Source organism: Hippopotamus amphibius, chromosome 8 (genome assembly GCF_030028045.1).
Source record: "Hippopotamus amphibius kiboko isolate mHipAmp2 chromosome 8, mHipAmp2.hap2, whole genome shotgun sequence".
Taxonomy (NCBI): Eukaryota; Metazoa; Chordata; class Mammalia; order Artiodactyla; family Hippopotamidae; genus Hippopotamus; species Hippopotamus amphibius.
Genome location: NC_080193.1, coordinates 139,993,008 through 140,132,425, shown reverse-complemented (window position 1 = coordinate 140,132,425; position 139,418 = coordinate 139,993,008). Strand labels below are relative to the sequence as shown.

The 139,418-nt window shown below is 37.3% G+C and overlaps 1 protein-coding gene across 2 annotated transcripts; it reads left to right on the top strand.

The window, feature by feature from the left end:
- The first annotated feature begins 83,600 nt into the window (after nt 1-83,600).
- Nucleotides 83,601-135,302, top strand: SLC38A11 (solute carrier family 38 member 11). 2 transcript variants are annotated; one of them, XM_057746532.1, is made up of 12 exons: nt 83,601-83,780; nt 84,267-84,384; nt 86,145-86,219; nt 92,746-92,880; nt 93,792-93,857; nt 97,847-97,953; nt 99,916-99,995; nt 120,054-120,124; nt 120,791-120,952; nt 123,945-124,057; nt 126,969-127,100; nt 134,906-135,302. In XM_057746532.1, the coding sequence occupies exons 1-12, from the start codon at nt 83,742-83,744 to the stop codon at nt 135,197-135,199; spliced, it is 1,392 nt and encodes a 463-aa protein (XP_057602515.1). In that variant the 5' UTR covers nt 83,601-83,741; the 3' UTR covers nt 135,200-135,302. The 2 variants fall into 2 exon arrangements, with proteins under 2 accessions (XP_057602515.1, XP_057602516.1); XM_057746533.1 differs by lacking the exons at nt 83,601-83,780; nt 84,267-84,384; nt 93,792-93,857 and having other exon boundaries at nt 86,159-86,219; nt 134,906-135,199.
- The last annotated feature ends 4,116 nt before the right edge of the window (nt 135,303-139,418 follow it).

Sequence of the window (139,418 nt, the reverse complement as noted above, 5' to 3'; positions counted from 1 at the left end):
TAAAAATACATATTTTAAAAGATTTCTTTTCAACTTTTATATTGTGCTTTGAAAAGCAAATCATAGGAGCAATTTTATTTTCCTTTAAAATAAAATGACATATGCTGCATTCCAGTTTAAAGTGGCCAACTCTCCTTAATGTAAATAAGTACTTTCTATAATTCATTTTGGAATTGGAATTTTTTAGTGGCCAGCTGATTAAAAGCAGGCTATATGCATAATTGTATCCTTTTGACATTCTGGTCCAGTCTCCAGATTTCTCCATCTCTGGAAGCTGCAACATAAAATTCATTTGTTTACTGCATGCACTCCTATGTACCCAGAATTATAAAGACCCAGACGTAATGACAGAGTTCAAGAAACAGATTTTAAGACAACTCATTCCCAACTTAAAAATGTCTTTTTTTTTACATTTTACTTAAAAGTATGTCTTTTTTTTTGTAGAAGAAAATAGCAAATAAATACATAGGCATAAAATACAAATGCAAAGAGTCTCCTATTTATCTTAATAAAGCCTATTAAAGGTCAGAAAGAAAATAGTGAAGCAACTACTATAAACCACTGTACTATGTGCCTGGTGTTTATAAAATTTTATCTTATTTATCCCTCATAAGACTCCAATTAGATAAGTTTTATTAATACTTTTTTTAAAATGGAGAAAGAGGCTCAGGACCACAGAGTCAAGGGCAGAGCCAATGTTCAAATCCAGATCCGCAGGTACCAAACCTGCCCAAATTCAAGCCCTATTTAGGATATTGCCTTTCTAAAACTATCAGACATGTTAGCTATTCCACTGCTATCTTTAGTTAATACTTTCTCTGAAATCACATTTTCTATTACTCAATATTTATTGAATAGCCTTTTATGTAGAGAATCAGAAGGTGTGAGAGAATAGAAAACTCTGTAGTTCCTGCCCTTGAGCTTAAAATAATTTAATTTCAGAACAAGTTGTTCTGAGTCTAAAGCCTTGATCACATGAACTGTTCTGTTCTGGACATGGAAAAAGATTGATTAAATAGACAATGTCTTACCCAATTAGGGTCAGGAAGCACTGACACACACACAGAAGAAATAATTAAACACAAGCACTAAAAAATGAAGCAAAAAATACAAATGGGGACAATGGAGAAGTCAAAGAAAATTCAGGGAAAATGATCATTGATTCAGTTAATATACTCATTGATAACCCACTGTGCCTGCCTGCTGAAGAAACAAACTCGATCAAGAATATACACTCTATTCGTGGAGTTAACCAACAGTATGGTGCACAGAGAAGCAAACAAGCAGTGTCATGCTGTGTGATAGGCTAAGAAAAGGCAAACGTACAGGCTGCTAGGGGAACAGAAAAGTCAGGCACTTAATCCAGTCTTCGCTAGTTTCGTGTACGATGGGATATCTAAGTGAACCTGAGGGACAAAAAGGAATTGACCAGGTGGCAAGGCTATAAGGCACTTGAAGAAACTGACCGTATAATACCACCTGCTGTATAGCACAAGGAACTCCACTTACTGTAGACTAGAAACTAACACAACATGGTAAAACAACTATACACCAATTAAAAAAAAATACCCCAGGGCCTGGCAGATTCCTGGCAAAGAGTGGACAATAAACATTTTGTGACTTACCAAACTGACCAAATGAATGAATGAAGAGGGAGATAATTTTGAATTTAACCAAGGAAGGAATGATAAACCAGTGCTAAGAGCTTATGTTTGAGGAGAGTCTGCTGTTTTTTAACTCTACTTTTGATATTTAAATTCAAAATAACCAACTGCCTTTCTCCTATCACAAACAATGACACACTGATTAATCTTGTACATATGTGATATTGTTCTTTTGCAGGATATCTGTAGGATAAATTCCTGGCAGCAGATACTGTTAAATAAGAAAAGGCAGGGTATAAAATAATATTACCGTCTGATCAGTGTCTGGAAAACAAGTGCACAAATAACTTACGCCTTTGCATCATAGCAACATACGCATAAGCACAAATACACTTGCATGAGAGGATATTTATGGGTAGGAGTTTAAAAGAGATTGGTAATAATAGTAACAACAGGTTAACAATGGTTATTTCTTTATTTATTTTTTCATGTTTATTTCATGTTTCTGATTTTTAAAACTTCCTATAATAAGGCTCCTCAAGAAACAAACATGCACAGAATATACATTCAAATATACATGTTTAATTTGATAAGTCATTATGAACAACTTGCTAAGGAAGAAACATACTCAGGGCACTTATGTTTATGGTGTTAGTTAAATTAAGTAATATAAATGCCTCTTGTTCTGACAATGATTATTGTAATTGTTACACAAGAAAGAAAAAATTATCCCGTACAAGTGTATAGAATTGGAGGTATTCCACTTTTAACTTCAAAATATCAGAGTGTTTTAATTTATAGGCCTTAAATTCATATACTTGGTGCTTTGAATTACAGCAGGTAATTTTCCCAACAACCCCAAGGAAGAGGCCACTATTTTTAGCCTCACTTCAAAGATGTGGAGACTGAGGCTTAGGTTTAGAAATGGAATCAAAGTCACACAGCCACAAGGGGCAGGTATGTAAACGAAGGTGACTCCAGAGCCCATGTTTTAACCACCAGGCTAAACTGTACCTTTCAACTTTCTCATAATGTTGTAAAATTTATCTGACAATATATGAAGTAAAACAAACTATGCTTGGAAATGCATAGCTTATGCCGTCTAAGATAACCTCGGCTTTTATCTCTGCATCTTAATAAATGTGCATTAAAATAATGCTAATTAACTATGCAATCTTAAAGGGAAAAATAAGATAAAATGTAGTATTTTTAAACAAAGACTAAAATTCTGATTACACCAATTTGATTCAAACAATTCACCCTGTATGTACAGTACATATATGAGGTTACTGTGCCAAAAAAACAAGATTTTTTTCCTTGGTTGTTTTCAAGTACCTAGTCTTAGAAAAATGAAGTCACCTGAGGTCTGTTATATATTAAACAGAGACCAAACCATATTCTTAGAAGATAGCTAAGATAGTCTACTAAGAAATAGAACCAGTCTTCTAAAAGAACACTTTCATTTGCTCAAGTTCATTACCCCTATTATCCTAATTAACAACTTCCCAAGTATGAGGATCTCTTGGTAATACTTAAATGCCCAAGAGTGTGAAATGGCAACAGAAATGGCATACACATCTACACATGGTTTCTGGCTAATTGTGAATGTCAAAAGGTTGGTATCTAAATAGGAAAAGATTTATTAGCTACTTTTCAAATAGTAGAAGACAGTATCATAACTGCTGAGTCTGTTAAAAAGGAAGCTAAGATTATATATTCTGGAAAACTACTTTTTAAAGGTGCTTTAACTGACCGGAAGGGATTTTTTTTTTTTTTTTTTTTGGTTTTTTTGGTGTTTGTTTGTTTTTGGTTTGTTTTTTTTGGGGGGGGGGTTGTTTCTGTTTTTTTTAACAATTTTGCTTGTCTTTCACTACTTAAATTGGGGCACATTTGAAAACTAGAACTACTGTTAATACAAATGACATTCTCATTAAAATTCTATTCTGGGAAAGAAAATTTTGCAGTAGAGGCTGGCTACTTCCTTGCCAGTTGGCAAAAAGTCAAACATTTTAGCCTCAGGAGTAAATACTGAATGAGACCTGGAGAGGATGGTGTTTGTTAAACCACACTAATCTCTACCATTTAGACCAAGGTTGGTGAAGATACACTGAGGCACATTTTTTCAAAGGTGGCAATGTACTTTTACTCAACACAGGTTCTTAATTGTTTATGAATTATAGATTTTGTAAATTTCAGCATTTGTATCCCTCCTTTGTCTCTTAATGAAAGAAAAGTTACAAATTTACTGTATTTAGAGATGAAGTACTCAAACTTACCAACTAAAGTAATATAAGTGACTTATCTAGCAGAGAAGGTTTAAATGGTTTATTTTTTATTTTTTGTCAGTTTGGGGAAACAATTTTATCACTTCTGACTTATTCACATGTGGTGCAAGATTTTTTTTCACATTTGATTTTGGAGTTCTGTAGTAAAAGTTTAAAAGCAGAAAGGGGCTGCTGAGCTATGGCTGTTAGCATCACATGGTAAAATGGCATACTAATGAGTAAAGTTAAAATTTAAGATTAAAAAAATATAATGATAAAGACAATCTTGAGGGTTGTCCCAGGAGAGCAAAAGGCATCATACACAAGCTCTAGCCATCTAGTCTACCAACACATAACAGAGTTCATGATTTGAGACCTGGCCTGGGCATCACATCAGCAATTTAAGCAGTTTTTGGATGGAGACCCACTTGCTGCTAAATGTTAATGCAAGCTCATCAACAGTGAAATGCAGCCTGGAGCAAAGTCTATTCTCTGACACTGCAGCACTCTCTCTCTCCACTGGAAAAATTTCTATAGAAAGCTGATGTGACTATAATAACCAAGCAAAGGAAAGACAAAGGTTACATCCAAGAAGCTCAAACTGGTGAAATTCTAGAAGGATAAGCCAAATTGAAACCATAGGGAATATTGGCTAATTTTTGCCTGCTGTGAACTAATAGTGTAAAATAATAATAACAGTAAAAATGATTATACTATCTAACATTCAGTGAGCTCTACTGTTTGGGAGGCACCCTGTTAAGGGTTATATAATCGGGTCATTTAATGCTCATGGAGATGATGTAAGATAGGATCTATTCTGATTTCCATTTTATAGACAAGAAAAAGGAGATGTGGAGAAGTCTACGAAAATTACTTCTTTAAAATCCCACTGTTTGTGACGGATTAAAGATGGTGACAAAGTCCTTTCACTTTTCCCATAGAGAAGTGGGCCTATGCTCCCCACCCTTGAACCGTGATGGTTTCTGTGACTGCTTTGACCCATAAATTTCAGCAGAGATGACACCATGCCAGTTTCTGAACTGGGGCTCTCATTCCTGTCTCTTAGAAAACTCTCTGGGAGAAGTCAGCCAGCATGCGAGAAAACCAACTACCCTAAGACCATCAGGCTGTGAAGAAGCCCAAGCTAGCCAAGTGGAAAGGCCACATTGCAAGTGAGATGCTCAATCAACCCTCAGCTGTTCCAGCCCTATCACTGCAGGCAGACATGTGAGGGAGTGTAATGGTTAATTTTATGTGCCCAGTTGATTGGGCTGAGGATGGCCAAATAGCTGTAAAACATTAGCTCTCAATCTGTCCAGGAGGGTGTATCTGGAAGAGATTAGCGTTTGAATGAATAGATTGAGTAATGAAGATCCCCTCACCCATTCGGGTGGGCATCATCCAATCCATAAAGGGCTTGAATAGAGCAAAAAGGTGAAGGAAAGGTGAATTTGCTCTCTCTGCTTGAGCTGAGACATGCATCTTCTCGTGCCCTCAGACTTTGGTGCTTCCGATTCTCTGTCTTGTGGGCTAGGACCAGGACTTATACCATCATCCCCCACATCCCCCATACACACATACACCCTCTCCTATTTTCACAGATTTTGACTGAATTACAACATTGATTTCCCTGGTTCTCCTATTTGCAGACGGCAGATCATGGGACTTCTCAGCCTCCATAACCATGGGAGCCAATTCCTACAATAAATCTCCTCTCTTATATATATAACTATGCAGAGCCTAATGATTTCGTGGAGGACCCTGATTAATACCGGGAGGAAGCCTTTAGATGACTCTGCCCTAGCCATTAACCTCCACTGCATTAGAAACCTTAAGTAAAAGCCACCTTCTGAAGTTAACTAAGTCACAGAATTATGAGAGGAAATAATAAATTGTTGTTTTAAGCCACTAATTTTTTAGGTGGCTTCTTACATGGCCATAGGTAAGGAGAACACGGTTATTAAGTGGTGGAGCCAGGGTTTAGACAGTAGCATACAAGACCTCTGCAGGGGGTCTACTATTTTCATAATAATACCAAGTCACCCATAATATTAATACAAGATGATCTCTGCCTTTTTCACTATGTTGACATTTGCACTGATGGTGCAAAAACATTGGTAGATAAAACTGGGGATGTCTTAGTCTGAGTCAAGGCAGTGACACCAAACAGTATGAGTGGGCATTCGATTTTTTAAAAATCCCATTGTACTTAAAAGTGTGCTAGATGAAACAGTCAAAAGCTTTGATTTTATACAACTATGACCACTGTGTACAGGTATTTTGACTATTGTGTGACAAAATGGGACTACACACAAAAAATCCTTCTGCTTTATATCTGCCGTTTTGAAGAAAAGCAATAGATGACTGAGTCTGGAGATAAACTAGCTGCATTTTTCATGGAACAGCATTTTTACTTGAAAGAACAACTGACAGACAAGCTATGGTTATTCAAACTTGGGTATCTGACAGGCACTTTCTTGGAAATGAACAAAATAAGCCTGTCACTTCAAGGAAAACAAGTGACACTATTTTGCCAGTGATAAAATTTGAACTTTCAAGCAAAAATAAAAATTTGGAAAACTTGTATCTGCTGCAGCGAATGTGACAGCTTCCCAATACTTAAAAACTTTTCTGAGGAGTTCAGTGATGATATTAACAAGCGTCTTTTTTTGTACTGAACAATGAAATGTGTTGACATTTGGAAGATCAGCATAACTCAGTGAAGCATTATTTTCCAATTGACCAATTTATGACAGTAAAAAAAAAATCACACAGGAGTTAATATCCATTCAAAATGCAAGACAGAGCATCCAATGTTTATTGATTTGATTTTAGATAGCACATTGCAACTAATTTTTAAGAAATACTCACTTGTTGAGTTTTAGTGTAGTATCAAAGAACAGTATCCACAACATATCTGAACATATTTGAAAAGCTATTAAAATGCTTCTTTCTTTTCCAATTACTTATCTACGTGAGGCCATATTCTGTTCATACACTTCATCCAGAACAATGTATTGCCATAGATTGAATGTAGAAGCAGGTATAGGCATCTGGCTATCTTCTGTTAAATCAGGTATTAAAGAGATTTGCATAAGTTTAAAACAGTGCAGTCTTCTCACTAAACGTCTTTTGTTTTGAAATGTAGACTTGTTTTTCACACACACACAAATATGTTATGTTACCAGGAATAACTTTATTTTTATTTTTAAAATAAATTAATACATATTTTTTATTTTTTTAATTTCTAACACAGTAAATAGCAATACACATAACTCACATAAACAAAAGCTCATTGGAGTTCCCAATAATTTTTAATATAAAGAAGTCCTGAGATCAAAAATTTGAGAGTCACTGCTCTAAAATAAAACATTATTTCACATACCGCACACAAGCATTGATCTGATTACACATTTATTATGAGGTAATAGAGCATATGGTTCATGCAGCAAAGAAGTAGCCCCAGAATCAGAAAAAGGTCTATCAAAAATCATCTGCAGATGGCATCATAAGAGAAATCACAAGTGTGTTCAATGTAGAATGGTATGATGGTCATATATTACAGACACATCTGCAGTAGTGCCTTTCATAACTGCATGTAACAATGCTATTTAAGGATGACAAGCTCTTTATAGTAATTATACACAAAAACTTCACAATTTATATTTATACACAGAAACATACAGTATTATGTCATAGAGTTATCAGATGTTAACATAGAAATTTTATTTTTTGTTGTGTTTTATTGTCACTAAGCAAGAAAGCTAGACAATAAACCCCTGCATCCTATGTATAGCAATACCATTCTTGGGTTGACAGCACGTCTTCTAAAAAAATGTCACTGTTAGTATCCTGGATGGCGAGTTATTTTACTCTTCCCTGGGTTCAGACACAATGCTCCGTAACATCCTTAGGACATTTTTACAGTCTTACGATTGTATGAGTGGCAGGAATAAGTCTACCAGTAATAGGCTGTATGAAAAAAACACCTAAGTAATTAGAGAAAGATATTAGAAAATGTGCAATTCTGTTTTATGCTTGGATTCTTCTTTAGGAAAATTTCAAACACAATTTGTTCATTTGAAGCTTTTCTGGAACAGGGCCCTTGGTGAGAATGCTATTGCTAAATCTGCAATTTATTTTTAGCCTGAATTACAGATAACCCCTTTGTTCTGTTTACAGCCCACACACTCATGAAACATGAAACATTCCCTCTCTTCCTCACACAAGAATCAGTTGCTGCAGTGCTCTGGAAAGAGAGTCGTGTTGTCACTACCAGAGCGTGACTCATTTTGATAAGGAGCCCAAAGCATTTCATCAAGATACGGTTGCCATGGCAAACAGATACAGACTCTAGTTCTGTGTGAATCAGGGGGAATAGAATTAACACTTCTAGTGTATATTCAGTTATATCAGTATAAATGCATACATGCATGCTAATTCAAATGCTACTGGAGTGATGTCTTCCTTCTCTGAGTGGCTTATAAGACATGCTGTCAAAAATTTTTTTTCTGGTTGCCTGAAGAGTGTCAACTGGTTTCCAAAAAAGATAAAATAGCAATATTTTAGATATACGTTTTCCTAACTCCTCCTGGCAAGTAAAGGATATTTCTCACTGATGGTACTTTCACAGATATGGGGAATGATATACCTTTAAATAATTTATGTTTCTTAAAAATTCCCATGACTACATCATCAATTCTGTTTCAAACGTGTACTTGCTTAAAGAACCTCAGGCTTTAGGCTAAGAGCTATACTAATTTAGAAAGTGTTTTCCATTTTTTTCATAAATAGGGGAATGCAGTTTATGAGAAAGTACTGACCAGATTTGTGCTCAAAAAAGAACTGAATGTTAAGTACAAAAATGTTACCGTATATTACCTTAATGTTCCTCTAAGCTCACTGTAAACATTAGCCCCTCCTCCCCTCACATCTACTCCTTCCCATATATACACAGACACTGGCAATTAATTTGGTTCCCTGGGAATCTTAAATAAATCCAACAGTGACATGGCTCAGATTATTTAAGGAAGTAACACCTGAAATAAGAAAACCCAAAAGAGTAACTTTCCTCATTGAAAATATGAATTTTAGTGTAAATTAAATTGGCAAAATTTTAAATTAAACTTAATCAAAAATTTAAAAAGTAGCACAGCTCTTGATTCACTGGGTAATGGCTGTGAGAGAGGTGGCATAAGAAGGCATATATAAGACTAGATCAGAGCTAAAATAATGATAGATTTAATGTAAATATATACATGGTTAAAATGACATACAACATTTCAGAATGCTCTTACAGCTCTATAAAATTATCTTTCTCTGATCCTTTCTCGAGAGCCCAATCCCCCCACCCTGACTTGGCAGTGTTTGTATCCACAGTAACACAAGCTCTCCTTTGCCTTCACCATGCAGTCAGTCCAAAGCCCTCTCAGAAAGAATACTAGCAAAGAGCAGCAGCTCCTGAGGCATTAACGTGGCATCCATTGACCACTCTGTAGTTTCAAGTAATAGATACATTAATTCATTGATGATTTTGGTTCTTAATTTTAACTAATGTGTCTCCAGATTAATGGAGCTGAGCCAAAAATAGTCCATTCCAGTTCATTCAGCATTTATTGAGGGCCCATTATACGTCAGATCACTGGCATCAGTGAATTCATAGGTGAATAAGTGACCCACACAAGAAAATCAATGATTTTAGGTAGTATATTTCAAGTTTCGTAATTAAGGGATTTTTGTTTGGTTTTGGTTCTGTTTTGTTTTGGTTTGGTTTGGTTTTGCTTTTTTGTTTCGTTTTGGTTTGCTTTTTGGTTGTCAATAATGGCAATCAAAGGCAGAGAGCTTAAGCAAAAAAGGGAAATTGATTGGAAGCATGATGAAGTAGCTCATAAAATTCAAAAGTGCCAAACAAGTGAATTTCGAAAAGTAGAGAAATCAGGCCACCCTAGCAACCTCCTCATGAGATATTTGTAGATCTCCCTTTGAGTTGGCTGCCTCTTCCTCTCATAGTTCAAAATATGCCATTTCTGGAAGAGAGACTATCTTATTTGAATGGACAGAGTCAGGTTGCACAAGCACAGCTGTTGAAGGCTCATCTGGAAGACCCGGTTGTATCTGGGTTCCACACCTGGATGTTAGTAGCATCTTTAAGATCATAAGAACAAGCTCTAGGACAAAAATCAACAACAGAGAGGAGACGAAAACAATTTATCCTAGGGGCTAGTGGGAGAGGAATTAGTTAGTAAAACTATTGAGTTTAGAAATACAACTGGTTGAGTGGTAGTTAGCTTGGACGTTCATGGTAAAGGAAAAGAACATTGAAAAATGGAAAATATAACGTATCTGGGAAAACTTGGCTCATTCTGTCTATATGGGAGACTACTTGTTAAATACAATGGGAGATCATTAAAGGCAAGGGTTTGGAATGCTATGAAGGGAGTCTAAATTTTATCTGCACATCCTAATGCATTTGCCTGGGATATACTTAAAAGAGACCTCTGACCCCATCTTCTTGGCTAATTCCAGCTGATCTTTAAAGACCCAGCTCGAAACCCTCCCACAGTGTAATGTCTTCAAAGACAAGCAATATGCTACCTCTGTATATTATCATACCTTTGATTGTACTTATCACATTATGTTGTTATAATTTTGTCACGTGTATCATAGTAACTATGGATGTGAGAATGGCCCAGCACCTGACAATTTCTGGTATACTGAGGTACTCACCTAGAGTTTTCAATAAATGAACCAAAAGCAAAGGGGAAATCAAAGCATTGTGAGCTGTATCTGACATAATTAAATTTCTGGGATGGTTCTGTGGTCATAGAATGGAGCAGGACAGGACTGGAGACAAGGGAAGAGGTTAGTGGAAAGTCCAGTATAAAAATGCTGTGAGCTGCAATGAATACGATGGAAGCAGGGGTTGAAAGAGAGGCAAGGATTAATTGTGGATAAATAGTATTAGATATTAAGAGGTAAAGAAATGGAAGCTTGAAGCAGAGTTTCAGATTTCAGAGTTGGTGACAATAAAGATGGCAGTACCAATGTTTAACACAACAAATACAGATAAGGGAGCATGTTGGTGGGTGAAAGCAATAAGACCTATTTAGGAAATGTTGTGTATGGGATATTATTGGGATATCCTGGTAGATTCACTTTCAGACCAACTAGCTCCAGGGGGTGTGCTCATAACCCCTAAACTGTGCCACACCTCCCAAGGGTGTTGTGAATAGTAAATATGCTAAGGGTTATAATGGACTTAGTGTAGAGTTAGGAGGAACTTTTCTGAACGTTTGTTGTAATTGTTCTTAAAAGTGAGAGGCTATAAAACTTCATATCAAGATTGTATTTTTATTGCTCAAAGCCAGCTTTTGATGACTTGGTCAACAAAAGGTATGATAGGCCTTCTTTAAAATGTAGCCCTACATTTACCCAGAGAAAATCATAATCCAAAAAGAAACATGTACCATAATGTTCACTGCAGCACTGTTTACAATAGCCAGGACATGGAAGCAACCTAAATGCCCATCAACAGATGAATGGATAAAGATGTGGCACATATATACAATAGAATATTACTCAGCCATGAAAAGGAATGAAACTGAGTTATTTGTAATGAGGTGGATAGACCTAGAGACTGTCATACAAAGTGAAGTAAGCCAGAAAGAGAAAAACAAATACCATATGCTAACTCCTATATATGGAATCTAGAAAAATGAACCCAGTGACAGGGCAGGAATAAAGATGCAGATGTAGAGAATGGACTTGAGGACATAGGGTTGGGGGGGTGGGGGGTGAAGGGGAAGCTGGGACGAAGTGAGAGAGTAGCATTGACATATATGCACTACCAAATGTAACACAGATAGCTAGTGGGAAGCTGCTGCATAACATAGGGAGATCAACTCGATGATGGGTGATGCCTTAGAGTTCCAGGATTGGGAGGGTGTGAGGGAGTCGCGGGAGGGAGGGGATATGGGGATAGATGTATAAATACAGCTGATTGACTTTGGTATACCTCAAAAACTGGCACAGGAGTGTAAAGCAATTATATTCCAATAAAGAGCTTAAAAAAAAATTTGGCCCTAGCATACAGCTCAACAATACTTTCTCTTTACCTTAAAGTAAGCCCACATTCAAGGATAAGGAAAAGTTTCTCAGGTTAGATAGTGTGACCAGAAAAAAAGGCTCTAGAAATGATGAAGTTAATTTAATAAAGCTCTTTCTTATGTGATATTTCTATCACTTTCTAAAAACAGGAGGATTAAGTAAATATAAACATTCAAATACAAGATCTAGGAATGTGGCCCAAGTGAAATTTTCAAACTTTTATGATCATTAGTTGTTATTGAGCCCATATTTTCACATTTATAGAATTCAATAACTAAAAATAAAATTAATGACTCAGTCAATCTTTCCTGGGAAGCAAGGCTTGTGTGTTATTCATCCTAGTAATCTTAGTTTGGCACATGGCTGTCACATAGTAGGTGCTTGATAAATTGTTTTTGAATTGAAATACTAGTATAAATTAGAGGGTTTTGAAAAATCCACCTAAAATATTTTTAGCTAGTCAGTTGTATGCCCTGCTTCTTACTGAAATTCCCTCTGAAGAGAAGAATGAAAGTTCAAATAATTTAAACTGATAATAAATAATAGTGCAACTTTGTCTAGTACCTGCTAAAAAGATTTTTGCAGGAAAAGGGGGACTCAGGCAAATTCACACCTTCCAGCCATTGCTAATGAATGAGAACAAGCAAAGAAATGTTAAAAGCTGATAAACAATAAAAATAATAGGGATGTCTAGTTTGGTCTAACATAGATCACAGAAAGAAACACACTTCTTTGATTTTGTTCTCTTTTCTCCCCATAGAAATTTATAAAAGAAAAATGACCATCAGTCAAATTGAGTTGGCTTGATATAAAGCAGGAAGCTAGCAGCTGTAGCCTTCCACAGAATAATATGAGGGAAATGAGTCCAAAGTCCACATTGTAAATTAATAGCTCTAGCAATTATTCATGAAACCTGCTTTTAAAGCACCTGGACCAAAGCAGGCACCAAAAATAAATAATCCATAGAATGTGATGAGCAGGATTAACCTATTTAATCTAGCATAATAATTCTCTGAAATATTTTATTGACTTGCTAAGCAATAGGGAAAAGTTATTTAAATCATTTTTTGTAAACAGTGTCGTATAGTCCCAGAGATAGTTTGTACACTACTGTGACAACCTACATCCTCACTTCTGCAAATCTCGGCTACAAGCTTCTGGGTTTTTGCAAAATGCAATTAAAATTTAAACCAACATGTGGGAATACGCCCTTTTGCTCTTCACTTTCTGCAAAAGACTGTGATATGAACAGTCTAATATTCAATGTGCATTCATTTCACAATCTAAAATAGCTAGATGCAATTTAACTCTCGTATGCTTGGTGAAGTGTTCTCCCATGAGAAACAAATTTCATCCTACAGATCATGGGATGTAAAATGAACCACCAACCCTACAGAGAAATATGCGGATTTGATTTTTTTTTCTTTGAGTTTAATGGCATTTTATTGCAATCCTAATCCTTGTTCCTCTTATTACCTTCAAATATTTAACTGTCTCCCATCATGATCTCTCTGAGCTGCGCTGAGGCTACTCTAACCTTTCGCTCCCAGTTGTATAACTAATGAATAAAGACCATGGGAACGAAGATCTGGGGAGTACGCTGGGTTACTGAATAACTGAGGTGCCATCAGGAGCTAGTCGCAGCCTCTCTAAAGTGCCTATTTCACGCAGATAGTACTTTCTGGGCCATCATATAGGAAGAAATTTGAGTTTAGAACATATAATTTCTATTACTCACCTCTACACGAGTTTCGTCCTCCTCTACCATTTGTAGGTAAAGGAGAGAAGCCTAGAACAGATGCATTACGGTAAGTGACCAGTATGGAAGGTTGTTACATAATATCCTCCTATCAACGTATTTCAAATGACAGCACTATCCTATTGACCCACAGCTAGTCATTGAATAGAATCTGAATAACTTTGAGCTTATATTTTTACCTGGTCAGTCATTCTCCACCTGTATAGTTTACTTTTTGTTCTTAAATGCCCTCTGCATATCTATATATAAATTTCTCACCTCCTCTTATCTGGTTCCTTACACGTTAAATATACTTTGGGGTATCTGCCGTGTCATGCCTTGTGTCACAGCTCCTGCTGATGGAGCATCACACACCCAGTAACCTTGCCTCGTCCATCGTCAGATGAGAAAACCTGATGCAAGGATGACTAAATCAATCAGAACCTATCTCTCCTCTCTCTCTCACTCTCTCTGTCTCACAGATAAAATGACTATGGCTAGTTGGTGCTGGGCAATTATGTTGTGTAGCCCGTAGATGAATAACTGTGTTCAATTATTCAAAAATATTTACTGAGCACATAAAGCAGTTAAAAAAAAAAAGCATAAGCACAGTCTAAAACCTTTTCTGGTGAAGGAGACTGACAATAAACAAACAACTGCACAAGTAATTACTCTCAAAGTCTAGGCTAGGCTTTCCTTTTATATAACCTCCCCTCAAAGCAGAGGACAAGGAGGAACGTAAAAGGACGGTGGGTGTGTATGTTGGTGCACACATGTCTGTGTGCTTTGAGGCAAAAGACTATAGGAGAGGAATCCTTCACAGAAATAACTCTAAGCTGCAACATAACAAATAGGTGGCTGGGCAAAGGGGGAGAGGGAACAATTTAGGCAGGAGACACTAGATGTGTAAAAGCTCTGAGATGGGAAGGAGTCTGTAACGTGAGTAAAATGGAAGGACGCACAGCATGCTGGAGTTTGGCGAGGAATAGGAAGGGCAGAGTGGGTCAAGCCTTGGAAGGCAGGCAGGGGCTAGATCATGACAAGCCTTGCAGGCTGTCTTAAGGAACTGAGATGATGCATAAGTAAAGTCAATCAGTAGAAAGAGAACAAGAAAGAGTGAATCTTTACAAGAGACCATGGGGTCCCTCCCCTGAGTACTGCCTTGCTCCTTAAATCTCCCGGCTTCAGTTCCCTGCAGCCTGCAGACTGTCTCTCCTTTCCAATCTCCCCCCATGCTGTCTTTGTAAGTACATATCTTCTTACACCACTTCCCTGTTTAAAAAACTCTGATGACTGTCCGTGTCTTAAGGATATACTTCCAGTATACAATACACTTTTCTAGAATCATCTTCTGTCACCTCATCCTACACACCCTGAACTTTAGTCATTCTGGGCTGGTCACTGTTCCTTAAAAGTGACACATGGCATTATGTCTCCTTCCTTTTGCTTATGCCCTTTCTCTGCAGTGTCTTGTCTGCCTTGGAAATTCTCAAAAGCCTAAAATGTCATCTCATCCATGAGGTCTTCCTGGACTATATCTTCTGTATTCCAATAGCATTTTATCTACAGTGTTTATATAAACTATACCATTTTTAAGTTTTATGTGTGCATTTCTACCCTCAAAATAGGAGTATGTTATGGGCATTTCGTGTTCAACTTTTCACAGTGCCCAGTACCTAGTATTGATACAAAATGTTTAGCAAACAAACAAACATATTATCCTTTGGCTAAAAGCAAGACATTTTATAGCACTCCCCAAACTGAATTTTACATATAATTAATGTTGGCTTTGTTTCCCCACTGAGTCATCTAGTCACTAGACATTAAATGGAGTAGAATAGAGTTCTAAATTATATATTACAAACAGACAATTTTTACTAGTTATGGATTTTCCTTGCCTAAAATATGACTCTATTGAAACTATTTACATGTTTAAAAAGATGAAGTGATAGATGAAAGATATTACTAGATTATCTTCTCCAAAAAAAAGTGGTTCAAGGAAAGGAGTGAAGTGGAAGATAGGTAAGAAAATTTTTAAAAATTACTTCCCTTTTTACATTTAGGTGCTAGAAATAACGAAATACCCTAGGGCTCTTTAAAGATAATAAAAAGCTACCTGTCCAAAACAATTTTAGGAACTTCTATGCCTGGGAAGTAAAATGAAATAATCTTTAAGGGGTCCTAGCAGGCCTCAGAGCCTGATCCCTTACCGAAATCAAATACACCATTTGACCCAGGAGACTTTATTCTGGACACAGCTCTGATACACACAAACTCTTGGACCTTGGAGTCCACCCATCTTCCTTGGACCATTTATGTGTTTGTTAAACGACGAGGTTGGATTTAGCAAAATTACTTCTAGTTCTTATAGTCTATAATAGCACATTAAAAAAATATTTCTTTTTAGGAAGATCCATATGTAAACTACTCTCCAGTAAAATGCAGGTAAAGTTGATTTTAGAAGATTTAGCTTTGTCTTTTCCATATGCATTTTAAGAGATTTCCACTTTTTTAAATTGATTTTCTTTGGCATCACCCTTCCACGTTCCGCTAATGCCCACTGGTGACCACTGAACAAACATGCTAGCACTTAAAATCTGCTCAGGCAAGCTCCTTCCCTGAGAATGGTCCCTGTAAGCACTTGCACTGGGATTCTACCTCTTTTTGCAGAATTCCAAGAGCAAAATTCTCCTTTAGGCTTAGCATCCGGCTGACCCAGTTTTTTATGCAAAACTGCCTGCAGCTCCAGACAGTCTGCTGAGATAATGATCGCACCTCTCTCACCTTTCCCCTACTGGGCAAGGAGCTCCCTTTCTGTGAGGTTTGCTGTTAATGAGAGGTAAAGGATGCCCATATGTCCTCTCACTTTAGTCATCTTTTACAGAGAGCTGTACCAGACCTCACAGATCTCCTTAACACAGCCTCACATATAGCCACTAATAATGAATCAGGGTTGGCATCTGGGATGGAACTTGCCACCCCAGATGGTCTCAACATCTACCTCCTAGCTTTTTTCTAAAATAACCAGAGAATAGATTTTTGGATTGGTCTTAACTGAACAAGTTCAGAAATATGTAGAAAAGACTGAGTCTAGTTTGAGCTACTTCTAGTTTAATTTAATGGGTATAATTAGAGGCTACAGGACATTAAGAAATTTTTTTAAAGCCTATTGTTATATTATTTTCATTTTCTAACCAGGACTCAGTAGTAGAGGAGGATAAAATATAATTGCCTTCATCCCATTCTTTAATTATAAATATTATTGCCTATATAATCTATATAGGGTCCATAAGTCTAAGGCAGAATGTCTAAAAATTTACAGAAAATTCGTACAAGTTCCTGGTATCATTATCCTGCTCCATAGCAGAGGAAACTTCCTATATAGCAGAGGAGTCATCTGATGTCATCATGATTTTTATCCTGTTGCAAAGAAGTTACTTTTTATGACCTCAATACTTTTGAAATATTTTATAACTCTATTTGAATTCTTTTAATTACCAAGATGTGCCTACCTATACATTTCTTTGTACTGATTTTTGCCTGGAACACAGAGAAGCCCTCCAAGCAGCATTATCAACCGAGGACATTTTTCATCAATTATCTTTGGTGCTTTTGATCCGATGATTCTAGTCTCCCCCTCAGAACATGTGTAATTTTGAGACTGACTCTACATTTTTGTTTTGCCCCCCTTTTTCATTACTTTGCCTCTTTCCTCTATATTCTGAGAGAGCTACTCATTCTTGTTCCTGTTCCTGATTCCGTTTTCTGCAGTGTCAAATCTGTCTTTTGCTGTCTCCAATGTGAATTTTTAATCCAAACACCGAATTATCTTCTCAGCTTCTATTATATAATATATATACACCATGGCATTGTATCAAAGATGCCAATCATTTTTCTAAAATCTAATTCTTAGGACAATTTTTTTAATGCCCAGGTCTTTCTTCCCCGGGTAGTTTCATAGTCTCCAAGGTGGAATTTTTTCTTTTCAGCACTAAGTCATGCCTGTCTAGACTCTTAACATTTATTGATAGAAAATGTTTAGTGATAGCTAATGAGTGTATTAAACTTTGTTCACCTTGTCCTGATACAATCTCTCTCTATGGTCTTACAATGTTATAGCAAGCAAACAGACACATTCTTAGCCCCACTATCAAAATACTAGCAGCTTTTAATCCAGTGAGGTTCCTCTGCACTGAAGTGGGACCTTCTACTACTCTCGCTTACTAGCTCTCAGATTCTCTTCGCAGTGAAGCCAGGGGTCCAACAAGCCACAGAAAGGGCCGATACCACGGCTCTGGGCATCCTCTCTGTGATGCTTGACTTGCACAGAGCATGGCTGCCAGAATGCCACATGCTACTCCCAGTTGATACACCACCAGCCTCCTTCTGCCTAAGATCCCTCTGACTGCCTTTTCCGTGTGTAGATGTGTGTTTGTGGGTGGAAGGGAGAGCAAAATTATAGTTTAGTTTTGCCCTAGGTTTTTGTTGGTTTGGACCTTCTGAAGCGTGTGTGTGGAGGGAAAAGGTGACGAGGTAACCTGAAGGAGAAAAAAATATCATTTTCCTACTCTTTTCAACTAGATAAAATCATAATAAAACAGCATAAAATTAAAAGTACATTATCTGCACTTTAATATCTCTTTTGGGGTTCTTGCAGTTATTGAAAACTCCTCCCAGATTTTGGCAAATGGGTTTTAAGTTTCAGCTTCATATTGTGATTGCATTGTTAGAATTCCTCTTTGTGTCCTTGCACCTACTGAGAGAATCCCTCTTTATCCGCATCTCCATAGGTTTTGAGACGTCATGAGAGGCTGCGGTGAGAACTAGCGGGCGAAACTTGAAACAAGAATCCACTAGAATATCCCTAGTTCAGCCAAGACATTATGCTTTATATTTTTCAAGAGTTCCTAGTATTAAATATAAAATACTTTCCATTTAACTTTCTTCATAATTTTTGATTAGTCTTTGAAGTTCAATAGAATAACAACTCACACTGCTCTTGATCTTTACTGTCGCCGCACAGTGACTCTTTGAACATGCTGGGCTGGATAATTTACATATCAACCTAAATAGCATCAAAGATTCGTGAAGCACTCTGAGCGTTTGACATGCAGTGTATCAGACATAGCAGGCTGCTTTTGGTTTTGACGCTTCTGCTGAGTCACCTCCTATGCAACTGGGTTATCTGAAAATCATCATGGTGATATTTGATGCTACTGCTGCTTTTTAATAGGACAATCAAGTCAGAATAACTACCTTCTACATTAGAATATATTTTTCCAACACTATTAAGTTTGATCCAACAGTGTTAAAGCAGTATGGATAAAGGCCTCATTAGCAGACTTCAGGAGTCTATTTTGCATTGGCAGGAGATGATCTAACAGGACATTTTCATCTCTGCCATTACAAGGAAAACATTTGCATCAGCAACATTGTGTATGCGGATTCCAAAACAAATTCAATTTAAAGGTTCATCATAACCAGAGGCACAGTGCTATTAACTACTGCAATCTCCTTTACATTCCCTACAACTCAGTCTATATGCTACTTCTAAAATAACTGTACTTTTTTTTCTAATTCACCTGCACATACAGCACTGCCATTTTAATGATCTCCCAATGAAATCTCCTCTTATGGGAATCATGTGCCGACATCTAACTTTGAGTATCAAGGTGTATTATTTAAAGATCCCTGCTTCCTAGGTGGTGTTTCCCTGGCAAGGGTGGAAGCATTTTCTCCAACTTTTTCATTTCACTAACATGAAGTTTCCATTAATTGAGTTCCCAGTACCTCAACAATTAATATGACATAAATCATGATAAGTCTATAATAAAGGCTTTAAGTCTCTTTTCTTGTAATTAAATGGATTGGTATATATGTAATTTAAAAAAAAAGAGCACAGAAATGCTCATAGGTTAATTGTGGTCAATAGAGCTATAATATTTCTAATAAATAAATGGAACATAAATTCAAATGGTTTTTGTAATATGCCTACTGATGCATATCTATTGCCAGTAAAAATATTATAAACATCATAAATCAGAACTTTTCTAGCTACACTTTAGAAAACTGACAAATTTCATATCTGTACCACTACACTAAACAGCCTTAGAGACTGAATAAATGAATTTTAAGCAGCATATTCAATGCAAATATCTGAGTTTAGTTCAAAGTCCTATTTGTTTGGAACATTTCTCTGATTATATCTCTGATGTGTAAAACGGACATACTACTTAGAAAATCTGAAAAATAATGGCAAAATGAAAATAAAACCACTGTAGGGAGGTAATATGGTACATACTTAAGCTAGAAATGATAGCAGGTAAAGTTATATAAAAAGTTCCCATTGCAATACAAATATAATGCATTTTGTATTATTCACATATTTTACTTCACATATTTTTTTTTGCAACTGAAAGTACCTGTATAGGTCACTGCTTCTCCTAACACCCCAACACTGGATCCCCAGTTCTACGTCTACCAGTAGCAGGGTAGTACACTGGGTAGACCTTGGTCCTAGCAGAGGGTCATGGACCATGGATTGCCAAGCTAGGCTCCCTCAGCAGGGCAGCCACATCACTGCCACTTTCAGTTGGTTTAACTGAGAGCAGTACTTGTTGGAATTAATCACTTGGTTTTCCAGAAGGAGCTCATAATAGAGGACTCTCTTCCAATCCCACCATATACACAACATCACCTTCTTTAGATGAAGACCGGCCTTTGGTGTGGTTGGTGGTGGTTCATTTTGCTTGCCCCACGATCTCTTCCATCCCACATTATTGTACAGTATCCACTTTTCATCACTCGTCACGTGTTTTAAAAATGGAACATTTTCGTTATGTTTCAGTAGAGAATCGCATGTGGAAATATCATCAAGAAGGTTTTTTTTCACTTAACTTATATGGAACCCAAACATCAAAGGGATTAACATAACCAAGCTGGTACCCATGATTTTCAATGCTTCATTTGGATATTTTGAGTATGTCAGCTATCTCCTGTGTGGTACAATGTTGATTGTTCTCAAGTAACTCGATGGCTATCAACATCAAATGGTCTACCCGACAGTGCAGCATCGTCCAGGGAGAAATCTCCAGCACAAAACTTTGCAAACCACTTTTGACACATTTGCTCAGTCACAGCACCTTCTCCAAACACTGCACAAATCTTTTTTTGCATTTCAGTTGTGTTTTTACCTTTCTTGAAATAATAAAGCATAATATGCCAAAAATGTTGCTTTGTTTCTTCCCTCTTTAATATTAAAATGGCCACACAAAAATTCACCAATTTTGATAAGTCTTTTTTTAAATGCACGCTGATATGGCAGCTGTCACATGCAATCTAACAAAATAGTTTTGAATGAAGTTAAAGACAACTAAGCGCTACTAGAGCCATCTTACGGAAAAAACCTAATGAACCTTTTGGCCAACCCAACAGAACAGAATAAAATTAAAATAAAGTAAAATAAAATAAATTTTTTAATTAAAAAATAAACAAGAATACCAAATATGGCATCTTGAAAGGTCTTAAGGGGTCGAACATTTCCCATCTTTTTTTAAAATTTTTATTGGAGTATAGTTGATTTATGGGTTACCATCTTAGGAGATAGATCTACCTCTCTACCCCTCACAGCCGACAGATGGGGGCCAAGAGCAGCCAGGAGCCCAGGCTGGTAACCTTGGCTGGAAACATCGTCCTCAGGCTATCTGTTTGCTGTATAAATATTAATATTGCCTATGTCTGCAGCATCTTGAAAAGATTGCAGGCACTACTTTAAACTAATAGTTTTGAAGGTGTTTGGACTGTGGGGTCCACTTCCATATATCCCTAGGCAGGTAAAATAAGAACTCCAATGTATTTTCCATTTTCATTTTAAATATTGATCCACGATGATGTTTACTTACCTATACAAATGCCCAACCAGATGTTTCATATTCAACTTAAAACCTCTCAAGGTTTCTTTTTACATACAAGAGAAACTGAACACCTTATCATGGCCCCAAAGGCCCTCCATTCCTGCTTCTCTTTGCCAATGGCTGATAAACCTGCTGCTGTCCCATTAGACGGTGAGCTTTTTGTAAGCCAGGAGTGTGTCTAATCGATCTTTTTTTCCTGAAGTACATGGCAAATGATGAGGTAATGATTTCGTTTTCTTTGCTTAGTACTCCTCTCCTTAAAAATCGACCGCACCACCATTCTCCCCTTCGCCCACCCTTCCTTCTCAAACATTTGGAGCTGTTATTTTCTTTCATTTCTCTACTTTTATGGCCACAGGATTTGGTTTTCGAGTAAGTATGTGACTCAAGATTACCTTCTTCAGTCCTTTCCTAGGATAAAAATATTGGTAAATTGGAGGTCTTTCCTCTGTGTTTAAACTAGGAACATATGGTCCGGGAAGCTACCAGAAATCATGGGAACAGACACAAAGATAAAGTTAGTTTAAGAGGATGAAGCATGAAGAGAGAAGCAAAACTGAGAGAGGGAAGAAAAGCATTCTGGTGGCACCGCAGACCCTGGTTTGGGGTTGTTCAGCTCTACCACGGACGAACCCTTTTTTGTTTAAGCCGATTCAAGATGGAGTTCTATCATGACCAAAACATGCCACCAGAGAAGACCAACAAACGTTAAGTGGGCTGACAGATGAAGGAAGAAGGAAGGGAAGAGAAGAAAGGAAGGGAGAGAGGGAGGGAGGGAAGAAGGGAGGGAGGGAGGGAAGAAGGAAGAAAAGGGAGGAAGGAAAGAAAAAAAGTCATGTGGCCCAGGAAATCCTTTCAGCCTCACTAAGCTCACGCAAGGATTCAAGGATTCCAACTTCGGGTCAGAGTTATCAGTGTGGGGTGGCACTCCTGTGTTGAACTGAAGTGGAAGGAACCCATCGTTTAGACCCATTAAGCTATAACTTCCTTAATTAACAAGAAACCGTAGCCTGCCTTCGCTGATCCAGCACGCTTTACCTGTTTGTACAAAAACTCCCCTATCCTCCAAACGGCACACAGCCTAAACAGTCAGTAACAAGACCCTTTCACTGCCCCTACAGATGGTATCTCTGACACAAGAGTCCTAAGATGTTTGCTCAAGTTGTTTTTCAGGAACTTGGAGTCAGCTGTTGTCCAGTTTGAGCCTAAACCAGTTAAGACTGATGAGGACCACTGGCCCTCCAACTGGACACGCACAAGTGCCCGATCGGGGACCTTCTGACGTCAGAGGGCCCAAAACTCCACCCTTAGACCATGCTCAACGCAGCTATTTTCTCAACATGCTTCCCATGAAGAAGCATGTATCTTAGCTGCACCTGCACAGAACAAGTACCTCACCTTTTTCTTATCTCCAATCATCTTTCCCCACATCTCAGACGACCCTGCTTCTTTTTTCCCATAAATATCCTGAGCCCCTCGCCTTCCAGGAGGCAGATTTGAGATGTGTTCTCCTGTCTCCTCACCTGGCTGTCTCAGGAATAAACCTTTTCTCTGCTGCATTTGGCTTGCTGCACGTTGGGCAAAAATACATGGTTCAATTAAGAAAAAAACAAAAAACTCCAGAATGGAATTTTTTAAAAAATATTTGTAATGAATATAAGAATCTACTATTCACACAATAACTATTAGAAGACAATTTTAAAACTCCTTGCTTTAGCTCAATATCAAAAAAACAAACAATCCAATCAAAAAATGGGCAAGAGACCTAAATAGGAATTTCTCCAAAGAAGACATACAGATGGCCAAGAGGCACATGAAAAGCTGCTCAACATCACTAATTATTAGAGAAATGCAAATCAAAACTACAATGAGGTATCATCTCACACTGGTTAGAATGGGCATCATCAGAAAATCTACAAACAATAAATGCTGGAAAGGGTGTGGAGAAAAGGGAACCCTCTTGCACTGTTGGTTGGAATGTAAATTGATACAGCCACTATGGAGAACAGTATGGAGGTTCCTTGAAAAACTAAAAATAGAATTACCATATGACCCACTACTGGGCATATACCCAGAGAAAACCATAATTCAAGAAGACACATGCACCCCAATGTTCATTGTTCATTTACAATAGCCAGGTCATGGAAGCAACCTAAATGTCCATCAACAGATGAATGGATAAAGCAGATGTGTTACATATATAAAATGGAATATTACTCAGGTGTAAAAAGGAATGAATTGGGACATTTGTAGAGACGTGGACTATAGACTGTCATACAGAGTGAAGTAAGTCAGAAAGAGAAAAACAAATATCATATAGTAACACATATATGCGGAACATAGAAAAATACAGATCAACTGGTTTGCAAGGCATAAAGAGAGACACAGATGTAGGGGACAAACCTATGGACACCAAGTGGGGAAAGTGAGAGGTGCTGGGGTGGGATGAATTGGGAGATTGGGATTGCCATATATACATTACTAATAAGAAAAAAAATATCAAATTGTACACTTTAAATATATGCAGTTTATTGTATGTCAATTATATCTAAATAAAAGTTCTTAAAAAAATAAAAATAGAAAACAAAATAAAATAAAAAATAAAAACACCTAAGGATGCAGATGCAGAGAATGGACTGGAGGACACGGGTTTGGGGGGTGCAGGGGGGTGAAGGGAAGCTGGGACGAAATGAGAGAGTAGCATAGACATATATATACTGCCAACTGTAAAATAAATAGCTTGTGGGAAGTTGCTGTATAACAAAGGGAGATCAACCCGGTAATGGGTGATGTCTTAAAGGGCTGGGTCGGGGAGGGTGGGGGTGAGTTGCAGGAGGGAGGGGATATGGGGATATGTGTATAAATACAGCTGATTCACTTTGGTGTACCTCATAAGCTGGTACAAGAGTGTAAAGCAATTATATTCCAATAAAGAGCTTAAAATAAATAAATAAATAAGTAAATAAATAAATAAATATAAAAAATAAAAACTCCTTGCTTTTAAGTTAAATTTCTCTATTTATGAACTCATAAGTCTTCTAGAATGTAAAAAAAAAAACATATGTGGCTATGTTAATTTGGCCACTAGCTTCCAAAAATCTGAAATATTATTGTGGGATGAGAATAAAAGCAAATTGCAAACTTTGCTCTCTAAATTCACCAACAATTTGAAATACTGAAAAGTTAATACAAAAGGCGCTTAGAGTCTTATGGATATTTTGCAGTTCCGAGAAAGGTAATTATTCTACATTGATTTTTGAAATTTTAGAGTCTAGTAAACCATGTGTAGGTTTTCCAGATATATACAAATAGCACTGACCTGTTTATACTTCCCCTTAAAAAAACCAATTCTTTAAATATCGGCTCTTCACATTGACAACCCATTATATTTTATCATCGTGTAATATGCACTAAAAGCAATATGCTAGGTGCTGGCTAGAAGCTGCAGATCCAAAGCAATTTTTCAAATGGAAATTAATTCAGCAGTCTAGGGAAATACTATCACAAAACAATGCCCTGCTGAATCTCATTAAATCAATTTGGAAAGGCATATGGGTGGAAAGGTAAAAATAAATCAATAAGATTAAAAAGGAAGTATATTGCTTTGCAACAAAAAGAGAGGAGTTATAGTATCTAGTTGCTAAGTAACAGGATTTTAAGTAGGAATTATTTGTCTTCCTTATAGGATAAGGCAATTGAAGGATTAGAGCAAAATACTGTTTGCATATGATCCAATTTATACAAACTGCATTTCCCTCAACAAGACCTCACTCCATCTTTGAAGAGGGAGATGAGCTTTCACCGGCAGAGCCATTGCCTAGCAACAAGATGCTAAGAAGGCAAGCGGAGTCCTCTCCAGAAAGAGCTCTCTCTCTCTCTCCCCACTGCACTGCAATGACCTCTAGCATAAACGGATGCCCTTGAGAAAACCACCTTAACAACCAGAAAGCTACGAGAGAAGAGTTTTGCTAAGATTACTACAAGGGCTAAGCGTCTTTAGTTTTTAAACAGATGACACGGTGCTCAATCCTCCGTGCTTAGCACTACACAAAGCGTTTTCACAAACATGCTTTTATTTCTTTTTAGTCCCTGGCTCTCATCAGTGTTGAGTAATATGACTAACTACCTGACTAGTTATAGGTCTTGGATCTAGCTGATCTTACCTGACTGCTGAATGTTTGCCGAAAAGAATTGATCTCCATCATCTTTGCTTTGGCCTCAAATGTTACATTCCCCACCCCCATTCTATAACAGGCAGGGTAGCAAATCCTCTTTTAACCTCTTCCTCACAGTGTGAACAGTCCTCTGCTCCTCTCACCCTTCATTCCCACCTCCTTGACAAAGATTCTAAGTATTCTTTTTTTTTTTTTTTTTTTAATTGAGCCCCTTCTAAGTACACAGTGCTAGGTGCTGGAGATAAAATTAGGAACAATAGTAGTTCCTATAGGAGCTTACAGGGCTCCATGGGAGGAAATAAGAGAGGCACACAATAGCCAAGAACATTGAGAAGCAGTGGGGCAGGCTGCCTGGAGCGAGTACCTCTACTGTGACCTGACCAGCCTGGAGAATCTAGTCTGGCAAAAGAACAGAGTGGCTAACAAGTGAGGTGGGATGGAGGTGGGGAAATCTGGCTCAGAGAACAAAGACCTTCGCAAGAGACAGGGATCCTCAGGCAGGGGGAGTAGGTTAACCTCTATCTTTATAGCTCTGTATTCATTAGTTTTCAGTTATGAGTCAAATTGACCCAATAACTTTTTGTTGCAACCTAGGATACGGCCGGAGACAGTTCACAAATCTAATACAAAAGCTGTCGCATTTCACCAAGCTTTTATACAAACCGCATTTCGTCAAAATGTGCTTCCACATATCTCCAAACAGAAGACAGGGCTTGGACTGTACTTTCTCAAAATAATTATTCCTAAAGATATAGGACGATATAATTGAGAATTTACTAAGTAAATTTTCTGTCAAATTGTAACTCCCCAAGAAAATTTAGGAAATGTATTCTGAGCAAACAGTGCTTGCAAACGTCTGTATTCACAAGTACTTACCTATTCCTAGACGCAGGTCAGATTTTTCTTTTACAGGTGAAAAGTAGGCTAACCGATTGACTATGATTATTTAAAAAGGTAAAACATGCGATTTAATTTTTGGAGGGGTATTTCTGAAAACACTACGCCCAAAATTAGAGCTTCGGGTTTCTCCGATGTGCTCTTCGGGGCGGGCATCTGCTCTGCCTCTCTGCTGCCCTCATGCGAGTTGACGGAGCATGGCAGCACGGAAAATCTGGGCTCCGAGAAACCTGCCAGGTCCCCGGGCAGGGATGACGTGACAAGCACAAGCCTTTCTCACAGATTCCAGGAATCTGGATTTGTTGTGACTCAATCCCTGTGCAGATGGATTTCTATCGAATAATATTTTCAGGACTTGTTTCAAAGCGAGGAGAGTTTTCCCAACATCTCAAAATATATATTCGGATAATAGCAAGGATGAGGAAAGCAAGATTTAATTGGCTAATTCAGGCTCCAAATTGTACAATTATAGAACAATTACTGCTCAGCCAAGAGCTAAACCTTACTGGGTTTTTTTTCCTACCTTAAAAGTGTTACACCATTCTTTGCTAGTGGAATGGTATACATCAGGGACTTTAACCTTCTTATTTAACTTGAGCTATTTCCTTTTTTTAAAAAAAGTTATTTTTGTTAACTTGTATTACATCGAAAATGTGAAAAAATTCCTCTTGAGCTAACTTTCCCGGAACGTCCTTCAAATATGCCAATTCTTTCTTCTTTATTTCTATTCTGTGCCTTAGAGATTGTAAGTATTCTCATAGCTTCATATGTCATACTTCTGCTGATAATTTCAAATAGTCCCCCAGCCTCTCTTGTATACTAGACACTAATCTTTGAATGTCTCACCACAATTTTGAAATAAAAGGATAATTCCTCTTGCCTTAAAACCTGCTTCCATCCTGACTGTCCTATATTCTTGGGGGTATTTTTGTCATTTTTCCAGGCTTAACCATCAAAAGCTTATTTTGCATCCCCTTTCCTCTTTCTTCTGTATTCATTTTCCAACCAGTCAATGTTAGGAACACTGCCATGGGCTTGCTGAAAATAGATTGACAATTCCTGGTGAAAAGTAGATGCTTAGGAAAGATTTATAGAATGGATGATTCAGTGGATGAATGGGTGAATGGATGGGGAGGAAAAGATAGATATTAGATAATAATAATTTTGAAAAAATTCTAAGAGGGTAAGTATGCTGTAACAGGGAGATGGAACCTAACTTGAGTCAGAAGCACAAAAGGGATAGGATTCCATGATGAAGTGATTTTTAAGCTAATGTTTATAAGACAAGAAATTGGTAATCAGGCAAAAAGAAGGAGGAAAGCATTCCAGGCAGAGGGAATGGTCAGTTCTTAAACTCTGAGGTAGGTAGGAGCTTAATATCTTCATGAAACTGCAGCATGGGCAGGAGAGAGAGGAGGGAAGGATGAGGAAGAAGTGACCAGAGTTGAGAGCTAGTCAAAGGTCTTTTCCTCTCCTTTGGCAAATTTATAGTTTACTCTGTTTTATTTTTAATTGAATCTGAATACCTTTAGATAGGAAATACAGCTTCAGACGTCCTGGGCCCCACCATTCGCTATAGTCTTATAGGCAGGTTGACTGCACATTCATGCCCACTGTGCAAAAGTAGTCGAGATTGAAATTGAGCCTTAGAACCCATGTGATTAGAGATTTTATTCTCAGAGAAAAAAAAAAATCCATGGAAAAATTTTAACAAGTGACACATTCTGATTTGAGTTTATAAAATATACTAAAGCCTTTCCATAACACAGTAAGGGTGGTCCAGAATTTCCCACTGCTATTAAATGTGGAGTTTTGTTCTACCTGGATGAGCCACCAGGACAGTAGGCTGTCAGCTGTGGGAGTGCAGAAGAGCTGTCCAAATTCCTCCAAGTCGGGCGGGGTCTGCATCTCAGCCTGTGTTTGGCACCATCTAGTGGCAGTTGTCCACTCTAGGTTAAATATTGGTAGGGATGATTCTGAGTGCTGCGGACGGAATTTCTAAGACAGTAGCAGCAATGTCAGAAATCTTTTGTTTTGCTGATACCAGCTAGGGAAATAGGACTGGAGAAAACTGGAGAAGGGGAAATTCCCTTTCCACTTCCCAAAACAGGAGCTCCTGAAATTTCCTCAGTGGGCTTTGCCATCTTCTTTGGGTCTCTCCATCAAAAGATGAGAACTTTACCCACCTTTGTTTGAGAATAGGGGAAGGGTGCGGAGTAGCAACCAATCATGAATCACATTACATCCAAATTCGCTTAATTAACTGGTGGTTGTCGTGGGCTTTTACGCTAATGCTGCAGCTGTTATGTGGAAAGTGGATTGTAGGTGCAAGAGAGGTTAAGTGGGCAGATCACTGGGAGGCAATTGCAATGGCTCAAGTGAGAGATGAAGGTTTATGAAACTAAAGTGGCAGCATCAGAAATGGAGTAAGGGGGCAGATTTAAGATAGTGGAAGCAGAATAAGCTTGACTCAGTGATGGGGAAAGACTGGCATTGAGAATATAGGAGAGGTTGGCCTTTGATTAGAGGAGGAAGACTTCTGCTATTGCTGTAGGAGAGGAGGGGTGCAGACCACGGGAGGCTCATAGACTCTGTCGTTGAAGTTCCCACTGTTTTCAATAATTTGGGGTTAGACTCTTGTTACCCTCCAAACTGGTCACCCTGCATTTCTGCTTTGGAACACTCTCTACTGCACAACACTCAGCACAGTTTGGCAAATTACATATTATAGAGAACTGCTTCAATACTGTCACTTCTCCACTTAAACATCTTCAGTGACTACAGAGAAAGATACTGAAGAAGAGGTGCTGGATACTGTATTATATATAGAATGGATAAATAATGCGGTCCTACTGTATAGCACAGGGAACTATACTCAATATCCTGTAATAAACCATAATGGAAAAGAATATGAAAAAGAATATGTATATATATATGCATATATATATATACTGAATCACTTTGCTGTACAGCAGAAATTAATGCAACATTGTAAATCAACTGTACCTCAATAAAATAAATTTTTAAAGGAGAGGTACTGGATACTCAAAGTTAGAATCAGGTCCAAATGGGGAACTTGGCCTTAACTCAGCTGTATACTCACCTAAATCTCTTCATTCCTCTGTCCCTGTCTAGCCAAATTCTTTTCTTTACACATTCTGGCTTCCCCGAGCTGTTGCCCCTTATGTCATGACATACCATCAATTGTCAAGGTTTATTTCTTATTCTCTCCATAACTTACGCCGGTGACTCTCTTAGGGAAGCCCAGCAACACCCATTTGGTTCTTCTGTGTACTTACTTACATTTCAATTGAACTTCTCATGACTTTACCCAAAGCCTCCAAAGGCAGGCACCATATTTCTATTGATCGTTATAGCTAAGAAACTAGCAGAGTACAATTTGCATTACACACACACAGGGATGTAAGTAATATTTTGCAATCGTCATAGAGAAATAAAAATGAGAACAAGACAAGGGGTCTTCAAGAAGTCACTTCTATTGCAGCATTGTGCTAAAACTCACAGCCATATTTTTACAGGAATGTTCAATACATATTTCTTAATGGAAATATGCTCAAAAGAATTCTCTTCAGACAGTCAGAAGAATTAAATTGAGTCTAGTCCTAGAGCAGCGCTAATTAATTGTTTGACCTTGGGCAAGTTACTTTCCCTCAGGGGCTCAGAGTCCTCATTTGTACAAAAAAAAATTGACCAAATGATCTCTTATTTTTCTTCTAGTTATAACTTTCTGTGAATCTCTTTCTGAGAATAAGGCTGATTCTGGGTGAACAGGCATTTTATGATTTAGAGATGGCTACTACAGTGTGATGCTTCTGAAAAGCCACAGCCCTTTCTTTGCATTTGGAAGGAAAAAAAAGTGCTGAGTGATGCTTTCATTTTTTTCCCTGAGCCACACTGTCCTTCCTGGGGGGAGCCTACTGCCACCTTTAGAATACTGGACACGAAGTGAAACCATGATACTCCCGAATTGCTTGCTGAGAGGCGATGTTTGATTATGAGTTCACGGATAGTCTCACGGTACTACCTAATAGGGAAATCTGGTTTTAGATCAGACTCTAAGTATTAAACTCTCCCCATCAAGAAAGAAAAAAACCAATGCCCCAACATTAGACAGCAAATAACTCTAGCAACAATAACAAATTATTTCGCCCCTGCAACTTGTACCAATTTGTATCTGCATAAAATAATCAGCTAACATTTTACAGAATTTCTTGGAAAGAGGCATACTTTCAACAAAATAAATAAGACTCAGTTTATTGATTAAACGAAGCCATGAACTCATGAATAAGTAAAAAGAGCTAAACCCTATTCATTGATAAATATTTAAGCAAAGACTAGGATTCATAATTCTGTGGTTAGAAATTAAAGCTCTGGACCAAGATAGCTACATCCCAGCTCAAAGATCAATAGCACCTGAAGGAAGACGGGCATTATCATAGTGTGGTAGGTATAGCAACAGTCTCTCAAAGATCCCTACATCCTAATTCCTGGAATTTGTGGCTATGTTACCTTACATGATAAAAGAGACTTTGTAGATGTGATTAAACTAAATATTTTGCGGTGGAGAGATTATCCTTTTGATTATCCCAGTGGATCCAATATAACTATAGGGGCCCATCTAAAAGTGAGGCAGGAGGATTAGACTCAAAGAAGGTGATGCAATGAAGGAACCAGAGTATTTAACTTTTCGACCCCTGAATTTTCTCATCAGTCTAACTCAGAGAGAACAGAGCTTTGGCATACTAAATGATCAATATCGCTAATTACTATAGACACTGAAAGTCAAACTGGAAAAAAAAAGTTTCCTTTTAATCTGACAGGCTGTCAGACATTCACAAATTTTAAGAATTTAGTTTGCATGCTAATAAATAAAAAGCGATAATTAATCTTTTCAGAGCTTCTCATTGCCAGGGTCTTTTCTTTTCAAGATAGGACTAAACCTTAGACACTTAAGGAAAAAAATATTTCAACACAAGCAATGTTCCAAAGAGGTAAAATATAACTTCAAAAATCCTTTTATGTGTTTGTTAAAAGTAATCCTCAAAGCAGCTGTTATTAAAACTTCCTACTTTCTGTCATCCAACAGTGTTATTTCACAATCATTAATAATTAATCATAGGTCTCTGATTCATTCTTGCACACTCTAAAAATAGGAAGCCATGAATAGGCTTAGATCCTTAGCAACAGAATATTGAGTACTCTATCAGCCTACTGGGTACCTATTCACATTTTGCGAACAGATCTGTCTCGGGATTGCTAAATTGAAAGTTATCTCATGGCAAAGTCAGACAACATGTTTTTCTTATGCGCAGTTATTTCAAATTCATCACACTAAAAGCCTCAACATTTCCACTGTTCTCTCTGCCTGGAGGTTGAAAGCAACAGAGTTTGTGCTACCATCTTGAGACCTTGAACATGGAGGCCAAGCATCAGATTTGAAGCCTGCAAAACCAGCACCAACCTGGCCAGCTACCTGATGGAGTTTCCGACGTCTACCATGTGGCAGACATTTGAACGCGCTCTGATGAGTGAGAAAATGTCATTAATAGTGGTATCATCTAACTTTTAATTTTAATTTTAATTTAATTTGTCAAAATAAACAGTGCAAGGCACTACTATATACACTTCACAAACATGAGTTTATTTAATCTTCATAACAACCCCATGGGAAATCTATGGAAAAGTTTAACTATGCCTCCAAGGGTCACACATCTAATAAATGAAGGGTCCAGGATTGAAACCCAGGGAGCCTGAGTCCTGAATCCAAGAGCCTAAGCCTTAAGCAATCCAACAAACCAGTGAATCATAGATTTGGTTAACAAATTTCCATATAGCTCTTGGTTTAACAGCAGGACAAATGTCAGGATGGGTTGGGTGTATATATGTGTTTCTTAGCTTAGTATTCAAAATATTCAACTTACCAAGTGATAGCCTATGTATGGACTTCACTAACATGAAATAATAATCAGGGAATGATAGAGCTGAGCATAAAGATGTGTAACATAGCCTGATATAAAATAGCAGTGCAATAGCTTAAGATTCTTGACACTTTGCAACAGGTAGTTCTGGGCTCACCCAGGAGTAGAAAACATGTCCTTTTTTTCCCCCATGAAAAGTAGTCATTCTCTTTCCATCTCAGATAGATGACAGACAGATAGATGGGTAGATAATATCAATGAAAAAATGTTGCCTGCCATATTAGTAAACAGAGGATGTTGCAGACATCAAGCCATCAGATTACAGCCACCTCCACCCCTTGCCCCCAATGGTGCACCCCAAGGAGACTCAGGATGAAAAAGCACAGGATACTGGCCCCAGATAGCTGAGGTGCATATCAAAGAAATGATTTCAGAGAGCCCAGACTCTTGCATCTTCCCATACACATAAAAGTGCTAAATTCCTTAACTTTAGATATCAGGTTCTCTTTAATTAACAGTAGTCTTTTGATGTTCTGACTGCCTGGTCTTTGCTGCAAAACTCCTATATATCCTGGCTCCTCCTTGCCTCTTAGAAGCAGTCTCTTAGAGTATCTGAGAGGCTGTGTCCCGGGCTTAAGTCCTCAGTTTTGTCTGCTGAATAAAACATAATTCTCAATTTTCAGATTATGCGTTTTTTGCAGTTGACAACAGATAGATATAGATAACCCCCACTTCCTCACGTGACCCAAATTCCTCTTTTGTTCTTTTTCTCTCACCCAAATTAGATATACTTTCAAGTCTGAGCTCACAAATATCTCCCTGGACACCTGCAGTGTCCAGCACAATAACCGTGAACAAAAGTGGCTACAAGAATTCATTAAAATAGGCAAGTTAAAATTTTAGTTCCTTGGTTCATTCAACACATGTGGCCAGTACCTATCACTGGACAGCACAGATATGGAACAAGCTCATTACCACAGAAAGTTCTGCTCTAGAGAAAGTGGGAGCCACTGCACTTTCTGTCCCCTGAAAGTGGTACTAATTCATCTCTTCTGAGTTACTCTATATATTATGTCATCACAGAGCTACACAATTAAGTTTAAGAAAACCATCTACTATAAACATTGAAATTATTTGGCAACATTTACTTTATCAGACATTTCCTTCAGTCTGCCAACATTTCTTGATCAAGATCATTGGCAAGATTCCATGGATTTCTCAAGTTTTTTTTTTTTTCTTACATGACATCCTTCCAAGTAGCTAGAATAGAGAACTTAGTATATGTGAATTTTTTTAATCAAAGCAAATACAATTACATAGCTTATTCTTTTCTTTGCCTAAAAGTTTCATTTAAATTTATGCATTACTAGGGAAAAATCATCTTTACTACATTGCTTTCTGTCCTGATGTGGCCTCAACTCACTTTGCCTCTCAGAATTGTGTCCAAATAAATGAAACGATTGCTGTAGGCTTTCCACATTATGTCACTGGTACACTGGCAACAATTAGGCCTCTGAGTCCGCAACTGATAACATTTAGATAAGAAAAACATGATTATTTTATTCTAAATATTAGACTAGTTTCTCCATAATCTCTTCTGCTAAAGTAAATTATCAAATCTACTAATGCAGTTATCCATCAGATGCTTAATTATCACTTACTATATGCCTGAACCTGTATTAGATGTGCCCTAAAATTTCTTGCAATACTGTTGGGCTAAAATTACTGAAATAAAAAAGTGTTATCCATTGCCCTTTGCGTTCCCATAGGGTGATGGTGATCGCCTAAATTCAAATCTCTGTTCACATTCTTTGGAGATTCAAAAAGGGAGCAAATAAAACCACTGGACCATTGGTAACCCGTGCCTACAGCATAATGAGGAGAATGAGAACGTGACAAATTTCAATTTACAATGTAAACAAGGAATCAACGTCCAAAGCTGTAGAACCATGCCAGGGCTTAGGCCAGGGCAAATGCGAGGAGAGGGCAGTGGGGCCCACTAGCAACAGAACCCTACAAGCTATAAATCACTCTCAGAAAGTTCTTCCCAGACTGAAGAAATATTTAGAACAGGGATGAGACCTGGGGAATCCGAGTGTTGGCTCCTAGAGAATTGAAAGGAAGGGACAGGAAAGTGCACAGGAGCAGAGATGCCAGTCTTGGGGAAGGTATGGCTTCTCAGGTGGAGGCAGGGAATCCGGTGGTGGGGTGGGGGAGGCATCCCTTGGAGGCTTGGTGGTAAAGGGAAAGTAGGAGCAAGTGTTAGAAATTAAGGAAAACCAAAGAGCATCAGAACCAGAATATATACCAACTGAGAAACCAAAGATAATCAGAACCAGATTGCGTACCAACTGGCCTCTCCAAAAAGTGTTACAACAGGATAAGACTTCTTGAACTAAGAATCTCAGCAAACCACTTAAATCTCTCACCTCTACACACAGATATTCAAGGTGATAGAAAATGATTTCAAACATGGAAAAACCCAGAGAACGGGACTTCCCTGGTGGTGCAGTGGTTGAGAATCCGCCTGCTAATGAAGGGGACACGGATTTGATCCCTGGGCCAGGAAGATCCCATATGCCATGGAGCAACTAAGCTCATGTGCCACAGCTATTGAGCCGGCACTCTAGAGCCCTCAAGCCACAACTACTGAGCCCACGCACCACAACTACTGAAGCCCAAGTGCCTACAGCCCGTGCTCCACAACAAGAGAAGCCACCGCAATGAAAAGCCTGCACACTGCAATGAAGAGTAGCCCCCACTCTCTGCAACTTGAGAAAGCCCACGCACAGAAACAAGGACCCAACACAGCCAGAAAAAATGAAAAATAAATAATAAATATTAAAACAACAACAACAACAAAAACCACCAAAAAGCCCAGAGAACACATTACTTGTGAGTCTGTCCTTAGGATCTACTAGAGAGGAAGTTTCAACCAGCCAGATATGAATTGGGAAACTTTAGAAAAAGGACTTATGGTGAACACTGAATATGTATAATGTATATATTTAATTGTAGATCTGAGACTACAATAAAGGTGGAAAAAAGATGAAAGAATAGTATGTAACTGTTATACATTTTGGTAAAATTTTAAAACATAATTAAAGAAATGGGAGGAAAAAAGAGAAAGGGAAAAAAAAAAGAAACACATTCACTGAACACCATATAGTAATAAAAGGATATCATTTTAAGATGACAAACCAAATAGTAGAAGTGTAACCACTTGAAAAAATACAAACATTCCTAAACGCCAAATTAAATATTCTGCCCACTCCAGCCCCCTCAAAAAAAGCAAAGAAACAGACCACATGGAGAAACGTAGAAATTATAACAATAAGTATATGCAGTAAATATAAAAAATAATGAGTCAAGACCAAACATATTAGTCATACCAATATATGAAAATGAGATTAATTTACCTATTAAGAAGATTTTCAAACTGACTCACAAAATAAAACCCAATTCTGTACTGCATGTGATAGATACACGTGAAACAAAGAAATTCAGGAATGCTAAAAATAAAGGGACGGACAAAAATTTTATCAGGCTAACAGAAAAGCAAGGTTGACAATCTTGATATTAAACAAGGCTTAAAGCAGCCCCAAAAGTATTAAGTGAGACAAGGAAGTGCATGCTATAATGATAAAGGTCATATTTATAATGAAGATAATATTTTTAAATACTCATGAATATCACTACAACCTTCATAAAACAGAAACTCCAAGAAATGCCAAAAGAAATGGTCAAAAACACAATAATAATAATGAGACTTTACTGTATCATTCCCAGGCCAAGAAAACCAAGTGGATGGAGAACAAGGAAGGATACAAAACACTTCTCACATCATTCATGAATAAGATAGATCCTGTGAATCTAGATTTAATTTTACTGCCAATAATAATTTACATATCTTCTTCTCAAGTGCATATGGAACAGTCACATAAATTGACCATATATCACATAGAAATCCTCAGTAATTTCCATAAGGTAGAAATAATTCAAACAATATTTTCTAATCAGAGTACAATATAAATAGAAATTAATAAGACAAAATTTTTTAATGTCTTTTTCAGCTGAAAATGTAAGAACTCTCTACTAAACATCTCTTTGGTAAAAAGGGATGTTTGGTAAGACATCTCTTAGGTTAAATTGCAAAGTTTCTTTTTAAAATGATGCTAACAAAAACATAATATATGAGATATAATTAAAGCTGTAATCAGAGGGAAATTCATAGCCTTTAGCAGTTATGTCAATAAAAAAGTAATAAAAATTAATGAATTCTGAAATTCTAGGAAGAACATGCAAACAAACATTGTAAACCACAAGAAAGCACAAGAAAGTAATAAAAGCAGAAATTATTACAATTAATAAATGATAATGCTGGGTTTTGTGGGGAAAACCACTTGCCAACTTCTTTAGGAATAGGGTAGGAGGCATAAATATACACAATAAGAAATAACCACTGAAAGAGAGGGAATTAATATATTTAAGAGACTATTTTGTACAACTCAATGCCAATAATACAGAGATGAAATAGAAATTTCCTAGTAAGTTTAACCAATCAAAATTGATCCCATTAAATATAGGTAGCTCAAGTAGAATAATTTCCATTGGAAAAGAAGTAGAAAAGTTATCAAAAAACTACCCTATTGAAAAAGCAGTAGGCCAAGATAGCTTCTCAAGAGAAATCTACCAAACACTCAAAGACCAGATAATTCTAATTATACTTAAATTATTCCAAAACATAGAAAAAGAATGAATACCTCCAATTTTTTTTATGAAGCAGGTAGAACATTACTAATTAAATCTAACAAAGATAATACCAGAAAACCAGTTAATTACTCCTCACATCACAAATGTAAGAGATTGTACTTCCCCAACCCCAAGGCTTGGGGAGGAATAAGTATGGAAAGCCCTGAGGTCAGCTTCCCACAAGCACTAGGCATCTACACTGCCCTACTTGCCCTACCGTGGATACCTGAGCCCAGGGTTGAATTTGCAGGTAGAGAGCCTGGTATTGCATCGTCCCAAAGAAATGGAGAGAGAATCTTTCAACTGAGCCTCTAACAGACAGGCTAGCCTGCCTCCTGCCCCTCGGCAAAGCTATCATCCCGTGTGAGTTCAAAACATCTCCCTTTTTCCCATCCCTCAAATCAGGAGTTTCCCACAGTTCCCTCTGTTTTTCTCTCCCTGTGCTTCTGGGGTGGATTTGGGAGGTGGGGGTCAAAGAGTCAGTAGTCCTTCTAGATCCACCCCTTGGGTGAAACAGGAACCTCAGCAGAGAAAGAAAAGTTGACTGATTTGACTAAAAATCAACATTCTTGAAAGGGAGTGGTGGAGGATAAAGTTAGAAAGTTGTGTCAGAATTATGAAGGGTGGCAAAAGACTTAATTTTGGCTTTAAACTAGATTTGGTAGATCCATGAATGTTTTCCAGCAAAGGAAGACTTCAGATGCGCTATAAAAAGATCAATCTAGTGATCATCACATAGGAGGCTGCTGTAGTATCCTGGAGAGCCCTGCTACTCAAAGTATGACCCACAGGCCAACAGCATAGGCATCACCTGGGAACTCGTTAAAATGCAAACTCCCAGACCCCACCCCTGAACTCTGGAGTCAGAATCTGAATTTTAATAAAATTCTCAGAGAATGTATGTGTACATTAAAATGTGAGAAGCAACGCCCTAGACATTATAAAATAGCCCCTGAAAAAAGAAGGTATGGATGCAAGAGAAATTGTGCTTCGAAGAAATGATAGAGATCAGAGAAGATAATAAGATTTCAAGACTGTTGCTGGGAGTGTGTGAAAACTGGCCCAAGAAGCAAATTCATAATGGGTTTGACTGTAGTTAATGGCTTACAGCTGCATTGCTGCTAATTTTCAAAATAATTTAAATTGTTAAATCATAGTAATATTTCAATTTGGAAAAAAAATCAATGGAAATCCTGCTATTACTACTTTAACTCTCGAAGATTTTACATGGCTTATGTTTTAAATGAAGCTATCCATCAGATTTTCCATTTTCTCTCTTACAATGTGGTAGATTTAGAGTCTTCCCCAAAATTCCCTTTGTCACTAACCTGGGCATTTCTCCAAGCCCAAAGATAGTAATGAAAATTATAGGCTCTTCCTACATACTTTTCTTTTTTAAGCAGCTAGATCTGGGTTCCATATTAGCAAGCTTCAATCTTTCCCTATTTGTAGAGGCTTAAAAAAAAAAGCAAAAAATATGAGCACCTCCACAGTCCTGTTCAAAACAAAAAACCTTCAAAAGAAGCTAAGCTCATTAGTGTGCAATTAAGGATGCTGCTTTGTATAGTTTACATAATTTCTTACCAAACTGACTGGAAGTATTATAAATATCATGATAGAATTATAGAAATGTGGAAGTATCTCCAACAGTCAAATGCTGAAAACACCAATCGTTAATATAGAGCATTGTCAATTTGGTTGATATGCTATAAATAACATATAAATAATAGTACAGAAATGGAAAGGTGAGCCCCCCTGTATAACACAAATGTATCAATGCCACTCTAAAAATCTTACCTTCAACCTAAAGTTAAAATTAAGAAAATTTAGTTGATCTCATTAATATCCTGGTTCACGCTCAAAAACAACAGAAAACTTATCTATAGCCATGTTGTGCAATTAAATATATGATTACCTTAAATCTGAATAGTAATAGAAATGCTAAATGGTAATAGAAAAAAACAATTTTTGAAGTATCTCTGCATTTTTAAAAAATGCCCCTCAGAAAACAGAAGAGGATATCTTACAATCTAATAATTTTTAAATTAATTTTCTGTGATTACACATTCTCCTCCTTTGATCTCTTAATCTTTTAAAATTTCTACTCTTTTTCTCTGAGACTCACCTATCACTTTCACACTCATCTTATGCCTCCCATGTCTGCATCTGTTTTTTCTCATTCTATGGTTGTGATCTACAACAAATACACTTTCATATAATCTCTCTGATCAAAACTTTATTGCCTGCAATTCAGTATTAAAAACTCAAAAACTGGTGCACAGGGAGTGTTCAGGGATTCTGCTGGTCTCCGTAATTCTCCTACATAATCAGTTTTATTACATATCCAAACAATATAGGACACACAATCTTTTCTCCCTGAGCAGTTGACATGCACAAACTGTTTATTCATCCCTTGTTCACAAATTTTTCTCAAAAGTGTATATGTGCACATTCCTTCAGGATATACTGCTGCAGGGAAATTATGAAGACCGTGTATGGAAAGTCTCACTCTCCCTTATGCTGATTGTTCAGACTTTAAATTGCCTGCTGGACTATGTTTTTACTTCACAAAATTTTTTGCTTCATGATATTAAAGAGATGGACACAATCGATTCAAACATTTGTTATGAGAACAGCATTATTCTTACAGAACGGCAGAGACTATTCAGGGAGTAGCTCTGAAAAAAATGATTATCAGAATCCACCCTGCTCCTAGATTATGCAATATAATTATTCATCATATAAAAATTTCAGTGGAATCCTGAAGTTTTAATTGGTCAAGGCAAAGGAGAAAATAAATGAGGCAACATTTCCTGGATAGGAGTCCTGGGACTTGCTTGTAGGATAATTAATTTTCGATTAAACAATAGGCAAAAGAGGTCCTATTGAAATCAAACTGGGTGAATAGGGAAAGGGACCCAAAATGTACATCTATGCTGACATATACATGGTCTTAGAAAATGGGCCAATTATGAATGGGTCATTTTGTATAGTCAGTGACGTAGGTATTTCATACATAAATAACTTTTTATCAGTCTCAGTGGGATGGATCTAGCTAGAAGTCATTTTCACTCTCTACTCTTATCCCAAGTGAAGCATTAATGCCTACGACTCTGTGCTTATAATAAAATATGCATGGGTTTATCCACATATTTGAACAACCTAAAACTTTCCCTGTAGGCTTGATTTCCTTAGCTCCCCATTTTAAAGGTTTTTTTTAGTAAAGAGCATTATGGAGCTATGATTTGTCTTCGTTTGGGTGGTTATATTCATTTTTCCCACAAAATTACTTTGTGCAAGTTGTCTGGTGCTTAGAGCTCCCTTAGAATAAATAAGCATGCTCTCTTTTATTCCGCCCTATATGCTATTTAAGACAGAAGTAAAATTTGAAAAAATGTTATTCTAGGAAATGCAATATACCTCCGCATTCTTTTTAGCATGTGAAAACAATTTTAAGTCACATTTTAAAATCTTAAAGATCAACGTTCTATTTAAACTATTCCACACAACAGAAAAAGAAAGTTCCCCTACTTTATTTTATGAAGATACAATGAACAAAATTTTTAAATCCTGGTAACATGACTTTTAAGTGAATAGATCAATGTCTCATAAATTTGGATGCAAAATTATAAATGAGGTAATAACAAGTCAATTCAACAGTAAGTTAAAAGACTGATATGATGATAAGGTAGAATTTCTATTAAGAATAAAACTATTGTTCATAATTGGAATATGGAACATTGCATATACAAATACAAGCAAAAGGTATAGGACCTATAAAAAGCCAATTGGAAATTCCTACAGTTATTCCTGTGTAAAGAACTCTAAGTAAAATATGATTTAAAAGAAACTAAACATGCTAAAGACTAATTAAAAGGAACAAAGGGAAAAAAGTAAAATCCTGAAACCATTTGTATTAAAGTCCAGAACAATGTTGGAATACCCACTAGGACTATGATTTTTTAAAATTTGTTTGGAATTTCTAACAATGGCAATAGTATAAAAAAGTAAAATATTTGCTATGAATGTTGGAAGAGAGGAAACAAAATTATCTATACTTGAAGATGAGATTATTATGTAGCTAGAAAACCCAAGAAAATATATTGAAAAACAATTAGAATTAATAAGAAAATTTGATAAGGGACATACAAAATAAATATGCTACAATCAATAGTTTTACTTTTTATCATTAATATAGATATAAATGAAAATTAAATCAAAACATTCTCATAACAACAGAAGCATGAAGTTCCTAGGAAGGTAAAAGGGCTATATAAAGAAAACAATAATATATTACTAAATGAAGAGGCATAAAATGATATTGAATGAGAAGACATCATATTATATCCATAGTATAACCATTCCAAATTAATAAGTACTTTAACATAATTCCATAGACATTAAAACTTACTATGAAGCTACTATATTTAGGAAAGTAGTACTGGAATAAATCTGGAAAACAGAACAGAGAATCTACATTATATCCAAATATACCTGAGAACTTTATGTGTGAAAATATTGTCTTAATTCAGTACTACTCAATTAGAAACCCACATGAAAAAATACAAATTTAGACTCTTCCTTACATATTTTTTTAAATTCCAGATTAATCAAATATTTTTAATAAAATGCGATAAAAATACCAGAAGAAAACCCTTGGTAAAGATCTTCATAAACAAGACAGAAAACCAAGCATCCACTAAAGAAACAAGATAGGTGTATCTGGCTATATTACCGTAAACAGAATCTACGGATAACCTATATAGACTGTGGAAAATATTTACAGTATGTATAACAGCCAGAAGAGTTCAAAAGTTGATAAGAACTCAAAAACAGGCGAAGACAAAAGGTATAAATTCATAGCAAAGGATATATAGACCAATTATTTGAAAAGATGTCAAAAGAAGTATTCTTGATTGCAGTAAAAAACACATAACATGAAATCAGCTTTCTTAAAAATTTTTAAGTGTACAGTACAGTACTGTTAATTATATGCACATTATTGTACGGTAGATCTCTAGAACTTTTCATCTTTCATAACCAAAACTTTATACCTATTGAACAGAAACTCTCCATTTCCCCTCAGTAGAATTCATTTTTGTTATTCAATGTCAATAGAATTTTTAAAAATTCAAACTACACAAAAACAGCATCATTTTTCAGTCTTCAGATTCACAAGTAAAAACAAAAAAAGGTAACCGCAGTGCTGGCAAGGATGCAGGGAAATCGACACTCTTCTACATCAATGCTGGGAGTCTAAGTTATCACAAACATTTTAGAAAGAAATCAAGAATTACCTATTAAAATTAAAACTTCAACATTTTGACCCCCAAATCCTATTTTTTTAAATTTATCTGACAGAAAAAAAAAATTAGTATGTAGTGGTACTTCTATAATGATTTTATTGAAGTATTATTTATAGTAATAATAAAAATAATAATAAAAACTGAAGATATTTATACATCTCTAAGCTAGGAAACAAATCTGAGTGATGTGTTTTTCTACTTTTTTTTCAGGCAATGAAACTTACATATGTCTATATATGTTTATGTATGTATGCTAAGAGCAATGCTGAAAGAATATATAGCATATATTAATTTGATTACCTTGGGTGGGGGGAGGGGTTAAGTTTGGAGACACTGGGGTGGGGGATACTACTATTTTTCCTTTATTTATCCTGGAAATCTTCCACTTGTTAAAAGAACACACACTAAAGAATCATGAAAATTTATGGCCAGAACAGACTTTAAAGATATCTTGTCCATTCACCTCATTTTACAAATGGATAAGTAAAGCCCAGTGTTCAGGTGCCCGTGGTTATGCAGCCATGGCTCAAAATGAGAGTTTTGACTCTCAGATCAGCATTCTTCCAACTCAAAATATAAAATCAAAGTCTGAAAATAAGTTTCAGCTAACTCTATAGCAGACTCTTTTATGAGCCCATCACATGATACTACTAGCTGCTGGTCTTCTGATTTGCCTGTGTGATTTACGCACACACACAGACACATTCTTTCCCTAGCATGTAATGTGTTACGATACCAATAAGTTAATTTAAAAAATCAATACTCCTTTAGATAAATGAAGTTATCTCTGTTGACAAAAGATAAAAGACAAAGGTGATATTCAAAATACTTATCAGTAGGTATAACACAGCCTTGAACTCAGACACCAGGCCAGTCAAAAGAGAAGCCAGCCATCCAGGTGTAAACATCTGTTAGAAACAGAAATGTCAGACCTGCTTAAATCTTCAATATGCTGACACATCTCATCTTTAAAAGAATTAGGATATTTTACTTGAAAAATCTCATACCAGACTAAATCCAGTTTCCTACTAAAGGACCATTTCTGATAAACATTTTGGTTGTCACTAAGAGCCCAGTTGCTAAAGGCTATGGCTTTATAATATTATTTGACATAAATAATAGTAATAGTAGAATTTAGCTGATTTACCTAACAAGATTTTCATGTATAATACAAGAAATATAAATATTCACTCCACAAATAGGAACTGAACGTCTCGTATTTCCCAGGTACTCCCCTAGATGTCGGTATGCTGCCGAACACATTTGATACTTGCCTTTGTGGGGTTCATGATCTATGAGCAAGACAGACATCGATCAAGTAAACAAAGAGGCGTGTATACAATTACAAATATGAACAGGGTGCTGTGAAATAGAGTAATGAGGGAGGGGGCTCATTATGTAGATTAGGTGGTCAGGAAAATTACATTTCATCCAGGAGAGTTAAGAAGGCATACTTAGGGAACAAGTTCTCCAGCCAAGGCAAGCTTTTTATTTATGAGACAGGCTTATTTTTTTTTAATGAATCACAATGCCTAATTGGTACTCCACTGGTGCTCAATATACATTTACTTATTGAATCTAACCATTGGGCCCTGCGTGCTATTCCATCCTCTTAGCAAAGACCTGTGTATGTGTTGGACTAGGGTACAATGGGGCACTTTAGAGGTAATAAGGTATTTGGAAAGGACTGTTAGTTTCACGTGTTTATTTGCCACTTACACACTGATAGTAAAAGACCTAAAGCATATATATAAATACTAACGTAATTAAGCATATATATAATTAACCTTTTATATAGTTGTCTTTGTGGTTCTCATCTTTTTTTTCCCCATGTCCACAATATTCACAGTTTGATACCTCCCCTTCAGTATCATCTAATTACATGGAATGCCTCCCATCGGAGAAAAGGAGTTGAGAGGAGTCACCAAGGTCTGCATCAGAATGGGTGAGGATCCTGTGCCGTTTGAAAAGCAGTCCCCAGATACTGTGTTCTCCTGTCTTCCAGGGAGCACATCCTTCTGCTCCTCGCACTTAAGAATAACTGCAGTGTTTTACGACCAGCTGAGTTCAACAAGCAGAACATTGCCTGCTTACCTACCGCGTGCTTAGCACTGTGCTCTGCTCTGTGGAGAACCCCAGCACACGCCCATGGCTCAGCTCACGACGGGCCATGCTCACCCCCTGTGGTTCTTCTGAACCTGGCCGCCTAGTTGCATAATTCAAGTCTTACCTATCTTCTCACGCCTACTATTAACTGAGCTCTTTTGACCACACCCTCCTCTCGAATCTATGATCTCCCTTGGCAGCTGTGACAACAGTCCTAGACCCTTTGCTTTCCTGGCTCGTCTTCCTCTCCTTGCCCCATGAATGTTGGTTTTCCGTGAAGTTTCATAATTAGTCACTTAATGTAGGCAATCTCCTACCCACCTGCAGCTTCTACCATCACACACACTGATGGTCCCCAACTCGGCCTCTCTGGCCCTAATCTCTCTCCATATTCTGCATCCTGACCTCCTGTGCCCTCCTGACACAGACAGTTCATGATAAATGCAGACTCTTTCACTTTGCCTTGGATCTGTGCCTCCTTGTCTAACCCCTGTACTTATAATGGCTCCACAAACCATTCAAGAATCTGGAAGTGAGCCTGGTCTCTTCCCTCCTTTTCGCCTTCCATATCCAATTGATCACTTGATCCTGGCAGTTTTGCCATCTTAAAATTCTTCCATGCTTCTCTTCCTTTCCTTGGTTAAGCTCTTAAGTTGAATTTCCTTGGAGAAATTCAACAGTAATTTTTAAACTAGTCTCTGCCTTCCTGATTACTTTCTCCAACTACAAGTCATCCAAATGTATCTTCCAGAATTCCACCAAAGGGACTGTATTAGAATATGAAAGTATAGTATCAAGTTAAATGTAGTGTTTAGTGACAATATTAAGGGTTAGAAAGGTCAGGAAAGCAAAAATTACATCCACTTTCCTCACCATGGACTCCCTCCAAAAGGATTAGGTTTCTAAGAAACAATGTCACCTGAAATATCTCTCTTGCCAACTCTACAGGAATTCTGACCAAGAAGTTTCCATCGTTAAGACTGGCTGTGTGTAAGGACAAAGGAAATGGAGAAGAGGACATTGTCTTTAGTAATTTACAAGAAATCATGCAGTTATGTTTCAGGGACTAGACCCCACATTAATGCCCTGGTTTGTGTCCTAGTGAAGTGAGACACAAAACAGGAAAATTGGAAAGTGGTACAGAGAGGCAAGAACAGGCTCTAGGAGTGAAATTGAGGGTCTACATACATAATTATAGGGTCCCAAAGATGCCCTTCAATTTACCATCTAACTTTTTGGTTGTCTTGCTGGTATCACCCCTCTCTGCACTTGATTCAGGAAATTTTCATTGAGCATGTCTTCTGTGCCTTATCCTAAACACTGCAGTATGTGAAAGAGAAATGTAAAACACAGTCCCCATCCTCAAGGAGCTTACACTCTAATTGAGAAGATAATACATATAAGGCAAGTACACGTGAAAAGATACTAAATGAGGAGCTACAAAAATAAGTGGCAACAGAAGGTAGACAACTGTTGTAAGGATGACAGAAGGAGGAGCTGGAGTAGGGAGTGTCCACTGAAAAGACATGGGAAAAGGGACATGGAGACTGCACTGGGGTCTCCATGTCCCTTTTACCAAGGGCCAAGAGATTTTGTGATGTGTACACATTTTTGTACGCAGCATATTTGAAGGGGGCCTTCAGAAGTTCCCCCACCCCAGGGGGTGATAATAAAGACCTGGAAAAGTATGTAAAAAACGTACTTTAAAAGCAAATCATCCTGATGGGACTCTGTAATGAAGAATCTCAATTTTAAACGTCATGATAACTTCTCAGCACGGAGACTAACAACTTTGTCAGATTATGTGGTTTTCTGCCCAAGTATTGGTAAGAGTCACATAGAATTATTTCTTCTGTTCTTTGAATATCAATCAGGGAGTGGTGGGTTGCTTCTGAAGATCTTCCACACCACAAAGCCCTCCAGATACAGCGCAGCATTTCGTAGGAGCAATCTTAAAAGAAGTAAAATGCTACCCTCTAGTGGTCAATGTACAAAACTGATGAACACTTTCGCTGTTCCTTACTCATTATTCAACAGCGGCCAAGGCCTAGGCACAGAGCAGTACTCAGGTTTTAAAAGCATCTGCAATTTAAAGGACTAGAGCACTTTGATATGATACAAGTAAACCTGTCAAGAAATGAAATTCTGAATCAGACCGGATTAAAGTGTTTCAAAATGGGGCCCAACACCAATTATCATGACTCTGCATACACGCAGATTTTTCCTGCAAGGAGTTCAAAATTTGACTTAAAATCCAACTATCTTAATTTCTGGTCCAGCCCTTACCATATAGAGAACTACTTAGACTAACTGTTCAATAGAAACTTTACCAGAACCTATCTCTCGTTGTTCCCAGCCAGATGTGTTCTTTCCCTGATCCGAGTTCCCTTCAGACTTGATTCAACATTTGTGCAGGTCTTGTGTCCTGTTGGCAAGGAACAGTTTTAGTCTTTTTTGGATCCCCTAGGATGGACATGGTACTGGGGAGTGCTTAATAATGAATGAATGAATGAATGAATGAGAATTGAATGATGAATGGACTGATGGATATGTGATAGAAGGTAGAACAATCACCCTTATTTAAGGAGAGAAAAAATACTATTCACTGTGCAAATACAAATACTGGCTCAGAGACCCCAGTGCACAGCTATTTTTAAAAATCAGAAAGGCAAGAACAACTCCAGATCAAGCCTAGGAACCCTACTGTACTCTGTTGACAGCAAAAATGGACACTGGCTCTGCCTGCTCCTTCCGTAGGATCTGCAAGGCTTACACAGGTGCTTGAGCACAAAAGCAGAGGAGAAGACAACTTGAGAAGGTTTCAACAGGTTCCTACCCTACTACCCTCAGGAAACGCTCTTCGGGGGGGCCACAGAACTAAAAGTACAAGTCAAATGAATGCTTCCTTGGAACTTGGTAGAAATGTTGTAAACAATGGTTCCTGAAGGCACCACAGAAGCAAGTCAGTCCCTGAGTTCTTGGTTCTGGCGCAGGCACTGTTTCTGGTCCAGGTGCTCTGTGAACAGCTGGTGATGATGGTGGCTGCGATGTAATAACATGGAACAATATTAAAAGTCCGCCTGGTTCAGACTGTTTAAATGACCCCTGCTCACCTTTGAAGGAGCCAGCTGAGAAAGCATGGATGTCTACAGCAGGTATTTACACTTGGCTCCAGGCTTCTCCACACAAGACCCCACTTGCCCCTCCACGGCGGGTTGTTTGAAGCTTTCTACTCTTCAGTCCCATTCCTCTAAGCTCAACTCCCATTTTCTGGAAAGCTATAGATAACTTGACTCGGTCATAATACAACAGACTCCAAGGTAATTTTTTGTATCTACCTTTGGCTTTCAGCACCATAGTGTGAATAAAAAAACTCAGTAGTGTGCTCTGCTCAGGCACTGTGACAACTAGATGACGGGCTTGCCTTTCAGCCAGGATTCCATTTCCCTAGAGAACAGGAGGTATTGAGAGAGAGAGGATATAAGAGGCAAAAATGAACAAACTAAGGGAAAGTGTCCCCCCCCGCCACACACACACACAGTGCAATTCTAATTGCCAAACTCTCTTCTAAAGGATGATTGAGACCAGTGCCACTTGCTTACCATCTTACTCCTTGACCTCCTTTTACCACAATAAACAGACCTCTCCCGTAAGGAACTCCAGTGGTCTCCTTGGTGAATACTGTGATCTTTTCTCAGCTCTATTCTCTTTGCTGTCTCTTCAACATCTGGCACTCCTGATATCCTTGGTCACCCATCCCCAGAACAGTCTTGTGATTTTCCTCCTGAGATAATCATTGGTTAGCAGGAGTCCAAACCACTTCCATTTTTTTTAATGGTCCAAACAATTTGGTATGTTTTAAATGTGTGCTGTTATTAAATTCAAAGTTGAATACATACTCACAAAATATAGTGGTGTGATCTCACTCGGAGATCATGTCACAAATCTACACTTGAAGTCGCGGTGACTGTGATGGCCCACCGTGAGAGGACAGTGACAGGCATGTCTTGCTTTTCTGTGAGGCTCCTGCATCTCCTCAATAAGTCTTCTTCCTTTTTTGCTGCAAGATTCAGTCCTCAGTCTCAGTATCAATTCACTTACATTCTGTTGGCCTATTGATCTTGTCTTCTAACACCAGTGATCACTTCCTATTAATGACTGCACAACTGATTTCCCAAACCTAACCTCTCACCTAAGCCTGGATTCCAATACCTCCACAGTTGCCTGCAGGACATCCAAAGCTTTCTATCTGCAAACGGAACACATCTCCCTCCCTCTGAGTTAGCAACCTCACTTTCTTATTTCTCCTGTCTTTCAATCTCATTTCAGCAGAAGCCAAGGGTTCCATGTAGGGTTACCTGCAGAGAAGAAGAATGTGCCTGTCCTATTTGATGAGCAAATAGGATGCTGAGGCAGAGAAATCTAACTGAAGGGGCTTGAAACAGAGAAATCCATCCGAAGGAGACTGGTAGATAATGCGAGTTATAATGTGATGGAAGGTAGCCATTATACTATTCTAGAACTAGAAAGCCCACAAAATAGAAGACAAAACTCTAAACTGTTATAAGGAAACTGGGGCATAGGTGATGGGTAGAGAGGGAACTGTTAAGGTTGTCCAAACAGTTTAGCCATCTCCTAGCAAAGTAGGACGCAATCTCCATGCCACAGATCCAAGTCTTTTTCATTAATTACAAGCATCTCATGGTAATAGGCTGCAAAATACAATTTTAAATCACATTTACCTTCTTTTTAGCCCTCCATAAATTATCCACTCTGTGGACTTTTGTAGGCAACTTTTTTAAATTGAAGTACAGTTGATTTACAATGTTGTGTTAATTTCAGGTATATGGCAAAGTGATTCAGATACATACATATATACACATATACATATATATGTCTTCTTTTTCAAATTACTTTCCCTTATAGTTTATTACAAGATATTTAATATAGTTCTCTGTGCTATATAGTAGATCCTTGTTGGTCATCCATTTTAAATATAGCAGTGTGTACATGTCGATCCCAAACTCCCTAACTATCCCTCCCTCCCCCTTCCCCCCACCCCCGTAACCCCAAGTTCGTTCTCTAAGTCTGTGAGTCTGTTTCTGTTTTGTAAATAAGTTCATTTGCATCATTTTTTTGATTCCACATATAAGCAATATCATACGATATTTATCTTTCTCTGACTTACTTCACTCAGTATGACAATCTCTAGGTCCATCCATGTTGCTGCAAATGGCACTATTTCATTATTTTATGGCTGAATAACATCCCATTGTACATATATATACCACATGTTCTTTATCCACTCATCTGTCAGTGGACACTTAGGTTGCTTCCATGTCTTTGCTATTGTAAATAGTGCTGCTTTGAACATTGGGGTGCATGTGTCTTTTCGAATTAGAGTTTTCGTCTTTTCCAGATATACGCCAGTGAGTGGAATTGCTGGATCATACGGTAACTCTATTTTTAAGTTCTTTAAGGAAACCCCAACCTGTGTTCCATAGTCATCCCACTAATTTACAGTCTCACCAACAGTGTAGGAGGGTTGCCTTTTCTCCACACCTGTAGGAAATTTTTAATCCCAGTATTAAAATAATCTCTCGGGAAATCTCATAGATTACTCAGCAACAACATGTAAATCTGTCCTCCTCAAAGATGCCCCCGAGTCAATCTTAAGCAAGTTATTGCAGCCACCTGAGTGTCTTCACGGAAGACATGCTATGCATATTACCACAAAGAAAGAGATCGTGTGATGTTGGCAACTTCACTGTGAAAAAACCTTCTAAAAGTAGAGGTTTTGATTGCTTGCTTTCTGAAGTTTTCTCCTTAGAGTCCCAGTGAGTATTATCTTGACCTACCCCAAATGAGTTAAGATAATCGTGCTTGGATATTACCATTGGACCATAATTTCTGTCCTGAGAAAAGTAATAGGAAAGATTAAAACTCCCCCTTTAGAGAGCTGCCCATTCTTACTGTCAGAAGCCCAGCTGTAGGAAGTGGACTCTCTTTGCTTAAAAAACTGGAGTGGCCTAGGCTACTCTACCAATTCTAGGCTTCTAGACTGTTTGGGTAACTGGAGATGCCTAACGCAGGAGCAGCGTATGAAATACCTGCATGTGGCCGGGTGTTGCATTTTGTAGGAAAGAAGGGGAAACTGAAACCCTTTGTAGGGTCTCTTCCTCTTACTGGAATTAAGAGGAAGAGACTGGAATTTCTGGAATTTCTCTTTCATTGTAATAAAAAGCTCTGGCCCAGAGAAAATTTTGGCATTCCCTAAGGCATCTGGCCTGAAATTATCTAGGGTGGTGAAATTATCATCACAACCAGTTGTTGTGCAATTAAAAACAAACAAAATTTTAAGTGTGAGCATATATAATTATGAAGGAGAATTTCCTTTTATATATAACAAATCAGTATGTAAACATTTCAAAACTAAAAATAATTTTTAAACTATACCTTTTTAAATGCTTTTCACAAATATTTCTGTAGGATAGGATTTTTAAATATAAATGGTTGATTCTATCTATAAACTAAATATAATAGTGTATTGAACAAATATATTTAATATGCAGGAATATGAACTGAAGTTCAAATTTTACTTTGGGACAACAGATATTTTTCCAAGAGATTTATCAAGATTGTAGAGAAGGCCGTGTGGCTGGATTCCTCCAGCAAATGGTAGCCTACCTTCATAAAATTTCTATCATGGAGTTTTGCTTTGTCCTTACTCTGACCTGAACAAATTAATAACTCAATTTCCATCACCAATAAATCAGAACGAAGCTTTGGTGAATTCACCTTGGAAGAGGAAAATTGGAAAAAATAAAATAGCACAATATTATATAATGCATAACAACATTCACCAAGAAAGTTCTATACTTAATATAAACCAAACATATTAAGTAAAATAAGTGTTTATTATTTATCACTCAGCTATCAGTTCTAATATATTTTCTTTACTTTTCTAATTTTTTTCTATTTTTAAGATACCTATGGCTACAAACATGCCCAAGGCTTCATGAGCCAACGTGAGATGGTTCCTTGACACTATCTTAAATTATAGTTTCAGGGCTTCCCAGGTGGCACAGTGGTTAAGAATCCACCTGCCAATGCAGGGGACACGGGTTTGATCCCTGGTCCAGGAAGATCCCACATGTTGTGAAGCAACTAAGCCCGTGTGCCGCAACTACTGAGTCCATGTGCTACAACTACTGAAGCCCAAGTGCGCCTAGAGCCCGCACTCTGCAACAAGAGAAGCCACAGCAATGAGAAGCCCGCGCACCACAAAGAAGAGTAGCCCCCGCTCGCCACAACTAAAGAAAGCCCATGCGCAGCACTGAAGACCCAATGCAGCCAAAAATAAATAAATCTTTTTTTAAAAATTTTTTAAAAAGTTATAGTTTCATCTTCATCAGTCTCATCACATGCAAATATCTGCAAAGATACTAACTCTTCACATTTTTCCTGAATTTCCATAGCTCCCTTACTCCCTGGTTTCCATTCCTGCAACTCTTTTGAAACTTGCTTATGGAGACTGTTACTAACAACCTAACTCTCGAGTCTAATAAACTTTTCTCCATCTTCATCTCTATCAATTTTAATCAACGTTCAACCCCATAATGTCTTCCTTTTCCTTGAAACTTATTTTTAGGCAGTTTTATTCTGGCTGATCCCCTGCATTTCTTTACAGCAGTTCCCTTTCAGTGCCTACCTTTCCCACTCACTAAAAGCTTTTCTTTGGTTCTCACTTGTCCTCCTATATACACCCTTAGTTCATAGACCTCCATTTTATATCTCCCCTCTCTCATTTTCCTAGGCTTAAATACTTGAAGAAATTTTCTCTTACTTCTCCCCTAAAATATGAGTTTACCTAATGGAGATTTAGTAGAGCAAATGCTCTCTCCACAAAGATATGTTTGGACCTCTAAAAATTCAACAGTGCTCTCGACTACATTTCCTCCATTTGTATTATTAATGGACGTTAAACACACAATTCTCCAAAACGACAGTTCCCCTCCCAGAATTGCTTAAGAAAATCAGCCCATGTAGTCACCTGAGATCTAAGGGATGTTTAATAACAGAAATATCAATGCATCTCTGTGCTCCTTTTGGATATTGACGGCAACTTTCATTTGGGGTCAGGGTATTTCATTGGCCAGGACAGATGCGGACTCTGCTCACTTCTTTACTAAATTTACCCATAATACTGAACTAACACTATGATAAAGCAGGAATATACAAGAGCATACACCTAAATAATTAAGATCCCAGCAAAGCCTCAGTGGTATAACTTGAAGGGAAACCCAGTCATTTAACAAGATTAAAGAGGGAAAAAAAAGCAAATCATAGTCAATCACAGATCTATTCTTAGTTTCAGTTCTATGTCATCAACAGTCCTGAAACCCAGAAGCAGAGGTTACATGACTAACCCTACCTAAGAACTTCAGTGTAGCCCAGTCTCAATGCAATTTTGAACTCATCCAAAATTAGCAACAATGGTCCTCCTCTTAAATAGCCTTTTATTGTCATTGTCATTTCCCCTTAAAGTCATTGCATTCACCTTTTGTGTGTTTCATTTGGGAAGTCCTTGCTTGGGCCATGAATCTCTTTCCTCACTTCCAGTAGTTGTTTTTTTTTTTTTTTTTTTCAAACCTGCAAGAGTTCACTTGGGACTTGAGTAACTTCATACTCAGGATATGTACAATATGAAGATGACTGCTGGACAAAGGACTGGTTCCAGGAACCCCAAAAGTCTGTGGGAGACCGTACCAAAGTTTTAATCTTGGAAGTCATGATGACCAATCATTTAATAGCTAAACAATTGGTGTTCCTACACCATAATATCATCTTGGTAGGTGACACTTTGACCAATATGCGTTATTATTTAATTCCATAAGCTCCTACAACTCATGCTTTCAGACTAGGACTTCTGGTTCTGGATCATTTGTAGATATTCATAATATATGCTCTTGTGATGGTTAATTTATCTTTAGCATGTTTCCATCCGAAAAAAAAAATGCTCTAGGATTTCCCTGGTGGCACAGTGGTTAAGAATTTGCCTGCCAAGGCAGGGGACATGGGTTCAGTCCCTGGTCTAGGAAGATCCCACATGCTGTGAAGCAACTAAGCCCGAGTGCCACAACTACTGAGCCCACGCACTGCTACTACTGAAGCCCGCACCTCTAGAGCCCATGCTTCACAACAGGAGAACCCACCGTAATGAGAAGCCCGCACAATGAAGAGTAGACCCTACTCACCACAACTAGAGAAAGCCCATGTGCAGCAATGAAGACCCAATGCAGCCAAAAATAAAATAAATAAATAATAAAATAAATCTTGAAAAAAATGCCATAAATCCACATTTTAAAATGATTCTATCGTTGTAGCATTATTTACAATGAACAAAAGGTGGAAGCAATCTAAATGTCCACCAATGGATGAATGAATTTAAAAATGTGGTCTACACATACAATAGAATATTATTCAGCCTTAACAAGTATGAGAATTCTGACACATGCTGTGACATGCATGAAACTTTAGGACATTGCATGCAGTGAAATAAGCCAGTCAAGAAAAGACAGTTACTGTATGATTCTACAATACTTATGTGATTTACATGGAGTAGTCAAACTCATAGAGACAGAAAGAGTGGCGGTTGCCAGGGGCTGGGGAGAGGAGAATAGGGAGTTACTGTTTAAAGGGTAAGAGTTTCAGTTTTGTAAAATGAAAAATGTTCTGGAGATGAGTGGTGGTGATGTTTGCAGAACAATATGAATGTGCTTAATACCACTAAATCATACACTTTAAAACGGTAAAGAAGGTAAATTTTATGTTATGTGTATTTTACCACAAGGAAAACACTGGGGGGAGCATGACTCTGGTACCATCTCGCTATCCCAGGACAAGTGTGTATTTCTCCTACCCAGTGCAATGTTTTCTCACAATGTAAAATACCTATCCTCTCAAATATCCCTACTCACACGTCACACATCCAGGTTCTGATTTCAAATATAATCATTCCAGTCGTGGGTAATAGTTAATTCCAAGTGGTACAGATTGAAGGATGACTTACCAAACCTTCAGATAACCAAAGACAAGCAGCAGAGTTGTAAATAACTGAGCTGCTGATCACTTGCCCACCTGGTGTTTATATTTACTCGCCTCACTGAGTAGCCATCTGTCTTTTGTCTCGTGAACTTCAGTCTCATTAATCCACTTAGCAGCAAATACAATCACAGCCAGCTCTGATCAAAAGGTGTTCCAACTTTAACAAGGCGCTTTGGATTTGTACCGAGAAGTCTGAGTCCAGATCCATGCTTTTCAGCTGCTCCACTATATTGCCTGGATGAAACAAAAAACACTTTAAAAATTATAATTTATATTATCAGCAATATATTCACATTAATTACAATCATATTACAAAGATCTGAGTCATCAAATCTATTTAAAGAGAAAAATCTGAGATCATTTAAAGAAGTTTCATAAGAGCAAGAATATGCGTATCAAATTTAGAAAGCCAATAAAAACAAAACAGTAAATTTACTCCTTTAAAAGAGGGGTTCTCTTTTTTTTTAGCTCTTTATTGGAATATAATTGCTTTACACTCTTGTACCAGTTTTTGAGGTACACCAAAGTGAATCAGATGTATTTATGTATATATCCCCATATCCCCTCCCTCCCACGACTCCCTCCCACCCTCCCTGTCCTGGCCCTCTAAGGCATCACCCATCATCGAGTTGATCTCCCTGTGTTATACAGCAACTTCCCACTAGCTATCTATTTTACATATGGTGTGTATCTATGTCTATGCTACTCTCTCACTTCACCCCAGCTTCCCCTTCACTCCCCCCCCCCCCACCCCGTGTCCTCAAGTCCATTCTCTACATCTGCATCTTTATTCCTGCCCTGTCACTGGGTTCATCAGTACCATTTTTTTAGATTCCATATGTGAGTTAGCATACAGTATTTGTTTTTCTCCCTCTGGCTTACTTCGCTCTGTATGACAGTCTCTAGGTCTATCCACCTCATTACATATAGTTCAATTTCATTCCTTTTTATGGCTGAGTAATATTCCATTGTATATATGTGCCACATCTTCTTTATCCATTCATTTGTTGATGGGCATTTAGGTTGCTTCCATGTCCTGGCTATTGTAAATACTGCTGCAGTGAACATTATGGTACATGTTTCTTTTTGGATTATGGTTCTCTCTGGGTATATGCCCAGTAGTGAGATTACTGGGTCATATGGTAGTTCCATTTTTAGTTTTTTAAGGAACCTCCAAACTGTTTTCCATAGTAGCTGTACCAGCTTACACTCCCACCAACAGTGCAGGAGAGTTCCCTTTTCTCCACACCCTCTCCAACATTTATTGTTTCTAGATTTTTTGATGATGGCCATTCTGACCGGTGTGAGGTGATACCTCATTGTGGCTTTGACTTGCATTTCTCTAATAATTAGTGATGTTGAGCATCTTTTCATGTGTTTGTTGGCCATCTGTATGTCTTCTTTGGAGAAATGTCTATTTAGGTCTTCTGCCCATTTGTGTGTGTGTTGGATTGTGATGTAAAAGGCATTTTTTAGATCAAAAAAGTTTGTAGGCCATTGTAGTTAAGTTACACTGGCAAATAAAAGCTCAAATTAACCTCAAAAAAGAAAAGAAAGAAAGAAAGAAAGATCCCCTATAGTATGACTTCTTTTATAAAATAAATTTTAAAAATACTATAAAAAAATAAATAAAAAGAGGGGGAAGAGGGTAATTTATAAAATCAACTTCATAAATTTTTCCAGAACTAAAAGGAAAATAAAATGTGTTTGAAGATAATAAAGAAATTAAGAGACTTGCTAAACAAATTATGGAACATCCACATCCAGGAATAGTACTCAACAATAAACAGGAATGAACTACTGATACATGCAACAGCTTAGATGGATCCCCAGGGCTTTATGATGAGTGAAGCCAATCTCAAAAAGTCACATACTATTTGAGTCTACTTATATAACATTCTCAAATTACAGAATTATAGCGAATGAGAACAGGCTAACAGTTTCCAGGGACTAGGGATAGTAGGGGGTAAGGTGCATAACTATAAAGGGAAGAAGATCTTTGTATAGATGGGATAGTTCTTGATTGTGATGGTGCTTACACAAATCTATGTATGTGATAAAATCGCATTTAACTATTATATATATAATATATATATACTGTATTAGATTCCTCATTTGATATTGTAATATAGTATGTAAGGTATAACCATTGAGGGAATATGGATGGAGCATACAGATTTGTCTGTACTATTTTTGCTATGCCCTGTGAATCTGTAACTACCTCAAAATAATAAAGAGTTTTAAAAAGTGATAGATGTGCTCACTAAATTGAAGAGATCCAATACACATACATAAAGGAAGAAGTTGAAGAAAGTAATAATCAAGAAGAAATAGAAGAAAATTATGCTAAGGCAAAGAAATTCTTAAGCTTCTATGTTAAAAGGGCCAATTAGGCAAAATCAATGTAATGTAATCCACATTTACAAATATATTTGATATTTATGGATTTCAAGCATAATGAAAATTCCTATAGGCAGAAACTACAAACAATACACAAAGGAAAAAAATAATTCAAGTTGACATTACACTTTCTTTTTATAATACTAAATTTCAGTAGTGAGTAGAGCAAATTCTATGCAAATAGCTTTTAAAATTTGAAATTACTTTGAAACCTTATTTAAAATACAGATTCCTAAATTGAGTTATTTGTAGTGAGGTGGATAGGCTTAGAGTCTGTCATACAGAGTGAAGTAAGTCAGAAAGAGAAAAACAAATATTGTATGCTAACACATATATATGGAACCTAAAAAAAATGGTATTGATGAACTCAGTGACAGAGGAAGAATAAAGATGCAGATGTAGAGAACAGACTTGAGGACATGGGAAGGTGGGGAAAGAGAAGCTGAAACAAAGTGAAAGAGTAGTCTTGACATTTGTACACTACCAAATGTAAAATAGATAGCTAGTAGGAAGCAACTGCCTAACACAGGGAGATCAACTCCATGATTGCTGATGACCTAGAGGGATGGGATAGGGAGGGTGGGAGGGAGGCTTGGGAGGGAGGGGATATGGGGATATATGTATAAATACAGCTGGTTCGCTTTGTTGTACAGCAGAAACTGGCACAACAGTGTAAAGCTATTATACTCCAATAAAGATAAAAATAAAATAAAATAAAATACAGATTCCTAGACCTTATTTTTGTAGATTCTGAGGCAGATGGCCCAAGAATCATTATTTGAATAATACTGTTCTACTGAGTTTTTGCAGAGAAATGATTTATAGTTAAAAAAAAAAAAATCTGAAGTTAGTTACTTTTATTAGAAACCAGAAAAATGCAAGGATCCATTGATCCTTCTTGGAAAAAAAAATACTTGATACTTGAAAAAGTACTACAGCTGACTAGAAGAACAAACAAAACTTACAAAGTCTCAAGAAGTTATATGATATTTAAAAATTGGTAATGTGCAACGCACCCACTAAAATTAGCATTAATATCTAATCAGTAGTTTTTAACACAACTATGTTATATAATCTATAAAAACATTTCTTGGGAAACAGAATATATGATATTAAAAAAAGAAATTCTTAATTTCAAAGAATTTGATCTAAATAAATTCATTAATGTGTTTTGAGGAAGGAAAAGGGGAAAATAAGTTTTATGAGTCTCATGTTATATAGGAGAATTAAGAATAATCTTATATTCTTATCATTGGTTTAAATATACATATATATGTATATTAACCTGTTTATATATAAAATTATACATGTATGTAATATGTAGAAAATATGTGTAAATTATAAAGCTAAACACTGTAGAACAGAAATGGGACAAATGCACATTCTACAAACACTTGTAGGAAAAAATAAGTGATAGGAAAAAGACAATTTTCAATGATATATAATGCACAGGGGAGAAGAAACAATAAGTATAAACCATAAATTATAAAATAAAATGGCAACAGGAATTTTCTAGTGGTCCAGCAGTTAGGACTCAGCACTGTCACTGCCATGGCCCAGGTTCAATCTGTGGCTGGGAAACTAAGATCCCACAAGCTGTGTGGTGTGGCAAATAAATAAATAAATAGATAGATAAATAAAATGGCAAAATAAAAACATAACTCATTTGTCATAGTAAATGTAAATGGCTTAAGAGGAAAATACTGTCAAATTGGATCAGAAGGTAAAATCAAAGTCATTGTTAATTACAAGAAGCATACATATAGACATTAAGAAAGAAAAGGTGGAAATTTCTCTGGGGTTCAAGGAGGTTCAGAAAGTTTCTTCAGTCAAAATAAATATTGAAAAGTTAGAGGAGGAGAGAAGTAAAAATGCTAGAGTCAAAGTGTCATGTAGCATGGCCAAAAATATGAAATGAGAAAAAAAATATTATTATATATTTATAAAAGTTATCAGGCACAATAAAAATATAATTGTGAACAATCCATATAGCATAGAAATACATAAATTATAAACTATTAAGAGAGAAATAAAAAATTTACTTGAAATTTAACATAACTTTTAACAAGTAGATCAAGGAGATAAAACAATTTCAAGAAGAATTATAAGAATTATAGAATATCAGTAATAGGCATAATTAAACTTGACATTATAAAGAGAATGCACACTTTTCCACAACATCCACAGAACCAATAATAAAATGCCTCTATCAGTTTTAATAAAGTAGCATTGTTTACTCATCCACACCAAAGGGTATACTCTTTTCATATCCATAGTGAAACTCGGGATGTTTGGAAGTAATAAACATTATCCAATCCTTAGAAGATCTTAGCCCTGAAGATGGGAGTTATCCCTGATTTGGTTGCTGTCTCATAAGACTCTTTGGGATCACGTCAACAAAAGTCACACCAGCCTCTCTACACACTCCACCTGACTATAGTAGACTGAATAAAGGCCTCCAAATATGTCCCAATCCTAATTCCCTGAAACTGTGTTACTATACATGGCAAAAGGTTCTATGCAGATGTGATAAAGGATCTTGAGATGTAGAGATTATCCCGGATTGTTCAGGTGGGCCCTAAATGCAATCACAAGTGTTTTTATAAGAGGAAGGCAGAAGGAAATTTTACCGCAGCAGAGGAGAAAGCAACGGGACCCTAGTGACAGAGATTGAAGTGGTGTGGCCACAAGCCAAGGAATGCTGGCAGCCACCAGAGCTAGAAAAGACACGGAATAAATTCTCCTCTCTGGCCTCCAGCGGGAATGTGGCCCTGCTGACACCTTGGTTTCAGTCCAGTGATACTGTTTTCAGGTTTCTGACCTCCAGAGTTGTGAATGAATAAATCTGTGCTGTTTTAAGCCATTAAGTGTGTGGTTTAAGTCAGCTGCCACAGGAAACGAATATACTGACCTTCTCACTGGGCATCCACCTAACACCTCTTTCTGAGATTTGTAATGTATCAGCAATGATATCATTATTTTCCTTGTCACCCAATCTCCATGAATGTTTCTCCTTCTTATCTCTGTATCCAAAGTTGGAGGGGTTTAGAAATAGAGTGAATTTTTATCCCATCCCCTTCTTTTTTGGTGACTAAATTAAATTTTAACAAATCTCCACAAGAGACAACTACATATCATTTAAAAGTGAAATCACCTCAGTTTTTATTCTTGTCCTCTCCTGGTGAAACTGCCAGAAATGAAGAAAGTATCTTAGCAACCTGAAGACAGTGGAGATGAAAGAGATGCAAGAAGAGCACAGTGCCTTAGCCAAGTCTTTAAAACAGTTTCTTACATCTCTTTCTTTTACCAAAACTTTAGGTTGCTAATACATTTATAATTTTACTTTTCATTAATACTCTTGGTGGAAAAAGCGACACATTTGATAGATATAGAGGCTATAATAAAGTCATTTGTCCTAAGAACAAGAAGCAGGCAATCTAACGTAGTACTACTTTAAAGATTTCCCCCACCTTGATTTACAAGGGCCTTAACTTTCAAAAGACTCAAGTAGGTGGATTCAATAAAAAAGTGGATCCTGTATTTCCTTCAATACTTAACCAAAATGCACATAAAATAAATATTTCCTTTGATGTCAGTATCCACAATAAGAACTAGTTTGGGTCAGCTCAGTGAATGTATCCATGCTTATATTTTTCTTCCTCGATTGTTGAAAGCGTTTTCCCTGCTCTAAAGTAAATGGGGGGGAGGGGGAGGATTGGGGTGGGATGAACTGGGAGATTGGGATTGCCATATGTACATTACTAATAAGAAAAAAATATCAAATTGTACACTAAATATACGCAGTTTATTGTATGTCAATTGTATCTCAATAAAAGTTCTTAAAAAATAAATAAATTATAGTATCCATCCTGAAAAAATAAAGTACATAGGAAGTCAACACTGTGGATTAGTCACAGTCTAACCAGAAAAACAGAAACTACTTCCAGTGCTCACAGAAGGAATGGAAAACGCACAGGTTCATGGAGAACGGTGAGGCACTGTGACATAACTGGCGATGGGCAGGAGCGGGAAGCTGGAGGGACAGTGGGAAAATAGGCAATTTCCGGAACCCAGAGGCCAGGATGACCCTATGGAAACTGGGAACTGTGGTGGAGGCTGGAGCCACAAAGGAGATAAAAGCCACTAGAGAAGCCATCCGAGGCTGAGAGGAGGAGGGGGTGCCCTTGATTTCTTTCTCCTCCAAACCCACGCGTTACCCTGCCCTCCAATCTTCCACCATTGACTTGAGCCTCTCTCCCCTTGGCTTAATGATGCCAGAAGCCAGCCAGCGCTGGAGCCTGGAGAAGTCACCAGCAGGATCACCTGCACCCTCGGTGTATATAGGAGAGGAGTGAAGCACGGCACTGAGGGCAACCAGGCCCAGGACCAGCACACCTCTGGTATAATGATTTTATAATGTTAGATCACGTAAAACATCATTTAATTCAACCCTTTCACTTTACAGAGAGGAAATGCAGTCCGGGAAGATTAAATCATTCACCCAAATGCAAGCTTTTAAGTCCCAGCACACAGCATGCTTTTATTAGGATCTACTATTTACTATGAAACTGTTTTCTGTTTAATTGAAGCCACATGGTGACGTGCTTGGTAGCTGGGCCCATTTCCTATTCATCCCTAGTATCTGATTCAGCACCTGGTGCACAGAAAACACTCAAGAAAATATTTATCAAACTAATACAAATTAAAGAGAAAACATAGCCCGTCAGCTGATGTAAGGTAGTTTTAAATATTTTCCAATTAATATGGGTTCCTGTGCAAGTTAAACAAAAGAGACTGCCAAAGCCACGTCTCTTAAATGATTTAAAGAAAGCACACAGTCTCATTGGCCTGTGATGGTTTAAGCTCTCTACCATTCAAAATAGGCGCAAAGATATGATCCTCTTTGAACTACCACACTGACCTTTCATCTGAAATCAGCGATAAACAGGGATGTCAACAATGAAAAACTGTGCAGGTTGCATAGAAGAGAGATATACAAATAAAAATCTAATAAATATTTATGTGGTCATGTGTGGGAGGCGTTACCTAGAGTGTTTCCCCCACAGCCATGACTATGGAGCAGAAAAGGAAATGTAGGGGAAAAAATACCCCAAGAGGGATATTTAAATAGCATGGCGGGCAGTGGGGGAGCCATGAGATGACTAATACTGCTGTTAGTAGTGGTTTGGAAACAGAAGAGACAAGCCTGCTAGAAGTCTTCTGACTTCTTCTGTTACTGCTCCTCTTTAAAGGTAATGTTGGAAGGGAGGAAGGAAGGAAGGAAGGAAGGGAGGGAGGGAGGGAGGGAGGGAGGAGGGAGGGAGAGGGGGAGAGACCAAGGAAGGGTAGACGTTGGAGAGAATCCAAGTTAAAAACCTATTTCCTGCCTTTGGCCAAACAGTAATATACATATTTAAGAACTCTTTTCGCTGGAAACCCAACTTAGGTCAAATGAATAAAACTCCAGCATTACTTAAAATTTAAAACTAGTTCACTTCCTTTATTCTTAAAAACATGCATTGAATCAACATCATAACACCTGACAGAAGTCAAAGAAACTACAGTTCAAAATTTAAGGGAAAAGAAAATACTATTTAATTTGAAGTGAGGAGAACCTGAAAGATAAAGAGAGAGTGGCTAAATACATAGAAAGGGTTTCCTTTGAAATTACAATTATTGGAGGATTTTTTTCAGGAAGCTTCCTAGGAATCTGGAGAGAATCCCTGACACTCAGATGTCATTAGTCACCCACAACTGACTGCTCATTTAGGGGTGACAGGAAAAGACATCAAACACATAAGAAAGAAGGTGAAGGAGAAGGAAAAGGAGAAGCAAAGAGAAAGAGGAACTATTCTGTTTCAACAAAACTATGCAGAGTAAAATTCTGTTAGAATTTTCTGTGAGAAGTCACTTTAGGGAACAGATGTGATGATAGGTTTGCCCTTCTGTAAATAATTTTTAAATAATAAATTTTTTTAAATTTAGGATTCTTTTTTCCTAGGCCACTGAAATAAAATGAAATTTTAAGTAGTTGATACATTAAATAAGTTTGTTTTCAACAACTGATGTTAGTGGATTTAGGTCAGGAGAATATATATATAATGGGATTAAGCTAAAAAATTAATATTAGACCTCAAAGTAAGTGTAATATAGGAGATGAGTAACTTAAGGTAATTTCAGCTACATTTTTAAAAATTTTCTTATAAATAAAAATATAATTGAATTATCCTTCACACAGGTAAATCAACCAGGAAAAAATAGGGAGAGGAAATTCAAAATGCATAGAACAGGATAAATTTGATTTAAAAAGGCATGTAACTATTTCACTTGAGCGCCAGCCAAAAGATGTCATTTCTTAGAAGAAAGACAATATTAGAATTTAAATTTTTTATACCTGTAGTCTGTATTATAAAGACACATCATCTATGTGGCATCCTTGCCAAAAATATTTTGTCTAAATACAGTATAATCATGAAGAAATAGTCAGACAAACCCAAATTAAGAACAATCTGTGAAAGGAAAAACTTGCACTCTTTCTTCACATAAAAACATAAAATAAATTAAGAAGGCAGCGAAAATGTTCTTCCCCTCTTACACGCACAGGGCAGGATTGCACTTCCTGGGCCCTGATGGTGGGTGGGTTAGGTGACTAGTTCTAGCTGCAGATAAGTGATGAGTATGTGTCATGCCACTTCTGGGCCAGAGTTTAATTGTTGATGAGAAATCCACCTCAATTCTCTCTTTTCTCCAGCACAGCAGATGAGCAGTTCTCTAGATGGTGGTTGCTCTATCAAGCAAGTTTCTGAATGACCATAAGGAGCAGATAGATGTCTTCCCACCTACCCACAATGTGTACTGTGAGCCAGCGTGAGCCACCAGGATGAACAGGAAATACACATCTGCTGTTTAAGCACGGAGATTTAGGGATATTTTGTTCCCAGAGAATTAGCTAGCCTCCCCTGACAGATAAATTCATCAGATTGAGGAATATACTTGTGAAAGGTGTGTGCTGCAATCTTTGGCCCATCACCCAGCAAGGAAACGGCTACCACATTGTACCTGTATCACTTCCATGTTTAACACAAAACTCCTGGATTAAATGAACTTTTGAGTTCACTGTTTATTAAAGACATTACAAGATGCATAATATTTGTATAATAGGCTTTCTGTAAACAAGATATTCCCACAATTCTTTATAGAGTTATACTACCATTCAACAGATCATTCTTCATTTATCCTTATTGATTCCGAGCAACTGAAATAGGAAGAGTTACTAGGAGAACACATGAATACAGTCTCTTGAAAGGAGAAGAGAAAAATTCTGTTTTGCAGAGGGCATTAGTCCTTTTGTCAATTAAGTGAAGATAAACTATTCATTAGAAATGAATCTTAGGGAATCCAAGAACTAGAAACTAATGGACCATGTGGCTAAAGAATACATTAGCTGGGGCTTCCTAGGTGGTGCAGTGGTTAAGAATCCGCCTGCCAATGCAGGGGACACAAGTTCAATCCCTGCTCCAGGAAGATCCCACATGCCGCGGAGCAACTAAGGCCCTGTCCCACAACTATTCAGCCTGTGCTTTAGAGCCTGTGAGCTACAACTATTGAGCCCATGTGCTGCAACTATGAAGCCCACGCGCCTAGAGCCAGTGCTCCGCAACAAGAGAAGCCACAGCAATGAGGAGCCCGCGCACCACAACGAAGAGTAGCCCCCACTCACCTCAACTAAAGAAAGCCCGCGCACAGCAAAAAAAGACTCAACACAGCCAATAAAATAAATAAATAAATAAATAAATTTATTAAAAAAAAAAGAATACATTAGCTGTGCTTTATTCCAAGAATTGCTACCATAAACTTTGTGATTTAGCCAGGTCACTCAAATGTTTTGAATTTCTTTCATATATGAATAAGATTACTTCAGGCCAACTAGGCCTAAAAGAAAGATCAAACTCTTGTCAGTTCTTTCATCTAAAGTGCAAAATACCATGTTATTTGAATTTTATTTATACCCCTACCTTGTTTCAAAAAAGATTTAAAGCAGATTCCATATGATTATTTTATTAAAACAGGAAAAACCCTCAACTAAACCCAGGAGGATTATAGTTTTCCCCATCATAATTCTCAGAGTATTTAAGCATCTTTTAGAATATACTCACTCATGGATTTTATACAAAATAAAGTGAAAATGAAAATCTCTTCTCTAGAACCTCTTAATTCTAAGAAAGCACAACAACAAAGAAAGAAGAAGATCATATTTAAAAGAAGTGTGTGTTTGACTTCCTACATGGTAAGTTTTCTGATGCCTTACTCCAGATATCAAAATAATTGCATTTATCCAAAAATTAAATACTCAAATCTCTGTAAATTAAGGATTATGATTTGATTATATGTAATTTTCATTTATAGAGTATGTATAAATTAAACTAGTACATATTCAATGTAATGTCATAGTTTTAACCTCCCAGTGTATATGTATACAATCTAAAATATCAAAAATCTCTGACCTTACAGTATAATCATATACAAAAAGTTACTAACTTAAGCCAAATAAACTTTTTAATCTTTTTTAAAGATTTATTTTATTAGTTATTTATTTATTTTATTTTTGGCTGCATTGGGTCTTCGTTGCTGTGCACCGGCTTTCTCTAGTTGCGGTGAGCAGGGGCTACTCTTCGTTGCTGTGTGTGGACTTCTCATTGGGGTGGCTTCTCTTGTTGCAGAGCAGGGCTTTATATCCTCAAGCTTCCGTAGTTGTGGCACATGGGCTCAGTAGTTGTGGCTCTCGGGCTCTAGAGTGTAGGCTCAGCAGTTGAGGCGCACAGACTTAGTTGCTCCACAGCATGTGGGCTCTTCCCAGAGCAGGGCTCAAACCCCTGTACCCTGCATTGGCAGGCGGATTCTTAACCACTGCACCACCAGGGAAGCCCCCAAATAAATTTTAACAGACCAATTTTAACTATTGAAACACTAGGTAAGTAGTTTTAAATATTCATTTTACACAATTTATGAAGACCTATCTATCTACTCTACTTACGGATTTTCAGAGGTCTTCATAAATGTTAAATCATAAATTCTTGTGGATTTCCCAATTGTTAAACATCTCGTTTCATGAGATAGTGTGTAAATTTTTACAATAGTTTATTGGACAAAGAATGAACTTTGGAATTCCCCAAACGGGTTTACCAGCTCAACAAAGCATATATAATAAATGAGGCTTTTCAAATACATTCAATAGGTTAACAACCTCCATGTGAAATTGTCCATGATGCAACAATGAAGTTATATACCTTTAAAGTTATATACCTGTAAAGCACCTACCAGAAATCAAGCACCCATTAATAAATCCTTACATCACCATTTCCTCAACCTAACCCAAACTCCTAATAAGTATAAGGAGAAACAGAAATATTTTAGGAAACTTTCTTCAACTAATATAAAATAGGATATTTGAGGACTCACCCATCTATCTTAGTCTACAGATAGATTCTTTGTGGCTAAGAATACCAAAATTAGATATGATTTTTATCTCTAAATTTCAAGGCCGTTGTTAAGAGCTGTGATTACACTACCAAAGTAGAGAATCTTAGAGCAGTAATGAATATTGACTAGAAATTAAACTGATGATCACATATTCTGTCTGGTGATTTGAGAGGCCACTTCTCATTGTACACTATAATTCAATGGAAAAAAAAAGGCATACACAAACCAAGTACTTCAGAATAAGAAAAAAAAGACTTAAAATGAACAGTGTAATGTGCCACGTTAAAGCAGAAGAATAATTAAAATACGCCTCAAGGGCTAAGTAAGATTTTTTCTCTTAAAGAATACTACAAAGGAGGGGGTTTGGGGAGAACAATTCCATCAAAATGGCCAAATCAATGATGCTTATAGGAGTTTCCTGTTCTTGACATCTGAGCCTTATAATGCTCTATTTCCTGCATTTCCTTGCCTAAATAGAATCTTGCTTCAGGCAACTTCTTGTCTGAACTTTTGTGTGTGAAAACCAGGGACTTTGTATCAAATTGTTTCTCACTGGTTACTTAATGTCAACAAAGTGCTGAAATGGACTGATGCCCTGGGTTGTGCGATGGAGTGTCCCAGCCTAACAGTTAGCTGCACAGAGCACAAATACAGCTCATTCCAGGGAAGGCTAAATGCCATTACAGAACTCAGGGGCAATACACAGAGCACTGTCTTTTTTTAGGCAATTCACCTCTGAAATGCTTACCAAATAATTGCTTAAAAAATAATAATAATGTAGGAAACAAAGGTATGTAGGTGTCCCCAAATAAACACAGGTTTAAAGGTTCATTTTTTAATAAGTTATCTGAAACCTGAAATACATTTCCATGAAGGGCAATAAATTCTGAGTGATGGTTAGGTTTTTATCACTGAGCTGAAGTTTGCGATGATGAACAGGAAGAAGTAACTGTGGCAAAATACTAACTGAATAAAACATGAATTCAATAAAATGGTACAGAATAATCAGTTTTAAATTTATCCTGATTTAAATATAAAGAGAAGAATTAAATTGAGAATGAGAAAATGTGGCTTTTCACCTTTGTTCTGGCACTACCTATGTGGCCTTGAGCAATTGCCTGGAGATCACATTCGATAGACAGACGAGAACATACAATTTCTTTTAAATTCTTGAGGATTAGTTTTAGTTCTCTCTTTTGATAACTTGCTCAGTGACTCATAAAAACCAGAGAATACTGTGTCTGAACAAATGATTTTAAAAGATACTTCATAAAAAAGATACATGATGCTCAAATCATCAGTCATCCGTAAAATGCAAATTAAAATCAAAATGAATTATCACTATATATCCACTAGATTGTCCAATATTTTAAAGCTGTCAATATTGGGAAGGACGTAGAGCAACTGGAACACTCATACACTGCTGATGGGAGAGTAAAACTGTGCACCACTTATGAAGCTAAACATGCATTTACCATGTTACCCGAAAATACCACTAAGTGTTCACCAAGAGAAAACAACTGCCCATACAAAGACTTGTACATGAATGGTCACAGTAGCTTTATTCATAATAGCTGAAAACTGGAAACAAACATACAAGTAAATTGATAAACAAATTATGCTGTATCAATTAGTGGAATACTACTGAGCAATAAGAAGGAATGAACTAATGATACACTCATTAACATGAATGGATCTCAAAATCATTATCCTAAGTTAGTGAAGCCAGACACAAGTGAACACATACTATATGATTTCATTTGCATGAAATTTTACAATGGAAAATCTCATCTGTAATGACAGAAAGCAGATTAGAGGTTGCCTGAGCTAAGGGGTGGAGGAGGATTAACTATAAAAAAGCACAACGAAACTCACTGGGGTGATGGGGATATTCTATATCCTGATTGGCAAGATGGTTACAAGGATACATGTCTTTTTCAAAACTCCGAGCATACACTTAAAATGTGGACTGCCAGATTGCCAGGAGCTTCTGAGGGAGTAAACAACCTTTGGGGTAAAGTTCTGAGACCATAAGAGTCTATTACCTAGTTGTTATGGAGGCTATTGGAAATACCATTTGGTAATGAGGGAACATTTTCCTACTGAATAAATTTTAAGGGGAGTAGCAAGAAACAACAACAACAACAAGCTGTGCTTTAATTACAGTGTCTGCTACACCAATGCAACTTTGAAACAAGCAAGGTAACACCACCAACCATCCCCTGTCCTCCAGTCTCATCACTGATTCCAATAAGAATGCATGGAAAATCTTAAAGCTTCCATCAGTTATAACTGGGAACAGAGTCATTTTGCTAAAATGCAGATGCTGCTATTCCTTTCCTTAAAATGTGTGTAGCTATTAAAAGTTAAAGTGGTAAAGAGAGAATCTTAAAAAGAGTATGTGGAAACTGTGCACGAGATTTAGACTGTAAGTAGCAGTTGACAGTGTTAAGAAGAGTTAGCCTTTTCTTGTTCCACTGTGCACAATAAGAAGGACCTAAATTCTTCTGCCTGGAGACAGTAAAGACTCCACATCACTACATCCAAACTGAAATCTAGCCTCTGGGAAGAAAGAGAAAGGAAGAATGGATTGAGGGAATTGGTAGAGGGAAGACATTAAAAAAAGAGAGAGAGAGGGAAAAAAAAGGAGAATTCCCAGATTCTTGAGGTAGACTCTATTTGGGCTGGCTGGTGACACGATGAGAAAAGTTTTTAAATATCTTGTACCATCCTCTGGACAGCAAATGCAACTATCTAGAGATGCTGTGTAGCCACACTGACTACATAGAAGTCTAGATGATCTGAGGTCCCCACAATATTGATTTCAGGACCTGGGCTTCCTCTTTCTTTAAGGACTAGATCACTGGATCTTGCAAAATGAATTATGAATCATTTAACCATAAAAGACCATGTTAAATAATTAATTAATTAATTAAGAAAAAAAAAGACCATGTTTCCTTGACTTGAATGTTTTTATTATCACTGGAATCAGTGAAGGGGTTGCCTCCCTTGAATCTTATCATAGACACATCATACATGAAAAGATGTCAGTTAGTGGCTTACCAGAAAAGTGACTAGAGACCATTTGAACCAACACAGAAACCTACCACAAATGGATTATGGCATCATAATAATTTCAGAGTTTGTTGTGTTTTACATTTCATTGTATAACATTATTTTTAATCCTACCTTTACCCATAAATATTTGGGGAGTTGATAGATGAGACTTATATAAAACAAGTATGTATAGTCACATAATACTTAAAATAGAAAATTATTTCAAAAAGGAATTTCTAAAAGGGAAATATATCTTCTAACTAGGGAAGAGAAAAATGGAGAAATGGGAAAAAAATGTAGTTGTTTTTCCCTCTGGCTGAGTCAGTGAAGAGTTATGGTGCCTGATAACCACTGGGCTACGTTCCATCCAGTCAACGGCCAGACCATTGGACCCGCTATGATGGCTTCCTTGCCAAGCATTGGGGAACAGGGCTGAGGAAAACAGTTTGAGCTAAAGGTGGGCCTGAGCCATGGCCTGAACCGTGATCAGTATAAATGGAAACACTATATAGTTTTGAGTTTCCTCTGGAACTTGTAACTGCCCAATTCTGTGATGCAAGATAGGACTGGAGCTGGACCTTGAACATTAAAAGTAAGATAAGGGTGTGGTTATAGCAATTCCCCATGTGGAAAATAAGACAGAAAAAGAGCAAAAGTATACATGATGTATTTTCATTTCCTCCATTTAATTTAATTTGGGATGTGTGTGTGTGTGTGTGTGTGTGTGTGTGTGTGTGTTTGGGGAAAGGGATGCATTCAACTTATGAGATTGCTCTTATTTTTCCCTAGAAGTCAATCACAGGGAAAATTTATAGACTTTTTAGTAGGATATACTCCACACCAAAAAAAATTCTCTAATTTTTACATTAAATTTTACACACACACACACACACACACACACACACACACACACACACACACACACGGAGTCTTCCTATGTCTACTGACTCTGGTTGTTGCTTCCATTCCACATTTCCAGTCATTAAGTCCACGGGTTGTTCCCTTGAGATAATTTATATTTTGACGGCAGTATGTTTCACATTATTAAATTACCATTATTTTCTGCCTTTGCAGTGGAGACACTTAAGGCCAGGGCAGCGTCGTGACACAAAGTCTCAGGAAGGGCTTTGCTACCCTGTTTCCCACCACATCTGGGTCAGGTCCCTGCAAAGCAAGGTCGTGAGAATGTGACCGCCATCCGTGCTGCTTTTTTTCTGGACCTTAGGGAAATGCAGGTCCTTCTGGACATTAAGCTGAAGAAGGTAGTAGTATTTAGAACAAATATACATAGATTCTTATCATTCTTGCCCGTACTATTTTAAAACTTCTTTTTATGATTGGGCTGAGTTCCTGACTGGCTATGTGGTAAGAGGATACTTTGTTTTCACTGACATTTTTCTAGAAAACATCTTAGAGTCTCATATTGAGAAGGAGATAGGTTGGAATCGCTGTGAGAAAAAAATACAGCTGAGGAAGGGAAAATTAAAGCAAAATGAACTAAAATTTAAAACAAATGCCTTTAAAAAAAAAAAAGAAAGAAAGGATCAAGTGAAAAAAAGGCTTTATTTCATTCTTACAGTCGCTTCATTTTCTCACGTGGCTTTCAATAAAGAGAAATCAGCCACTAATCAGAATGAAGCCACTTACTACAACATACGATTTTTAACTTTATGAAATACTCATAGAGCTTCATATTTTAAAAAATACTTTACATCTTGACAAATTGAGACTCTTCTCTGCTTTTTTAGTAGTATATATATGGTACTTCCACTGTCAGCAGGAGGAAAGTATTTAGTAAAAGTCAATACTACAAACTGAAAAATAATGAGATAATAATAAAACTGACTAAAAGCTGCTTTTCTCTAGTTTCAAACACCCCTTTTTCTTTCTTATATTATTTACCTCAATAATACGTTTCCACCTTATTTCTCATATCAGGAATTGCCATAATCTACACTTATTTCTAATGATCAAGGTCCAACTCCAATCCTACCTTGCATCACAGAATTGGGGAATTACAGGTTCCAGAGGAAACAAAAAACTATGTAGTGTTTCCATTTACACTGTTCATGGTTCAGGCCATGGCCCCAGCCCAGCTTTAGCTCAAACTGTCTTCCTCAGCCCTATTCCCCAGTGTTTGGCAAGGAAGCCACAGTTGCTGGTCCATTGGTCTGGCCATTGACTGGATAAGAGATTGGAACCTAACCCAAAGAAAACTCATCTCTAGGCTCACAACTTCCCAGGAGGAGGTATGGTTCAAAAGGCTGTGCTCAATGGAGGTGAAGATATTTAACGGAACCTGTCAAATTCACTTCCTCCAGAATTTGCCCAGGAAAACTGAGTGATTAACTGGCCAGTTGTAAGACAGCAATGGATAGATCCACAGAAAGAAGCCAAAATTCCATGAAATAAAGATCACGATGGCCAGGATAAACACAGAAAGCAAACATTCAGGGCTAAGGGGAACACTGCCACGTTTTCTAGTCCTAAATTCACACTGTGAATTTTTCTAATAACCACCTCTCCCCATTCCTAAGAAAGCTCGAGTAAGTACCTGTTACTTGCAAGCAAAGAAGAACACCCAGCATCCTTCCTATCCCTCGCTCTCCCCCACAGCACTCTGTCACACCACACCCCTGCCCAGTGGTCACATCCATGTTTAAATATCTCCGGTAGAAATTTACCACTCAGGTTATCCCAGCACATCTCTAGGTAATTAGATTATAAAGCCATTTCCTGTATCGAGTAAACCTTTATTCCCCTGAACCTCATATTCTCCAGCTATTTACAGCTTCGTGAGATGATCGTCATTCTGATTACTCTCTTCTGAAAATGTCGCAGCATATTTGTAAATTTCCCCAATTGTGGCTTCCATAGCTGGAAACATTTGTCGCTGTGTGGTATGACTAACACGCTTGGCCTGGACTACCTACCACTGTCGTTATTCTGTGTAATATGTTTCAAGCACTGTTGGTTAAAACTGTCTTCAATGACACTGTTGAATCATTTTAAAATTCACTGTTAACCAAAAGCACTAAAAACTCATTTTGAAAAGCTCAGATTACCCACATGTCCCCCCCACCCATGGACCTATGCAGTTGGTTTTTAGATCCAAGATCAGGACATTAAGTTCATGAGTCAAATTTCATCTTTGCTAGGCTAAATTTTATCAACTTCCAGTCTTCCATCACATGTCCCTGACCATTTATCCCAGGCTTTTATGATCACTTGGTCCTCTACATTGCTGTAGCAAATACACCTGTTTCATTCATTTGGTGCATCATTTATACAACTTAAGTTATTCATCCTTTAGTGAAGGTTGACTTCAAAGGGCAGAGCTGATGTATCTTATTTTTGGAACCTAGAGAGTGCTATACTCAAAAATTTTATTTGTAAGTAGTAATGATCAAAAAGTGAATATTGTGAGCATACCCAGTGGATCCTACACTGTTTTTCTGGTCAATACCTGTGAGCTTACAGTTATGTCACAAGAGTGGGCTTATGCAATGGAGCCTGGTACATTCTTTCTCCTCATTATGGAGGATGAGTGGATAATCCTTTTGAAACATGAATGCATCATTTTTGCCTCCAACTGTTAGTACTCGGGATGCCCTTTGCATCTATTTAAAATATCTCTAGCAAACGTGTAAGACAGCACCTGTCATAGGTGGTTGAAAGGGTCATTTGGGTTGAGTCTTCAAGGTTTGAAAATTCTCAGGATTAGACATTAACTCTAAATGAAGCTGTACGTACAGCTACAGAGATACACAAAAGAGGTTAAATTATGTCACTCAGAATAAATTTTAAAATCATGTCCCATTAAAACACCGCTTCACTTTCATGCATTAGGAATAAATATATTTAATATTAATACATCCTATAATTATTGTATGGATCACAGAATGATAGTGCACTGTGTTTTGGAGTGAAAGGCAAAGCATTAATTTGTGAAATGGAAATATTTAAGATTACATCACAACTTTGTGTCACCCTGTTCCATAATTTCTTTATTTTTTCCAATATTCTGATTGCATTAATAAAAGCAGACGAGCCAGCCCTTTCTCCATTTCACAGAGGCCCTCGAGGCAAATGAGCATTCTAATCTCGTTACTGAAATATTCCCCTGATGGCCTTTATTTCTGGCCACATTAAACTTATTCTCACTTAACAACAAGGCTTTTTACAAGCTGATTCCTCTTGAGATTGTTTCTTCCATTTGGTACATTTTTAATGAGCAGAAGTAATTGTATGAATCACTGTGCTAGGTTCAGTGCAGAAAAAAATCATCAACAGATCAAAATAAATGTGATCCTTTCCCTCAAGGAACTTACCATTCCCATTTATAAGTCCACCATCACCAACAGCACAAAGTAAAGGACTGGGTATTGTATTTTAGGAATAAACAAAATTTTCTGAGACCAGAGAGAAAGAGACATAAATCAGATTAGGAGACTTGGGAAAGGTTGGCCAGCTCCATATTTCTACACTACGGGCAATCCTGGCTCTAGACATAAAGTTCTTTTTGGTCCCTTTGCTCCCACTTCCTGGTTTTAACCCCGCTTGCCATTCTTGGTGAGAAACAGTACTTCTGGCACACATCATGCAGGAGAAGGTAGCGCCCCAGCTGGGAGAGGAGACAGTCACAGCTGTCGCTAACATTTCTACTGCCAAAATTCCACCCCGCTCTTTGCTCCAGGTCTGCAAGTTCTTATTTTATTTATTTATTTATTTATTTATTTTTTTGCGCATGGGCTTAGTTGCTCCGCGGCATGTGGGATCTTCCTGGAGCAGGGATCGAACCCGTGTCCTCTGCATTGGCAGGTGGATTTTTAACCACTGCGCCACCTAGGAAGCCTGGTCTGCAAGTTCTTGAGCTGATATAGTTGAGAGTACTGTTTTGCTGAGTCTCTGATCTTCCCATCCACCCATCTGAGGGGTGGATATCAATATGCTTTCTCTCGGTTTAATTCAACTGATACAGGGCTGAAATACTGCAAATGAAACTTCATTAAAATAAAAGGAAAGGAAAGACCACCACCATAGGTGAATGAGGCCTAACTTATTTTAGTGTAACCTTCATAGATGACCTTGACTGGAAGGCACTATAGGGCACACACGCCCAATTTCATTTCTTCAACCCTGTCACTATAAGTGTGCCTCCTCATCCAAAAATGGGAGCATTTTTATTAATAAGTGATTAAAAACTAATTCTTTGATTATAAATCTCAGTTTGCCCACCTTCATCATGAATTATGTTATTCTCATTGCAGTGGACATGAAGGGACTGAGCTATAACAGCCATTCACCTCCAGCTTCTGGAGCTTGGGAAATGGTCCTGATTTTACAAAGTAAATATTGTGAGCTGCAAACATGAAGGATTAAATATGAGTCTGGATTCTCAATAGAAAGATTTATCTCCACACAACACTGTAAATCAACTATACTACAATAAATTTTTTAACAGATACAAGAAAGACATCATAAACGAAAAAAAAGAGAAAGATTTATTTCCATAGAGACTTAAAATTGCATTCTCTATCCCAGATGCAGAGAGGACAGGCAGTAGAGCAGAAGAAGCTGAGCGTACACTCAAGCCAAGGTCAGAGCTGCTGTTTTGCTGGGTCAGTTCTCAGGATAATGATGACAGACTAAGAATCTCTGTGATGAGTGCAGCAGACCCTGAAACACGACATGGACAATCAGTACTTTCCAGGCACCCAAGGACCTAACGAGAGGACCAGCACAAGACACACAGAAGAGGACCCACATCATATTGAAGAGAGCATATTCCCCAGCCATATTAGCCAAGGTTTCTTACCAGTTCATTAGTAGGGCAACACTAAAAATATCAAAAGCTAACAATTTATAGTTTATTATATATGTATGTAATAGTGAACTGTATATATATGTGTGTATATATATTACTACAATTTAATTAAGCACTATAAATCCTCCTATTAATTCCACAAGGAATTCAGTTAAAGAACCATATTAAGTGCCACAATAGAGAAATATCTGGATTGAATGAATCTTAACTGAATATTAGAATCATAGTCTTGGTACCCAGAGGAGGTATATTAATAAGGATTAGATTTGTCTATAAATGACAAATCCCAAATAATAGCACTTTAAACACAATCAAAGTTTATTTCCACCTCACATCACTATAATAAGTGATGCTATTCAGAATCTAAGCAGTCTTTCCAGACCTCTAAAGACTAAGGACCCCCACCTCTGGAAAGTTAAAAAAGCAAAAAGAAAGATTTATCTTGTTTCAGTCTCTGCATATAAGGCTCTACCAATGCTAGTAAAACTAATAATCTAATCCTGTAGAGAATATCAAGCATCCATTTTTACATAAAACAAAATTACTCCTCTTCTAGACTGCTTCCCAAAGTTGAGGAAAAAATAACTTCCTCAGGGACGTGAGTTGAAAATTGTTGTCTCTAGTCTCATCCAGACTTGAACCTTAATGTCAGAAAGAAGTCAACTTAGCCAACAGGAAAAGCTTTGTAAATTCAGACTCTGCCAAGATAGAGCATTCTCTGATTATTTCTAAGGGAGCCAGGTGCTCTTCGAGGTCACCTAGTCTGGACTGTAACCAAATAATGAAGAAAAGTAATAATTCTACATAAGGATAGTATACTATTTACATAATTATACAATCTGATAAAAAAAGCTCAAATTTAGGCTCCCTACATTTCTGAAAGTCTGGCTCCCATCGCCTTTATCTGGGGCTGAGACAGACTCAAAAACTGTTTACCTGCATGTGAATATGCACTTATCCTCTACATCAAACACTGTATAATCTGAGTAAACTGTAGGCTTCCAAAGCGTTGGCTGTGTTTACCTCTGCATGGAAGGATTTTCAGGGACTATGTGTTCCATTCTTTCTTCTTCATGTTTTTTCATTGAGAATATAGTACTTTTGAAATTAAACAAATAATACTTTTTGAAACTAGAAAAAAAGATCTTTAAAAGAGACCTAACGATAAGTATAAAGAAATTTCAGTTACTGGTTCAGCATATGAGAAGCTGGAATATACCACTGTCTTAAAAAAAAAAAAAAAAAGTAAAAAGCTAACCAAAATGAAAAATCGGTAACTCTTCCGAGACCCTTCAGAGACGTGAGGTCAGAGGGCAAACCACTGCCCCAGAAATACAGGGAATCACAAACCCGCACGAGAACCAGTGCCGCCTCAGGAACCCGGAGCTGTAACTGGTGAATTTCTGGAGGCTGAACATTACAAGTCTGAGAGAGAAAAAATCCAGGGATACCTCATGATCAGGGGCCCCACACTTTTGTAATTTTACCTCCAGGAGCTCAACCAAGTTCTCACAGTAAATACTGGAGAAAAATCTCTTGCTTTTTGCAGTAGGAGGGGAAAGGAACCATTTTTAAACACTCCCGTGCATTCTATTCTTCTTAACAAGGTCTGTCCTCAGGATAAGCTATTAACTACAGCCTAACCTGCTGGGGTTTTATCAGAGCTTAACCAACCTGGGGGAAGAAAATACATATCTCCCGCCTACTATAAGCATCCTGTCCCACCTAAGCGGGAGGGAAGAAGCAGGAGTGGAGTTCACAATCCAGAGGTACAGGCTTTCTAAAAGACTGAGACCTACTCAGGACCATAGAATGCTTCCCCTCCCTTCTCTTCACCATCATGTTACTAAAGCTCTATTTACAGCAGTTCCTTTAATCCAGTACATCATGTCTGGCTATCAAAAAAACTTTTGTAAGACATACTAAAAGGTAAAAAATAAGAGACAGAGCCAGCATTAGAACCAGACTCTGATATGGGAGGGATGCTGTAATTATAGACCAGGAATTTTAAAACTACGATCAAAAGCTGACTATTCTAATGGATAAAGTAGAGAGCATGCAAGAGCAGATGGGCGGTGTAAGTAGACAGATAGAAATCCTAAGAAAGAACCAAAATAAAATGTTACAGGTGAAAAACACTGTAACAGAAATGAAGAATGCCTTGATGGGCTTATTTGTAGACCAGATGTGGCTGGAGAAAGAATCTCTGAGCTTGAGGATATCTAAATAGAAACCTCTAAAAATGAAAAGAAAAGAAAAAGACAAAAAAAAAAAAATCCCAGAACAGAATATCCACAGACTGTGGGACAACTACGAAAGGTGTAACATATGCACAGTAGAAATACCAGAAGAAGAAGAGAGAGGAACAGAGGAAATATTTGAAAAAACAGTGACTAAAAATTTCCCCAAATTAATATCAGACACCAAACCACAGATCCAGGAAGCTCAGAAAACAAAGAGGATGAATACAAAAAATTACTACATTTAAATATCATTTTCAAACCACAGAAAATCAAAGATAAAGAAAAAATTCTGAAAAAAGCCAGGGGGAAAATAAACACTTGACCTACAGAGGAACAAAGGTAAGAATTATATCCAGCTTCTCCTCAGAGACAAGGTAGTCAAGAAGAAAGTGAAGTGAAATCTTTAACATGTTGAAAGAAACAAATCTGCCAACCTAGAATTCTGTACGCTGTAAAAGTATCCTTCAAAAGGGAAGGAGAGGACTTCCAATGTGGTGCAGTGGTTAAGAACCCACCTGCCAATGCAGGGGACACGGGTTTGATCCCTGGTCCAGGAAGATCCCACATGCTGTGGAGCAACTGAGCCCTGTGTGCCACAACTACTGAGCCTGCGCTCTAGAGCCCATGAGCCACAAGTATTGAGCCCGTGTGCCACAACTACTGAAGCCCCCACACCTAGAGCCTGAGCTCCGCAACAAGAGAAGCCACGGCAATGAAGAGCTCACGCACCACAACGAAGAGTAGCCCCCTCTCTCCGCAACTAGAGAAAGCCTGTGAGCAGCAAGGAAGACCCAACACAGTCAATAAATAAATAAATAATTTTTTTTAAGTGAAGGAGAAATAAAGATGTTCTCAGACAAACAAAAACTGAGGGAATTTGTTACAAGTAGACCTGTCTTGCAAAATTTTAAAATAAGTTAGAGATAAGAAAAATCACATGTCAGAAACTTAGATCTACATAAACAAGAGAGGAGCGCTGGAGAAGGAGTGAGTGAAGGTAAAAGAAAAACTTTTATTCTTTTACTCTTAATTGATTTAACAGATAACAGTTTGTTCAAAATAATAACAGCAACGATGTATTCAATCATATGCCCTTATATGTGTACCATTAGAGTGGCCAAAATGTAGAACACTGACAATATCAAACACTGACAGGAACTCTCATTCATTCATTGTACCATTCAATATAAAAGAAACTTTGAAAGACAGTTCGGTGATTTCTTACAAGGGTAAACACACTCTTACCATAGGATTCAGCGACTGTCCTCCTTGGTATTTACCCAAAGGAGCTGAAAACGTAAGGAGCTGAACACCTATGCCTACACAAAAACCCACACATCAATGTTTATAGCAGTGGTATTCATAATGGCCAAAATTTGGAAGCAACCAAGATGTCCTTTAGTGGGTGAACAGATAAACTGTGGTACATAGACAATGGAACATTATTTAGTGCTAAAAAAGAAATGAGCTATCAAACAATGAAAAAAAAAAGGAGGAAATGTAAATGCATATTACTAAGTGAAATAAGCCAAATCTGAAAAGGCTACATGCTGTATGATTCCAACTATATGACATTCTAGAAATGGCTAAACTCTAGAGATATTAAAAATATCAGTGGTTGCCAGGGCTTTAGGGGAGGGAGGACAGGAATAAATCAGCTGAGCACAGAGGATTTTTAAGGCAGTGGAACTATTCTGTATGATATTATAGTGGTGGATACATATCATTACATATGTGTCCAAACCCACAGAATGTACAACACCAAGAGTAAACGCGAATGTAAACTATGAACTGTGGGTGATCATATGTCAGTGTAAGTTCATCAGTTGTAACAAATATTCGACTCTGGTGGAGAATGTTCTTAACAGCGGAGGCTATGGGTGTTTGGAGACAAAGCGTATATGGGACATCTCTGTATCTTCTGCTCAATGTTGCAGTGAACCTAAAACTGTTCACAATAAAATAAATTCAAAAATGTAAATAATTAATTAATAAAAACTAAGCACCAAAAAAAAAAGTATAGACATCCTATCTTAGTTTTCTATCATCATGCAATAAATAGCCCCCAAACTAATGCTCTAAAACAACAATAAACATTTTTGTGGATCAGGAAGGAGCAGCTTGGTTGGGTGGCCCTGGCTCAGGTTGCATCTGGGATGTTGTCTGGGGCTGCTGTCATCTGAAGGGTTGAGTGGGAGTAAGGGATCATTTTTCAACATGTCTCACTCACATGGCACCAGCAGGGGTCTGTTTCTTCTATGAGAGCCTTGAATGTCCTCATGACATTGCAGCTGGCTTTTCCCAGAGTGAGAGATCTGAAAGAGAACAAAGCAGAAAAAACAATGACTTATTACTTAGTATCAGAGATTATACATGTCACTTCTATCATAAGCAGTTTATTAGAAACAAGTCACTGAGTTCAGCCCACACTCAGGGAAGGGAAATGAAATGCCACTTCTTGATGGGAGGAGTATCAAGAATTTGTAAACATATTTTAAACCACCCATAGAGCCCATATTCACAAAAAGGAATTCACCATTGTCACATACACAAATATTTAATATATTGAAAAAAATTCATAAAGTTATCACTGAAAGTAGAAATACAAAATTTATTAAAAATTCTTTTTACTTCATTTCTACTTTTAAAAATCAAACATATTTCTTTGGTAGTTAAAAAAAAAAAAAGAAACTTTTACAAGCTATATAAATTTACATCCCAGGTCCAACTCGAGGATGGAAGATGCCTTAGAGGACTGGGGCAGGGAGGGTGGGGGGGACTCGAGGTGGGGGGAGTCAAGGAAGGGAGGGAATACGGGGATATGTGTATAAAAACAGATGATTGAACCTGGTGTACCCCCCAAAAAAATAAAAAATAAATTAAAAAAAAATTTTTTAAATAAAAAATAAAATAAATTTACATCCCAGGTGTTTGTGGTCAACATGGTGAAACTAATTGTTTTTAATCAGTAAATCAACTTGGACAGAATTGGTATCTTTAGAATATTTAGTCTACTCACCCACACAGTGGGTATTTCTCTCCATTTATTTATTTAATGTCTTTTGATTATTACAGTTTTCTCTGAGGAGACTGCATGTGTCTTGTGTTGAATTTATTCCTAAGTATTTGATATTCTTTGACACTATTATAAAGTATCTTCTTTTTCATTATTATATCTAGTTGTTTGTTGTTGCTGTAAAAAATTAATATATTTTCAGGCAAATCTTTTAACTATTCAGCTCCCAAAATTTTCATTATTTCTAATGTTGTCCTTTAAAGTCTCTTGAATTTTTCTTTTTAAACAATTTCATCATCCGAAAATGAGTTTTATTTCTGCCTTTCCAATCCTCATACCTATAAATTCTTTTTCTCTTCTTATTGCTTTAGGCTAGGGACTCCAATATCATGTTAAATAAAGGTCATGAACATAGACATTTTTGTTTCATTTCTTAATTAAATGGAAATGCTTCCAAAATTTCCCCATTAATGAAGATATATGCTATAGTTTATCAGTTTAAAGAAGTTGTCTTCTATTTCTGATTTACAGAGGGATGTTTTTCAATCATGACTTCAGCATTATCAAATGTTTTATTCTGTATATAGTAAAACAATTACGTGCTTTTCTCTTACAATCTGGTAATGGGTGAAATTTTATTTATACTTTTTTTTTTAGTTAAACCATCCTCTCATACTTGGGATATTCTCAATTTGGTCATGATATTGTTAACTTTTCATACACTGTTAGATTCACTATACTAATATTTTATTCAGGATTTTGAATCTATAGTTTTTAGTGAAAGGGCTATAATTTTCTTTCTGTTAATATACTTGTATCAGGATTAAGATTACTAATTTTCAGTATCTTAAAACCATAAACTTTGCATGAAAAAAACCTTACAATTTTAAAAGAAAGAAGCTGAAAGAAGATATGTGCAAAATATGTAACTGACATAGGGTCGGACCCCCAAATATATAATAATCTTACAAATCAATAAGAGAAAGACTAACAACCAAAATCAAATGTGCAAAGGATGAAAAAATAAAATTAACAAAGAGAACAACCAAAATATTTAATTATATTCATTAAACATTATAAAAAGATTTTCAATATCACTATAGATTAAGCTAACACAATTTTATACAATAATTATATACCATTTTAAAACACATCAGAACATCAAAACTTAGAAAGAAACTAAGTCCTGATGTTAACAATGCAGAAGAACAGGAATTCCATCTCTGCTGGTGGAAGTGTAATTGGGGTTATCAATTTCTAGAGCAGTTTAGAAATATTTAGCGTGGTTGAAAGTATGTATGAACTACTTCCTAACAATTCTACTTCTGGAGAAACCGTCATTTAATACCCTCCAGAAGGGTGCAAAATTAGAAACACTCTTAACATCTTTCAGTAGGAGGATGGCTAACTGAACTGTTAGATAGATAAAATGAGTACACTGTACCTGCATATATCTATATAACACATTTTGAAAACAGTATACTAGGTAAACAAACCATAATGCTAGCATGAAAATAGTGCAGTATGGGATCATCTTTGTAAATCTTGAAAATATGGCTGCAGATGAATGAATTAAAATATAAAGCATGGATACAAAAGATACACAGAAACTTTATGAATTGTATGTGTCTATCAATGAAGAGAAAGGAATGGGGAAGGGCAAAGGGGTTTCTATTGCGACATTAAATGTTTATTTTTGCAATTTGAAGAAAATATGACAAAATATTAATATCTGTTACTTTGATAGTGGAGAATATATAAATTTTGTAATTCTCTTTAGGTTTTTCTACGTGTTTTAAATGTTTTATAATTTTAAATAAATGTTTATGAAAAAGAGCCTCTTTATTTGATGAGTAGATGTTACATAAATTACCATTCTTACTGTCCCTGAAACTGTTCTCTATGTATCTGTTTCTTTGTAATTGAATATTCTCTGGGCCTGTTTCCTCATCTGTAATGTAGGACGGGTGAACAGATGGTTATTTAAGATTCTTTGTAGCGCAGATACTCCAAGCGCCTTTCTTTTCCCATCCGCTGACACCCCACCCCAAATCTTTTTAAGGTTCATTACCTAACTCCATTATCAATCCATCTTCCTTTCCTGCCTGTAAGTCTCCTTTTCTGAAGTCACCCGGAAACATTTGGCCAAAGCATGCTCAGTAATCAAGTTTGCTAAAACTCTAGAAAAGTTTTTTGTGTCTTTTCCATTTAAAAGTCCTACATTTTCATCGGTCACCTCTGACATAAAAGAGGTGTAGGGAGCAGGAGGAGGTGGTAACAGAAAAGATGCGCCATGAGAGCAGGGGTGCTAGTGCATTCTTACCTGGACTTCACACTCCAGCCAAGGAGTGTGTGAGAAGCTAACTTGGAAATGGACTAAAATGAGGCCACCTTAACTCTTTGCACAATCTGGGCAGGTCAGCGTGGGCGGAACAAATTATACTTTGCAGATGGAGGTTGGGTGGGAGGTTTAAAAAAAAAAAAAAAAAGGCGAGGAGCAGAGAGAGAGGGCTGCCCAAATCAGAAACACCCTGTAGCATCTCCGCCTGAGGAGGAAGGGGCATTTCGCTGGGCAAGCTCCGAGGGGAAACGGCCTCGGCTGCGGCTGCCAAGTGAGCTGGGGCGGCAGCCCGCGCAGCCCGGGGAGGTGCGGAGGTGCGGAGGTGGGGCCAAGGGCGCCCGCCGAGCATCGCGACCCGGCTCTCCAGCCGCGCGCTGACCCCGGACTTGGAGGTCGCGGAGGAGGCTGTTCCCGCGAGTGGAGTACCCGCGCCCGCGAACCTTCCAGCTGCCGAGGACCGGGGTGCAGCCATGGGGTACCAGGGGCAACAGCCCATCATCCCGCCGCAGGTAAAACGAGACTGGGGCAGGTTCTGAAGGCTGGTCCTTTCAAGTGTCATTGACCCTGCAACAGAGTTTGGGTACCTTCCCCTGCAGTCTTGATTTAGCACTACGGAAGATTCTCCAGGAGAAAAAAAAATTGTCTTGATCGGACTTTTTTTTTTTTTCTTGGCAGGCACTTTTTAATATAACCCGTTTAATTTCACAGAAATCAGGTTTGCTCCCCAAGAGCTCCTGTACTCTAGGATTTCATGCGGCAGTCTGCGAACTTGGCGCGGCCGTAAACAGGGTATTTTAGGATGGAGTTTGTTCACAAAGCTCTGTTGAATTACTAGATATTATTACTCTTTATTATTAATTCTCATCCTTTTCTTATCATTATTGACATTACTTATTATTACTAATATCGTGTTAGCCTACGTTGCGTTTGTCTTACAACTTTCTGAATTTTTGAGCTAAATATTTATTTAATTGCATTTTTATACACTGAAATAGAGCCATCTAGATGACAGAGAAAGCCTCGTTTCTGATCATAAGCACAAGGGGAAAACTTGTCGTCAGTCTGCTGCTGTTTTTAATGTTGTCAACTCGATTATAGGATCTGGTATAATAGGTAAGTTTTTTTCTTTTTTAATTTTCAGTGAAAAGGCCAAATTTAAGACATTTATTATGTTGCTTGTATTCACAGATAATTTTTAAAGGAAAAAAATCTTAAATGATAAAACTGGTAATTTTTTTTCATAAAAGCCGTCCTTTTTTTCCAGTGTAACGATGTGCACGTCAGTCTCTTTTATACTGAAGATGCAGTGGTGATTCACACTCTTTCCACATTTGAGAACATCCTCCATGTGTGGTAGATTCAGGTGGAGCTGCAGATGGGAGATTGCTGAGTTTTTTTTTATAGGCTGCATGGTCAATTGATAATGTTACCTAATTAACTATTTTCCCTGTTTCCGGAGTGTCCACTGTTACTTGAATCACCTTTCTATAACGTTGTAGAGGTGTAAAACCTCCAGATATTTAGAAATACTGGAGATACAAAAGTTTAACATGAAAATGTAACAATCTTGTGAAAAATCAAATCCATGTACTATTTCCTTACCCATTTATATAGAGTTAAATTTTGAAGTACAAACTTATGATATATTAATTTTAAGTATAATTTATCAATAAATAGAAATTGTTTTTAAATGATTTTTTAAAACAAAGGAGCCAAATAATCAGAATTGAGAGAAATGAGTGGCTCGTATTTTCCCGATTTGAAGCAAAGGAAGAGTTCTGACACAATTATGTGCATTGCATTACAGTAATAAAGGTAGCTGTCTTTTCAGTATGCATTATTCTTTTTGTTATTTGAAAACATCCAATTTGAGAAAAAGCAGGGACAAAACAAAATCCTGCAAATACTCATTGAGAATATTACTTTTTCCTATAACGTTTAGACATTTTAGTCACAGCCATCTGGATTGAGTTACTTTTCTTATCTTTCTGATGTTGATGTGTTTCTTGATTTTACTTTCCATATACAGACAGTTGTTTTTTTTTCAAATGGTAAATAGAATGTAGGAAGTGGAGGCAAAGTAGTAGCAAGTAGGGGCCCCGGCCTGTGTGAAATTCTGCTGCCATGTCCCGTGGGGGTGTGGGCAGGATGCCAGCTTAATTCCTGATGTGAGCACATGAGGCTGATCCATTTCAACAGCCTTAAAAAGTACCTCTTAATCAGGCTCAGCAGGTTTTTTAAAGGGGAAATTTTTCGGAGCATAAACATTCTGGGTGGAAATAGTTTGTGTGTTTTATTTTAAATATTTCATTGTCCATAATCTAAAATTGTCCATTTCCAAAAAAAATTCATAAGAAATAATATTATATACGCCTTTCAGCTGTATAAAAGATAACTTTTGCCATCTCATTTTCCTCTCCTTTTCCTACAGAGTTGCCCATTTTGACCCCAGGGTTGGTCTTTCCTCATATCTCATAACCCATCTATACTCTTATATCATCTCTGCTTTCCCTTCAGCTCATAAGGACAGCTCTGGGTCATTACTCTCCACATATTCTAGGTCACATGTTGCCCTCACCCTGAAGTGAACGTTGTGTGAACTGGCATCTGTTTTTCATTTGATGCTTTCTTATTCTTATTCTTCCACCTCATAAACTCATTCTCTTGACATGTCCTTAACTCACAGCATTTTATTCTGAAATAGGTATTAATGTGCTAACATTTAATTTTAGTATTCATACACACTGTTTACAACTATATCATATAAATATGTCAATTTTCTTAGCCCGTTATATACAGAAATTGGGGAGAACATCTCTATTTGTATATGTTTTATTAATGTGATGGGTGGGGCTTTTTTTTTTTTTTTCCAGGATTGCCTTATTCAATGAAGCAAGCTGGCTTCCCTCTGGGAATATTACTTTTATTCTGGGTTTCATATGTTACAGGTAAAAATACTATATAATTGCTTATTTCTGCAACTTAAATTGTGCAATGACTGTTTTACACACACACACACACACACACACACACACCCTGTAATTGAATTTCCTAATTAAAAAGTGCATGGAAGAGTCCTAAAGAATTTAGACATTTATGTCTGAAGAGATTTACTCTTCTTGCTAATCCTCTGAACAGATTAGAAAAGCATTGTATGTTACCAAGCCTAAATCCTTTTCATGTGCCTTTTTCACTTTATGCTGAAATTGGTAGATGGGGGAGTCATTTTAAAGACTCTGAAAATATAAACATCAGGGATTCCTTCCCCACAAAAACCATGGGCAGGTGCACACGCGTGAACAACAGTTTTGAACTCTGTGCAGGTGGCACAGAGAGCCCGGGTGCTCGATCATCAGGGGTCCCCACGCCTTCTGCACCTCCCCGCTGCCTGCCCAGGCTCCTGCCTGCCCGTGTCCTCACGGGCAGCAGTAAGGTGCTTCTGTACCACTTCTGTTCAGCTTCCCGCTTTTCGTGTAACATGTTCGCTCACATCCATGTTCGGCCACTCCCCCATCTGCGCGCGGGCTTCACAGCTCTTGACCATCTCCTCTTGCTGTTCTTGCCCCTGCCCTGCCGTCCCCCCTGTTCCCCTCATGACAGCCACAGGGTCTTTCCTGTCCCTTAGGATCGCAGTGAAAGCGGCAGCGATCGCAGACAGACACCGCCTGCAGGGGCTGCTGCTGTGGGGCTGCTGTGTCATCACCTAGACGCCCTTTACCAGGTTAAGCAAAACCCCTCAGCTGTGCCCATCTCCAGAGTGGTGACCTGGGCCTTGACGGTATCACCCCCCTGGGAGGTTAGGAACCCCAGCCACCATTTCCCCAAAGACTGCCTGACGGAGGCCCCAAAGCTGGCCTCCTTGCCTCCGGGAGGAACCAGTGTGAGGTGCAGTTGGAGCTCCGGAGCGTCACGGCTGAAGGGCTGGCCTGCAGCTGCTCTCCACCTGAGACCACGTCCTCCTCGTGAGGGGTTCCCCTGCCCCATCTTTTCTCTCCCCTTCTCCTGAGAGCACTCCCTCAAAGCTCTTGCCCCAGAATCTCTGTCTCAGCTCTACTTCTGGAGACTCTAAGGTGCCACCCCTACATAAAATCTCAGGCTTTCAAAACCAGCCTGTAACTCAGCTGTTTTTTCTCAGGCTGAGGAAGAAAGTAAAGCAGGCAGCAGATCCCAGAGTCAGAGCTGCAGAGGCCCCGGACTCCCGGACTCCCTGACTCCCTGCCTTCTTCTCTCCACCCCCGCTCCCTAAACTTAAGCTGCTCTTAGCCTCTGCAGCTCTTCATTTGTAGCTTAAGACCCATAAATTAGTAACCTGGAAGCAGTAACTTTGTGCTTATTGAGAGTTGCTGGTGTTTAAACATTGTACTTTATTCATGAGAGCATTTATCACACTAAAAAACCCCATTCAAGGATTTACCCTTGTCGTTTTTAATTTCCTGTTTCCCAGTCAATCAGAACTGACAAATAATTAATTTCCTCCCAGGCATAATGACCATGGTTTATTTAAGTGCATTGTGAACATGTACACACATTGTAAACCAGTAGACAGAAAAAAAATTAACAATGTATATCACCGAAGGAGTCAATCAATGCCTGAGGAGAATGAATAATTTCTTAAAGCCAAGTCACATTATATATACATAGATCATAATGTGAATAATTTTCTCAGCTGATGCTGTACATAAACCTACAGCAATGTCTGTGAGCCGTCCTTTGCAAGGTCATATATTGCAAAATTATGAATCAGTGTAAATTAGTTACTCAGTAATTTAGCTGCATGATGAAAATCCTTCAATAATTTTGATAAATTAAGGATGACCACACAGAAGCAAAAAGAAAAAAAAATTAAAGACATTCATTTTGTTCCTTGATTAGCCTTTTAAAAGCAGAATCTACAAGAAGGGTTATAATATTGAGTTCTTTAAATTGACACTATAGTTATACAGTCGTTTGTCTCTACAATTATTCTTTTGTCTTTTTAAGGCCTTTTTTTTTTTCAAATTTTTTTAAATTTATGTATTTATTTATTTATTTTATTGGCTGTGTTGGGTCTTTTCTGCTGTGTGCGGGCTTTCTTTTTAGTTGCGGTGAGTGGGGGCTACTCTTCATTGTGGTGCATGGGATCCTCATTGCCGTGGCTTCTCTTGTTGCGGAGCACAGGCTCTAAGCGCGTGGGCTTCAGTAGTTGCAGCACATGGGCTCCATAGTTGTGGCTCACGGGCTCTAGAGCGCAGGCTCAAAAGTTGTGGCGCACGGGCTTAGTTCCTCTGCCGCATGTGGGATCTTCCTGGACCAGGGATCGAACCCATGTCCCCTGCATTGGCAGGCAGATTCTCAATCACTGCACCATCTAGGAAGCCCAGGCCTTTGTCTTTTTAATGAGATATGTCCAGTTCGACAAGTAGTGTTTCTGAATTCCGTTTTCATGTTTGTGAAATGTTGGAGAAGAAGAAAGAATTGTAAATATTTACAACAAATGATTTTAATTTGCTTTAAGGTTCTCATATTTGTTGATTAGAGTAAAATAATTTTTATTGTCCAAGTATACATAATGATGTAAAAGAAAATTTTCCTGTTAAACTCATTCATGGATTATCTAAAATTTTCATCTGGTATATTTAAAATGAGATCAAAATATTATAGTGATGATATTTGAGATTCCTAAACCTTTTAAGAGCTTTATTTATAGCCCATATTTTACAAGTAGGTGAAAGCATTTATTATTGACTAAATTCTTAGCAAATTGTCACTTGAAGCAATACATTTTGAACTTTTATACAATTCAGCAATCTCATCCCAAGCATCCAGTTCTCACCAAAACTTTACAACATCTGTGAAATTGGTTACCTCCTGTTACTCCAGTCCTCACTGAGTCTCTTTCTTGGGCAATAAATTGCTGTTTAATTTTCCTGCCTTTAGCTCTGTCTTTAGCATCTGTCTTTAGCTCTCTGATCTGCCCTGCATATTACTGCAAGAGTTATCTTTATAAAACCTCAACCTGATCTGTTATTCCCCCAGTCAGGATGTTCCAAGACTGTAAGGACAACAGAAAAAAAATTACTGCCTTTAAATCCTTTCGTGGTTCGGCCACAGTCTGCATTTTTAGTCTTATCTCCCACTAATATGACCTCTCTTTCACCCTGTCACCGACACTGCCCTGTATGGGACTCGTGTTCTGTATTTCTGGACTGTTCCATTACCCACATATAGCATATGCCTTCACAACTGACTCCCCATGGATAGTCCCCCTGCTTGACTTTTTTTTCTTCTCTACCTGGTGAAATCCTGTTTCTCCTTCAAGGCACTGCTCAGCTCTTTTGTGAAGCTTTTCCTAGTTTTAAACAAAGGATGTAGGATGAATTACTATGTCATTTGTGCTTGCAGAATATTTTAAACTATATTTATTAGGTCATTTATTGCATTAAGTTTGAATCTGATATGTAGACATCTAGCAATCCTGCCTTATTGACCTTTGATTCATTTAACAGATATTTACTGACACTGCTGCCATTATAGTAATGAAGAACATTATTCCTGCCCACGTGAAACTCACAATGTAGTATGTTAGGCAGAAAAAAAAAACACATGATTATAGTCTTCATGAAAATACCATAATACAAATATGTACATGACAATAGGGATACTGGCATTTAACCTAGCCTCAAAGGAGCAGGCATGTTTGGGGGAGGAAAAGACATCTTCACTGACTATTTATGAAAAAAAATGTGAGTGAGCAAAGAAAACGGAAGGGCACTCTAAGCAGATGGTACTGTGGGAATGCAGAAGAGAACTGCGTGAGTGATTCAGTCTGGCTAAAGTATAGGGTTGATGTTGCTAAGTGGAGAGAGACGAAGTTAGGTTTGCAGAGGCGTTTATGAAGGCTGCCACGAATGATAATCATTGCCGTTTCCTGAAGACTGGCTAGATGCAGCCACTGTACTTAATCCTTCTGACTCCATGAAGCAGGTATTCATGTTCCACTTTTTATGGAGGAGGAAATTGAGACTTTAGGAAGTTAACATGAGTTGCCCAAGGTCTGCAGTTACTAGCAAAAGAGTTGAGATTCTGGGGCTAGGCTACCAGGGTCTGAGTCCTATCTCTTCCTTACTAACTGTGAGATTTACTTAAGCCATTTACTTAAGCTTCTGTGCCTCGCTTTTCTCATCTACTAAATGGAGGGCCACCATGGCAGCCACTTAGGGTTGTTGTGACGATTAAACACGTTGATATACGTGAAGCATTTAGGAAAAGCTCTGGCAGACAGAAAGTGTTGTGACGTATTTGCTAGTGTTTTTGTGGCTGTTATCACTACCGTGTTTATTATCAGATCATCCAAATTACAGTGCTTTTTCCAGCACCACATGCAGCCTATAGAAAATAACTAAAAATAGCACCAGTTCTCATTCATTTAGCCTCTCTACCATGCCAGGCATGGTGGTAGGCATGTAAACACCATCATCCTCATAGACGCTTCAAGGTTGGGATATTGCCTCACTTTACAAATGAAACTCAGAGTTCTTCATCCAAGATCCCACACCTAATAAGCAGGGTTTTGTTTTTTGTTTTTTGTTTTTCTGAAAAAAAAATTATGCAAAAGAGTTGTTTTTTATCCAGAGGCATTAGAGGATTCCCCTGGAGGATTTTAAGCAGAAGACATGGTCACATTTATGCTGTGGTCAGATTCATCTGGTAGAGAGGGAATGTCAAGAAAGTCTTAGCAGGGAGGGGCTCGTGGGTGAGAGGACTATTGGGAGTTTTTGCAGTAATCCAGGCAAGAAATAATAAAGGCCTAAGCCACAAAATAAAGCAATTCAGAGACTAGACATGAGGAGATATAGTTGAATAATTTATGGTGCAGTAGTTAATGGACTTAGTGACTGAAGGGAAGTAGAAGGTGATGGATAATGCGAAGTCCAGTGTGATCTCAAGTTTCTCTTGATACTGTTCACAGTTTGGAGAAATATGAAGGCAGGCAGGTTCCAGAACTAATATATAAATTAGAATTTGGACATCTAAAATTCAAGATGCCTACGAGATCTTCAAGGCAAAATGTTTATTAGACAGCTAGATGTAGAAATCTGGAATTTTGGAAGCGTCCGGGCTGCAGATATAAACTTGGGAGTTACTAACATCTGTATGAAAATTGAAAGCACGGCCGTGAAGAAGACCACAGCAGGACATCTTGAGGAGTGAGGAAGACGTCTAAGAATCTGGGGTTTGAAAAGTGTTAAAGAAACTGGTGAAAAACTAAGTATAAATGGCCCAAAAGGTAGGAGGAAATCCAAGAGAAATGGATATCAGAAAGGCCAGGGGAGGATGGTTGAGAAACAGGGGAATGGTGAACCTGGGGAAAATGCTACTGAAAAAGCAAATACAATTAATATTTAAGAAGTATCAGTTGGCTGTATCAACTTGGAGCTCATTGATGAGCTTGTTACCTTTCGTGACATGGGAGGGAATAAAGGCGGAAACCATACTGCAGTGATTTGTATTCTCTTCTTTGTGTTCTAATACATTTCCAAATAACTGGATAAAAAATTCACCTGTGAGGGAAGCATGAGCAAGGAAAAAGAAAATCCCACCCTCTGTATGGCTGTGTATGGCTGTGTACCCAGTACAACTGCAGTGTCCTTCACTAGGTGTTCAAAAAACATTGAGTTAAATGCAAGAGGGAGATTAACTTTTAATTACATATTTTCTGTATGTTTGTGGCTTCGATTTCAACGCTAAAAGTGGAACTTGGGAATTCCCTGGCGGTCCAGTGGTTAGGACTTGGCATTCTCGCTGCTGAGGGCATGGGTTCCATCCCTGGTAAGGGAATTAAGATCCCACAAGCCACACGGCGTGGCCAAATAAATAGAGAGAATTGCCCATCTCTGTTTTTAAAAAAAAGTGGAACTTAAATCTCTAAAATGTGAAGTTCAAAAAAAATTCTTAGAGTGCTCTCTTAACCATAGTAATAATATAGTAATGTAAACCATAATAACTATAAAGTTTCTATTTGTACTTTGTTATAAAACAAATGATCTGACTCTCCTAAATCTATTTTTTTTTCCTGAACGTTTATAGCATGTTTTATTCTCAATCTTCGCACATTGAATGCTTGTGAAACATTGGATTCCCTACCTTCTGTTGCTTGGACGATTGAGGGACATTCTGTTAGTAGTTGTTGCATTGGTTGGGTTAGGAAAGTAGAATGGAAAACTGAAGCTTTAACTCTAGTCTGCATACCCTCCTCTGTCTAGTTCATTGCATGGATATGTTAAGTCTGTTTGCATCGTGATTGAAAAATATGTAACTAGAAACAGTACCGTTTTACGAAAAATAGTTTTATGAAAAGAAAGTAAGCCTTGTCGTGCTAATTTACTGTAGCATTAAACTCTTCTTTGAAGTTTCTCTTTTTCTTTAAGTCAAAACATTTTTTAAAAATGTACTGAATGTAATCTAACATTTGTTTAATGATTATTTTTGCCACAGACTTTTCCCTTGTTTTATTGATAAAAGGAGGGGCCCTCTCTGGGACAGACACTTACCAGTCTTTGGTCAACAAAACTTTTGGCTTTCCAGGATATCTCCTACTCTCTGTTCTACAATTTTCCTATCCTTTTATAGGTAAGGATGAATTATTTTCATAAACACACAGCCACTTCTGAATAAAATAGTCATTAAATAGTTGTTGAAGAATACTAGTAGTTGATCTAGACCCTCTTCTGTCTAGTATTTTCCACAATAAGTGTTTGTGTTTAAGGCATTTTTCCCTTGTTTTCTGTCATTTTGGTCAGTTTTCTGAGTATTTCGTTGAAATAAAGTGAGGGTGATTTTCATTGTGAAAATGCTTGTGATTCCCTAGTTTGGTGAAAGAACAGAATGATGTGGGAATAAAGGTGAATGATCTGGCAATAAAGGTGAATAGATTTCTTCTAAGGGTAAAATTTTTTTGAAAACCTGAGATTTGTGGAGGTCATGTCCAAGGCCAACATGCTATTTAAAGTTTGCACCCAGCACTTCTTAAATAAGTAAAAACGTTCATGTTCATCAATGGCCAAATTGACTTCATTTTAAAATTAGTAACACAGAAGCTATTGTCCAAACCACTAGTTCCTTATGTCTCTACAGAAAGCTACGGCTGTATTTCCCCCAAATCTTACTTTTTCAAATGAGGTGATATATTGGAGCCTGCACAATTTTCTACTGTTGTTCCTCACTTTGAGCAATACATGTGTTGCTAAAGAATATTTGGGAACTGAACTTTATTTTTAAATGACTACCAAAGCTCACTATTATTTAAAGATGCTCTGGAAAGAGTCAATTTGTAAAGTGAAAATCATTTTGCAATATGAACTGATATTCTCCCAGAATTCTATTTTGTAGTTATTTTTAAAGTTGTACACATTCGTAATCACAATATATATTTGAAAGTAGGATTATTCCAGTATTTGGGAAGTGATAACTGACTTCAAAATATTCAAGATGAAATATGTGATATCTTGCTGGTGATTATATTGCTTTAATTGTGTTTTTAGCTATGATAAGTTACAACATAATAACTGGAGATACTTTGAGCAAAGTTTTCCAAAGACTCCCTGGAGGTAAGTCAACATATTTATTGTTATTCATAGTTAATGTGATTCATAATATTTTAAAAGCGAAATATTTGCAAGTGGAGGAATTGGATGACTTCAAATATCCTAATATCTATGATCCAATCTGATCCTAAAGTATTAATCTACTTTTATACATAGTTGAGTTCTAATTTATGCTGTTTAAAAAACTATCATTTACATAATTAAGATACTTTATATTTTAAATATCTTATGTTACATATCACCAACTCTCTGTGTTATCTTTTTTATGTACTATTTATACTGCAGCATTTCTTAAATAAGCAAGCTAATCTTTGTCCCCATTATTTATATTAAGGTATAATTTAATATAGCTTATAACACATAGTCCTACGAGTTCTGACAAAGGCATATAGTCATAGAAACACACCCACAATCAACATCCATTATCCCCCCACATTTTCCTCATTCCCTTTTGTAGTCAAATTTTCTCTCATCTCCAGCCTTGGGGAACCCCTGATCTGATTTCTCTTTCTACTTTTGCTTTTCCCAGAATGCCAAATAAATGGCATCCTAGAGTAGCTAGCCTTTTGGGTCTGGGCTCTTTCACTTGGCATAGTACATCTGAGATTCATCCACGTTTGGGGGGTTATTTGTAGTGTTGCTTTTTTTTTTAATTGCTGAGGAGTATTTCATTACATAAACAGTTTATCTGTCATCCAGTTGAGGGACATTTGGGTTGTTTCCAGTTAAGCTTGATTATGGAAAAGCCACTGTGAACATTTTAAGCAGACCTTCTCAATGTGTGCCACAACCCCACTCCCTGTTCATCCTTTCAACATATCGTGGCTGTTTGACTAATTCAGAGAGCGTGAGTCTTTTTGCTTTGAAGCGTTCCTCATCCTAGCCACATAATCCCCACTTCACAGTCACCTAACTCTATAGCTGTTATTATCCTTCAAATTGATACCAAGATACCTTTTCTCTTAGTGGGTGAATTGCTCATCCTAGAGACACCCTAAAAAAACAAAACCAAGCCAAACCAAACCTAAAACTAGAAATTGCACCTATTCCTCTCACAGGGTTTAGTGGAAACTGAAACCAGGAAGATTTGAGCATCAAATCACAGACCCATTACCTGCTCGCTGTTTGACCTTGAGAATGTTAATGCCCTCTCTGAGTTCAAGCCCCCATCTCTAAATTATGAATGCGAGTATCACCTGATTCATAGAGTTGCTGTGTGAAACGAGCGAGAACGCAGACAGCGCCTCGCGTGCAGGAGGCGTACCCAGCACTGTTAGCTATTATCTGCTGGTGCTGTCCTAGCCCCCTGCAAATCATGTTTTCATAAACTGAGGTTATGTGAGTGGATAGAATGCTAAGGAAAATGGGAAGAATATAATACCATATATACAATATGATCTAAATTATGTAAATTTTCTATTTCCATAAATAAGGAAACAATAAAAATCTATTCACATATAAACTGTGGTTATCTTTTCATTGTGGGATTCATGGAAATTTTTTGTTGCCTTTGCTGTTTTTTCAGTTTTCAAAGGAGTATTATTAATTTAGGAACAATTCTTTTTATTTTCTTATTTGAGAAGTACTATATCTGTATGAGGAAAATGTTAGAAAACACAGCCAAGCAAAATAGAGAAGACAGAACATGTTCATAGTCTCTTTCTCTTGGGACAACCAAGTAGGCATAATCCTTCCAACACTTCCTTCCTTCCGTCCTTTTTTCTTTCCTTTTAAGTGTATACTTTCAGAGTTTTAAGGATGCATGTAACTTCAGACATTCGTATAAACGACACTATATATCTTGTTCTATAACATGCTTCTTTACATTCTCATATCCAAACACAGAGATCTATCCTGTTTGCTTTAATGGCAGTTCACTATTCTTCTGTATAGTATCTGTTTTACAGTGAGATAGACCACAGTTAATTTCCCCTGAAAGAAAAATTTTGATCACTAATTTCTATTGGTTTTTAATTTTACAAATAATATTTGCGGACGTACGCTTCAGAAAAATAAAACCTCATAGGTAAGCCTAAAGTTCCCTTTGAAACCCCCTTCCTGGTGGTTAGTGTTATCAACATCAAAAACAGGTCACATGGCAAAGAGCACACTTGATTCTTATCACAGTTTCTTTATCGTTTTTGAAGGGGATAATTTTAATATGTTTTGTTTGAATATCTTATAAACCATAATATATGCCAAAGTATTTTTAGAAGTAGGTAAAATCCTTACAAAGCCATATTTTTTCCCCAAAATACATTACCAATGTCTTAAAGTGGGCAATTGCTTATACTTTTCTCAGATTAACAAAACCTTGGTTCTTGATATAGGTCAAGGCAATGAGAAATGGTTTAAGAAATACCAATAGTATGCTTGGCTGACTTAGAAATTTTTCAAAAATTTCACTATTCAGTTTTCTGTACTATTGTTTAAACTTTTAAAATCCATTCTCATGTGCATTTTTGTTAAAAGATCAGTATAGGTAATAATAGATCTCATCATTAGATCGTTAGTGAAAAATGTCCTTTATGCTAATGGAGACCCTCAGTTATTGGGTTCCTCCACGCTATTCAGGGCAGTCTATTTCAGTATTTTTCTAGGACTTTCAATTTTCCCAGTAGAAGGAAATATATTTTCCACCAAACATATTAGTAGAGCAAATGGTTTGAAGGGTAAATAGACCAGATATGCAAATAATTTAATTCAAATTATATTCACCAGAAATATGTAAATAGTTGAGTTCAGGGGTTTTGGAACTTGAACTTCCTATTTTATTGTTTTGACTCACGACATTACGATGATTGTTTAGTTATGACTGAGTTAAACAAATACCCGTGATTAATATTTCCGTTCTGGTATATACATGTGTGTGTGTTTGTATAATTTATGCCATTTTGAAATTCCCATTTTGGAACTTCCTTGTACATTAATTAGCCCTATAAGAAAACTAGTCTTACTTTTCAGAGTAATAGCTCTCTTTTTTTGTTTTTGTTTTTTTACCACATTCACTCACTTATTTGACAGACTTGGTTTCTACAGACTTTAGATTTTGCAGAAATTAATGCACAAAGACTTGGTACCACTGAGGACATTTCAAAAGTATAATCACACGATCTCTGAAGGAATTCAATATGAGCTAAAAATTTAAACAATGGTGTCTTCATTGGAATATATATATAGCTCCTAAAGTGAATGCTGTGGTTAGCACAGCTTTAAATATATATATACACACATATATATGTGTACATATATAAATCCTTGTAAGTATATTTTATTTTATGTTTACGAATGTTTGTATTTGATCTCTCTCACACACGCACACACACACACACAATCTATTATTTCCTTGTTACAATAGCCAAGAGTCTGCAGTGAGTACCAGGTTTCAGCAGCTTCCTTATGACATCTTCCCTATCTAAAAAGTTGCTTTGTTTTCCTTCTGGGAAATTACTTCTTTCTCAATAGAAGGATAGAAATATAGTGAATGTTTTTATCAAAACCTTGATGTATGAAATTTTAAGTTGTACTGATCAAGTCTCTCTGGGATACAGAAGTTAGAAAAAAAAAGCCTCAGAACCTACCATGTCCTCATGTAGCTTACTTTATGAATGGAGGATTTTGCCATTAGAGGGTTTGGGACAAGGAGTGACATAATGTTTTTAGCCTTTGGAAAGGATTTGTGTAGTTTCTAGATTAAAAATATACTCTAAGGGGACAAAGAAAGGAAGAAGCAGAAAAACTGCTTCAGAGGCTACTAAAATAATTTGAATGCAAAATATTATGACATTATTTTAATTATAGGTTCATCTTTATTTTGTATTTACGTTTTTTGTGAATTATTTCTGTGTTTGCATGGTTCTATGGAATCTATTCAAAGTTGTTGTCATTTATGTAGCACTTTATAGTAAAGTCATTTTTACAATTAAATATTTGACTGCTTGTGTCACTGGTGTTACATCTATAAAGACTTTATAATATTTATTGTGTTTTAGTTGATCCTGAAAACTTGCTTATTGGTCGCCATTTCATTATTGTGCTTTCCACTGTTGCCTTTACTCTGCCTTTGTCCTTGTATCGGGATATAGCGAAGCTTGGAAAGGTAATTATTACATTTTAAATAGTCAGAGAAATGCACTTTGTTACCTGCATTAATTTTGTCAAATTACTATCTATGGCCAAGTTCTTAATTACAATATTCATTTTTAGTTTCTTTTAGTTTACTTATAATTGTATTAGAGTAAACTCTGATATTTTATCTTATTTGGGGGAACTGATGGTTAAGTACTTGATGAATATGAAATAAATAGGTCCTTTCTTTTCCTTTTTTAAGGTAGATACTGACATCAGGCAGCACACTTTAATTTTAGAAAATATAAAAGATTCTATTTAAACCAAGTCTATTTACTGAAAAATTTTTTCCATCATTTTTTGTAGATAGTCATTTAAACATTTTAAAATTAAATTAACTTTAATGAAGTAAGAATGAATCACTTCATTGGCTTAAAATTTTTTTGTAAATTACAGTATATAATTGTGCCCATTTTTTATTCAGTGAATTTAAATGTCAATATGTTGATTGATTAATTGTTGAGAATTTGGCCAATATTTATGATTCTTATTGCTAAAGAGAAATGGTGATTTATTTCTAATGAAACCAACCAAATAAGTACTCAACTCACCACTTATGCCTATCTGCATATATTAGCCTTTATCTGGCTGTGTTTTATTTCCTTACTCTCATGAAATATTTGTATTTTACCCAAAATATTATTGGTGTCACATCTACATTATTTCATCAGAATGAAACAAAATTGAGAGAATCATTCATGTGTTTTTACATCTATTTTGAAAAATTCAACAGTTGATTAATTTTACTTTTCTCTGTGATGTTTCATGTGTATCCACAGTGATGAAGCCCCTCCTTCCAGGTAGAGCTGGGGGGTGGTGGCTGAAGGGGGGATGATATTCCAGAGTTTTCTGACCATGCTGCCTTCCTTCCATAACAGGCATCCAGAAACAAAATAAAATGTATTAGAAGGGACTTCTTTGGTGAATTATCTGAAATGTCTGAATTATTTTCCATTTCACACATTCAATGTAGACATAAATGCTTTCTTCTGAAAGCAAAAGGCAAGGCATTTATAAAAAGAAAGCTACTATTCTATCATATTGCTAATACTTGAACATTTTGCCCCTAAATGTCCCTTAAAAATGTCATATGGAAGTATCTAAATAAACCTCCCAATGAGCAAAACAGAGTAGTTAGGAACACTGACCTGGAGCTACCCCTTGGCCGTTTTCTAGCTGTGTGACCCTGGGATTCTTTTTTCATATCTGAGTGGATCAGAGGACTCATAATAGAACCTTCTCTCTAGTTAAAAACTAACAACCCAGGAAACAAGATTAATGACAATCAAATGAAATAAAAGCAATTTTGTATTTTTCTTATCAGACAGAAATTTCTAAAATGTGTTTATCCATTAAAAAAAAATGGAGTAGAAACAGATTTAATGTAACAAGGGCAAAGAACACATACACAGACAGACCAGTTTATATTGTATCCAGTTTAAAGAGTGACAAAAGAGAAAGGAAGTAGCAGAGAGGACTCTGGAAACACAGGCTGAAGGGCAAAACCACATAGGAAAAATAGACTAATAGAGCTAGAAAGCAGAAAGGAAAAAGCAGAGGCATCCCAAAATGTGTGTGAGTCCGTGGGTATGGGAGGATGTTGTGGAGGAAGGGGCAGGGTAGGATAGAGACAGAAGCAAAGAGCAATTATAGATAGAAAAAAGCACAAGTCAACACTAAAATTAAATCTGAAGAAAAATGAAAACGTAATTTCACTTTATGAAATAGTCATATTTGGTACTTGTTCTATTTGTGGGGAAAAAAAACTAAGACTATGATCTGATAAAAAATTTACATGCCTAAGATTACCAATACCAATTTGTAAGAATAAACCACTAAAAAGTTGTATTTAAAAAACTGTACATAAGTTTACTCGAGTAATAGAATCGTCTCATTCTAAATGGACAATCTATCTTTACATTTTCTTTTTCAGATCTCTCTTATTTCTACAGGTTTAACAACTCTGATTCTTGGAATTTTAATGGCAAGGGTGGTTTCATTGGGTCCACACATGTAAGTTTTGTTGCTTCATTGGTTGATATTTGATTTAACCCATCATTTAGATGTTCACATGGCATATTATAAATATAATATAAAGAAACATATAGATACGATGGTATATAAAGAAAATATAAAGTTATGATGGTACCAGAAGCATCATTTATCTTTAGTGTATGACAAAATGAGAGAAGATGATTACATTTAAGTAGTAGCTGATGGGATTAAACTGAGTTTACTTATTATTTTAATGGTCTGCCCAAAGAATTAAAATAAGGAAGGGATTTTGAATAGTGAGAAATAGGAACAAAGCAGAGCAGTGGTAGATGACAGAAGGAGGAGAAATGGTAGATGGTAGAAATTTCTGTATTTATCCCACAAATGGGTTTGTTCTTAAAGTTTTCACCAGTCTAGGCTGAAATGAGAAGAATAAAGAATATAGTGGATGTTTTTCTCTATTTAATGAAATGTAGTCACCTTGAAAACCACCCTTTATTCCGTACTAAGATTATATTCTTTAACTATCTTGCGTTAAAATGCTTTGTCATTTGTAAACTGGTAGTGATAGTTGGCGGTGAAATTTATTTGTTTTTTATATTATTATTTGGCTAGATAAAGTTTGGGGAACTTGGCACTGATTCCCCAAATTTTAAAAATGTTATTTACCCATGAAATTCAAAGTGGGGGTTCTACTGACCTAAACCACACAGATTTTATGCTTTTATTATAGAATAGATTTATCAGATAAGGACTGGGTAGTTTATATCCATGGTCCCAAGGGAATGCCATAATGAAACTAGCTTAAATTGGCTTTAAACACGAAATTGGGTTCCCACAATGCACAATAAATGTTTGTTGAATAAATTAATAACTAATACATTATGGAGTTGCCATGATGCCTTAAATGTTTTCTTCATCCTAAATAAGACAAATAAAATTAAGACATAATGTCTAACACAGTGCAAGAAACGTGCTGGTCTTCAATTAATGTTATCCATGAGGCAAAAAAGAAAACTGGTGAATAGCTGTAATTGATAATGCCGTCCCCCAGGTAACTTTTTTCTTTTCCTACTGATCACTCTTCAGCAAAATCACTTCATTTTCCACTATATATACTTACTTCAGGCTTAATTTACCAGGAAAAATTATGCCTTAAATTTATTTGCAAGGAAGTATGAAATATCTAGACTAACTGCATTTCATATGGTCTTTCCTTAAAAAAAATTATTGTTTTAAGGATTTCAATAAAAGGGAATAGCATAAATATCTGCAATGTTTATATTAATGTTCTCTTCAAATAACTTAATCCCAGTTCGTAGTTGTATTAGTCAGTTTGGCCTGCTGGAACAAAATACTATAGAGTGGGTGACATGAACAACAGATATTTTCTCATCATTCTGGAGGCCGGCAGCTTGGTTGGGTTCTGGTGAGGGATTTCCTCCTGACTTGCAGATCTGCCTTCCTGCTGTGTCCTCATGTGGCAGAGGGAGAGCTAGCAACCTCCCTGGTGTCTCTTCCTATAAGGGCACTAATCCTGTCAAGGGTGTCCCACCCTCACGACCTCTTCTAAACCTAATGATCTCCCAAAGTTCTCATCTTCACATACCATCACACTGGGGTCAGGGCTTCAACATACGAATTTTGTGGGGGACACAATTCAGTCCACAGTGATGGTGTTTTTGAAATGTACCTGGTTCACCCCAATATGGCCATTTATTCCTTCATCTGGTAAACACTTATGGAGTGCCTGTGGCTTCTAACTGTTTTGCTGCACAGCACCTACTCCACGTTGTTCACAATCAACTATGGAGAAGGGATTTATTTTAAAAACAAAAAAGAAAGAGAAATGACACTACAGTATTAGGAGTGCAAAAATAGAAACATAAATGAGGGGCAGTGGCAACACTGAAGAAGAGAGTCCTTAACAGTTTGAATTAAGGAATACTTCCTAGAGGAAGAGAAATATGATCTGCATGTTTTAAAGAGGAATCTGAATTTTTCCTGATAAGTGTGTGAAAGGTATTACAGGCCTGGGAAAGGTAAGCATAAAAGCACAAAAGCATATATTAAATTCTACTAGATTTATTTAACATCTATTATATTGGTATTGTATTCAGCTCTGGTTTTCAAAAGCTAAATTCACAGCAACAAGAGGCTAATAAATATATTGAACAGAATACATAATAATTTTTGGTTAAAATTTTTAATTGTATAAGACAGAACTATTTTAATTGACGCTTTTGTCATGAAAAGTGATTCTAGAGAATAAATTAACTTACAATAAAAGGTGTTATAGATTTGGAAAATAGAATACTATGAGGCAGAAAAAAGCAAGTAACTAAAAGTTGGAGGTAAATAAATGTCATTAGTTGCACCCCAGCAGAACAGTTTAAAGCAATGATTTTCAACCCTGGCTTCACACTAGAATTACCTGAATAGCTTTAAAAAAATACTGGTGCCAAGACCCCACTTGCAGAGATTCTGAAGGAATTGGTTGTAGGGGCCAGGCAATTGAATTTACTGCTTAACAGTTGTGAGTCTGTGAACAAGGATCTAGAGCCTCTTGGGTTGAAGAGATTAAAATCATGAGTACACATTTTAACTGACACATTTCTAAAAATAAACGGGAGATTTTGTGTTATTTTTAGTTACTGTGTGCCATTATTTTTCACGATTCACCCTTCACTTATTTTTTCAGTATCTTCTGTGTGCAAAATGTGTGCGCGGTACTATTGTGAATACACAAAGAAAATAGCTCTTCTCTGAGGGGCTCACAGTTTAGCAGGGAAGCTAAGATGATACAAATGACTGTCATATAGGCAGTGTATCTTGAGACAAAGAAAAGAGGAAGTAGAGGCCACTCCCTGGTGGTGCTAAATGAATTGATTTTTATGGTCAAAGAGCTATTTATTTCTGTTGTAAACAAAATGTGACCTGTATCTTTTTAACCTTCCTCTAGCGCTGATACCGTATTTCATCTGAGTCTCTGAAATTTTTCTAATAACAGAGATTGTTTACTTAACTCTTTCAATATTTAGATGTTAAAGATGTGTGTTTTTTTAATACTGTGCTGCCTTTCATTTCTATTTGAATACTACTGCAAACAACTTCTGTTTATCCAGATTTACAGTCAGGCTAATCAAATCCCATGTTCAGTGGCTGGCATGGGAGCTAGTCAGGCAGGCTTCTTTCTGAAAATATGACAGCCGCGAATGCTTGTAATCCATAAACCATGAGAAATTCAATACTCCATGTGTGTTTTTCCTCATTTTTTTTTGTTCAGATGAGTGATCAGAAACGCTGTACTTTTTCATAGGGCTTTTAAAGTGGTATTTGAAAAAGATCTTTAAACCCACTATCAGAGGAGAGGAAGGTCTGCAGTGGCGACTGGTATTGACCCTGTTACTATGGAAACACCTTTTTAGTGGTTGTGTTTTAAAAATAAAACACACAATTCAATTTCCTTTTCCATAACTCATAGGGCCATAAATTCTGTGTTTTGATATGATTTCAAATATCTCACAGTCCGATGACTTTCAGTTCTTTTTGGAAATAATGTTCAGTTTTATTGTCTTTTCTAACCTTTTGCTTTCTAAAAACTGAGGTGGCAAGGCAATTTAATTGCTTTCCAGAAAGTGTGCTAGTATCAAAATGCAATAACACAGTTCTCCCATTTTTTTTCAAACTACAATTGGAGACATTATCCCTGTGAAAACTTTCATTCTGTGCCTCATTAATATTCAGTTCTTTACACGCAGGATGGAAATGATAGCGTGCAGTCCAAATTTACAGCTATTTTCTCTTCATATAACGTCTCTTTTACAGCACTTTAATCAATAGTGTAGAGTTCCAAACATCATTTCAAAAAATGTATCTACACTTTCAACAGGTATTTATGCATATAAAATGTGCCTTTTCCAAGGATCTCAGTACACATTAGTCTTGTGACCTCTTATTTATTCTAGCCCTGAAATTCCACAATTATAGCTATATATAAAGAGGAACTAAAGGGAGTTAAAGAAGGGAGAGAAAAAAGTGGGTAAAGACAGAGGAATGGTGCATATTTGAAAAGGGAATGATTAGTTCTGGCAAATACCAGCCACTGCTTTTTTTGATGATGCATAAGTTATTGCCTTTTTTTGTTGCAAATGACAACCATAGAATTGTAACTGGTTGAAGCAAAAGAGAATTTATTGACTCACACAGCTGTAAAGTTCAAGGCTATTTCTGTTATTGGGTTTGGTCGGATTTAGGAGCTAAATCAACGAAATCATAGTTTTTCTTTTTTTATCTTTTGGCTTTGTGTCCTATTTTGGCTCTCGTTTCTGAAAGACTTTCCCCTCATTGTGATGACGGAGATGGCCTTCTCTTTTATTTTACCTCAAACCTCACTTCCAGTATTAGTTCTCATTGGCTCTAATGAGGACCCATGATGATCAGGCCTTGTGTTGAGTTGCTTATGTTTATGTTACATGCCTACCCTTGAGGCTAAGGATAGGGTCAGCTCAACTAAAGCACACAGACCATGAGTAGGGGAAGAGGTATCCCAAAGGAAATCAAGGCAATGATGCCTGGAGAAGAGGGAGTAGCTTTTGCATGGTGCACGCTACGGATGTCCACTGCAGGTGACAGGAGGTTACTGGTAACCTTCAGGAGTTTCAATCAAATGGTATAAGTGGAAGCTAACTTAGAGAGAATTAAAATGTAAGTGAATTTGGCAAAACAAACAAACAAACAAAAGAAAACCTTTTGATTTTTTAAGAGCCTCAATGAATGAAAATCTCCTTACAAAACAGTAGCTTACCTCTGTGTTCATACAGTAGCACTATTTATAATACCCAAGGCATGGAAGCAACCTAAGTGTCCATCAACAGATGAGTCGATTGAGGAAATGTGATACATACATACACACACACACACACACACACACACACACACACACACACACAGGGAATATTGCTCAGCCATAAAAAGGAATGACACTGCCATTTGCAGCAATGTGGATGGAGCTAGAGAATATTATGCTTAGTGAAATGTCAGACAAAGACAATACAATGTGACATCACTGATATGTGGAATCTAAAAACTAATACAAGTAAATGTTTATACAAAACAGAAAAAAAATAGTGGCTTAAGGCAGTAAGAAGTCTAAAAACTACCTTTATACCATGGGAGATATTGAACATGCTATAGACCAAGTCAAAAGATGGAGCCGAAGTTCCCAAGGAGATCTTGAAAAGTTGGAATTTATGATAGAGGGTGATCCTTGGAGAAAACTGAAGTAGTGAGATATTAACAATGATCTTGGGACAATAAAAATTTCATACAAAAATATTCTCTGCCAAAGAAAATTTTCCTAAGGCTACTTCCATGCTCCCTCGTTTGCTAAAACACCATTTGACTCCAAGTTCCGCAGCACTGCGAGAGCTAGTGTCAAGTTTTCCCCTACCAAGTGCTGAGATGAAGCAACAAGTAGCACCATCATTTGACTTGTCTGCATGGAAATAGAAAAAAACAGCTGCAAGACGATATAATCGCAGAGACGATTAGTCCAGTCCCTGTGCTGGTGGTGCTGATAGAGCAGCCTAGGCTGCTCAATGTTAAGAACTCATTCCACTTATCATCAATTATTTTTTATCAATGACTGCCTTCGTGATGCTTGTCACCTGTCTGTTATTTCCAGGTAGAAGCCAGACTGGTCTGTGGTATAGATTAGCAACCAAAGAACAAAAAATAGCCTGTTCTTTCAGCTAATATGCATTTATTAAATGTCTAGCTGATACCAGTCACTCTTGTAGGTACTGAGGCTGCAAAGATGAAGAAAGCACAGTCCCTGACCGCAGATATTTAGCTTGTGGATGGGGAGAATAGCTGTTTCACCTCAATATAATATTTAGTAGAATTACGGCAAAGTGCAGTGGAAACAGGAAGGACCCTTAGCCCAACCTGAGCAGGCGGGTCATATTTCAAGATGAGACAGTATGTGATCTGCTGCTTTTAAAACAATGTACTGGGATTAGTTGGGTCAAAAGAGGAGCGGAGGGACGGGTGGGAAGCTGTTGTCGGCAGAAGTGAGTGAGGCCCAGAGGCTGATGTGTGTGATGACCTGCAGGTTTAACGTTAACAGGAGGTATTTGGAGAAGGACTCCGCCCCTGGTTAGGGGAGGCATCAAATAAAATAAAGGTGCCTCCCTTGAGAATTTTCTCAACAACTGCTTTTATATTTTAAAATATATGTTTTATCATAGTTTCATCAGTGGTCATGTCTCCATATTATCTCTTTTGAAAAAGCGCCGAACAGGGTACTTTCCCAGTCTGCTGACCTCTGCTCTCCCATCACCACCACCTCCACAGCTTCTGTGTTTAGGAAGTAACTAGAGTGTTGCTGGAAATGATCACAGAGGGGTTGGTAGAGACAAACATGGAAGGAAAGCTCTGTGTGGAGTGCTAAGTACATCGGATCTGTTCTTTAGTTGATGGGGCGTTGAAAGTTCTTCAGCAGGACAGTAACCAGAGCAAGTCTCCATTTTGGACTTCTTCTGCAGCGGAGGTGAGAGCAGATGGGGGTATAAAGACCTGGAAGGAGCCTATATGCAGCAAGCATCTAGGCGAAAGACAACTGGAACCATATAAAGGCAAGACTGGTAGAAAATAGGAGGAAAAAGAGGAAGGTGTTGCCAAGGTTTCCAGTTTGGACAACCAGAATGGTTGATGGTCCAGAACTCACCACCGAAAGGGGAAAATGAAAGCGTCTGTTCAGCCAATAAGCATTTTCTAAATGCTTACTGGATCAAGTCACTTGTCCAGCTGCTGGGGCCTTGAAGATCAATATAGCACAATCCCTCTCTGCAGGTTTCTTATAACTTATTAGGGGTGAGGTGGGGGTAGATAAACACATAAAAGATAACCTCAATACACTAACAGAGTGATGAGCAGGGTGCTGATGGGAACATAGAGGAAAAACCCCAGCTTCTTCTAAGCTGCTAACCAGGATGAAAAAGGAAGCAGGTGTGGAAAAAAAAACATAAGTTTTTAACTTTAATATCAATTTTGAGTAACCCTTGGGGTGGAGAGAGGGGAAGAGGAAGTTTTGGAAATGCAAGTCTGGAGTTTAGGGAGAGTCTGATGTGAACAGAATTTTTTTACAGGGACAGCATATAATGATAAGGTAGGGACTTCCCAGTGGTTGGGGCTCCCGTGATTCCACTGCAGGGAGACACAGGTTCCATCCCTGGTCGGGGAACTGGGATCCCACATGCTGTTCTGCATGGCCAAGAAAAAAAAAATGATAAGGTGAAAAGAGGTATGACCCAAGCAGAACCTCAGTGGTAAATACAGTTGACCCTTGAACAACATGGGTTTGAACTGCTCGAGTCCATTTTTACACAAATATTTTTTTTAATAGTAAATACTACAGTATTACATGATCACAATTGGTTGAATCCCTGAATGCGGATCTCAGATAGGGAGGGTCAACTATAAGTTATACTTGGATTTTTGACTGCCGAGGGTCAGTGCCCCTAAGCCCTGCGTTGTTCAAAGGTCGCCTGTCATCATCTGGAGCTCATATCTGAAATTACATTTATTTTAACATAAACCTTGAGCACTTCCATTTATAAACAAAAGGATCAGTTGTGATGTTTAGAGTGATACCCAGGCAGAATGTTCTTGAACAGCCGTATGCTTTCATGTGGACCACAGTTGTCTACACAACAGACTCAGAAGAAAAGTGAGCTGGGAGCGAGGAAATGGCAGAGAGCTGTCAGCTGATGCAGAGCTGGGGAAGTGGGCAGGTCTGCTTATGTCATTAATAGCTTGTGGTGTGACAGGAAACGTGGAGCCTTTGTTTGTGTGCCTGCCAAAGCACTTAACTCCCGGATGTATCTGGTTGAAGAGGTTGATGTGTAAGGCTCTCTTAACAAAAACGCAGGCTCTGCCGAGATTGTGTGATTTGGAAGGTGCCTGTGTTTAGCTGAAAAGAGTTTGGTCAGGTACGACAGAGACACGTGGTGTCCGACCCTCCTGAATGGAGGTCTGATGTTCTGGTGATCAGAAGCAACCCCTCTGCAGCTTGTTTTCTGCAGTCTGTGAAGACTGGAGATGTATTTGGAGGGACTTGCTTTCTGTGGCTTGCTATATTACTACTCAGCTGGTGTAAAGGGAAAGTATGTCTTTCCAAATAGGATACAAAGCCTGAATCCAAGAATCCAAACTGCGATAATTTCGCAAAATGAATTTGACCTCCCCACCTCACACACATAAGGAAAAGGCTTCTAAAAATTTTGTAACTAAGCCATGTCTGGATTTTTCAGAGTAAGGGAAGCAATCATTCTTGTGAAAGTATTTGCAAACTGCTACAAGCCAGTCTCTATTTATGTTAGTATTAAAATATGTTGAAGCACTGGAAACATTGCTTCTTAAATGATCTGAACCTTATAATAAACCTTTATTATGTTGCCATGATTTATTTGAGGCTTTGTAAGACATTTTAAAAGATCCTGACTTTTCCCAGTATTGGTTTCATTTGGATTTATTTTTCTCAAAAGAATATTCACATATTTTTACAACATCAAATATTACAGATTGCTTTTAATGAAATAGAGCTGCCTCCTACCAAGTCCTTTCCTATTTCAGCTATATCATTTGGCATTCACATTTTTACTTCTAGGTAATATGCTTGTAACTGCTATTTCTGGAATCTCACTGTTGTCATGTAGTAGATAAGGATTTAGCTCTTTCTAATTATTTTTCTTCTTCTACCATATCATAATATGTGAAGACAACACAAGTTTCAAAAGTAGTTATAGTTCTCTTCTTGTACATTTTTTCTAGAATCAAGACTTACTTTCAGTTCTGTTTTTAATCATGTTTAATCATGTTGGGTGTTCACTTTAGCTTTAAAAAGAAATTATTTTTTTAAAGCAGTTTTAGGTTCACAGCAAAGTTGAGAGGAAGGTACAGAGATTTCCGGCAGACCCCCCTGCTCTCATACACACATAGCCTCACCCATTATCCACACCCCCTACTAGAGTGGTACGTTGGTTACAATCGATGAATCTAGGTTAGTACATCATAACCACCCAAACTCCATAGTGTAGAGTTCACTCTTGAGATTGTATGTGCACTCTGAAGATTTGGACAAATGCATAATGATGTATCCATAATTATGTCATTCATTATATTTTCACTGCCCTAAAAATCCTGTGTTTCCTCTATTCATCCCTTCCTGCCACCCCTAACCACTGGCAACTACTGATCTTTTTACCATCTCCATAGTTTTGCCTTTTCCAGAATGAAATACAGTTGAAATCATGTAGCATGTAGCTTTTTCAGAATGGCTTCTTGTGCTTAGTGATATGCATTTAAGGTTTGTTCATGTTTTTTCGTGGCTTGATAGCACATCTCTTTTTAGTACTGAGTAATATTCTATCATCTGGATATACTTGAGTTTATTTATGCATTTACCTACTGAAGGATATCTTGGTTGCTTCCAAATTTTGGCAGTTATGAATAAAGCTGCTATAAACATCGGTGTGGCAGGTTTTTGTGTGGAACATATGTTTTCAGATTCTTTAGGTAGATACTGAGCAGTATGATTGCTGGATCCTATGATAAGAGTATGTTTAGTTCTATAAGAAACCATCAAACTGTCTTCCAAAATAGCTGAACCAATGTGCATTTCCACTGGCAATGAACGAGAGTTCCTGTTGCTCCACATCCTCACCAACATTTGGAGTTGTCGGTGTTCTAGATTTTGGCCCTTCTAATAGGTGTACTTTTTTTTTCTTTCAAGGTGTGTAGCGGTATCTCAGTGTTGTTTTCATTTGCATTTCCCTGGTGAGGTATGGTTTGGAGCATGCCCTCAGGATATCTTCTTCAGTGAGGAGTCTGTTAGGGGGTCAGTGGCTCTTTGTCCATTTTTAAATTGGATTGTTTGTGTTCTTATTGTTGAGTTTCAAGTGCTCTTTGTATATTTTGGAGATAATGAGTCCTTTGTGAAACCTGCGCCCCCTGCAGTGGAAGCGGGGAGTCTCAACCACTGAAGCACCAGGGAAGTCCTGAGATGTGTCTTTTAAAAATATTTTCTCTTAGTTTTAGCTTTTGATTTTGATCATTTTTGTTACTCCTTTTCCGAATGTTTAAACATATAAGGTAAATCTACCAATCTTGTTATTTTTCCTAGAGACCTCCTCTCAGAGCCTTTGTCCCCTTGCTCCTTTCTAGATAGACTTCTCAGTTTGCTGCCCTGCTGTTGTTCTAGGACTTCCTTTCACCTCTTTTTTGTGTTAGACGCCCTACATCCAGTTTCTCAGATCTTTCTTTTTTTATTTGTTTTCTTCTTTTGCTGGAGCGTCCTGAGTAGCTTGCTGGTGTGTCTGAGTCCTTCACACACAGAGGTTTAGCAAAGTGAATCAGCCCTCTCACATCGTTAACTTCCTCTATGTCCTTGTAACTTCTTCTGTTCTCAGCAGTTACTTTGTAAGCATCTGCCTTCCATTTTTCAGAATGTCTTCTCCAGCTATGTCTCTTCTTCCACCATTCCCTTCCCTGTGGATTTATCCCCCTTGTCAATTCCTTTAGTAGCGTTCTAGTGAGGTCCAAGATGAGAAAAAAGATAAGTTTATGTGTCCCATCTACCGTGTTTAATTGAGTGTCCAAGTTTAACATTTGATTATTAATTTGCCTGCAGATTTAAGTACAGATTCAAACATTTTATGTAAAATATAACTTGCTCTTTAGGGAAGTTATTTCATTGTTTGTGAGGCTTGCACTATGCCGTGAAGAATAGCAGATAGTACACAGGAGGAGGAAGGTTCAAAAATGCTTTCTCAAAATTTATCCAGTTACTAGGTTATCTAGTCCCTTCCTTTATCTCTTAGTTTACAGCTGCTGTTACTCTCCATTTGATCGAAAGATTAGGAAAAGAAAAGAAGAACTACCTACATTAGCACTTATTGAAAGCTTTGGGAAGAAATGTTTGTGGAAAAAATGACTCAAACAAGATTTTATCTTATTTTGTTGGAAATTTCTTTATTTAGTTCCCCAAACTGGGAATTGATTATTTCTGCCTGTTATTTACGCATTCAGTGAAGTTATTGTGTCTTCAGTTTGGTAAAAATCATGAGATTAATTTTCCATTGTTTCCAAAGACTATTAAACACACACACACACACACACACACACACACACACGCATACACACTCTCTCTCTCTCTCTCTCTCTCTCTCTCTCTCTCCCCCTCCCTCTCCTAGAGATTTTATAACATATGCAAGGTCATATCACCGAGTTGAAACAAAATACAGGACCTGCAAATAATTCCTGAAAGTGAAACTCTAGGTTTCCTGATGAAGTAAGGTAGCTTCTGTCTATGAAAAAATAGTGTTAAGAGTTCAAGAAATGAACTTAAATGTCCCTGTACTTATATTTAACAACGTCGATGATAAAATATAATATTCTTTCATAGTATTTCCCAGTAGTGAAATACAAAAGAAAAACATTTTACCTTTGCAATATGGACAGAATAACACCCTTTCTATAATCAGAAAATTATATAACAAAAATAAAACCAAGAAAAACCCTTAATTTATGTGTGTGTATGTAGATAGAATCTTAAAAATATAAAACGTTAATTTTATCCTTTTTTTCCTTTCAAGTGATTAGTCTAAGATGCTATCCAAGTGGTGATTAAATAATCAGGCAATTTGCCTCTCTATCCATTTTAGATGTCAAACATCTTAAGGTTTAATGAGTGCCCTCTTTTCTTCAAACGTTTAATTATCTTCCACTGGTGGTAGTCTCCACACCGCTGTAGCAAAATTTACAAAATCACCACAGAGTAGCTACAGCTAAGCTGGTGGGGTGAGCAGCTCTGGGTACCCTGAGATTGCCTAAGGGGCTCTGTGCAGCTGGAAGTTGCACTAATTCGGTAGACCCAATTGTGCAGAAACCCGTATGGTGTATGGTGTGTGGGATAGAACACTGACTATTTACTGTGAATATCCAAAGCATAAATGAACCTTTTCATCTCTCTCATCATCATCGAAACCAAATGGCTGCCCGTTTGCTTGCGTGCATGTCATCTGTTATCAAGATTAATCATTCACTTATTTAAAATAAGATAGCTTGCCTTTCTCAAGGTCCCTTCATTCTCTAACAGAATGTGAATACCATGATGAAGACTGCGTTTCGTGTACTTGCAGGTCCTTACACCCAGACTAAGCCATGTATCGTTACTCTAGTAATAACCTGAGGAAGGGGAACAGGAGCAGGAGGTTGCATCTGACACTGATTGTCCGCTATACACCACACTCTTTCATTCATTTTCTCACAATCCTAGTGTCAGATATATAAAATAAAATTAATATTGTCTCTTTTCTAAAGCAGAGAAAACTGAGACCAGTGTCATTAAGTAATCTGCCCAAAGTCACCCTGCTAGTATATCATAAAGTTAAAGTTTAAACCCAAGTCTGCCTGACCCCAAACAAAGCTTATTATTTTTTTTCCTTCCAGCTTGCTATATTCCATATGTTTTTTCTTCGTCGAGAGAAAGTTCCTTCACAATGGAAATTAAGTTCATTGCTATTCTAGTTGTCCCTTATTGATAATATTAACCACAGTTTTATCTATAGCCAGCAAATAATCACATTAACTGGAAGAAGCAGGTAGGAGCCAAATGGGGACAGAGAGCTGGTTTATTCATCGCTAGGTAACATTAACACTTGCTGAAGAAACACTATCACTTCAGTGAACTAATTTCAGAACTGTTGGCTTCCATTGCAAACTCTAGACACACACCAATAAATGTGGTTGGTTTCAGTTCTCAGGGAAATGAACTTTGACAGTGCCAACAGAAGAATCTAAAAAAAAAGAAATCAGAGAGTAGTTCTTATTTGGGGGTTTCTTCAGCAGAAAATTAGCCTCTCTTGGTACAAAAGAAATACTCCTGAAGAGTTGCATGTTAACTAACATGTTTGATTTTGAAAAATCATTTGAAAACCATTTCCTGTTTACCAGTAACATATTGTGAATTATTCTTTGAAATTAAAAAAAAAAAGGAAACGTGCTCATCCTATAATTTAATCAGTTTGTAATAACAGATTAATTCTTTACTTGATACATATTTAATAATATTTCGATATGACTACTATGTACTGTGTTTTCCCTCATGTCTCTATTCTTAATGGCAGTTTTGATTTGTTCCTCCCCGTTTGTTGTGTTTTTGCTTTTTTTCTTCTTTTTGTTTTCTTTTTCTTTCTTTTTTTTATTTTAAATTCTCAAGTAGCCATGGATCTTTATAAGTAAACAAAGTATTCTTCTTGTGTATTGTTATACTCATCCCCTCCATTCTTCTACCTGCCTCTCAGAATGTTCAAGTGGTAAATAGTAGCTGAAACTTACAGCTAAGCTACACTACAGGAAAAGTGAACCCTCTTTAAGTAATTTAACTCTTAGACCATTAGAAGGTAATTAGGTTTTCTGCAACAAAAAACGACGTATACAACTTTTTTTTTTTTTTTGGCTGTGTTGGGTCCTCTTTGCTGCGCATAGGCTGTCTCTAGTGGGGCGAGCAGGGGCTACTCCGTTGCGGTGCACTGGCTTCTCATTGTGGTCGCTTTTCTTGTTGCAGAGCACGGGCTCTAGGCATGTGGGCTTCAGTAGTTGCTGCACGTGGGCTCAGTAGTTGTGGCTCTAGGGCTTCAGAGTGCAGGCTTCAGTAGTTGTGGTACCTGGGCTTAGTTGCTCCGAGGCATATGGGACCCTCCTGAACCAGGGATTGAACCTGTGTCCCATGCGTTGGCAGGCAGATTCTTAACCACTGCGCCACCAAGGAAGACTAGATGACCTTTTTTTAGACCTCTGTTGTCCAACACGGTAGCAACCAACCACATGTAACTATTTTGTTTTTATTTTATGATTTTTTATTGAAGTATAGTTAGTTTACAATGTTGTGTTAGATGCCAAGTGTGCAGCACAGTGATTCAGTTATACATATAAATGTATATATGTAAACATATATATATTCTCTTTCAGATTCTGTTCCATTATAGGTTATTACAAGATATTGAGTAGAGTTCCCTATGCTATACAGTAGGTTCTTGTTGTTTACCTGTTTTGTGTATAGTAGTGTATATATGTCAATCCCAATCTCCTAATTTATCTCCCCTGACATGTGACTATTTAAAGTAGACAAAATTAAATAAAATTAAAAATTAATTCTCTCTAGCCATAATTTTAAATGCTCAGTAGCAGCATGTGTCTAGTGGTCACCATACTGAACACAGCACAGATGTAGAACATGTCCATCAGCACAGAAAGCAACTGTAGGGAGGAGAATTTACCCCCTCCCCCCAAAAAATATGTCTCTTTGGCAGGTGAGTTATTTCGAGCTGAAACCAATCAAGACCCAAAACAGTCAGGCAGTACCTTTGACCTTCTTCCTCACTGCCTGAAAGAATTCAGATAGAGGGACAGTCCTGGAATAGAGCTGTCATCAGAGATAGCTGCAAAGAATATGTACTAGGTGTGGTGGAGAATGCAGGGCCTGCAAATCTGAGTCCATTAAGTGTCCTGTGTCTCCACATGGCCCAGCAAACATTTGTTTACCAAACATTTACTTTTCCATCTCCACGGGAATTGCCTTCCATCCCTTTGAAGTCCCAAACCACTACCCTCAACATCCTCTTTTTTCTTTAGCTGTAGGTGTTATTTAAGGGGAGGACTTTAGCCATTTTGGCGAGTTACTCAGTTCCCCTGGGTCTCTCCTGTGTATACCTGTCAATAAACTTTTGTTTGATTTTCTCCTGTTAATCTGTCTCATGTCAATTTAATTCTTAGAGCAGCCAGAAGAACCTAGAAGAGTAGAGGAAAATTTCTTCTTCCGGAACACACTACGGTGTGGTGCTATTCTAGATTATCATACTGAATAAAAAATATTTGACCTCTTTGTTTTGTCTTTTTCTCTGCAGCATTTCCAGTGGTTATAACAGTGATTGCCACATTGGTAGTGTTCAGCAAATATTTGTAAAAAATTGAATGAATTGAATGACTTTCCAGCAGGAAGAATGTAATTTCAGTTAGAGACTGTTTATGGAAATTTAAGGTTAAAAATTAAGTTCAAATCCAGAAAGGTTTCATGTAGAAAGTACTGTATAATTATTTAAAGTTCAGGAAGCTGTAAACTGGGCTAGATTTTTTTGAAATAATTTTCTGGTTTTGGTTCCAATCTTTATCAGCAATAGACTATCATATTTAAAAGCCAATTTATTTCTCTTTCCCTAGAGGTAACTATTATTCTTAAGTTGGATTTATCTCTTTTCCCAGACATACTGTTGATATTATTCTTAAGTTGGTTTGAATCATTCCTGTTCATGCTTTTATACTTACACTGTACATTTATGTAGTGGCAATAGTATTTAGTTTTGATTAGTATGTTTGTAAAATATATATAATCACTATGGTAAAAAATATATACATTTTCCAGTGTAACTCATATTTTTCCCTCAATATTGTATTCAGTATATTTCCATTTTGATAAAATTAGCACTGGGTGACTTTTTAATTGCTCTACAGCATACAATCTGATGCTTTAGAAATTTAGAAATGTAGTTATTTGCTAAGCTTTGAGTTCCTTCAGCTTTACTAGATATTGCCAAGATCTTCTCCAAAGTGTTTTACAGTTCACAATTCCTTACATAATAATTGTGTCTTGTCCTTTCCTAGCAGTTTCTCAACATTGCTGTTATTGAATTTTTTTTTAAATGTATTTCATTTGAGTTTCTCTAATTTTTAAGGAGGGTGAGCAACATATAGCGTATTTGCTGGCCATTCTCATTTCCTTTTCTATCAATTAGCCGTGGTCTGTTGCTCATAGGAATATCTTTTTCTTATGATATGCAGGAATATTTAATATACACTGGATAATAACCCCTTCTTGATTATATGCAGGACAAATCTCATCTCTCAGTTTTTAGCTTTTCTTTATTTTTTAACCTTGAATATGGATTGTTTTATTATACAGACATTTTATATTTACCTTCCATTGATTTTATCAGGTTTATCAATTTTTACCTTTATGGATTTTGCTTTTATAGGTTTAAAACAACCTCTCCTTCATCAATATTATATTTTATTCTTTGAAATTAAATATTAATTTGGAGAGAATTGACATCTACATGATATTGAGTCTTTCCATTCATAAATATGGATATGGTATATCTCTCCATTTGTTTGTCTTTCAACAAAATTATATCATGCCATTAATATTATGCATATCTTTAAAAGTATTTAGTGTTTTTGTTGTCACTGCCGTTTAAAAAACATTTTAACTGGTTCTTTTTTTTTATAAATTTATTTATTTTATTTATTTATTGGCTGCATTGGGTCTTCATTGCTGCACACGGGCTTTCTCTAGTTGCTGTGAGCGGGGGCTACTCTTCATTGTGGTGCGCAGGCTCCTCATTGCAGTGGCTTCTCTTGTTGTGGAGCACGGGCCCTAGGCGCATGAGCTTCAATAGTTGTGGCACATGGGCTCAATAGTTGTGGCTCATGGGCTCTAGAGCACAGGCTCAGTAGTTGTGGCGCACGGGCTTAGTTGCTCTGTGGCATGTGGAATCTTCCCAGGGCAGGGCTCGAACCCATGTCCCCTGCATTGGCAGGCAGACTCTTTACCACTGCACCACCTAGGAAGTCCTAACTGGTTCTTATTTGCATACATCAACTCTATTAATTTTTGTATGTTGAGCTTATATCCAGTGAAATTGCTGAATGCTTATTAATTCCAATAACTTGTCAGTAGATTCCCCTGAATTGTCTGTGTAAATAATTATATTGTGTCCAAATAATTTATCACTTTCCAATGATTACATATCTTATCACTAAATCTTATTTTATTGCATTAGCTAGGACTTCCAATAGTATATTCTGGAAGCAGTGATAGTGAACATCCTCATCTAATTTCCTCCTTTAATTGTAGTATTTCTATCTTTTCACTTTTAAATATGTCATTTGCTGTAGGTTTTGGTATATTTTCCTTATTAGGTTAAGGAAGTTCCACTTTAATAATAGCTTGCTTATTATTTTTATTATTTACCTGCTTGTCAAAATATATACTGGTTTGTAGGCTTTTCTACATATTTTGAAATGGTCAGTCCTAAGCTTTTTTTCTCCATTAATCGTTTATGTGGTGATTTTTCTGTTACTGAACTACTCTTGCACTTATTGGAGAAACTCTTCTTAGACGTGATTTTTTTCTTATACATTGACTGCATTTGATAATATTTCATTTTCTATTTCAGCATCTATATTCTAAAGTCAGAGCAGTCTATAACTTCATTTTCCCATCCACATTGGATATCAAAGTTTTGTAAAATATAACAAGAAACTTTCGCTTTGTTTTTTCTGTGGAACCATTTTTCTGGAGCTCAGTCCCAGGCTAATTTATAAAAGATTGGAAAACCGTATTCAATGTCTCTTTCCTTCTCTTTATCTAGATTTGGACACACATTTTTTTCCTATCTGTAACATGTTTTTGGTATTATCCATTGTATAAAATCATCATCGTTAAGACGAACACAGAAAATCCAAAATTATCATAGGTACTATTTCACCGCTCCATCTTATCTAGGAATATCAAGGAACCACATGGACCAGGAAAAAAAATTTTAAACTTAAATGAAAGAAGAAAAATAAAAATAAAACTCCTACCTTTTCATTAGTAATATAAGAGTTAAAAAGTAGGGGACCACCACAATCTGTGCTGAAAGGAAAAATAAATATAATTCACATGCAAATACCCTAACGGGGAAAGTAGATCATTTAAAACACATTAGAAAGTTAAAAATACGCAAGCTTCTACAATTGTTAGTGCTGCCTTTCCTAAAGAAAAATTTTAAGGACTGTGGACCAAATTTGTATTTTTCCACATTAACGGTGGGCTCTGGCAGGTGTGCTGTTATCGGTGATGTTCACTGCAGTAAGAGCAGTGGAGGCAGCAGGTGGCAGCAGCTCCCACTCAACACGGGATTCCCACAAAACCACGGGATGCTGAGCAAGCAAGAGGGCCCCCCTTGCCTGCTACCTAGCTCTTTTGTGTCTGTGACTGCTCATTGCAAATATGGAAAGAAGTGACATAATGCATAAGTCCCACCAACTCTGACAAGACGAATGAGACTTTTTTGTGTCTACACTGAGAATGAATAACAAAGTTATGAAACAGATGGATTTACACTTAGTGCCTTTATGCTAGGACCCTTCTTCCCTGTGCCCTTCTATCTTTATGCCTTTTTTGGGTCTCACTCAAGCCTTTCCTGTCCAGGGAAGCGGGCCATACTTTTGGACACTTGCTACCTTCTGTTAAATGACACTGTATAATAATAACAATGTTGGGGACTTCCCTGGTGGCTCAGTGGTTAAAAATCCACCTGCCAATGCAGGGGACACAAGTTCGATCCCTGCTCCAGGAAGAAACCACATGCGCGGAGCATCTAAGCCCATGCGCCACAATGTAAAGTAGCTCCCGCTGGCTGCAACTAGAGAAAGCCGTGTGCAGCAACAGAGACCCAACGCAGCCAATAAATTAATTGATTTAAAAAGATAATAATAATAATAATGTTAATACATAAGCTGATAATTCTAGTGGCCATTTATTGAATACTTACTGTATGCATGTCTCTCTTGCAGAGTTTTACATATTGTCCTCGTTTAATTTACACAACTTGGTGAATCAGTTAGTATTATTAGTAGCCCCATTTTATAGATATCAGAACTGAAGCACAGAAATGTTATGTACTTTGCTTAAGATCACATAACTAATAAGTGGGATGGGGCCAGAAGACCAGCACAGGCTGTCTGATCTTGGAGCCTGTGGTCTTCACTATTACTCCGGGACTTGTTAATCAGGGAGACCAATCCCTTCCTAGAGAAAGGTTGGCAAATATTTTAATTCCGCTAGGAAAGAGGCTTTTCCAAGCTATTTAAAGTATATGTATTTCTAAAACCTCTTTGAGAAGTGTATACACAGGTGGGAATTTGAGGCGACTGGAAGTTCAGTAAGGAAGAGATGGACAGACCAAAGAGACAAATCTCAACTTCTTTACTTATTGTTTGTAGAAGCTTGACCAGATACGTCACCACCCAGAGCTTGACTTTCCTAATGCATTAAATGGTGATAATAATACTTACCTGTTATTTATTTATTTATTGGCTGCATTGGGTCTTCGTTGCTGCGCACAGGCTTTTTCTAGTTGTGACGAGCAGGGGCTACTCTTCATTGCAGTGCGTGGGCTTCTCATTGCAGTGGCTTCTCTGGTTGCGGAGCACAGGCTCTAGGTGCACGGGCTTCAGTAGTTGCGGCACATGGGCTCAGTAGTTGTGACTCGCAGGCTCTAGAGTCCAGGCTCAGTAGTTGTGGCACATGGGCCTAGTTGCTCCACGGCATGTGGGATCTTCCTGGACCAGGCATCGAACCTGGGTCCCCTGCATTGGCAGGCGCATTCTAAACCACTGTGCCACCAGGGAAGTCCAATAATACTTAAGTGTTATCGTGAAGATTGAGATAGCATAGGATAGTTCCTGGAACATAGTTAAGTACCTTTTCAGTTAATACTAGTTCAGGTCCACCTTTTTCAGTAAAGTGTAGTGCCAACTGTGAATTTCCCTTGGGCAGGATGAGCCTGGAAGAATGAGTTAAAGGGAAATAAAGGGCAGCAATGATTAACTGAGGAAGAACTTTGCATTATTAATGTTTGTATCTCCCTCAATGAGTGTCTCAAATGATGAGTGCATGACAGATGTTTGTTGTTAAACTGTTAAGCAAATAAAGTCACAGAATTAAGTAGTCAATTTTAAGAATGTAAAACTAGAGTCTTTCTAAGTATTTGTCAAGAACTGAGGTTAACAGATAACAGTGATATTCCTGGCAAATTTATTTACAGTAAAAAAAGATGAATGGGGGCCCCTTATTAAATTCTGACTTAAAGATGTTCAATTTATAGTGTGACATCATTTCTTGTTTTCTTATATGCTGATGCTTGCATTTGTTTAATCATTCATCAAATTAACTGATTTCTCTTCTAGACCAAAAACAGAAGATGCCTGGATATTTGCCAAGCCCAATGCTATTCAGGCTGTTGGTGTAATGTCGTTTGGTGAGTACTTGGTTTCCAAGGCCCTTTCTCAATATGGAGTCTTCCGTACCATGAAAAAGTGCTGTGTTTCATATTTGTGTCTTGAGCAGATGTCCTAAGTTTTAGACTTCCTTTATCATATGATCCAGTTTGTGCCAACATAAAATTAGGCTCAAACTTTTCTCACTCATCACTAAAATTTGCTTCAATTTGGACAAGTCTCTTCTTCATGCAGAAAACTCAAGTCTTCTTGTTTCTTAACTTGAAAATGTAGCAAGTGTTACAGACGTCTTCAAAACCTTGCACACAAAGTATTGCGAGTTGGCCAGACTTCTAAAGCTACTCAGTTATATCCCAGATGGGAAAGGAAGCCCTGGACTGAAAATATCGTGTTGTTTAGATTTCCTTTAAGATTGGAAAGGCCACTAGGAAATGGGAGAGAAAGTTGTATAGGCCTGGTATATATCCAGAGTGACATGAGGAGGTCACATAAGCCTAATGTGAATGAAATTTCTCATTCCTACAGCTGTTGGAAAGATTATTTCTGACATATCTAGTAAATTAGTATATTTGAACTTCATCTCGTTGATATTTCAAAGTAGCATAGGTCTCTGAACTTTCAGAAGGAAAAGAAGAACTAGTACTATAGTGTTTGCTTTAATAATGCTTTTTTTTCTTGTATTGCAGCATTTATTTGCCACCATAACTGCTTCTTAGTTTATGGGTCTTTGGAAGAACCCACCGTAGCTAAGTGGTCTCGCATCATCCATGTGTCCACCTCGATCTCTGTATTTATCAGTGTTCTTTTTGCTACATGTGGATACTTGACATTTACTGGCTACACCCAAGGTAAAAGGAGAACTTTGGTCTCAGCATGTTTTGGCGTTCATATGGAGTGCTGCTATCACTTCTCATTTTAAGTACAATTATACCCATGTTCTACTTCAAAGTAGAACCCATTCTCTCCTCTGCCTTCCTGCCTCTCCTAATTTTCCTAAATTTCTCCTTTTTATACTGCCAAGCTGTTTCTATAGTCCCTTCTCGCTCCTTCCATAATTTCACTTCAAAGCACGTGAATTCCAGCTTCCCTCTCTACTAGTCCACTGCAATGTCACTTTCAAAGACACCAGTATCCTCCCATTCCTCAGTTAACAGTCTTCTTCTTGGTTCAGATTCTCAAGAACCTCTCTGAATCACTTAACAGTTCTATACGTTCTTTCTTTCCTCCGTAGAGGAAAGAGCACTACCATACCATCATTCTTACCTTACTGTTATTTTTTCTCTCTGAGTGATTCATCTTTGCTTTCTCCTACCTCCTCTACCCCCCCACGCCCCACCCCCCCTTTTAACTGGCTGGGGCAAGTTGGCTTTTTTTTCCTCTCCACAAATTCTCGGGAGATTTTCATTGTTTTAACTCTAGTCCAGAACTTTCCTTTCATCTGCAGCCTCTTGCCTGCAGGACATTTCTACTTAGGTGTTCCACTCTTGCCTTAAATGTAAAATACCATCTTTCCCACAAAACCAGCCCCTTCCCTCCCCGCCCCCACTCTCACCCCAGGACCCCACACTGAATTCACTTCTCTTTTCTTCTGTTCATCCAAGCCCAACAACTGAGTGGTCATCTCTTCTATGTCCTTGACCCTTACATTCTCCCGTCTGTGTAGTGTGAGAGTTAGGGTATTCTGACAGCCTGCTAGCCTGTGATTCATGCCTTTCACAGCTTTTGCAGGTCTATTATCGCATTTGACCTTCAGACAACCCTAGGAAGGTAAGTGGAATAACTAGTTTTACCCCCTGCTTAGAACACAAAGAGGCAGAGTAACTTGCCCAAGCTGGCTGGTGACAAGGTAGAAAACACGTCTCCTGACTTTTTTGTCCCATTTTCTTTCCGTTCCATCTTGTTGTCTACCCTATTTTGGTCACATATGAGCCATTAAAAGCTGTCTCTTAACCTCTAGTTCTTCTTAACTTACTTTTCAGATGACATTGAGATACTTTTGGGTGGGTGGTGCATTGTTCCAAATGCAGGGCGACTGCGATTATAGGGAGAGATTTCTCAAGAAATAAAGAAAGACAGCTTTGTAAAATGTGATTAATAACATAATTCCAATGCCATCAAAAATATAATACCTGTGTGTGCCGTTAGAGTGCAGTAATGACATGACCTTGAAAATCTTGATAAAAATTGTTTCAAAACATTGCCATGTTTCCCTGTTGCTACATATTTGCAGAGACAAATGGCCTGTAGGCTCCAGTCTGCACTGAACCTTGGTTTTAAATGCCTTTTCTGTAAGACATAAACCCTTTTTGTTAGTCACACCTTCCTGGTGTTTTTATCAATAGTAATTGTTCAGATGTAATTAAGTCTTTATATAACAGCTGACAGGTTGGTTTTGCTTGTCTTTTTTTTTTTTCCCTAGCTGTAATTCCCTACAATACACTTAGACTCAAGCTAGAATAAGCTGTTGTTGTTTCTTCAGGCCATTTTGCCTGGGGCAAATCTAGTCTTGTTTGTGCACCCTGCATGCTCCTTTTCCCTTTCATTACATAAACTCCAGCTTGTGAGGCAGTGAGAATTCACATTGTTCTTGAATTTCCCAGTGGCTTTTGAAAAGGTGCAGGGCCTCTTTTTTTGTGGAGGTTAGTGATCGGGGAGTCTTGGTCTTTTTTCTCTGAGTGTTGGAACCCTTTCAATCAACCTTGTATGAACCTCTCCCACTCCTGCTTTGTGATTTAATCTCCCTCTGCCCAAAAGGGACGCTAGAAAGTAATGTACATTTACTTCAATTAATAGGCAGAGAGGAAAAGATCCACTTAAAGTTAGTCTTCGGAAGAGGCAGGTCCTTTAGCCTTTTAATGAAAAAAAAAAGTACAGAAGTATCAATGTTATTATTTTGTTTTCTTTGTAAACAGTGCGGTAGTGTGTGACTAAGTTTCTATTCAGTCTAATTGAAAAATGTGGCCAACATTTTAAAATGTAAGCATATTATATTTAGGAAACAAATATTCTTTGTTTCTATATTGGGAAACTTTTTGCCGACATGATCTAGGCCCTGATTAGATCCCTGTATTTCTTCACAGGTGTCTAAGAAAATACAGTCTCTAAATAAGAATCGGTTCAAGGTATACAGGATCCATCATTTAGTTTGGAACTATTTAAATATAATACTCTGCTTGGGAAATAACCATATTTTCACAGTTTTGAATCAGTGCATTTACACTTGGCCTCATCAAATACCATGGAAGATAATATATGTTTGGAATTCCTTGCTGTGGCCCCGTTTGTGATTAAACTCTATAGCGTGATATACAGGAAATTCAGCTCCTTACAAGTACTAGTCTACTGTTCCTTTCAGGATTGTCCTTGATCTAAGAATAACATTTCAAAAGGAAATTTGTTTATTTTAACAGAGCTTTTTTTTTTTTTTTAAATAATGAAGTCATTTACTAACCAGAAACAAAGACCAGAAACAAGTGTATGAAACCAGTGTGCGAGAATTTAGGGAGTTGATTCTGGTGTAAGAAGACAATGGATAAAAGTATTTTTCAGAAGTCGATAAAAATTTAAGGCTAATCTTCTAAAAACAAACACTGAGAGTAAGAGAAAAACTATTAGTGATGAATTTACTTTCAAGTGGAACGTGCTAGTTTTAATATCTATCAGTAATTATATAGTTTTTGAATGAAAAATTTACATTTCGACTTGGCAGTCTATTCTATTAAATTAAATGACGTTTATGTAGCTTCACTTATGTAATAAATATCCAGTATCTCATTTATTAGATATTTATCTCAAATACCCAGGATCTATTAAGTAAATCTATTTTATATTATTCTCTAGGAGACTTATTTGAAAATTATTGCAGAAATGATGACCTGGTAACATTTGGAAGGTTCTGTTATGGAGTCACTGTCATTTTGACGTACCCGATTGAATGCTTTGTGACTAGAGAGGTAAGCACAGTTTCTTTCCAACGCTTTACATAGGTCATCTCTCTACGGCATTGATTTAGGGCGATTTATAAATCATTTGATTCTGCAAATTCCAAGTGTGTGACAAGTAATATAATTTATGAAATTTTCCCTTTTAACAAGTTTAAAGATAAATTTATATTCAGATGTTTACAAGATATTTTTTCAAAAGTTGGATTTGAAAATCATGCTTGGCAGTTTAGTGTATATTAACATAAGTATAAATATTTATACAACTGCATTCCAAAATAAATGCCAGGCTTTAATAGAGTCAAACCAAGATTTTATTTTACTCATTCTTACAAAGAAATTAAGTACTAAGGTTAAAACATGTTTTACAAAATTGTCTTTTGGCTAAAATGTTTTGTAAATCAACATGTATTAAAGGCACCATAGGACCAATTTGATCAGTTTGATTATTTTTAAAAAACTAAAATATTTTATTCTTCATGAAAACCCAAAATTCAATTTAAAACATTAGTTTTACAGATATATATTTTATTTATATATATATTTATAAATTTATAAATGTTTATGTTTATGTAAATATGAAATAAACATTTATTTATTTTTTCATAAATTTATGTTTATTAGGGTAAGTATATCTATTTATATTTGTATACCATATAAAATAATATAGAGTATATTATTTATTTATATCTATATATTGATATATTTCACTTATAAAGTCAACTCCAAGTTATATTATATAGTCCACCTGGATTTGTAGAGGAAGATTAGATAAAGGAGAACTAATTCTTTTTGTGTAAAATTGAATAATGTGGCTTGTCAGGAATCCCTTATACAGTAAGCTAAAAATCCAGTGTACTATTTAACAGAAAAACATGACCCTGCTTCATAGTGGTTCTTTCAGGAATCACACTGAAAAGGCTTAGTCTTCGGATCTATTCCTAGAGGCTGTTTACACAGTGCACTGTGTCAGTGGCTCTAATGTGTGAAGCAAAATGCCTGCAGAGCTTCAAATACACTAAGTAATGGGCCAGCTTCTTAAGACAGACCAGTGCTTACTTTATGCCGATTCTGGGGATAGGGAACTGCACAGGGAAGAGAAAAGAGGAAAAGTTCAGCGCTGTGTATATCCCTTACAATTAGCACTGGTCCTCACTTACAAATGTGTAATTCACAGGCCAGCTCTCCTCCTGGAATAAAGGGAGCAGTAGACTGAACTTGATGAATATTTTTAAAATTGAAGAGCCTTTAAGATTTTTGCCAGCATTGTCAGATGCAGGAAGTGGTTTTATTTTAGTTTCTGCCCAGCACTTTAGGGTCAAATCTGATCTCTAGATCAGCAAGGACAGATGGTGCATTCTCATGTGATTCGTGGTGAACTGCCTGTGGTCGGTCGCAGGCACTCCACCTGCATAGCTTATGTCTTCAGTACTTGGAACTTGTGTTTCCTTTCTAGCTACTGTGACAGGAAGACAGAACTAAATCAAGATCTCTGCCATGGTAGCAAATACTAGGCAGAGGACACTTGTACATACCTCACCCATTCACATCCTTTTTCTTTCTCTCCTTTCTGTATAGACACACACACACACACACACACACACAAATATACAGTTGGCATAAATATAATCAAAGCCATTGCTGTTCACAGGTAAAGTAGCCAGACATGTACAAGGGTGCCAGGAAGCCAGTCTACCCCTTATAAATCTTTCTCCCTAGCCTGCTGCACTAAGCGATCTTCATCTATAAGAATGAACTTTAAATGAGATAATATTTGGAAGGACATTACCAATTGTAAAACCATAGATGAGTAAAAGTGATTCGTATCCCTGTTTAATTATTAACAGAGTTATGGCAGTATCCAGTCAACGGGGGACTGTGACTCACCTAGTGACCCTCTCCCCCCACTTCCAGTTCTTGTCTCATGGTTCTTTTGCACAGAGCTACCGCCCTCTTCAGACTGTCTTCTCCTTGTCGCTCCTAGGTATCTTTCCTGTTCTTACCTCTTTGCTCTTTTTCACACTGTTGTCTTGGTCTATAATTCTGTTCTAAATCCCATCCATGTTTCAAGCCCTGCCTCAAGCCAAGGTAAGACAAGCACATTTCAGGAACACTGTAAAGCCGATTATTCTCAAGGAGACAGATCTAGATAACTAAAGCACTGTCTGGTTCTAAATTGTATTTGATCTTTTTTATCCTGTCAAAAATGGATCCACTGTTTGTTTCATTACATTGGTTGGATCTCTCCAATTAGAATGTTAATTACTAAGAATAGGAATCATCTCCTAGACATTTTCTCTTAGCAAATCATAACACAGTGTGGGACACATTAAATAGATAACTGTTGATAGATTTCATAATCTGAGTATCAATGGAAAATAGTAATCAATGCTTCGCCATTTTTGTTGAAGAAAGGCAAGATAAAAATAGACAACTTATATCAGATAGGATTTAGATTATATGAAGTTAATTTCCTGTTAGTAAAGAATATTACACATTTATTATTAAAGGATATTGTGCTAACTCCTTCCTTAGAGATCATTCAAATAATCTAAATAGCATTTGTAGTTTGTGTTAGTGGTAACCTTGCTGAACTCAAGGAAGGAGGATAAGGTAACTTCCCAAGGTCTCTCTTATAGAGAAATGTATTTATTCACACATTAGTATGCCATGTTCTGAGTCTGGAATGTAATCCACTGCCTCTAATGGTTCAGCAAAGAATACTTGTTGTTGATATATGTGTGTGTGTCTATGTGTAAATACTTTGGAAAAGATAGAACATTCATTCACATGGCTTAAGATTTGACTGATTGCCTTATTGGTAGTATTTTATACAGTCCTAACTACCATAATATAAATACTCTCTTGATAAGTCCTGCATGACTCAGAATCCCTCTCTAAATAATCCGTTTATATTTGGCAGGTAATTGCCAATGTGTTTTTCGGTGGGACTCTTTCATCAGTTTTCCACATTATCGTAACAGTGGTTATCGTTACTGTGGCCACACTTGTGTCATTGCTGATTGATTGCCTTGGAATAGTTTTAGAGCTCAATGTAAGTACATTCAAAGATTCTAAGAATCTCTTTTAAAATAGTTTACATTTAACATAAGGTGTATTTTCCCTTAGCAAAAGTGTCACTTTCTAAAGTGGAATGAAAATGTGTTTGTTATATTATAGTAAATATTTATAAAGATGATATTGTGTACTTTATAGGACTTTCTATTTTAGAGCAGTGGTTCTCCAGTGGGGGAAATATTGCCCTTCCCTCCCCACCCCCAGGGGAATTCAGCATTGTCTAGAGACGTTTTCAGTTGCTGCAGCTGGGTAAGCTGGTGCCAGTGGTATCTAGAGGGTAGAGGACAGGAATGTGGCTAAGCGTCCCACAGTGTGCCGGGTAACCCCCACCACCAAGAATCATCCAATCTAAAATGTCAGTAGTGCTGAAATTGAGATATTGGTTTAAAGCATTTTTTTCATATTTTATTTTCTATAGCACATACATATCACATCTGAATTAATACTGGCATGTTGCTTCAGCCAGCACATATTTAAGTTCTACTTCCAGTATATCACCATCCTGCTTAAAATTCTCTACTTTCCTACCAACAAGCATAAAATCTGTTGCCTTTATGATCTGACCCCAAGCTTTCTATGGAAGGTTATTTACCATTAACTTCCCAAAATCTACTCTCAGCTCTAGTCAACCTTATTTTTGACCTATGAGTAAGCCATATTAATTCTTTCTTTTATCTTTTGGCTTGTGTTTATACTTTCCTGTATTATTATTTTCCTTTCATTTCTGTCCAAATCTTACAAAGATTTAAAGTCTAGTGCAGCTTCTCACTTGTTTATTTGTTGATCAGATATATATTGAATAATTACAGTTGACCCTTGAACAACATGAGTTTGAAGTGTGCAGGTCCACTTAAGGACAGATTTTTTTCAATAAATACGTACCACGTGATCCTTGGTTGGTTGAATCTGCAGGTATGGAGGAACTGAGTATGTGGAAGGCTGACTATAAGTTATATAGATTTTCAACTACTTGGAAACCCCCTAGCCCCCGCATTACTCAAGGGTCAAGTATGCTGTGTGCCACACAACAGACATACAAGGATGGGAGGAAATCAGAAAGGATCCGTGAGTGTGTGGAGCTCACAATCTCACAAATAAACTTAAAAGTTCAGCTGCTAGATAGGCAGTGAAGAAGAGAAAGAGATATAGGTGGACTCCTAAAAGACATTTTTGAGAAAAGATTGACAGAATCTGGTAACCAGTTCAATAAGGAGGACAGGGGTATAGAGGAACACATCAAAAATGACTTCTTGGGATCTTGCAATTCCTATTCTGGGTATTTATCCAAAGAAAACAAAAACACTAATTTGAAAATATACATGGGGACTTTCCTGGTGGTGCAGTGGTTAAGAATCTGCCTCCCAATGCAGGGGACATGGTTTCAAGCCCTGGTCTAGGAAGATCCCACATGCTGCGGAGCAACTAAACCCATGTGCCACAACTACTGAGCCTGTGCTCTAGAGCCCCGAGTGCGACAAGTGCTGAAGCCCACGTGCCTAGAGCCTGTGCTCCATAACAAGAGAAGCCACCACAATGAGAAGCCTGCACACTGCAATGAAGAGTAGCCCCCACTCTCCACAGCTAGAGAAAGCCTGTAGGTAGCAACAAAGACCCAACACAGCCAAAAATAAAATAACTAAATAAATTTATTTTTAAAAAAAAGAAAAAAAGAAAATATAAATGTACCCTGAAGTTCATGGCAGCATTATTTACAATAGCCAAGATATGGAAGCAACCTAAGTGTCCATCAATAGATGAATGGATAAAGAAGACGTGGTATGTAGGTAAATGGAATACTACTTAGGCACAAAAAATGAAATCTTTCCATTTGCAACAACATGTTTGGATGCAGAGGGTATTATGCTAAGTGAAATCAGTCACACAGAGAAAGACAAATACTGTATTATCTTACTTATATGTGGAATCTAAAGAAGATTAAAAACAGAAACAAAACAAAATGAAACCAGACTCATAAATACAGAGAACAAATGAGTGGTTGCCAGAGGGGAGAGGGGAGGGGGTGAGATAGGTGAAGGAGATTAAAAGGTACAAACTTCCAGTTACAGAATAAATAAGCCATGTGTATGTAATATATGGCATAAGGAAAATGGTCTATAATATGGTAATAACTTTGTGTGGAGATAGACGATTTACTAGACTTATTGTGGTGATCATTTTATAATGTATGTAAATGTCAAATCACTATGTAGTACACCTAAAGCTAACATAATATCATATGTCAACTATATTTCAATTTTAAAAAGAGACCAAGAAAAAAAAAGAAAAAAAAAGAATGACTCCTTGGTTCTACTTTGTGGAAGTAGGATAATGATGGCATTTGGTGAAACATGAAAGAAGTGAATCTATCACTTTATAGAATCTATCATCGTCCCCTTCTACGAGCTTAATGAAATTTCTACTCAGAATCACACCACTTAGCAAAGCTTTTACAGATGGAATCCCAAGTCATCATTTACTCACTCCATTGAGAGTTAAAGGGGAGGTGAAGGTATTATTCCTTCCAGGTGCCATTTGGATTTGAAGTTCCAGCCAAAGCCAGTGGGAGATTCCGTCAGGAACACACTATTGGGGATTTTCCTGTATCGGAGTATGTGGAAAGTAGGGAGTAGGCAACTCCCCCAAACCACAGGTGAATAGGGAAACATCTATTCCACCAGCAATGGAAAGAAAGCTCATAGGAGAGATGGACAATTATGAAAGGTAACTTTTACCTACTTCCTAATTTTGCACTGGCCAAAGGCTAGTAGGTTCACTCAAAATCCTTTCATGTTCCAACCTTGATCTGTGTAAGTGGGTGGCTGCTACTTTAACTTGATTTATGTATTATTTGTATCAGATATTGTTTGAACTGTCTGTAAATGTGCCTTCCCTACCGAAGTGCAAGTTCTTTGGTGACAAGAATGGTACTTAGCTGTCTTCTCCATCCTCCACAGTATGTAGCACAGTGCTACGAACACCGTGCTCACATTCCTGCATGGGCGAGTGCCCCTTGGGAACACAGCTGAGGAACTATTTCTGCAAGTGCTCCTGGACATAAGAGGCATTCTTTAGTGTAGCACCAGGAGATTAGGTGTTACACAAAATTGTTGGGGTTGACAGTAATGGTAATCCTTTAATTATGCCGAGGAGATGATCATCAAGATTCCCAGCTCTGTTATTTCTTGTTTTGTGAGATGTCTCATTTTGAGTTCGCATATTTGTTTATTTGTTTGAATATTGTAGGATTGTGATATGAGAGAAGACATGTTTATCAACTGCCTTAGCACTCATTATTTTCATAGCGTAACAATTTTTTGTTCCCTTTAAGTTAACCAAGCATACACACATTGCTTATTTTTCAGGAATGATATATTTTTGTAAATTTGACCATTACTTTCTGTTAGTTGCGAATCTCCCTGACACTTGAACAACAAAATTATAAGCACATAGTCACATTAAACATTCTCTGTTGTACTTACATTGAAATTTTTTGTGGTTTAGGTAGAATTTTGGTGCTGTAAAATAATCAAAGAATAATATTTGGTGAATATCTGTTATAAAATTAAGATCTGAGCTGGCTTGGAGCACTATTTTAAAAAATTTAACACAATTCTGGATCCTTAGATTTTTTAAAAACTTGGTTATATAAACGTTCATTAAAAAACAGAGTGCTAAATTGTCATGATCTCATAACTCAATCACATTAGTTTTTTAAAGCACTTGGTAGGAATTCACAAAATGTAAGATCTCCCGTCTCTTCCAGACCACTTGAGTGTGTATATTTTCCAGTCAACAAAAGTCTTTTGGTAAGCACAATATCACAGTCAGGTCTTTGTTCAGCTCCGTTTTGTGTGGGCATCTGTCATGTTTCGTAAAACCAAATCAAGCATCATTTCTGTCAGTAATGCTAGCCAGGTCACATGAGGCTTTAGAAGTAACTAAAGCATGTGGTGTTCCCCTTCCGAACGACAGTGTGAGCTAAGGTGTAGGGAGTATTTTCTCTGTGCCGAGTGTTTTGCGTGCATTATCCTCCTCAATCTGTATTAATTTTACAGATAAAGAAACTAAGGCACAGAGTGATTAGAGTGATTTAATAGATCACTTGTTTTTTTTAATTGAAATGTAGTTGATTTATAATATATTACTCTCAGGTATACAACGTAGTGATTCAGTATTTTTATGGATTACTCTTCATTTAAAAGTATTGTAAAATAATGGCTATATTTTCCTGTGCTGTACGACATATCCCCGTATCTATCTTATAGTCGTTTGTTTCTCTTTCTCCCCTCCCCCTATCTTGCGGCTCCCACCTTCCTCCTCCTCCCCGCTGGTAACCACTAGTTTGTTCTCTATATCTGTGAGTCTGTTTCTTTTTCCTTATATTCACTAGTTTGTTTTATTCACTAGTTTGTTTTATTTTTTAGATTTCACATGTGAGTGATAACATACCTTATTTGTCTTTCTCTGAATTATTTCACTAAGCATAATGCTTTCTGGGTCCATCCATGTTATTGCAAATGGCAGATTTTCATTCTTTTTCATGGCTGAATAATATGCCAGTGTATGTGTGTCTGTACCACACCTTCTTTATCCATTCATCTGTTAAACACTAAATAGGTCACACTAGTTTTAAGTGGTGGAATCCACAATAAGTACAGTAAGAATCTTTACAGATGAGATGTGTAACAGAATCAGACCTTCAATTTGCCCAGCGAGGGAAATGCTGTTACTTAGTATAACTAAAATAATATAGAATAAATTATTCAGGGTTATACTAGTTATATAATAAAAAGCAAAACCCCATTTAGAACTAGCTTCCGTTTTATTTTATTGGTTTCATAGCAGTAGACAGCAGTGACATTTTCCAAGGCAAACACATCCTCGATTTTAAAGGATTCATTTTAGAAATAAATAAAATAAATATATAAGTTCCATTCTTGGTAATAAGAATCCAGCATCTCGGCACTGATGTTGCTATTAGAGAAAAGAGGCATCTGCAGTAATTGGGCCCTATGGGTTTCTACTTGCAGCAGAACAAAGAGAAAAGATGAAGCAGCTGGTACCTGTGGCCAGAGTAACCAGCCCAGCAAGCACTGCGTGCAGCTTACAGAGGAAGGAAGAAGGCCAGCCGGTTACCCAGCGAGAGCCCACATGTAGAGTGAGCAAGCCGTAGCCAAAGACCTCAGAGCTAGAGTTTCTTTTTAAGGTATAGGAACACATTTCAGGAGTCCAAATTGATTACAAAGTAGAAATTTTAAAGATGTGTAAGCATTCTTTTATTTAGTTTTCAACTTCCTTAATTCAAATGAGAAGTTTCTATTCAGATAGGAGAATTCCGATACCTTTCTAATCTGTACTGCGAGTAATAATCTTCAACCCTTCTGATAATTCCCTCCTGCAAACTGCAAAATGCCCTGGCATCTGTAGTGTTATTATCAAAGGATGGTGCTTCCCCCCCTTTATAAATAAGGCTATATTTTCTTGTCTCTTGGATAAACTGTTATGATATTTATGTCCTGTCAAGAAACTTCAAAAATTATCCCAAAGTCAGTGCTGTATCCTCAGGCAAGGCTATATTAGATCAAATTAGCTGGACTCATTTATAGGGAATAGAGCAGATGGAACTGTTTTATCATTTTACTGACAATCTTGGATCCTGACAACAACCTCTAGCAAGACGGAGCTTTCAGATATTAGGAAAGTAACCGCTCTCAAGACAAGATACTCAGTTGGACTTCTTCCAGTACAAACATCAGCTATACAGTTTTCCCACTAATTGCTACTTTCTCAACCCTCAAGAATTATGGCATAAACAGAACACCCATTACTTTGCACTGCCTAGCAAGTTAGGTTTGGGAGAGTCCCAAGATGCTGACTGACAGTTTCTTAGCAGCAGCTGGTGGCAGTTTTCATCCTGATAGCACTTTCACGCTCCCCAGTTCCAGATGAAGTAGCCTCACGTTTGTTCCTATGAGAAGAGACTCTCACTCGCTCTCTCTCTCTACACACACAGACATATAATTGTTTTCAAAAATTATTTCATAGAAATCAAAGGATAATTATAAGCGCAGATTGAGTTCTACAGTATTTTTTGTAACTTAATAAGCATTGTCAGTTTCAAGTGTCATGATGAGCCTAAGGAATCCATAATTCATTTAACTCTGGCCATATGAAAACTAATCGTTTATATGCTGTGTACCTTTGTAGGTACTCATTTGTATTCAGGTGCTTTGAATAGCAAAATTATGTCCATATGTTTTAAATGAGAGTATGGTACCTCTTAGTATTTTCTCATTCTTATATCTCTGACTGTAGAAATATTTTTCATGAAGTGTGGTCCTGCCTGTTCTTCCCCAGATTTTTAGATGCCTCCTGACTAGTCTGACTTCACAATTTGTCCCCCTTAAGTGATATTTCTCCAGACTTTCGCTGTTTCTGTAAAAAATAAAGTTATATTTTTGAAATCATAGTTGTGTATTTCTAGTATGAGTAGTACTTAGTATAAAACACAGTAAACAGTAAATGGTGATACTGAGAAAATCTTTCTTTTAAAACTATTTTTAAGGTATAATCTGTTCTTTTACATCATCCAACTTCAAAATCAGTTTTCTATGATTTTTTCCCTAAGGATAATCTGCCAAAATAATGTGTCAAAAGCTTTCAAACCATAGTTGATAGGCGTATAGAGTTTCATTATACTATCCTTTCTACTTTTCTGTATATTTACAAATTTTGATAATAACTTTTTCAGATGTGGAAAACACATTTTTTATGGAAAGCTTCTTTTGCATTCTAAACCATATCATATTTGTTATTGAGTGTCTGTTTTAAAAAACTTCTGTTTTATGGTTTAAGAAAATATTTGTCATATGGTTATATTTAATATATTTTGTTAATAATATGTGTTATGTTTTGTTTAATATATAATTAATTTTTAACATAATTAGAAAAATATATCCCCTAAAATGCATTAAATTTTAACCTTACTTCATTTGCAAAGTTACTAGTACAGATTTGACCTCCTCAAGGGGAAAGTCTCTTTCCTTTGAAGTCAGTAACTCTTGGTCTTTTTATAATAGACAGCGCTACTCCCTGTAATTTTCAATCTGACATTCCCCCTCAGGTTGAACTTATCCATAAACTAATATGGGGGGAAAGGTGAATGAGTCATAGTTATTTAGTTCTGCTGTCAGTTTTCTGGGGTAATTAATGTGTTTTACCTGAAAGAGGATTTAGAGATGCTATTTCATGCTAAATACCCTTAGGGGTATAGTTTTCCTTTCTCATACAAACAGGCACCTACTTTCACATAAAGCCGAGGAAAGAGGAGAGATCAGACGTTGTGCCCTGTATACACCTCCCAATAGTCCCCTTTTGTGCACAGTTGACAAACAGACCTCTCAGCTTTGAATGGCATAGTAGGTACACAGCAATTTAAACTGATTGGTATAAAGAAATATGATGTGACTGAAAATATGGGAACTTTTAAGAGTTTGCCAGGAATCAGTCTTACCATCTGCTTTATTTTATGTACTATTTTCTGACTTATTTAAGTCTGATATGCTATTATTTTACTTTTCTTATTTGTAAATATATCATCAGGAAGGGCAAAACCTATTCCTAAGTCTTTCTTGGAATTATTTTTCTTTCCTTTGATTTAACTGAACCTATCAAACTTTCATCAAGCACGATGACAAATATAGTTTGTAAATGTTTTTTAAAAACTGTCCAGAGAATGCTCCGTTCAGTAACATTATCTTATTTCTTGTTTTCGATATGCAGGGTGTGCTCTGTGCAGCTCCCCTAATTTTTATCATCCCATCGGCATGTTATCTGAAACTGTCTGAAGAACCGAGGACACACTCAGATAAGATTATGTCCTGTGTCATGCTTCCCACCGGTGCGGTGGTCATGGCTGTGGGATTTGTCATGGCCGTCACCAGTCCTCAAGACTGCAGCCACGGGCAGGAAATGTTCTACTGCTTTCCCAACAATTTCTCCCTCACAAACATCTCAGTTTCTCATTTTCAGCTGACAACACAACTTTCAGTTTTAAACATCAGTATCTTTCAGTGAGTTGGCTGCTTTAAAAAATATGTATTTTTCATAGCCTTCTGAACTGCATAATAACATTCACACGTTGTCATCTCTATATTATAAAATTATTACTTTGGCATTTATCAAGACTTGGTTTTCTTTACTCTTTAGTCCAGTGTAAGAGATAAAAAGGCGAGAATTCCCTGACGGTCCAGTGGTTAGGACTCCAGGCTTTCACTACCGAGGGCCCTAGTCAGGGAACCAGCCGCATGGCGTGGAAGAAAACAAAAGATAAAAGATAAAAAGGAAAAGAACATTGAACTTTCTTAAACTGGGACAAACTAAATGTTTTGTTCCAATGACTGTGCTGCACTCATCTTAGATGCAGGAGGAAAAGTGAAGCGTTTGCTGTCTGCTGCCACCATCTCAAGGCAGTATTCTCTTATCTAATATGTAAGCCAGTATATTGTGCTCTAAAGTGAGTAAATGATTGTGGGTTGGAATTTTGTGTATATGTCCTTTATGAGAAAAATATGGTTTTTGTCTTAAAAGAAGGACTCAAAGGGAAGGAAAACTCAAGACTATTAAAGAGCCTAGATATCCCAAGAGCAAAGGAAAGCTCTCCATTATGATTTCAGCAGCATCCCTTGTTTAGAAGGAAGTGGATCCCTGGAGAAATGAGTTAAGTCCTTCCCACGTTACAAAGCGTGACTAGTAGACTGGGTATACAGGGCAAGGTGTGTGAGGAATCACGGTTACCTCTCAAGTTTTGATCCTGTGGGAATATAATGGGAGTCCCATTAAGTAAATTGTAAAATGGGGAAAAACCACAAGTTGTTCTGAGGCACACGCTTCAGAGATCAGTTCTGCATCAGCTTCGGACCTATTGAAGTGCTGGCGGGAATCAACAGCTGGAAGCTCAACTTTCAGACTAGAACCTTGAGAGAAGAATCAGGGCTACGAAAGAGGCATGCTCAGTACTCCGGGGGGTCCTCAGAGAGATTCTTGGGTGCTCTCGTGGACTAGGTGCTCCAGAAGCAGGCAGTAAGGAATTTGGCATTTGGGGTATTTATCAGTGATTATAACTAATGGGAGAGAGAGGGAAGCAGGACCAGGTAGGCAAAATGGGTCTGCAGTGCAGGCTGGCAAAGCCTCACCCAAGTGCCCAAGGAGGCTGGAGCGTACGTAGCCCATCCACGTTGTCTCAGTTGAAATGAAACAGCCAAGTTTTAATACTGCTACTTCCAGTGGTCCTTGGATGTGGGCAGCTCTTTGCAGCTGAGCAAAACCCTAGAGGAACTGAGAGCTGGAGGGGATGTGCTGGTGGCCGGGGCACTCATGCTTCCTTGTGGGGGATCTGGGAGGCACAGCTGTGTTCACCACAGCTGGCCTCGGTTTTTAATGAGAATTTTTTTTCATACCTCTTAAGGAGGATTTCATGTTTTCACATCTAGGACAGTCTTTTAAAAGTAAAAGTAACAAGGACTTCCCTGTGGTGCAGTGGTTAAGAATCCACCTGCCAATTCAGGGGACACGGGTTTGAACCCTGCTCCAGGAAGATCCCACGTGTTGCAGAGCAACTAAGTCCGTGTGCCACAACTACTGAGCCCGCGTGCCACAGTCACTGAAGCCCACGTCTGCCTAGAGCCTGTGCTTCACAAGAGAAGCCACCGCACCACAACAAAGAGTAGCCCCCACTCTCTGCAACTAGAGAAAGCCCATACACAGCAATGAAGACCCAGCACAGCTAATAAATGAAAATAAAAAAATTAATTTGTTAAAAAAATAAATAAATAAAAATAAAAGTAACAAGAAAATTTGGGCCCATCTGGATGCATCTGGATGGCTACCTTAAATCAGGTATCACCCAAGATTTCATTTCTCACGTCTTCATCTGTGCTTCAATCGAGTTGACAATCCCTTGTACCATATTAATTGTTGTCGAACAGTGAGAAAATATCACAAGCAGAGTTAATACACACCGGATGTGTTTGTAAAAATCACAGGCCAAAAATAATAATAATAATAATCCCACAGGAAGCGTGTAAGGGATAGTTTCACGGCAGTTTGAATACAAAAGTGGTGAAAGCTGAGTTGTCATGTGACTCATAATAAGAAAGGCCTACTGAAAAGCAAAGGAAGGTGCCTCTTAGCCAGCAGGGCCATGCTCAGGCTTTGAGTGGTAGCATTCGCTTCAACAAAACATCATCCGTGCCACTAAATTAACTTAAATTCTATTGGCTGTATAGCTTTTCTGTATTTCATTTGTAGAGTTGCTTTTTTATAGTTGGTTAAGAATCATAAGGTTACATGATTTGTGTCCATTTTTAGATCAATCCATGTTTTGGTAAAATACTAATAAAAATAATTTCATTCCATACTGAAGGAATGTAAGAAATTTTTGCAGCAGTCCGTCCCTACATTACTCGGGACTGAGAAACACTGACCTACATAGTTGTTAGATAAAATCATGAGAGATGGGATTTCCAAGGGTGTACAAGAGAAATATGTCAAGGATAACGTAATTTAGTACTTAACCTTCTATTATCTTGTACTTTTGCTATTGCTTCAGATATGTTAACCTTGACTCAAGTAAGTGAAAAGCTCTGGGTAGGAACTGAGTGCTGCATTAATGTGTCATAATATTTGTTCTGGTTTTATGTGTGTTTTCCAAATCAGCTGTAGAACAAGACTACCTTGGACCCAGTTATTAGCTGCAAAGATTACCAACATCTTTCAAAGTATGATAGAATAAATGTTAGAAACTCACATCTGTTTCGCAAGAATACTTAACATTTACTTTGCCAACATGCAGAACTTTGAGAACCATCTCCATCCATGTTCTGCCTCAATTTGATGATTTCCAAAACTCATTCCCTCCTTGCTACTTCTTGTCCCTGACAAAACAACTTGAATATTTAATCCAGTTTTTGAAGCTGTCACTACATTTGACCTTATAAAGTGCTTCTTAATTTTAAAAGGGAGGGAAGGGAGTAGTATCTTTATACACTAATGTAAACATCTAGCAATACATTTCCTTTAAGGATATAGGTTGGATGGCATCTGTATGACTTACAAACTGGGTCCTTGTGCATGTCACTTGTAATAGGATCTTTAATCTCAACCCAACTTGAACCACCTTCAGATATCAGAACAAGTAGACTGCTTTGCCTCTGACTGGCTCCAGTGGTTTCGAGCAATCATTGTTGTCCCTTGTCTTTCCTAAAAGGACTCTGAAATCCAGCTTATCCAACAAGGAAAATCTCAGCTACCTCCTCTGAAGTCATACGGCACACACCACCTTAATTAAAGATAAATTTATTGGACAGGAGCAGGCCTCCCTCTGGTTGATCTGCGGTCATCTTCTCAGGGAAGAGGTGCTAGTCTGTTTTGTAGTAGAGCTGGCCGCTGACAGGACCAGGAGTTGTCAGGTATTCTCAAGCATGGACCAGCCAGTGACCACGAGGTAAGGTACCCATAAATGCTTAACTGACTTTGATGGAGGTAATAATTAGCTACACCGATCAGATAAGCTCCTCGAAGAATTTGTAATTATTCTAAAAAGTGTATAAAGGATTTGCCCGGATAACAGAGTAGACATGTAGAGTGGACAAGAGGAACCATGACCTAGAGAACACATAGACTGGGAGAGAAAGATAACAGTACAGTCATCCTCTGGAGCAGTGGTTCACAAACTTCAACACATCAGAGTCATTGGAAGCTGCTGGGCCCCACCTGCGGAATTTCTGGTTTGGTACTCTGGGGTAAGGCCCGAGAATTTGCATTTGTTGAAAGTTCCCAGGTGATGCAGCTGCTGTTGATTCAAAGATCACATTTGAATAAGGATGGAGGTTGGATGTAAGAGAGATGCCAAATGGGGCCATCTGTTCAGAGGCTGAGCAAAAGACAAGCAGGGTGTAGAGATGCCAGGCTGGAGTTCAGGAAGAAACTGAGAGTGGAGACAGGAGGGAGAGCTCTTGGCAGAGTAACTGTACTTATCCTTGCCTCTTTGAAAAATCATTTGGAGAAGTTTACAGAGGAGAGAGGAGAAACCAAGACAGGAAGATTAGTGAAGAGTAATGACAAGGGAGGGGAGGAGAGTTAAGGAAGAAGAAAACAGAGATTAGGGTCTAAAGTCAACACAGCTGCAATGGTTAAGCCGAAAGCCTGGTTTGGAACCTACAGGCATTCAGGGAAGATTGTGTGAGCTTCATAGCTCTTATTATGAGAAGGAAGAAAATACACCAGTTCCTCAAAA

What these genes read in the sequence shown, in the direction of transcription:
- SLC38A11 (XM_057746532.1), top strand. Translation starts at nt 83,742, where the DNA reads ATGGGGTACCAGGGGCAACAGCCCATCATCCCGCCGCAG. An exon ending in TATAGGATCTGGTATAATAG is followed by an intron (nt 84,385 to 86,144) that starts GTAAGTTTTTTT and finishes TTTTTTTTCCAG; the next exon opens with GATTGCCTTATTCAATGAAG. An exon ending in TGTTGGTGTAATGTCGTTTG is followed by an intron (nt 120,125 to 120,790) that starts GTGAGTACTTGG and finishes CTTGTATTGCAG; the next exon opens with CATTTATTTGCCACCATAAC.